The 144,179-nt window shown below is 29.9% G+C and overlaps 3 protein-coding genes across 6 annotated transcripts in view; 1 reads left to right on the top strand and 2 right to left on the bottom strand.

Annotated features, from left to right (window-relative positions):
• Positions 1-41,567, top strand: part of Ac3 (Adenylate cyclase 3) — a 49,366-nt gene extending 7,799 nt beyond the window's left edge. Inside the window, exons 3-21 of one of the 2 annotated variants that reach the window (XM_067289093.1) lie at positions 1-19; positions 1,061-1,179; positions 15,431-15,542; positions 15,626-15,753; positions 15,827-15,985; positions 16,171-16,309; positions 16,431-16,493; positions 17,465-17,556; positions 17,668-17,829; positions 18,006-18,093; positions 19,995-20,111; positions 20,186-20,436; positions 20,510-20,591; positions 22,096-22,254; positions 22,333-22,479; positions 22,549-22,647; positions 22,735-22,858; positions 40,300-40,424; positions 40,513-41,567. The exon at positions 1-19 is cut by the window's left edge and continues 131 nt beyond it. In XM_067289093.1, the coding sequence (XP_067145194.1) occupies positions 1-19; positions 1,061-1,179; positions 15,431-15,542; positions 15,626-15,753; positions 15,827-15,985; positions 16,171-16,309; positions 16,431-16,493; positions 17,465-17,556; positions 17,668-17,829; positions 18,006-18,093; positions 19,995-20,111; positions 20,186-20,436; positions 20,510-20,591; positions 22,096-22,254; positions 22,333-22,479; positions 22,549-22,647; positions 22,735-22,858; positions 40,300-40,424; positions 40,513-40,713 (2,386 nt within the window). In that variant the 3' untranslated portion in view covers positions 40,714-41,567. Of the gene's footprint in view, positions 20-1,060; positions 1,180-15,430; positions 15,543-15,625; positions 15,754-15,826; positions 15,986-16,170; positions 16,310-16,430; positions 16,494-17,464; positions 17,557-17,667; positions 17,830-18,005; positions 18,094-19,994; positions 20,112-20,185; positions 20,437-20,509; positions 20,592-22,095; positions 22,255-22,332; positions 22,480-22,548; positions 22,648-22,734; positions 22,859-40,299; positions 40,425-40,512 lie in introns of those variants that run through there. The other variant, XR_010883098.1, reaches the window with a different exon arrangement.
• Positions 41,568-58,460: 16,893 nt separating this feature from the next.
• Positions 58,461-77,376, bottom strand: MED30 (Mediator complex subunit 30). 3 transcript variants are annotated; one of them, XM_067288641.1, is made up of 5 exons: positions 77,359-77,376; positions 76,839-77,209; positions 68,264-68,425; positions 68,020-68,133; positions 58,461-59,003 (listed from the first exon to the last, which is right to left on the bottom strand). In XM_067288641.1, exons 2-5 carry the CDS (start codon positions 77,163-77,165, stop codon positions 58,905-58,907), a joined length of 702 nt encoding a protein of 233 aa, XP_067144742.1. In that variant the 5' UTR covers positions 77,166-77,209; positions 77,359-77,376; the 3' UTR covers positions 58,461-58,904. The 3 variants fall into 3 exon arrangements, with proteins under 3 accessions (XP_067144742.1, XP_067144664.1, XP_067144804.1); XM_067288563.1 differs by lacking the exon at positions 77,359-77,376 and having other exon boundaries at positions 76,839-77,280; XM_067288703.1 differs by lacking the exon at positions 77,359-77,376 and having other exon boundaries at positions 68,020-68,121; positions 76,839-77,280.
• A 16,409-nt stretch (positions 77,377-93,785) lies between these two features.
• On the bottom strand, positions 93,786-142,853 carry LOC136990789 (syndecan-like). Its single transcript, XM_067289225.1, has 6 exons — positions 142,616-142,853; positions 127,138-127,188; positions 109,106-109,241; positions 103,542-103,654; positions 101,723-101,933; positions 93,786-95,850 (listed from the first exon to the last, which is right to left on the bottom strand). The coding sequence occupies exons 1-6, from the start codon at positions 142,676-142,678 to the stop codon at positions 95,681-95,683; spliced, it is 744 nt and encodes a 247-aa protein (XP_067145326.1). The 5' UTR covers positions 142,679-142,853; the 3' UTR covers positions 93,786-95,680.
• Between the last annotated feature and the right edge of the window lie 1,326 nt (positions 142,854-144,179).

Below are 144,179 nucleotides of genomic sequence, written 5' to 3'. Positions count from 1 at the left end.
AGAGGAATCTCAGGAACAGGTAATGTTTCTTTTCTCTTTTATTTATCGAGTTATGAGCTAACTAGAGTAAAACTGAAGTCAGACTGCCGCCTGTATAACAATTGTCTGTCTTCATACATTCTGCCGGAATCCTCCATCGTTAATCTCTAGACTCTGCAAAGAATGACAGAAGTCGAACATCTTCCACCTTTGAACCTTATTCCACTGATAAATATTCTGCCATCTGTTAGGAAAGAGCGATAAAGGACGTAGTCGAGTCTGGTATTTACGATAATTAATTCAAGTTTGCTTGGATTTTAATATGAAAATTCAATTTAAAAAAATGTAAATAATCATTAAAATGCTTTCGAAAAGTTCATAAGTCATTATATATATATATATATTTATAGTTAAAAAATAGGTTAACTTCTTAAATAAATTTTAATGCCATTTTTTTAAAGATTGTGCCAAATTTTAGGATTTTTTTTAAAAATATTCTTTTAAATGAATCGGATCGTGCCAAAATTTTTAAAGTATTATTTACAGAAATTTAATGGTCGTAATAAACTAAACACTGTATTTTTAACGGTAAAAATTTTAAAATAATCTTTTTTTTTAAAAGGAGTTAATAAAACAAGATTAAATACGCGTGTAAGATAGATTCCAAGAAATAAAATTTTCTCATTTAATAGAGGTGAAGACATCTTAACCTTTAAACACAAGAAGCATTCCTTCTGCTTACGTTTCGAAAATGGGGATTTTCTTCTCGGTTGCCATTTCTATTTTCTTATAAATGCACGCTTTGATTTATTATCGAAATTCATAGAAATGCCCAGAAAAGACGTCGCATCTTTATTATCCGAATGACATCAATAATTTTTATTTTATTTTATATTTTTGCCCTCCGAAAGTAGGTTACATCCGAAAGAAATTTTCCACAATTAAATGGACGATTAGCGTGCGCGGTTACGGACGGATAGATAATTAACTGCTATTTATTTTTATTTTTTCCTTGTAGAAAAAGAGAAGTAATTTTTTTGTTTGTTTGTTTGTTTTAGTTATACTTAAGGTTTCTTTATAGGAAAGACTGCTGTTATCGGTTCTACCGAAACACGTGGCTGCAGAAATTAGGCAAGATTTGGGAGCCGTGGTGACGGGACAGTTTAAGAAAATTTACATGTGTAGACACGAAAATGTCAGGTTAGTGTGATTTAATTCTATGTTTTTCTTAATTATAAAACATCCCGCACGTTTCCAGTTCCCCCCCTTTTTATTAAAGAATAGTTGAAGGAGAAAAATGCATTTCTTTTATTTTTCTAAAATGATTTTTCTTGCAACCAATTACAGTTTATCGATTCCTTCAGACTTATTATCTTGCGCTGTAATTTTACAACTACTTTTGTTATCTAGTTACAGTCCGTTCGTTTTATTAATATTAGTTTATAGAGTATTATCCTTTCGTTAAATAAGACGAAAAGGTCTTTATTCCAGTTAATTTTTCCCCTCTTTTACATTCGAAAGATTGCAAGAAATCAGCTCGATTTCGTTAACTCGCGGTTCGATTTCGGAGGAGATATGCAAATTTTTAACGATTTTTGTTTAAATCTTTATTTATAAAAATGCATTTTTATTGTATGAATAAAGATTTTTCTCTCTTTTTTTTTAATGTCGTACTCTATCAACTCGCAGCGACATTTTTCCCGTGATTTTTCACCTAAGGTAACGTTGTAACTATTTTTCACCATGGAATATTCCCCGGAGGATCTGTTTTTCTTTAAGTTTAAGTATCGTTTATCGTGGCCATTGCAGGTTTACTTACCGAGAATATTTTAACGTTTAACATATTCTCCACGGAATATATATATCTGTAAATGCATTTTATTTATATTTTTTACCGCCTTTTCCGAGTATCCAGATAATCTGGACGTAACGAGGAGTCGTTGGTTAAATTCGTTATCTTCAGTGTTAAATAATAAATGGAATCTTTCTAATCATCTCTTTTACTTACATAAAGCGGAAATACATTAATCAGCTTATCTAAACTATTATATATTTAAAATTTGAATATTTAAACGTCAATAAATTACCTTACGCGCCATAGAAAAAGCACTTTCGGAATCCCATTTTCTCTCCTTTTTTTCCTCCCTTTCATTCTGTAATTCAAAAATACTTAAACCCAAAATCTCTATAATCTTTTTACATTTATGAAATGTAGTTTTTTTTTTACATTATATATAGGCTATATTTTTTTTTCAACGTCTACGTATTATATTTAAAGAGATAGGCCTAAGGGATGATCGTGCGAAGTGATATATTTGATAAGAATTATAGAAAGTCATTCTATTGTCTGCTATGAAACGACGTCATATAAAAAGTTGTCCGCCGATAATGGAATTATATCTATTTTCTGAGCTTCTAAAAAGTTAAAAAAAAAAATTGACATTTATAATATTTTGTTAGAAGACTTATAAATACAGTCAAACCTCTAAACAACGGTCACTACACCGGAGAAAAAAAGTAAAAAAAAAAAAAAGATGGCCGTCATTCGTAGGTTTGTATGCATTCTTGTTTAAAAAATTCTGAAAAATTGATCAGAATGCTTCGGGTTTTTCTTTATTTTTTTTAAAAAAAACTTTATTATATTATTAGGCCGAATCTTCGCCGTCACGTTTAAGATAACGTAACGCACGTAAGCGTAACACACGTTAACGTTTTGCATTGTAGTAACTTATTTAGGAAATAGGCGAAAGGAATAGGAGAAAATTTTCTCCTATTTCTATAGGATTATTCCTATAATGATTTTCTCCTATTCCTATAGGAATAGGAGAAAATTTACACTCGAAATGGAGATTGAGTTTTACTATTAATTGAAGCTGTTTGACATTTATTATTAACGAAGAAATTGAGGAAACGAATAAATTCATTTTTGAAGAATGTGGTGAAAATTATCAGATATTAATTTAATCGGTTCTTTCGAACAATGCCGTACCTCGGGTTATAAATTTTCATGACGAAGCGCGACTTATAAAATCGTATCCTGTCGTGATAACCGGAAACGTTATATCGTAGCACCGATTAAATTAATATCCGTTGATAATTTTTGCCATATTCGTTAACAAATCTATTCGAATTATCAAGCAGTTCTGGATAAATTTATCATTATTGATTCTACAACGTAGACTTAATAAATATTTAAATATTGAATAGCGAGATGGGAGACGGATTCGTATCGTAAATATCTTTTTAAACTCTGTAGATCTATCCACGTTAAAATATCGAGGATAAATTAATGAAAACATTAAACGAAAGTTTTTACACAAACGTTCAGTTTAACAATTAAAAAAAAAAAAATATATATATATATATTATACTTTGGGATCTCGTCCATACCTGTGCGGTTTTTAAGCCTTTTTGACCCCCTTTCAGTTGTGTACAATGGTGTACTTTCAGCGAGTCTCTCCCTTTTAATTACGTGTACAATATTTCATAGAGAGGACGGTCAACGACTGCTAATTAATACTGGTCTACTATTAATATTTGAAAAGTGATCCGTGTTAGACAGGTAATGGCCCCGAATAATTGCTTTTATGTGATAATAATGACAACAGATTATATAAGTGGGAAGTATGTTCTGGTATATATTGCGTTTATAGAAAGATTATTGGGTTACAATTTGAAAGAAACTGTAGACCTATAAATTTCGACTGTCGTCCCCTGTCTGTGTGTCTCTGTCCTTCCTTAATATTGAGAACAGAGTTAGATAGATGAAAGTGGAGACCAGATAAGGAAAGCTTAAAGGCAGGAGGCTCAGATTAACTATATAGGAACGTCCGGTTTGGAACGAAAGTCACATTACTTCGATTCAAAATTTCCCTTTCCCCCAAACGGGTTAGATTGACGACCGGCACGACTCTATCGCTAACGGTAAAAGTATGATGTGCAGGGGCAAGACCACCACTAAAAGAATTGAGAACATTGTGACGAAAAGTTGCAGTCCGACATTGTGACGATGTCACAATAAATAACCGCTCGTTAGAATTAGTTTGGATTATTTGGTTACGGTAACGCGACACGTGAGCGATCTGCCGAGGGGGATGCATCCCGGGAAGACTTTAATGTAAACCTGGCCTCAATTTAGGTGTTACGAACGCGAATAAAACACGGAAAACTTCACGTTGTCAGCCCGTTGGCCATGCCCTAACCCACGATTAACTAACTACCAGAGTTCGATGGTTCGACTACTATTCGACTACTGGAGGGCACTTATTATTGTTCAAAAATGAAAAAGTGGCAATTGCTATCTGCTATCTATCGCAGTAATGATATAGCGCGTCTATTCCGTACTATATCATTGTCGCAGAAATTAAGTGAATATAATATATATATTTTTAAAATGATATCCTTTTCCATAAGAATTATATTTAGTTTATTATTTTGTAAAATTTTTGCTAATAGATGGCGCTACGCGCAAATCAGCAAGCAAATCTAATGCAGATAAAATTAATTTATTTATAAAAATTGAATCGATGTTTTGATGTGGGGTGTACGGCATTATCTAAGTTAGTAGTATGTAAACGTAACTGCTGAGTTTCGTAACAATTAGTCGAACGGCCTAGGAGTGTATAGCGAACAAACAAACATCCTCACTTATATATAAATTCACATGACTGATAAATAGGCTTGTAGGAACAAATTCGTATGCCACTAAAACCAGTTAGTCTACGTAGACAATGCCCCATTGTGTATAATGATAATGATACACTCTTATCAGCCCTCCTCCCTTAAACTATACGTGTAATTAATGGGCGGCCATTTTCTACAGTTTTCTAGAGGAAATTATGGACAGCACTGTTATCTATAATTCCTCTATAAGGACCCAGGCACTTTAGCTTTAAAAAATCAAATAAGTATAGGAAGAAGATTTGAATGTGACGAACACACGTATATACAGTACAATATTTAAGAGTTTATTTTATCCATTCATTCAAAAGTTTATCATTTAATATAAGAATTTCCTCTTTATTTATTCATTTCTTCGTCAAATCATTTATAAATTTTTTATTTGTGACAGACAGTAGTGTATTTACGATCCGGAATCGTTATTCGTATATTACGTTTCGCAGTGAGTTTCGTTAATAAACGTAGTATTTAATGGAAGAAAGGTCCCGTAGTCTATTTAATTGTTGGTAGCCTCACGCAACCGGGATGATGATCAAATAATTCAGCCATAATACTCCAGAATTAATATATTATTCCCGTAATATCGATTGAGGATGGTGCAGTTCAGTCCATCTGTAGATATATTTAGGAAGCGTGTACACTCCTTTAATCATGCGATTTAATGTACAGTACATCCACTCCAAGCGTTTATTTAATTTTAACTCCTAAGTACAATTTATTGTGGAGGAAGGGACTCGATTACCCACCACCTATATATTATTCACACCATTCGGAATATTAAAAATAAATATTAAATATACATAAACATTGACTGGAGGATTAAATGTTATATTAGTGTATAATTGATATTTTTGGCACGATTATTGCCCGGTAGCATTACAAATACAAGAGTTTTTTGCTCAGTTTCTCCAGTGAGGAAAGGATAATTTAGAAAATAATCATCTAATAAATGTACAGAATGATTTAAGTAATGATGATTGAAGCGTTTAAACATTAAAACTATCGAGTGATTAACGAGGGAAAATTGGATTCTGTTATCAGAAAAATGTAATTAAATAAAACATATTTATTATTAAATCGCTAACATAATAAATGCACGGATAATGATTTCCATACTTAAAAATTAACACGTTTATCTCCATCTTCCGTTTGTATAAATAAATTCAGTTATGTTATTTAAGCTAATTTGTTTAATTATTATACACGTTAAATGAGTATTTAATACTTAATTTTACATTATTAAAGACGTTGTGTACAAAATTCGGCACGGTTATTAATTTTTTTTTCTTTCTTTCTTGAGAAACTTATCCTATTACAGTTTCCCTATTTAGAAATGCTTTACGCCTCATCAACGAGGCATGACTCGAAGTTTAGATAAAATAATCTTCTAAACGTGAACCGAATTCTCTTGTTTTTTTTTTTGAATTAAATGTGCTGTGACTTTTTTAAAAAAGCCTTTCTCTTCCAGTAAAATATATAATGTTTAACTCTGTGCGCTTCTCCACGTTACTAAACAGAATAAATTTCGTCGGTAGAAGGTCAAATTCAGCATTAAAACCGAGGAATAAAGTACTGCAGCCGAGATAAAACTTCAAATTAATTATATATTTTAAAATATACGACAATCGGCGAGTTGTATTTTTTTTAAATATATATATGTATATATAACCGCAATAAATTCATTTAATTGGTTAACTTTGGCGTATCTTACCTTAAATTTTAAAAAAAGATTGAGTCATGAAAAATTGCATAATTTGCATAGAAATGTATTAGATTTATTAAAATGAAATTTTAAAAGTGATACTGTAATATTAATTTACTGGAAAGTACTTTGTACGACGTACGTTAAAGTAATAATAAGACTTAAAATAGATGATTTAATATGAAGTACTTTTAAAATAAAATAATAAAATAAGTATATTTGAAACAGTGTATTAAAAAAAATGGGATAGTTTTATTCCTCTTCGGAAAATTGAATTTGTAAAGAAACTCAAATTTAATGCAAAATGCGGAGATTTCGAGCAGAAAAAATGTAAAAGTAAAACAGAAAAATTCCCATCGGACATTAAACTAACTTTTGAATTTTTCCGCATTTCAAGATAACCGTCTATTCGAGTTTTATGTAAGTTTCCTGCGATATTATCTTATCACCGGCTTAAATCAAAATTAGATTAGGAATTTTGACAGTTCTAAAATAATCAGAAAGTAAAAGAGAGATTTAGGAGGAAAAGTGTAACTATGCAGGAAAAAAAGGGGGAAAACCAAGCAATAAATAAAAGGTTATATTATGAATTAAGATGTTTTAAGGTCGTAAGTTGCGGGATAAACGAATCGGATGCTATTAAAGATGCCCTTCCAAACGTTAAAAGTCGGTAGTAACAAAGAGAGAACCCCCTCCATTCTCCACTTCCAATGCGAAAGGGCAAAGAGTAAAAAGGAATTCTGCTTAAAAATCCTGCATAAAGTCGATAGTCGAGAGACTAAGTAGTCAGACACGATTGATTTTTCCTCTGTTTCGGTAAATATAAAATACCTCTTGTTCTGTTCAATAAAGTGAACAAAGGGGGAGGCATAAAAATTGATATTATGCAAATCGAACCCTGTTTTCACGTTTCTCCTTTTTACACGAATAAAATTCGATATGAGGGGGAGGAAGAAAAAAAATAACTAATATTCAATTTTATAACGTGTATTTTATGTGTAAAATTTTATTAAGCTTTTGTTTTTCTCCGTCGAAAATATAAAATATTTATTCCGATACGGTGGCGAATAGGTAAAAACTATGGGGGCTGATATTTTTATGTTAGCCATATTTATGTTTTATTAAAGGATAGTTTCCATCTTCATGCTTCGTTCGTGATATAGGAGAGCATGCAATCGCCTCATGTGAGAATGATCGATGGGACAGGAATATAAATAAAGAGAATCAAATGGATTTATAATGAGATCTCAGTATTTCTCTTCCAAAACTTTTCTTTCGGCGGATGTATCTTATCTATGTCATATACAAATCCTTTTCAAGTAAAATTCAAATATTTCATAATGTATATTAGTTGAAAAACATTTTGTTTGTTTATATTTATACATGTTTCTTACTCTACAGGTGATTTTTCTGTAAATTTAATTCATTTCCTCAACTTAATAATAATAATATCCGTCAATGGACTGTGCTAAAATTACTGTAGATAATTTCTATTGTGTTTTATTATTATTACTATAAAATTTTCAACTTAGAATTTTTTAGCTGTTATATATAACAGAGGAAAACTCTCAAAAAGTCGGGGTTTTTTCCCTGTATGCACGACTTTGTTTACCCTATTTGAATCTTAATAACTCCCGTGTTTTTTGTCAAAACTTTCTGAAATTTTGCAGGGAGGTTTGTGTATTATGGAGATTGATGCTATTAAATTTTGGTGGTTAAAGGTCGAGGGGTTGGGGAGATAATGACGACTTTACTCGTTATTAGCATTCATAATTTTTTTTTTAAATAAAAGTTCTTTCTACCATCAAACTTAAGCCTTTTCTATTTCATATAATAATTAATAATATAAATAGTTTTTTAAAATAAAAATCCAATAACAGACGGCTCCACACGCAATTTTAACTCTTGCCGGGAAAGTTATGCAACTCGTTTCTGGATTATTGTTTTTTTAATTTCGTTCCTTAAATTTCTAATCCGAATTGATAGCGAAAACGTAACAAATAAGTAAAATATTATTATTAAATATGAATATAATTGAATTATTTCGATAAAAAATGTGTAATTTTTGCTTAAACACGAAACAAATTCGGAATTTTCCGGTCGAAATGAGCGCCGTTTAATCGAGTTTCAAACACTCCTCGGGGATTTCAATGTTTCTGTTCTTTATTATTCGCGAAAATAGCGAATTATTCGTAGTATCCGATATGACAATTATAATATTTTTAGTGCCGGTTATCGAATATATAATAATCGAATTTGATAATATACATATTCTTTTTTTCCCGTTTCCATAAATGTATCTCCTATTTACGTCATAGAAATTACCCATGTTTTGTTTCAAGGTCGAATTAAACTCTGTCATGCTATAATTTTTCTATAATTAGAATATATATATTTTTTTCTTTTTAAATTTCCAGAATTACACGAAAATATTATGCAAATTTTCCTATTTGCCATTTTAATCATTGCAGAAGAACGGAATTTTATTGCAAGAATCTATATAAACTGGAATCTTCGTATTTAATTCTTTAGCGGATCGATCGACTTTTTCAGTAAAATATCTATTATTTTTTTTTTTGTTTGGTAAAACGAAAAATGGTATATGATTAATGTGGACTTAGATTTTGTATTACTTTTATGATTTTCAACATTGTGCATTACCTGTAAAGGGAAGTAATCATCTAACAATTTCCGTCCTACCATATGAAATTTTCCTATCAATCATTTTATCATTTAAATCGTCCGAGAGAAATAAATTTCGGAGTCATTAATAAATCGCATTTATTTTAAAAAAAATAATAATAAATTAATTAAATTTCACGTTATTCGGTAAGTTTAAATTGGCAATGACCAAAAACAAAATGGCGACGTTTTCTGCGGTGCGGTTTTTTAACGTGGTGATACGATTAAATTTTTCTATTACAAAAAAAAAGAAAAGAAAAGAAAATTAAACGAAATATTTTCTCTTCGGCTCGAATTTTCGAATTTTCAACGAAATATTTTGTATCTTGGAGTTTTTGAACCGTGAAATTGATAGTTTTTGTTTCGTAATGCAATGACGTCAGTCGATTCCAATCATTTGAAAATTTCCTAACGTAATTTGAAGGAGAGAGGGGGAAACTTAAATAACTTCGAATCCCAATTAATTTTCATATTTATTTTTTAAAGAAAATAAAGTAAAAAACTTTTTTATTATTTCTTAAAAGTATAAAACTTCATAATATAACAATAAATTGATTTTAACGTTGTCTGGACGCTGTGTAAAAATCAATTTGTTGACGTCACTAATTCTCGACTAGATATAAATCCTTTATATCCGTAACAAATGCAATCATCAAAAGTGTTTCCGAGCATCAATCACAATTCGTTGGCATTTTATTTCTGCTGTATCTGCATATACAAAGTAGTGAACAAAACCTGAAAATAATTCGATTTCGCTCTTCGAATGCCACATTTAAACCCGTGTTACGTTGTTACTGCTAGAAAATACTTTAATATTTTTTTTACTTCATTATACCGTAGAGCAGCTTTATCTTCATTTGCGTTCGTTCAGCCAGCCGCCATGCTGAATTATACACACAATTCCAATGTTTCGTGCCGTCTAGACATGGAAAAATTTTATATTTTAATCATTAATTCTATATATTATTTTAGTAAATAATTGTATTTGTGCTCAAGTGTCGACAGTCGAGATAAAGTCGAGACGGTTAATACCGTATTTAGAATCAATAGTAGAGAGATAATGGCGACCTGTTTGCTTCTATAACGGGAATATTTAATATTATAAACGGTAAAATATTGTTATACTGATCTTAATTCGAAATATATAAGCAATTATAAATTATTATAGCGCTAAAAATCGATTATTTAACCGCGTTTTTTTGCTGTTTACAGTCGAGGATAACGAGTATTTTACCAAGTTAAACTGCTGTTAACAATAGAATATTCGTGCCAACGTGTTTCTACGCTGTTATCGCTATCATGCCGGCTAACAAACTGATAATAACGGCGTAAAAACCGATAATACAGGCATGAACACTCGTAACATTGAAAGTGATAACGGATTATCCGTATTTACTGTATTCGGTATAGCGACAGTAGTAAAAAAAAAAACAACATCCAGTATATTTTATAAGGTGTAAAAGATATTTTTTCGGGAATTGCATTTTTAAACCTATATTTTAATGAAATTTACACTTTAACGAGCGTATATCTTCGGAGAATCTGCTAGTTAAGATGATAACGGCATCATTGTCTAACATAATTATTATGCAGTCCGTAATCGTTAATGCGGTTTGTAATTAAATTTATAAAAGTGGCTCGATGTTCAGCAATAGATAAACTATATTTTTAGTTTTTTTTAATTCTTTGGCAAACGTTAATGAATAGATTTATTGTGTTATAACGAGATCTTGATGTAATCTTCGACATGAACTTATAATAAATAGACTATCAATTAGCTTATAAATGGAACTCATCGTTACGTATTTTTGATGATTTCCTTCTTAAAAATTATTATATTTTTATAAATTTATAACTATTATCTCTCGTAGATAAATTTCTATCTAATAATTTATATAAAACTTATAAATTTATTTTCTAAAAGTAAAATTTACGCAATTTGTAGGAGTAAAAATTAATTAAAAGAAAAAAAAAGAAGAAGAATTCCTAAGTCTATTTCTCGAACTGATGCTTCTTTGCCCACAATTTTTGGCAATTACTCTGTCCCGTAAATGATATACTGTACTTATTTTAAGTGAAGCATGCAGAGAAAAATGCACTTCTTCTTCTATATTTGTTTAAATTCTAGAATGTAATATTATACTATATAAACAGTTTGAAAAATATTTATAATAAAATTAAAAATATTTTGCATACTTTCTTACAAATTTATCCTTCGAACGTCTTGAATATTAAACCCATTATTGATATATTGCATGATGTTAAGACACATTCCTTTAGGTAACTTATAGCTTTACTTATGTATATATATTTCGTGTCAGTGGTGCTTTTTGTGGGATCCCTCTCAAGGAAAGCCTAAAACAAACAAAATCCATTAGCTAAATGTCAACTCTTTAACTTCACTCCCTTTTTTTTCTTTCCTTACAAAACACTTACGCTTCTCTTAGAGGTTAAATGAAGCAAATAACATCTTAATTTTTTTATCATTTTTTAAATTAAAAATTCACTAAAATTTCCAGGAATTTTTTTTAAGAAAAAGAACGAATAAATATAAATTTAAAAAAAATTAAAACTAAAAATAATAATAATTAAACAACGCTTTTAAGCAAATTGGGACGTTATTATTATTATTTTTAAAGGGATTACAACCTTAAAAGCTCATTCCCTCTTCATTTTAATTCACGTCAACGTGCTTAGAATTGTCTTTAAAAAAATTGAATAATCTTTTTATAAGTAATTTTAACAATTCCAAATTATCCATTAAGATATAAGATTTATAAATCTGATTATACAGTACAGAAATAAGTAATTATTTAAAAAAAAAAAGAAATAATTCATTACGTTTATGACGAAAAATAATTAAATTTGTTAATAAATTTCTAGAGGCATTTAGCCCTGAAAATAATTTTCTCTCTTGGGTCTCTGTACTTGTTCTTTTTTCAATAATAAAGATAAGGAATATATATATATATATTCCCACGTCTAGCCTATGATGATATATGAGAAAATTATGTTTTTGTCTAGATCATCTGCCTCAAAAATTATAAAGTAAAAAAAGCTTTAAGCGCATCAACGAGTAATGTATTATGTAACGAAAATGTTCCACGAAAAAAGGAATGGAAGCCGAGCTTGAATTATTATTCTGTATACGCATTAATATTGTTACAGTAGAAGCAAAACTTATTTATAAAATTGTTGCTTCCTCTTAAACACGAGTAACAATTAATTATACCATGTTTTTTTTTTTTCTTTCTCTCTCTCTATGATTACAAAACACGAGCCATTAAATCAAGAATAAAGTTGATTAAGTAACCGCTAAGACACAATAGTTATATTTTTTCTCGAATTTTTTAATGATTAACTTGAAGATAGATGAGAAAAATGGCAGTTAATTGATTTAGTAAAGTAAAAGGTAGTAGATAAATGTAGGCAAGAAAAACGTAATAAATTCTAGATGTAGTTATAAGCCATAATCTGGTCGTATCTATCTTTTCGGCTCTATTACTGTAGCAGATGGTTTGATCATTACCATCCACGAAGAGTAAAAATCTAATAGAAATAATAGGAAAATTCCTTTCCTTTAAATAAATAATTAAATATGTTTACCTTCTTTATCTTTCTCTAATTAATAATGATAATTTTAAATTTAACAAATCCTCCTTTTAATTTTCGATTTAACTTCCTCCCCTTTTTTACAGGGAAATAATACCTTATGTAAATATATTCAAACTATTCTTTACAGATGATGCTATTCGGAGAATGAAAATTTGTTCATTGTATTTAGCAAGGAATAATTTATCAAAAGATCGTAGCGGGATGTGTTTAGCATATATTTAATATTGCAGTCAATTAATTTAAAGGCACTATACACTTTTTTTAATATAAAATTTCGATAGTAATGTGTAGTTAAATGAGTATACGTTTTTTTTTAAATTAGGAAATTACTTTTAAAGTTTATTATTATGTGAAAACGTGTTTAATTTTAATGGTAAATCTATAAGGTTAGTTTAATGTGCCGTGCAGCAAGCATTTCTATTCAGAGTTAATTATAATTTTCCTCTAAATATTATTTATTTTCTAATAAATTTCCTTTAAAATAGAGCATATAAATGAAAGTTTATTCAATCTTTTTGTAGATTTTATGACAATTCTTTCAGATTTAATTCAATTTCTTAAGAAAAAAAAAATAATTGAATTAATTGAAAAAAAATTAATGGAAATTCTTCGTAATTAAAAGATTGTTAAAGTAAAAATGGATATTGTGAATATTTCTTTTATCCACGACTGTTAAGAAAAATTTTAATTTAAGAAGAAAATTCTATTTTAAATAATTATTCGCAAAAATTCATTTATAAATGGCATTTTTAAAATATAAAAGTACAAATGAATGTCGGGGAGAAGGAGGGAAAACTTAATTGTAGCTTTAAAAATGTAAAATACGCTATTAAATAAGATCAATAATTAGCAATTATTTTTATTCAAGACACTAAAAATGAGAGTTTTGTATTAATTACTTTCGCTTGTTTTAGGTTACATTTTTTTAAAGTAAAACATTTAAATATTTTAACTGGGAATATTGTTATGTGTGTGTGTAAAGACGGATTATATTTTAGTCAGGAGAAATGTGAAATTAAATAATAAGAAAGCGGAGAGAATTCTCTTCCTTGTAAAATATTTGATCACAGGTTTCACCTTAGAACTCGGGAGACATGCAGGAAAGAAAATATTACAGGCGAATGGATCGACTCTAATGTTTCTATATTTCAATGGAATGACCCGCTCAATAACGAGTAACAGTATGTTGCTATTGGCAAAAGTTTCGCATTTGAAGTACCTGTTAAAGTACTTTGATAATATTCAAAGAGTAAAAATAGCAAAAATTGATATTTATGACTTTCGACTTGTATGAAAAATTGAATATCTTATTCTTTTCAAGTGTAGCAAAAGTAAATGCCAGCCGTGTTCAAAATAATAATAATAATAATTTAAATAATATTTGCTACCAATCTTACATTAAAAATTGCAAAATATTATACATTTTTTCTTTGTTAATCAATTATTATTACTGCTGTTTAATAAGGTTTATACTTTATAACAATAATTAAAGTATTATAATGTTTAAACGAGTCTTTTCTACAAGAGAAAGTTGTAAAATTAATATATATATATATATATTGTCAGGAGAGGTTAAGATATTCATCAGATATAATATACATCTGTAAATGCCTATAAAAATAACTATTTAATTATTAAAATATTACAGTTTATTTCCTTCTAAACTTTAATATCGAGAGAGTTTTTTTTCTGTTACAAAAAGAATTCAAATTATATTAGACAAGTGCTTGATAGATATATTTTTTTCATTTATATTAATCTTCTGAAGCTTCCCTATAGAATAAGCTTACATTTAAATAATGCCTATTTATAAATGTACAGAGTTAGCTTATTGAAATTTCTATTATGAAAATTTTAAACGTCATTCAAACCGTGCTTTGTAAAATAATAATTTTAAAATCTAATTTATTAAATAACGTTAAGTAAAAATAAATAAATAAAAAAAAAGGTTTTCAGAATTTAATTATGATTTTAAAGCTCATATCTATCAATAAAATGTTTTGTAGAATTCTTCTAGTTGAATGTTTTGATGTATTGTTTAACACATCAAAACATTTTCTTGGATTATTTTCTTATTTTTTCCAGTCGTTTCTTTTAAATATATAAATTTCTAATTGTTATACCATAGATTTATTAGCATTTTATTTATAAATTATGAATAAATTACTTTATAAAAATTAATAAAGTTATTGTTAACTATAACACATCGATTTGCATTTTTCTGATATTTAATATATATTAAAATTTAAGTTATTGTCTGTAAAATGTGAAATATAAGCATGATTAGAATAAAATATATATTTTTAAATTCTGTATTAAAATATCTTAATAAAAAAAAATATGCTAAAAAAAAGACAGAATTCTCAGGAAAAACTATTCACTTGTATAGAAAAAACAATAATAATAAAATTGCAGAACTTAGTTGTTCTCTCTTCACAAATCTTTCCAAACAATACGAGATAGAACAATAGAATTCAGGGAAAAGGTTAAAGGTTGAATTAAAATTTTTAAATAAGATTTTATCTTAAATATTTAAATTTTTTTTATAATTATTATTTAAAAAAATGAAATAAGACACTTAATTACAGACCGATCTTTAATATACCGAATGTAATTTTAAATGTTTTTTTCACTAAATCGAAATGGACATTTTTTTTATTTATTTATTTACATATTTATTTATAAAAATCGATTTTAACATTTAACTACATAAAAGAAAATACAGTGGTATTTTTTTTCTTCTTTCTCTCTCTCTCTTCCTCTCTTCTGCAGTATTTTATTTGCTGATATTGTTGGTTTCACAGCAATATCTTCCACTTGTCCTGCAGCCGAACTTGTAAGAACATTAAATGAATTATTTGCAAGATTTGACAAATTAGCCGAGGTAAATATCTTTTTAAATAATAAATTAATATAGATTTAATGCAATAAATTTACTGTAATTTTTTATTATTATTATAAATATAGAAGTATCATCAGCTGAGAATAAAGATTTTAGGAGATTGTTACTACTGCATCAGTGGTGCTCCCGTTGATAGATCAGATCATGCAGTGCTTTGTGTACACATGGGACTTAGCATGGTCGAGGCTATCAGGTAATTATTATAAATTGTATTTATCTTTTTAATTTGACGTCATTAATTTATTTGACATTGTCAATTAATTTAGATCCGTAAGAGAACAAACAAAATCTACCGTTGACATGAGAGTTGGAGTGCATACAGGAGGAGTGTTGGCTGGTGTTTTAGGACAGAGACAATGGCAGTTTGACGTTTACAGCAGAGACGTGGAGTTGGCTAACAAGATGGAGAGTGGAGGATTACCAGGGTAAATTTTATCATTAAAATTTTAATTATAAAGTAAAATAATTAATACAAATATAATTATCACGTTTAATATATTTAGAAATTAAATATAATAATAATAATAATTATTATTATTATTTTTTAAAAATCTGTATGTTATTAGTCACGTTTTCCACTTCTCTTATTTCTGTTAATTTTTTTTTAAAGTCGTGTACATATATCTGAAAAAACTCTCAGCTATTTAAATGGTGAATTTGAAGTCATGCCAGGCGATGGTGCATCAAGAGAGGAAGCAATTCGTCTTGCTGGAATAAAAACTTTTTTTATAGTTCAAGTGCTGAAGCCAGTAAGACGTACTTTTTGATAAATACCACACTTTTTTTTCTATTTTTATGAAATAAAAATACAGTTTGAAATATTCTTTGGGCCTTGTTTGCTTAAAATCTATTTTCCCCCTCTTTCTCTAGTATCCTGAAGGGACTTTGGATGCTGGAAAAGTGAATCAAAATGGCAATAACAGTTTTTCAGAGGTATGCAAACAAAAAACTACATTTGTAATTTTATAAATAGTGTAATTTTCCAAATAAAATAAAATATTCTGCATGCTTAATATAATTATTATAACCAATACGTTTATTTACTTTTTTATGAGGTTTAATAATAATAATAATTCTAGACCTCATAAATAAGTCATTTAAGTTGATATTAAGAACTGACTGCAAATAATTCATTCTTCTTATATCCCAGAAAAGTGGTTAAACAGTAATAAATCCATCATTTTAAAGGTCAAAAATCAAATTTCACATTCTTATTTTAATTACATATTTAAAGTTCTTTTCTATACTTTAATATTTTAAAATTAAGATCAAAAATTACTCTAAACATAATTAAATTCGATGTTTATTAATTCTCTAGCACTCTCCATCTAGAATCATGGTTATTTAGAACATAGCCAAGGGTGTATTGCAGAAGTACCCATAAGAGTCTTACTACATAAGACTCTTTTGGGTACTTCTACTACTCCCTTATGGGTATTATGTAAGAGTACTCATAAAAACTATACAAATGACCAAAGATACAACGTTTTAACGTTATAAATTTCGTAGATAAACACAGATTGTGTGCGGTTAATATTACACTCCAGCATAATGAAAAGATGTTGAAATTTATTTAGAATCTCTTTCAAAGAAAGTCCTATTTAATCTCTGTCATTAACACTCGATTGGTGAAACAATCAATTCTATGCAGGAAATGTTTTCAAGTTAATCATAGAATGATTCCATGTTCTTTCTCTCAACTTTAATCTTTGTATCTGATAAACCAGGAAAGGATCTTGAAATTTAGCAATTCCATCACATCCACCTTTCTAGTATTGTGTTAGGAATGTGTTAAATTAACAACCTTATCATTTAAAAAATATAAATTATAATAAAACAAAACATAAATGATAGTAATTGAATTGTTAAAGATATAAATTCTAATAAATTTACATTTAATACAGGCAGAAAATAATGCAGAAGAGGAAAATGTTAGGAAAGACGTCAACGAATATCACTTGAGACTTCATAAAGAGTTAATTAATACAGAAAGACAGTGAGAATCATTTTTGTATGATTGTACTTATGTGTATTAAAGAGTTAATTTCGAATAAACCGCAGGAATTGTTAAGTTATTTTAATAATTATTAAAATTTTTAAAATCTAGAGACTTAGGCAAATATGTCAGATTATTTACTCTTTGGTTTATTGATCCGAAATTGGAAGATCAATATCAAAACAGCACAGATAGCACCAGCTGCATTTCGATGGGAGGTTTATTGGTCATTCTTATCTCCCATATGGCTGCTTACTTTTTCGTTATGTATGGGTAAGTCTTGTTTGTTTACGTATAAAAATTTCAATATAATTCTAATTTTATTTTTTATTACTTAAAAGGTAATAGGACAATAAAATATATTGCTTCGAAGTGTTTCGAATTTTCTAAAAATATATGTAAATATATATACACACAGTTTAATTTCTAATTCTGATGTTAATTTTTAGGAGCCTTGTCGTTTATGTAACTTTTCCGTGTGGATTTATTGTCATCAGCAGCATTTTCTTCCTTATAATTGCATCGCTTTTGTCAAAGGTAAACGTCTTTATAATTCACTTTTAACTTCTAATTTTACGTAATAACGATTGTAGGCCTTCTCGTTATCGACACTAGTGTTAGGTGTTATTTATTACGGTACAAATAGGAAAGTGTGATTAATGAGTGGCGGGCTTCTAAGGCATCAAATTCTTCACTGCGCCTACGCTCGGTGGAGAATTTGATGTCTTAGAAACAGCGTTGACATGGTTAGAACTGCAACCCCAAGCAGATTTTTCAACTCTGGTGACGATCAAGTCAGCCAAAGATTTAGCAGACCTAAAAAGAAGAAAAAAACTATATCAAAACAAAGCCTGTTACATCGTTATTAATGAAATATTTCCGTTTATCATTCAGAAAATATTACTAAACGTTCATTTATTCAATAATAAGAAAAGAAAAGAAAAGCAAAATGTCACACGTTCGTTACGAAAATAATACGATTTTAAGGAAGTTTATCGAAAATCGAATAGGTGATACATAAAGGACAAAGTGGAGATTATACATTGTGTAAAGAAATGGCTTCTGCAATACACATCCATTATAGAATTTATGTCAAGAAGTTATCACTTGAAAAGGACTGATTAATTCTTCAATACTACTACTACTACTACACCTAATACCTGTGTTATATGATTTGTTAAAATCACTTCGTATGATAATTTACTGTAGTTTTTATTTCGTAATTCTAGTGCTGTTATTTAGAATAGTTATATTTATAATATGGTAAAAGCCTTCTTAAAACAAATTATATATTGCAAATGGCGTATCAAAATTATAAATTCGCAGTGTGCACTTCATTTTTCTTAGTTTTGAATAAATGAATGTTTATTTCTACTTTAAAAAAACTTTTTAAAGTAGAAATTCCGAGTTTACAGCCAAAAGGAAAGTCTTAATATTAAACTCTGAACATGTTTTTTCGCCTCTAAATCATATTTTCAAAATCGAAAATAAAGTCAGTGAACCAGACAATAAATAAAGTCTAGAGTATAACTTAATTGAACAACCAGACAGCAAGTTATTTAACTCTTGGTGTATCTTATAAAAAAAAAATCAATCTAATTCATAAATATAAACTGACAATTAGACATATATAAACCAAATTCTAATCAAAATACAGCCAAGAAAAAATATTTCTAAACAAATAAGATGTTTTTTAAACTAATTTTAAGCTATCGAGCATGATTAGTTGAAATGTCACATTGTCTTCCAATTCTTTCCTTCATTTATGAGCGAATAACACGAAGAAAATCAGGTGTGTGGAGGTCGTTTCGAAAAGATTTTCACTCGGAAAATTATCGCCCCGTTCTCCGGCAATTTCTAATTAAGAAATGCAACCACATTCATTGTTAATTCATCTCGCATATTAATTCTTTGAATAATGTTCTTGTCACTAGAAATATCGTACACATTGCTCCGTAGCTTTATATCATTAATTCTACACGAAATGTTTGTAATAAAGTGAAACGTGGCCAAAGATTTTTGGTGCATATGGGAATTTCACATTGGGTAACGTGACGTATTTAATTTGAAGATAACTTGTACTTTACGTGTTTTTGTATTATTTATTTATTAAACTATAACGAAAATGAATAAACGGTTAATGTCACTTATGGTTCCAAAATGGCGGCTCGTCTCTGATTCCAGCAAATAGAAGAAAGGAAACAGTGGGGAAGCACGTTCTAACTTAACCTAACCTATTCTAATAATTTGGTTGCTAATAATTATGGTAATTTATTAGAATAGGTTAGGTTAGACCGTGCGTACCCACTGTTTCCTTTCTTTTATTTGCTGGAATCAGAGACGAGCCGCCATTATGGAACCATAGGTAACAATAACCGAATAAACTAATAAATGCACAAATTAATAACAAAGTTGCTTCTATAAAAATATTTTTTCAGTCTGCTCCAAAATTATTATCGTCTTTTTCACAAAAAATTCAAGAAAGTATTTGGTTAAGAATAGGAATTGCAATAACATTAATATCAACGTGGTTTGCCGTCCATTTGGTTAGCATGGTAAGTAGCAACAATTAAAGAAAACTGTATATATTTAAATGTAAAAATTAAATTCTATTTTTCCTATATTACAGATATTTTCTTCGGTTCCCGTTTCCAATAATCCAAATACTACTTTTATAATTTCCAAAAATAGTGCAGCATTTCCTCCTTATTTTAGTTATTTTAGCATACTCGGTGTTCTCGGTGTTACCGTTATCGCTAACATCAGTCACATGATCAAAATTTTATTTACAGTAATTATAATACTCGTACAGTGTTGTTTTAATATCTTGCTTCAGTCTTCGTGGCTCGATTGGTACGACGCCATGTTCTATCCTCAAAAGTAAGTTAATCATATTTTACTTATTGATAATCATCCATTTGTAATTAGCGTTACAAAATGATCAATTTTTCAGACAACTCGATATTTATCATCAAGAGAGTTTATCAATTATTCTCGTTGGAGTCTCTCTGTGTCTTATAATAATTAATTGGCAGGTAACCATAAATATGTACATTTTTGAAATTCAATGTAAGTCTTTGCAGATGAACAGTAGCGATTTTATATATTAAATACAACAATATACGCGTATTCGCTTTAATTTAATCTAAATTTATTATATAGTTTCAAATTGTATTTATTTTATTGTCTTCGCAAACAGTTAAAGTTAACGAAGAAAAAGTTCACGTACTAAAAGTAGTGGTGGATTAAATCTTCTGTGTCCAGGGTCTCGAAGGCCCTGGACACAGAAGAGTGGGCCTCTCTGCATAATTTTACATAACGTCTAATTGTATAAATAATTCTATAAGGCAATTTTACCGTTACAGTTGTACATTCTTTCACCATTTTGGCACGTGAGGTACCAGTACATGTACTGTACCTCACGTAGTACTTGGTTAATTTCAAAGTAACTCTTGATCCTTGGTTGTGAGTACGGCTGTTAGAACTTATAATCTAGAATATGCCGACATATTTGTCAATAAATTCCTTTATTATTGATATCTTACGTATTTCAAAGGGTATATTATATAAAACACTCTTCTACCGTTTCCCATAGTTTTTTTCCATGGATAGTCTATAAGTGCAATGTATATACTTATAATTCGTGAAATATCCGAGTAAGACGAATGGACAGAATACGTCGGGGGAGATGGCATCTCTCGAGATTTTATCAAAGAACGAGCGGTTGGACATTCGAGAAATTAATGGGAAAATGCAATAAGATACTTGGCCGTAGCTATTGTTTTATAAGCTTTGATGGAATTCAATCCGAATGAGAAATTTGTCGAATGATGGATATATAATGTAGCATTTTTGTTCAACCGGTTGTCTTTATTTGAACGTAGAAGTAAAATGCTTAATGCACCATTTCTATCTTTATTTTACGTTCGGGAAATTTTTCTAAAAACGTTTTATGATTGTCGTGTGTTTTGACAATTTGAAAATACTGCATTGTCAATTTATGGATAAGATTTCAATTTTCTTTAACAACATCATCACGTTTCTCATTACGCAAATAATAAAATATTCATTTTTAATTAATTTAAATCAACCTTAATAATAAACAACAATGATTGATTTTTATGAAAATTTCTTTTCATAAATAATATACATAAACTTATTTGTTTTAAATAAAATTAAAATTTATTATTTTTATTCAAATAATATTAAAAAATGGCATCTTTTTAAAAGGATTTTTTTAAAATATAAAATAATAAATTTCTAATAGTTTAATTATAAAATTTGTACAATAGTATTGTTTTGCCACTTAATTCATACAGAAAATACAGTCGGATACTTAAATTTATTTACAATTTAAACTATAAATTCAAGGTTTCAATCTATTTTTTATTTTTATTTTTATTCACATGTAAAAAATCTCATTTTAATAAAGTTTCTATTCATTGTTGTATATTAAAATTTGCTACTGTTCATCACAAGTTTGCTAGTTGATTAAAAATATGCCAATGAATAAGATGATTTTATTTCTTTAATTATTAGTTTGAAAAAACATCCAGGAAGTTATTTCTGTGGCAAAAAGAAGTAGAAGAACAAAGAGAGAAGGTAGCGGACATGAGAAGGAAGAACGAAGCACTGGTTTATAATATATTACCGCCTCACGTCGCTAAACATTTTCTAGGAAGAAACAAAAAAGACGAAGTTAGTGAATAAAATTCTCATTTTTTGAATTAAGAAAAATAGAAAAATTCCCGTTTAATTTAAAACTTTTAATAATAGGAATTATACAGTAAAAGTTACGAAGCTGTTGGAGTATTATTTGCAGCCATGCCGAATTTTTCGGACTTTTATACAGAAGAGACGGTTAACAACCAAGGATTAGAATGTCTCAGGTTTTTAAATGAAGTTATCTCGGATTACGATGCGGTAAGGATACGTTACAAAGAAATGAATTGTTAAATAATTTCGAATTATTGAATGAAATTTGTATTACAGCTCTTAGAACAGCCAAGATTTCGCGATATTATTAAAATAAAAACAATCGGTTCAACTTACATGGCTGCCAGTGGATTGAGCGAAGAAGAAACTGTTAAAGTAAGTAATATTAATTAATTTATAAAATTAAAAGTTATATAATCGAGATAAAATATAATTACACAATTAATTTTGTATATTATTTAGCAAGATGCTCCAATTAAAGAGAAGTGGGCGCATCTGTCTAGGTTAACCGAATTTGCTCTGACGTTAAAGGCAACTCTAAACAACATCAATAAAGAAAGTTTCAACAATTTTGTACTTCGGATGGGTCCGTATTAAACAGTTATTTTATAAAATAATTAATATCTGTTATAGTTTAAATATTAAATTAAAATTGATATTAAAAAATGCAATTTTTAATTAAAGAATTTCGCTCTTAATCCACACGCCATGTTTAAACAGTAACAGCCAGTGTTTGCATTTGACACTCGTACAATTGTTAGTTCTTGAAGTTTCACCCGTCCTTCATATTGAATTGACAAAAAGAACTTTTATAATTAAATTCTTTATAGTTATTTCATTCTTTAATTATTCCTTTATTAAGTATACAACTACCCATTTAAAAATAACGTTACGAGCATTTGATTTAATAACATCTTACATTAAAAAAAGGCCGAAAAAATCATTTAGAAAATTGGTCGAATACTTCAAAAGAGATAAAATAGATTAAATGACTAAAAATATTTTTACATTCCGACCTTTTGGTTAAAATCAATATTTTTCTGGAAAATTTATGTTATCTTCTACTTGGTAAGGTTGATATCATATAGGATTATTAAGGAAAATGATAATCATTTGGAAATAATAAAAAGGGTTGCGTGGTTATATTGTTGCTTAGTTTACCCCTGCGGTCGTGGGGATAAATAATTTATTTAAAAATAATTGCGAAAGGTTAATTTAATAATTAAAAATTAACTTTATTTTTTGTCATTAAAGTTTGCTTTAACGTCCTACTGTTACGCTCCGTATGTTTTGTCTTTCGTTCATTGTTACGTTAATCATTTTAAGAGCGAGTTCTAACGTTAATTATTTATATATATTTTTTTCTTAAATTATTTACGATTTTATCGACGTTCGAAATGCTTAACTCAATTAAAACTTGTTGAAAAAATTACATAAAATGCAACAACTTTTTGTATATTTAAACTATAGATTTCTTTTTCTTTAATTAATTCTTTAAAATTGTAATAATATTTATAGAATTTTTATAGTAAAGAAAAGAGAATTGCTGTTAAAATTTGCTTCAAGAGAACTAAATATTGTAAAGATAAATTAATTTATTTAATATTGAAAGAATTCTACGGATTTTTAGAGAGAAATTTCTTTTATTTTTGTCTTTTTTGTCAGACATTAACAGTAATTTATTCATAAGTTTACGTGTCTTTTTCATTCAAATTAGTTCCTTTTTTTAAATTTTGTGGCCATTTTTCGCATCGAAAAATATCTCAAATTCTTTATTAGACTTTCTGTAATTTTCCACAACTGTCAAAATTCTGTTTTCTAAATTTAATAACAGTGTATATATATCATTTTTTTTTTTTTCTCCTTTACATTTAAGCTACACCTATTAAATTAAGCATCCTATCGACTGTCACAATTGATTTCTGTATGAGGAAATTATATATATATATATATATATATATATAGAGAGAGAGAGAGAGAAATGATTGTTTTTACTAAATCATTAGAGATTTTTTATTCATTTTTTAAGACCTGTGGTTACTCCATTTAACCTAGACATACGTTGATGACATTGATATCCCGTTCGTTTTAAATTATTCATTTTTAAATAAAAATTTGAATTTAGAAAAGTTTTTACTTGTCACCAGAAGCATTAATAATTATTACGAGTTTTTTTTTTTTTTTAAAAAAAAGGTGAAATAAATTATGGATTTGTGGATTTGTTCGCATCTTACCGGTGTTTTATATAATTATAAATCACATTATTTAATTTATTATAAGTTTATTTTGTTAACGGGCTATTAATTCGTAGTAGTTTCGTAGTAGTGTGCGTACGCTGTGTTAGCAAATTTAATATTATATTGTGAGGTAAATCCCCTAAAATTTATTGAGTTATAGTAAAATCTAAGCAGATTTTTATCTATTTTTTTAATAGAAATGCTAATTTTATAGATTATTAGTGTAGAAATTAATACTTTATACGTATATTATAAATCCTATACACTTTTTAAGTTTATATTTATTTTTAAACGATATATATACGACGACATTTGATAAAAGTCAACTCGAATGTTGTTGTCGTTAGTAGAAATATAATGCTTTTTAGGAATTAAAAAGAAAAAAAATCGTCCAACGAAAAGGAATTTTCTTACAAAAATTCTACAATTTTATTTCGAAATCGATGCTTTATAGATTTCCTTTCATTTTAATGGTATAATTTTATATATATTTAGCCTTGAATATAATAGAAGCTAGGGGAGATTTTTAAAGACTGTATTCTGTAGTATTGATACTAATGATGTTTCAGTTTTTTTCAATAAATGATATTTGTACAGTAAAGTATTAATGCATTTACTGTGCTTTTCGAAATTCTTGTTTTTCCTCCGATGATACATCATTCCTTATGATTAAAATTCATATCCAATTCTTTTCTTGTCTTAGTATAAGTTATGGCCTAATTAATAAAGTAATATTTCATCTTGTCCAGTATTGATTTTTGTTTTAATTTATGATTTTTAGAATAAATTCAGGTTTTTTAGTCATGTAAATTATAGTTGGATTTTTTAAATATATTTAAAGTAAGCTAATAGATTTAAAAATGATATTTTATGTCTTTCGTGTGGAGTTCTCCATTAGAAATAATGTAAATATGTCAAGGACAGTGTAGGAACTTAACGAGGTCATTGATTTTGAGAGTTATAAGTTAACTGTTAAATTTATCAAAAGGCGAGAAGTGTTGTAAATTATAGAAACTTTAAATTCACAGTATAGTTTCTATGTTCTAATTAAACATGAGCAATGTATCTATGCTGATCGATCCCATTGAAGATCAGACTGATCATAAAGAGAGGCATACACCGTACAATATGTTAACCTTAATCGATTAATCAATCATTTATATGTTTCATACAAGCAGAAACTATCACGAAACGTTTACCATGTTAAGATTACATCTACTCAGATTAATTCAGAATCTATTGCCGCATTTTATAGATGAAGTATCGAAATTACTCGAGAAGCATCTAATAACTTGTATATTAACTTAGTTTTGCGAGTTTACCGCCATCAAAACTTAAAATTATAAACTTATTGCAAATTTAATTCACACGAGAATATCGATGAGCATTTCGATTAAATTCAAATCTCGAAAGCGTTTGAAATTGTCTTCTGAGAGATTGTAATTTATAACGGTTTCAATTACATTCAGTCAAATAGCTTATAACAGGCATGTTGTACTGTACATATAATATAGACAAATAAATAGATTTCTATTTATAGAATTTTGACTTATCTACTTAATATCCACTTTAAATTTAAGTTGTATACGAAATTAATAATAATAATAAAAGTTTTAAGTGTGTTTATTTTGTCTATATTAACACTACTCATTGTTTAGACTTTGAGTTTTAAAGACCAATTTCTGCTTTATATCCAAAGCATAACAAAAATTTGTACTAAATTCGATTAGATTAATGTTAATTCATACACAAAATAGTTAAACTATTTTCTTTAGATTTTTCTGTTTGCTATTCTTCATTCCAATGTGGCTGTTACATTAGAATTGTATTCGAAATTAATAAATGCAAGTTTTGTCCGTCTGTTGTTAAACTTTTGGCCACTGCCATAACTTATATTCTACTTTTACAATAGGTAAAAAGAATTCTAAATCATTTTAAAGGCTTTATATATGAAAGTTCTTTTAACTGTTCGGGAAAGAATAATATACAAAAGAATTGCTTTCTATTTCTATTGAATTTAAAAGAAAACCAATATTTCTAAAGAAATGGTATTTCATAATATTAAAAATGCAGTGCCTTGAATTACAAATTAGGAAATAACAGCGTACGTGCTGTTTTCCCTTTTCGGAATTCGCTGAAACTTTTATGACTTTTCTACTCTTTTGGTATTAAAGAATAGTTTCGAGCGTATAACCCCTTTGTAATTTAATCGAGAGTATTTAAATAATCATTGTTATTACTTCCCCATTTAATTTTTATGTTAACGTTACCTACGGTTCCAAGATTGCGGCTCGTCTCTGATTCCAGCAAATAGAGAAAGGGAACACAGTGGGGACGCACGTTCTCACCTAACCTAACCTATTCTAATAATCTAGTTGGTAATAATTATGGTAATTTATTAGAATAGGTTAGGTTAGGTTAGAACGTGCGTCCCCATTGTTTCCTTTCTTCTATTTGCTGAAATCAGACGAGCCGCCATCTTGGAACCATAGGTAACATTAACCAATTTTTATACGGACCTAATTTATTACGTTAAAAAATAAGTAATCAAAGTGAATAATGAAATTCAAGTATTTTAAGATTAAAGGGGGATTCGGAATAATATAAAAAAACTATACATATTCAACAATAGCGTGTTTATTCAACAGTCTTTTCAAGCGGTTGTCCTTACAAAATCCTTTAATTAATTAATATTCTCTTTGACACGTAAATTCAGATGAGAATATCATAATTAACGTAAATGTTTTAAAATAGCACACAGGTTAATTACCTTTTATAATGTATTTAATTTTCTTATTTAATTAGAAATGCATTAAAAATGAAATGTGTTGGCCATGTTACAAAATTTGATTATGTGCCTGGGATTTATTACGTTTTCTTTTTTCTTTTCCTTCGTTGCCCCAAAGATAAATATTTAAAATAAAACGTGATTTTTTTTTTATGAATAATTTTAAAATGTAAACAATATGTAAATATATTAACACGTCCATTGCATACAAATTTAGATTTTATGCTTATTCCTGAATTTATTTCCTTACGATTTACACAAAGATCTATAATTTCCATCAAATAAAAATTATAATTTAAAGCATTAGATGTTGTTCGTCCACTCTTAATCGTCAAGTTCACGAAATTATTTCTTAGAAGTGACTTTAACCTCAATTAGAATTATTAAATTGTTTTTAACTAGTTTAAAGATTCCTATTGCATTTTAAAATATTTGTTCGTCGACCCCAAACGACCCTTATCAATTTATTGAACCCCTCTAGACAAATTGATTGATCCCTCGAGGGTTGCTAGAGAGACCCGATTGCGAATCTCCTGGTTTAAAGACAATTCTTCGCTTCAAATATCTAATATAGGTTCTTTTTATTATTATTATTTTTGTCGAATTTATTGGTAAATATTTTTCCATTATATAAAGTTTCGGTTAACCTATGGTTCGAAAATGGCGGCTCGTCTCTAATTCCAGAAAATAGAAGAATAGATTAGAACGTGCGTCCCCACTGTTTCCCTTCTTCTATTTGCTGGAATCAGAGACAAGCCGCCATTTTGGAACCATAGGTAACATTATACAAAGTTTCTTTGGTGAATGTAATCTTTGGAAATAATCATTCCTTATAAAAGAACTTCTGGAGATGTGTTTTCTCTCCATTCTAACAAACATTCTATGCATCTGTTCAAAAAACAAGAGACTTAAAAAGGCAAAAATATCAATTTAAAAAAAAGACACACAAATTCCTTAACATATTTCATCAAATATATTAAGGAATTTGTCACAAATCTGATAAATGATTGTAATTTTTGCGCCACTGGCGATCATTTTCGGTATGAATGTATCATAAGATTGAAGATAATTACATGATATAAGTATACAGGCAACTTTAATACGTATCATGTTATACGCAAACGGTCAATAATCTATAGCAGTGAATCAGCAAACTTTGCTGGCTTCTGCTTAATTTACGACTTCATTTTATTGACACAAGTAGGTTACATCACATAGCATGGATAGTTTAGAATTTCATAAATTTGTTCGAATAAATGAGAATTTTAATAATAAATTGCTCAGTGTCCATAGCTGAAAGTTAATTTTCGGTAAAACTTAAATTCTTTTTCGATTTCTATAAAATAATTTTTTGTTTTCTGTAGAATTTCAAAGGTTTCTTCCATTTAAACAGAATGAATTACACAATTTATAATTTACTATTTTATTTTTACATCTCATTTTCATATTGAGCAATTTTTTTCCAAGGAAGAAGAAGAAGAAGAAAAACATTTAATCCATTTTATAATTTATTTATTATACCCTATTTCTGTATTTTTTAAAAAAATATTTAATCCCTTTTTGGTATTATTTTGCTGCTGCAATTAGTTCATCCTATAAAATTTTTGGAAGAAAAAAACTAATATAAAAGTACAGTAATATTTGTTTTAAAATTCTATAAGATTTCTGTTATTATTGCTCCTAATAAATCACTTCACAGAATTCGCTTTACTGTAAAATGAAAATTTCCGAAATTAAGAAAATTCTCAAAACTTTGCCATTCTTCAGTTCTGAATTCCCGCATCTGGAAAAGTGCTCTCGACGTAAACACGCAGCGATACAAGATGCAGCAATTACGTAAAACTAATCACTGTAAAAATTATATAATAATTATGAAAATTGCCAATTATATTCCTTTTTTTGACTATCGAAATGCTACTTAAAATGTAATTGACGAATGGAAATTGAACAGATGTCGATTCGTCTTTTCATTTAAAGTATATTCTTCGGATTAATTAGTTGCAATTTCAAGATGTCGTTTATGTAACATCCGATAAAATTTGTATGGAAATATTGAACTTGCGTATGAATTTACGTGACTATGCCATTTCGCAAATGAAATTGCTAAAATATATTCTTTTAATGAAATCCCCAAGGGAGCAACAACCAGACCTTTATTGTTTGTAAATTATCGCAACACGCCATTCTGTCCTTTGTTTTGAAATCTCGAATAACTTCTCTACTTAGATAAATAACTTTTATTATTCGTGATAATGGATTTTATAAATGGTTGAAAAGGCAAATATTTCTTCCGCGTGTTTTTTTTTTGAGTTAATTAATACACAAAGTAGTTTAATTAATAAAACTAGATGGATATTATTTAATACAATGATTATACATCAATCGTGTTCGTCATGTACGGCAAAAAATGTAAAGAAATTTGCATTTCGATACATGCTTATTAAAATATCTTCATGAATTAGTAGAAATTACGGTTAATGTTACCTATGGTTCCAAAATGGCGGCTCGTCTCTGATTCCAGCAAATAGAAAAAAAGAAAGTGCGTCCCCATTGTTTTCAACCTAACCTAACCTATTCTAATAATTTTGTTGGTAATTATTATGGTAATTTATTAGAATAGGTTAGAACGTGCGTCCCCACTGTTTCCTTTTTTTCTATTTACTGGAATTAGAGACGAGCCGCCATTTTGGAACCATGGGTAACATTAACCGAAATTACTTACTAGAAACAATGGAACTCGCACTCAGTAGAGAGAATAATCACTAAAGACCTTTGTAGTTGAAACATTTATTTGCTTACATACTTGTGCTTTTGTTCCAAAAATATGTCACCTGAGGATAACCTAGGCATTAGCGTATAGAAAATAAATGTGTCTCGGCAGCCAAAGATGTGTTTAGTGATGATTTTAGTAATTACTCACTCGAAAGATTTTCAATTCTGCCAAGCAAATTAGAGTAGCGCGTCATCACTTCAATTATCGCATAGAGCCAAATTCATTTAGTTTTAGAGAATTTATTTCTTAAAAGTATCAGCGATTGTATTGATTCTTCCCGGTTTCTAAGATAATTTCATCAGTATTCAGATTAGTTTTAAATAGTAAATTATACAATTCATTTCGTAATGATTCTAATTTTCACCTAATAACAAGAGAATAAATAAAGCAGTGTTTACTTAAAAATGGAATATTTTTAATTCGGTTATTCTCCATCTTTGTTAGTCTACACCACGCTAAAACGAATATTTTTCAATGGAGCATATTAAGGATTCTTAAGATTTTTAAATTTTGAAACTGTTTTCTGTAAGATTTTAAGATCATACGATCAATAAATGTCGATTTAATGTTTTTTTTTTTTTCCTGCACTTTCACCAACAGGTTCAATATGTAATGGAGTTTGCATTATCTAGAATTGAAACTGCCAGGTTTTGCTTGTTGTTGCCACATAATTTAATTATAAGAAAGAATTTCTAAACAAGTTCATTCGCAAATTTAATTAGCAATAATGAGCTTTATAACCTGATTAAACAGGTAAAATTTATTCATTTCTTTAAAAAATCGAGTAAGCTTACGAGTATTATTATAATTATAAGCTTGTGACAGGTTACAAATTGCATACTTTTTGAAATGTACAGTGCACGAATGACCTTTTAGTTCTTTCTTTTTTTTTGTTAGCGCTTGTTTCTTGGAACATTTTGAATGATACATTGTAACCCATCCGTTCGTAAGGGTATTTGAAGTAAATGTATTTGGCACGTTCTGAATAATACATTACAGCTTCTACAAACATTTTAAATTTAAAATATCATAAAATTTCAGTTTATCTTTAAAAGTCATTTTATTTTTTATTTTTAAACAGAAATCTAATTTATGCGTTTCAATCATTCAATAATTTAAATAAAATAGCCATGACTTACAAATAATTTTTTCCATCAATCTGTCAGTTCAATCACGAGGTTTTGTTTTGTTTCTTTTTAATAAGAAATGTTTCGCAATAAAATTCAAAGTTTAAAAATATTATTCAGTAATAAGACAATTTAATTAATTAATTAATCTTTTTTCCTTTCTCGATATTGAAGTATTGTCTTTATTTTATAAAAATCGACATCGAAATTGAGATAATGATAATGGTTTGATTATTTATCCGTGAGTGGTTTATCCGGAAGATGGAGATGCTTTTAACATAATTGAAGAAAATATGAATAGATAAATGTTTTCATATTCAATTCGCTTAATTAATGGAAGAATCTGTGAAATATTTTAACTAAATGGTTATTTTTTTTTATCGCAGTTTAAGTTGAGAGTTTAATCAAAGATTTTTAATGTCATTAACAACGTTAGGTTGTCAAAAAGTTGGAAATTCTATTAAATCTTTGTATTCTTAGAAGAATAATTTATCATTCGCAACAAAGAATTCTTTTTAGCATAATATTGGAGTTACACCTACGGGTTTTTCCTTTGGGTCATAAGATTGATCTTCTTTAGAAACTTTTTATTGAATATTTATTTTTACATTCTGTCCACACCTATAGCTTATTCTAAATAGATAAAATATTATTTTGCTTTCAATAAAAATAAAATGTTTATATACAGTATTTACCGAATTGTTTTTTCTAGTATATTTAACCATAAACAATTACTTTTTATATTCAAATCCAGAGTAATCTAGAATTCTTCAACTGTAATTTTTACCATCGCTTACCGTTTCCGGTTAATTATTTTATTTTGAAATATTTTCCTGCAAGATTGATAGGAAAAACCCTATTTCTTTTCGACTCTTCTACCGTATTTTACAATAAGAAGCTATCATACTAAGGAAAAGATTCCCCAACAGAATCGAACCAGAACTCTCTAGATGGGAGCTCGACTCCTTCCTTATAACCTGCCCAGTCAGAGAATTTCAAATCAAATACTACTATAACCCGAAATATTCAGGAATATTCGAACTACTTGATATTATGATGCGTGAAAATTTTAAATTAATGTAGGAACTGGATCAAATCCTCTTGTTTCTTCTTAAATAACACCTTAAATACTAGCTTTATAAAAAAGAACTCCCTGATAAAAACTTCCTAATTGTGTGCGAAAAATAATAGTTAAAATATTTTTAAACGTATTAATTATTAATTATTACTAATTTTCTTCGAATAAAACGTAAAAATAATATACGGTACATCAAATTTAAATAAAAATGTCGTAAATAATACATTTTGAAGTCAAAAAAATAGAAGGGAAATAATAAAAAAAACGTTTGACGCTTACTGAAATAATTAAGGAAATAATAAATTAAGGAATAAAATTTATGTTTATGATATTTGATTTAAAAAATAATAATTAGATATAAGAAATTTTCTTTAATAAAAATTACAAATATATACAGTAGAGCATCGATTATCCGACTTAATTGGGGACTGGAGTTGGTCGGATAACTGAAAAGTCGGATAACCGAAAAGTATGAAAAAATACATTATTAGTATAGTGCAGGGGTGGCCAACAAGTCGATCGCCAAGCCAACTTTGGTCGATCGCTAGCGATGTCTTGACTTAATGTCTTATATTTGTAACCGAACCCAACTGTGTGCATGCAGTTATGACTCGACTCACAAGCAGTGAGTGCACTTCGTACTGAAACAGTGTATAAACATAGTATGTATTTCACACTTCCCCCTCCCCACTTAGACTATGCCTATGACAGCAAGTCGATCGCGACACATTTTTACGATAAAAAATAGATCTTATGTGCACAAAAGTTGGCCACCCCTGGTATAGTGTATTAGGCCTGAATTAAATACTAGCCTCCCTTTCATGGTCGAGCCAGTGCTGCCAGCTAAAACATGCAAAAATTTAACAAAAATAATATTAAAGTAGTCAAGACATAACCAAATATTGTAGCGCCACATCACTAGCGACCATTTGAATTTGCCGACTAGAACGCGGTCGGTTAACCGGGGGTCGGATAATCGATGCTCTACTGTAATTAAAAATGAAGTAATTGAACATTTTACCTAGCGAATAAATCATCCGCTACGGTAACTTTGGGAATATAAAGAAGCTAATATTAAGTATTATTTTAAAAACTAATATGAAAGTGGATAATTTTTCGGTAAATTTGGGAAAAATTAATTAAAATACGTTATATAATTTCGCAAAAATTGGCTTAAGATATAATTTTCTAAACACTGGAAGATTATATTATACTTGCGTATATTCTTGTACTGCCATTTATTATACTTTATTATTTTTACACATACATATTAAATTAACAATAGATAAATTTATATACTTAATGAAAATATACAAATTTTATTTGTATATTTTCATTAAGTACGATCCTTCAATATTTCATTATTTTAACGTATAACCCACGGGAATTATGAATTATTGAACTGGTCTCGGCGGATAACGGACGGTTTCCTTAATATGGAAACTAATTCATCCATATTTAAAATTATTTTAGGCCAACGTGAGTGATGTTAATCGATATTAAAAATGCTGTGTGCTCTAGCTATATATAACTAAAAACATATACGAATTATAATGCGATTCCGTGGTAATGATCAGATCCTTTACAATTATTATATTGGCTTTTTCATATTTATCTTATAATAAAGGAATATTAAGTTAGAAAAGAATTTAAAAAAAAAAATTTTAGGTTAATGTTACCTTAGGTTCCAAGATGGCGGCTCGATTTTTAGCAAACAGAAGACAGGAAACAGTGAGACGCACGTTCTAACCTAACCTAACCTATTCTAATAAATTACCATAATTATTACCAACCAAATTATTAGAATAGGTTAGGTTTAGGAAAACGTGCGTCCCCACTGTTTCCTGTCTTCTGTTTGCTGGAATCAGAGACGAGCCGCCATTTTGGAACCTAAGGTAACATTAACTGAAAATTATTTACTGCTAAATTTTAAATTTTTATCACAAATTTTTAATTGAATAATTATAAAATACTGTATAACAGGCCCATCGAGAGGGTCTTTTATCACGTACGCAAAGCTCGAAACACAAGTGTGAAATTAATCAAACTGGATGAGATACGGTTAAATAATGTCAAACTTAAATAAAATTTAGAAGAAATTGTAATTTCAGTTAGAAATATAATAGATTGCAAAACACGCAGAATTAAATAAGAGTCTACTTAGTAATACAAATACAGAAATAGGCATTTCTGTATGTACAGTACACTGTTACAATATTATAACAAAATATACAATACGTATTTAATATTTAGACAGAAACGTGTAAGATGTAATCTTATTAAAGGGAGAAAGATTTCTTTTTAATTGTTTACTCAGAGAAGATATATATCTATTTGTCGTATTATTGTAGAGTTTTATTGGATATTTGGGATGAATGAGCGTCGTCCCCAGCTATAATAATTTTATCGAAAATATGATGAGATTACGCGTAAAAACGAATGAAATATGCAATTTCATATTCTTTTTTGAGCTAAGAAAGATTTATCAAGTTTTAATGTGCAGCATGAATAATTAATTTTTGCTATTTCCAGAGATAATTTTGCAGCGAAGATAAATTACACAACTTGCAAAAATTTTTTCCTTATTCAAATAGCTTCTACAGTTGTTAGTAATATGATTTCATTTATATAATTTAGAAATAAATTATTCATAATACAAAGCTTAACTGTAGGCCAATTCTTTAAATAGAATTTAAGATTTGATATAAACATATATTTATTTAACTTGTATTTGTCTTCATAATTTTCTAGAAAGATGAAATACTGTCGCGTAACAGAAAATTAATTACAATTTTCTAGAAATTAATGTACAAATTAGGCTACGTGTATTTTAGAATATTCAACAGCTAAAAGGCCTGAAGCGTAGCCACAGCCGATGCAAAGGGGGGATCTTTACACATTTTAATAAATTTTCTATTTTAATACTTAATTATAACGAACATATATAAATTGCCACTATATAAGTCAGTAGTTAACTCTACAATTAAATTATTTTTTCCTGTATTTAACATTTTTCTTAACTCTTTCGTTACCAAGAGAGAGTCTGGATTCCCTGGTTACGCCAGTGTAAAGGACTCTGAATTGTTTTCTGTATTAAACAGATATTTAAACTAAAATAATATAAATGCTGTTAAAATTTAAAAAAAAAGCTTGCTTTGTTGTAGGCGACAAGTAAACCTAATCACGAGAAAACACCTTGTATCGTTCTGTCTTACCTCTTTCATATTGACAGTTGAATAGTGCACAATACAAGTAATTGCACTTTGGTGGTTGCCATGCTTCTTTATAAATACAAGACTTGTAAATGAAAGAACAAATATTCCGACTGATTAGCACGAGGAATGCTTTAAGAATTTGAAGAAACAATGTTTTAGAGATTTTAAATATTCGATGCGCGCATATTTACAGATCTACGTATTGTTAAAAGTTAGACAAATGTATATTGTTTGTATTTGTTTTGATGTATCATTCCTTAAAGAATTTATCTACATTCGCTTCAAAGCAGATATTTATTCAACGTATTATTTTCCTGCAGGTTGTATATAGCAAGTGATTCTTTAAATCGATTTTGTATGTAATAGTGAATAATAAATACAATGCAAGTATTTAAATAATTTTTACTTCTTGTGTATTTATTATATTTAAATATTCACGGATGGTTAGTTAACTGATTTTCAGTGAAAATTAGTTATGTTAGTATAATAGAAATGTTTCGGGTTAGTCTAATTGTAAATTGATATTGTATCTATCGAGATTTTTTGGAATTGCGTTTATACACGAACAATATAATCAACTTAATTTTATTAACAGAAAACTACATTTATTTTATTACAGCATTATCTAATAAGTTTCCTTTATTGCGAGAATAAAATATATAGATCCTGGACCAGGTATAAAAACAGACTTCCAGGTCTGATTCCTTTCAATTTCCCACATCTCTGTGGAATACTTAACGATTTTAATGTTATTGATCCGTTTTTCTCCCTCAGGTTTTTTTTCTAAAAACTCCTTTTTTATATAATTTTAAGTGGTTCAAAGTAATAAGTCTTCGGTACATATGTAATAGACAATAACTCTCTTACCAGATAAATCTTTTTCCTCCTCGTATTTGTTCTCTTATCTAATCTAATTCGAAAATATCTTATGTAACATCCGATATATGTCTCGAGTATTTTCCTATCGCTTCTCTATAGATTCCATTGAGCGTTACGAAGAAAAATGAATATCAAGCATAATATATATATTTTTACTTCAGGTTTCTCTTTCAATCACTACTAATTACTAATTAAAAGTTAACTTGAATTTCCTCCAATAAAAAAACTCATTACAGTGTGACGTAGAGACTAGCAAATAACCAAAGCGGTGAGTGTACCCATATATAACAAGAAACGTCAACGATCACAAATAAATGACCAAAGAACAAACCTAGTTGATAAACTACGCGTATCAACCCCACTAAATGTTGCCGGAAAAGTTAAGCAACTTGTTGCTGGATTTTTTTTGAAATATTGGAGAGGTCGACATCAAACACGTGCACCACATACACAAGTATGCAATAGAGGAAAAATATCTGTGTAAAAACTCATTACCCTAGGAACGTACAGTACTTTAATTGCAATCTACGATTTAGCTGCTGCTAACACCGAAAAAAAAACCCGCTCGTCTTATGTTGGGTACGTTCGTTAAGTCAAACGAATTAAACGAGAATGACGTCATCGTTATTCTTGTTTCGTTAGACTTTTCGAACGATTCGTTATAACTAAATGGCTGTTTCTAAAATCGAAGATATGAATGTTGCTAGTGCAGCCTTATCCAAAATATTTTTCTTAGGTTGCTTCGGATGGACAGTTATTTCAATCATTTCACCTTTTAATTCACAATTTAAACACTCGAGTAGATCTAGAAACATCGATATCGTCGGGCGCCATTTTCTTAACGAAGTAAACTAACTCTTTCTTTCGTTAGAGTTTCGTTCGATACGTCATCACCGTGGAGCATGCGCACTGAGCGAGACTACTACTTTTCGAACGATTCGTTACTAACGCGTTTAACTCGTTCGACTTAACGAACGTACCCGTTATATCATGCAATTTGTATCCCTAAAGTCTTCCGTTAGACAGGCTTGTTTATAATTGTATTTTATATGAATAATTATCCCATTTAGGTATGATTATTTTATTTTGACTTACTAATTTTTTGTTTACAAACAAATCTGTATATTTAAATTTGAGTTTTCTATTAACGATGGGCAACACGTCCGAAATGTATTTGGTCGTGCTGCAAATTGTATCAGCGTTAAATAAATGAATGGTTTTGCAAGTCATAGATCACTGGAGTGAGGAACATATTTTAGCGTTTCCCAACAGAAAACGTAAATCAAAAAAGACAAAGTATCCCTACGCGTAGTTTCCATACAAAAATACCAAATACGTATGAATACCGAAATATTCAAATATTAAAATATAATTTATTTATGTACACATTAGTCTTTTTTTTACTTTCAAATACTCAACATTTTGCGTCTTATTTACGGTGTTCTTTTAAGGCTGATCGTAACCTCTTTGGTTATGCACTCGATCTCCAGCAGATGGCGTTAAAAATGTAATGCTTTTTCTATGGGCAAATCCTTTTGTGTTTTCAAAAATTCACGAAAACGGAAGCAGATAGAACTAAGCGATTTTTTGCATTAGAATGCTGTTTAATTCTATTAACGTGCGGTTCAGAATTTTGAAAATTGTAGAAAATTCGAAGAAGAATTTTTCCGTAGATAAAGCATTAAAATTTTAACGGCATCTGCTGGAGATCGAGTGCATAATCAGAGATTACAATTGGCCTTAAGAGAGGATTTAATTAAATAATAAGTTATACATAACAGAAAAATGACACCATATATTGATATTATTCTCCAATTCAATTATGCTATAGTCATATCAAGAATATTTCAAAAAGTTGATTTCCTTTCTGGACATTTAACGTGTTGCTTCACGAAAAAATTCGCCCGAATCTTTCGCGACGATTTAAATATATTTTTATTTTATTATATTATTGTTTTCTTGTTTAATTTTAATTTATAAAATAATATAAAACTCACTGAATCGTTACTGTAATTTTAAACGACGTTAAAGTCAGAATTTTTTTAATAAAATTACCTGTTTGCCTACGAGGAAACTACTTTTTGTTACGGGATTAGATTTGTTTGGTGTAGCTTCGCAGTACAATGACCTTATATCATATATATAAAAATGTGATCATTGAATTTTGTAAGCCAATTTTTATCAGTTTTACTTCCAAAATAAATGTCCACACCGCGTGACTTTAATCAAATTTTGTTTTTATAATCAATGAAACAAAGGCGAATAATTTAAATAGAGTTTTAGAAATTTATTCCGCTTCTTTTCTAATTTAATTCAAATTAGATTCGGGAAAAAACCAGATTAAATAAGAAATTAAATCTTAGTTAATTATTCTAATTGTCTTCAACTGTATAATAAATAAGCATAAAAATAAATAATCCCGTTATTCTTGTCGTCATTAAACAAGAATAAATCAGTTTAATTTTAATATTCGCTACTTATTTAATCGATTCTCATAATATTGCGAAATTCCTTATTTTATATATAGCCTTTTGCGTAGCCTAATGTTTTAAAAATGCAGATTTAACGTTATTCAAACTTTATATCAAATTTCACTAATACAGTGAATTGCTCTTGTGAAAAAGAAAAATAGTCGCTAGAAAAATATTTTCGTGCTTTTCGTTTTATCAAATCACTTTCTTTTAAATGTTAAATTCGAGCCAATAAAATAATCCGTTCTTTTCATATATACGAGATCGATTTTGGCAACTTCTACGAGAATAAATTACGTTAATTCGGTTATCATGTATGTAAAAAGAATATAATAACTAATTGAATGATAACATTAAGCGATGATTAATTAACGAAAAAAAATGAAATCGCTGACAAGGTTTACGCCTATTTTGATTATGTTAAATGATTTCGATTTTGGTGTAAGTTTATTCTTCAAACAAAATAGAAAAAGAGCCTATTCTATTGATAAAAGTATGTTTTGGTTACAGGATTTGTTTGTTTGTAATCAATCAATCAAACATTGTAGCTACTGGATTAAGACCGATCGTTACTTTCTTCTTAGTGACGAATTTAATGAATTGATATTCGATTCGAATAACAATGAACGGATGAATATAGAAACATATAGTTTATAAGAGTTGAAGTCGTTCTTTATCTCACGTTTAAAGCTTTAGATCTATCCATTTTTATCATTACGAAACGATACCCGGAGCGACGATTTCTAAACGTTATCGATTACTGTGGTATAAAGAAGCAGTAGAGCTTATATTCAATTGACCACAACAGCAACAACAACATCGATACATTCTCTTGTTAGAAAGCTTATTCGGTTCAGATTTAAAATGGAGTAATGAGTTTATGGACGAAATTTCACGCAAACATTTAAAATTTTTCTGAATAACATCAAATATTTATACATTGTAATTAAGATATTTACAGAACAAACTTTTACTTTTCCATAATTCAATTTTATAATCACTTTTAATTAACATTAGAATTAGAGGAGGAAATTTTAATTATTATTTCCAATATTTCAAAAGGGCAGACGAATAATAAAAAGTTGAATACGACGATTTTATTATTTAATTAACCCGTTTTAATCTGGCTTGTATACAATTTTACGTCAATTTGACGTCATTCTAAAAGTTTCTCATTACAGTAATGTAGAAATGACGTCAAACTGACGTAAGGTTCACACTATACTTACAAAACTAATGTATTAGCCTATATCAAATGACCACAGTAAAAGAAAAAACTGGTCTATGTTTTTGTATTCATTTTGTAAATGGCTTACACAGTAAATTTAAAATTAAATAATAAATTAAAGCCTTTATTTCTATATGAATATACTTTTATCGCCATTCTGAATTTTAGATAATTCGTTTAAGATGATATTAATTATATTTATATAAAAATGTACTTATATATTTTTTAAAGGAATTAACCAGGGCCCAATAACTGCCGGAGTGATTGGAGCAAGAAAACCACATTACGATATGTGGGGAAACACAGTCAACGTTGCTAGTCGTATGGAAAGCACGGGGAAAGCCGGTTGTATTCAGGCAAGAATATTATAAAAATACACATAAATTATGAACCTAATGCAATCAATCCAATAAAAATGAGCTAAATTTCAATGTTTACTCGCAGGTTGTCGAAGAAACATGTCGTATATTGGAAGAATTTGGCTACGTTTTCGAACAACGTGGACTGGTCACTGTTAAAGGCAAAGGGAAATTAATGACTTATTACTTAGTTGGCAAAAAACACGAGAATGGAGTAACTTACGAAGATTTACGCAGATCTCCTTCTTTAATACCTAATTCTGCAGCGGATCCTCATTGTCAGTGATTGACAGACTTTTTTAAATAAAAGGAATTACGCCAGGGACTTAAATTTAAAGGCAAAAAAGTGAATTTCATTAGGTTAGTAAATCGTTTTCTTGTTGTAAATATATTTACCACATATGAAATCAATTACAGGTTTGTATTCTGTAAAATGATTCTGATTGGTTTTATTATAAAGATAATAAATACGGGCACAAATACAGCAAAGTATTGTATATATCGCATCATAAAACTATGACAGGACTATTTGTGTTTATTTGTGTGAAAGAAATTTATAAATAAAAAAATTAATATATATATAAATAAATAAATAAATATATATATATATACACATGGATAGGTGCTAATGCACTAACAATGAAATCGTGTTATTATGATGCAGAGGAACTTTGCAAAAATTTTGTACAAAATTTAAGAAAAGATTGGCAATTTTATACATAATTTGGATAAGGGCAAGTGAGTGAAGTTTCATTGTATGTATACATAAAATCGATTTGAGTACGTAATAATTAAATTACATTCCTCTACTCTCATTACAATGAGTAGATGTCATATCACATATATATATACACTATATATGTAAACGGTATACAGTATATATATCTAAGATCCTTTTCATTTTGCTTTAACAAAAGATAATGTTCTACAATTTCAATATGCAAATCCGCAAGTGTTAAAGCGTTAAAACAAATAAAGGGATTTTATTTTAAAATTCAGCACTTAGATTTGATAAAATTTGTTAAAAATTTTTGCACAGATTGAAACTAAGCACCGTTTGTTGTGTAAAGTTCCAATCATAACCTATGCATAACTGTAAATTGTAATTTTTGTCATTAAATAAATAGATGTAAATAAAAACATGTTCTAAGAAATTCGGATTTAATTACTTTCTATTTTTACAATAAAAAACATACAAAATTTAAAAATTGATTAATATCCATTAATTAAATCAACGTAGCGGTAGTCGTTCTGTCCGCTTAAGCTTTTCACCTATAGAAGCTAGCAGGAGAGATAATCGATGTAAGTAACTAAAACACTTCGGCTTCAAAATTATATATTATTTCTAATGAAAATGATTTTATCACCTTCATAACATGCAATTTTCTATTTATCGGCATTGGGATATTTAACTTTTGACTTGTTATAAAAACAACATAAAAAGGCTTGCGAAAATTGGATCTAATCAAAATTTGAAACTGTTTTATGTAATAAAATCACCCCCATTGAATTTAATTTAAATTTATTTTTTTTTTAATGTAGATATTTAGAAATCATATTTTAAATGTCTATGTTAGGGTTTCTCAAACGGGATCTCGGGATCCCGGTTGTTTTTTTAATCCGGGAAATCTCGCAAATTTCTTAAAAATTCACTTTTATCTTATTTTGTGTTAAAGTTGAAGAAATTTTGCTAATAGAAAGTATAATTAACTTATAAACTGTCAGAATACATTTGTATTTATTAATTTTAAACCTACTTATTAGTTTTTTTTTACATTTTTTCCTCGTTATGGCATGTCACAAATGGTCAGTAATCAATACGTAGCTTATTTGTGGCAGGACTCTCAAAATTCTTTACTTGTCAGAACCTGTAATTTGTGGAATAATTGTGCTTATGCTGTCTGAATTTTTAACCATACCAAGTAGCTTCAATAACCGTGATGCCAGGTTGTGCAAATTGGGCCAGGATACAAACGAGTACGAAGTCTGCAAGTATGAAGTTTTTCTTCATAAGCCTGATTATTAAAGACAAACAGCCGAACTATTGGGCTCAGGGCCGGATTATCGAATAGGCAAAGTAGACAAATGTCTAGGGCCCGTAATTCGGAGGGGCCCGGCTTCAGTGCAGAAGATTTCTCTGTTTGAAAACGAGTTAAAAATTATTTAAGAAATTTGATAGGACAGAAAAGGCTGTATTTAACAATTCTTACTAAGCTGCGCTCGACTAGCCATTACCTAAAAAAAAAAAAATGTCAACAGCCACCCGTGCGTCAGACGTAAAGTACAGTACGCCACGGGATCTCTCGCGCCATCTAGAAATATTCCTAGGGCCGCGTGTCGTGGCAGTACTGATGTATGGATGGTTATGATTTATTTTCTAAATCTACACTTATACGTCGCGATATCGCATATTCGATATAGCGTTCAAGTTGCTCGAGTGCGAAGATATTAGTAATGTTCAAAATAACACCAGTCGGATTGACAAAACACAACGTTTATATTGATGAGACAAACATACAAAATAAATACAAAATAACGTTTACAACTAGGTATCCACAATACCTAATTTAAGTTACAACCGACTATGTTCCGTACAAGTTCGTCGGAAAAACACCTTACGACCTCCACTAACAGACTCAGTACTCGCAACACCTCTGAGTCAGGAAAAGTTCGTGATAGTCCAACGGGAGTCCACTTAGGTTACACCAGGTTTCAGCAAGGTCCCAAAATGACAGATAGCGAGAGCTATAGATAGAACTTCGATAGAACCGATCCTTTTCCCGCCGAAAACTACTTCTTGTATAGTAGCTGGCGTTCGAATCCCCCGCCAATCAGCTTCGATGTTTTCATAAAGTCCGGCCAACGGCCATTCTCCGACAGCCAATCGTCCGTCGATCGTCGATTCAAACCATAACGGTTTTCCCAACGGATCTCTAACGGTTCTTCCGTAACGGCTATGCTTTTGAATTGCGAAAGTTTCCGTTATCTCACAAACCGCGGGAATCGCTTGCCTGGGCGATTCCATCCACTATAATATTACAATTCAATAGTGTTTTATAAAAGAGTTAAAAAGGGTGACACTACGGCGTGACTTGGGGTGACACCACGATATCCGCACCGGGTGTCGCCCATGCTAGCTACGCTAATGTCACATTATATAAGATTTGTTTAGAAGCAACTTATTTAAATGGGGCCCCAATTTAAATTTTGTCTAGGGCCCGCTAGAGGCTTAATCCGGCGCTGATTGGGCTATGATGTTTCTATTAAAGCAGCCAAGGTAGACAAATCAAGAATACTAGAGAGCAAAAGAAGTACTACAATCTCGAAAACGAACTAGAAATCTTCCAGGCTACGGGTGAAAAAAAAAACATAACATCTGTCTTCTCTTAAATGCATTAATCACGATTCCAATCACATCAATTGAATCGGAAAGGGCATTCTCGGTAGCGAGACTCTTCATTACTAAAATAAGAATTAGATTGAGTGATCGGAGTATCGACCATCTTTGGTTTTCAAAATCTTACAAAATATTATTGTAAATTTTTATATTATGTTTTATTTAAAAAACGAAAATTACCTTCTAACTTAGAAGTTTGATCTAAGTTCATTTTATTATTTACATTTTCAACTCAATTTAAAGGCATTTTTGTTGTTGTCGTTTGCAGTTTCCAGCAAACTTTAATAAATTTTTTCTATTTGTGAAAATTTCTACGTAATTCAAAAGTAATTTTTAATATATATCTTACACAGCATTATTAATGATTTTGGAGGTTGCAGAACGTATTAAATTACTTTAAAAATTGAAAAATAATTATACAAAATATCTTGAAATCAAATAATATATCTTAAAAATAATTAATTCCATCCCGACACAAGCAAAAGACCGGGAAATGAGAAACCCAAGTCCATGTAATGGGATCGACTTATAAACAGATCAAATTCGTCAATTTAATGCGAGATCGCAATCGAAAAGGCTCATAAGGACGAGAACTTCCGATTAGAATCCCATCCTGATCCTCAAAATTTTCTATGGGTAGTTTGGGTTGTGGTGTCGTTCCTATTCTTTACTCGTGATAACCCATTCCATTTCTGATCAGGTTTGTCCGTAATGAACTAAATTAAAGACATTGTAAAAAAATCTTACAAAATCTTTTTTAGAAATCTTTAAAATTCAACGCGCGAAGTTCATTTTTGAAAGCGAAAATTAAAAAAAAAATAAATAAATAAAGAAGAGAAACTGGGTTAAATTGAATTTCTTACGCGAGAAGTACAGAATACAAATGGCGCATTGTCGCAGGCCTTAATTTCGCTCATTGCGGATGAAACTGGGATATTTAAGCTGACCGAATCAATTCGAATTGTAGAAAATCGGAAAGTTATGATAGAAATCGAATTCTGAGTCCTTATACACAGCGAAACCAATTGTGATGGAGGCATCTATCTGATTAGCAAAATGTAAATAGAAAAGGAAAATTAAATATATTATATGTTTCATAAATAAAAATAAAATAAAATATATAAAAAATTTTAACATAATTTTAAATAAATATACTGTATATACATACATATTATATAATTGTTTTTCCTGTTTGATTATAATTTAACACAAAATTTAATTGATGATGATGATGATGATGATAAAGCTTAATATTAATAGCTTTCTTTCCTTGATTCCTCCTTGATTTCATTTTTATTTTTTATTTAAAGTCCAATGAATAAAAGTACAAAAATAACAAGAATTCCGAAGTTTTAAAAATTGTATTTTTTTATCATCATCTTGAATACTATTGATAGAATGATTATTTTTTCAAAAAGACGACCTCGATCAATTTCTACGATAAGAAAACCTTAACTACTCCATATAGATTTTTCTATCATAGAGAAGGAACCAGATACGTATGCAATAGCACCCCCTTATAACTTTCAATATAATTAAGTTTCTTACTTTGTTCCTCGTCTCTGGTCCTTATTGCGACTCCTCTAATCCCCGTAATGGGCAAAACTGCAGCTTGTTCATTATAACTTGTGAATTTATCTGAAAATACAGCGATTTTCACACTCACTGTTACGTAATACAATTAAAGTAAATTGCTCGACTTATTCCAGACAGAAGAACCAATAAAAGTTTAATAAAATAGCTTAAATATTGGTTATAGAATGAAAACATACAGTATTTATTAGCTACTATATCAACTAATATTCAAAATTTAAAAAGAAGAATCAAAAGTAGGAGAGCAAGATTTAAATACATATATATTTGGATATATTTTAATTATTATATAAATACTTAATTGTATTATAATTAGTATAATCTTGCAATTAATATTATAAATAGATTTTATAAATATTAATTTATACTAATGTAGAATATCATAATGTAATTATATTGTTAACTTTATTAATATATACTTCGTATTTTAATCATTAATTATCTATTTAAGGTAAATAAAAAGTATCTTAAAATACAAAAGATCATTCTAATGTTAAAATTTTTAAATGTTACCTTTCAATATAATCCACGAAATATACTGGTTAATAGGTATAAAGTTTTCATAATAAAATATGTATCATTGCAAAGTTAAATCCATTAATTTGATAGGAAAATTGCTTTTTAGTTTTGCCACATCTCATTAAAACCATCGAAGTGTGCAGTAATGCAAGAATGAAAAATGAAAGAATTACACACGAATGTTATACAATAATTCAATTAACGCGTTATGAGCGTGTAATATTCTTTAACAACCATTTTAGTTGAATATTTAAAATATATGAAAAAATATCACTTTATTTTGAGAAGAAATTAAAAGAATCGATCGTGATTATTTCAAAATAAGTATTTTGTTATTTTTATAAAACATATTATCTAGACTTTTCTAAAATAAGAATGAAGCCAAAGAAAATAGTTTCGTTTTCATTACGAAGTAGAACATAATATATCAATATTATCTGTTTATACAGGATACCCCGATTGAGTGATCGGCGACAACAACCGCGTCATACCACGTAACTAAATGAGAGGAAAGAAACTTGTGGTCCACGAGCTGCCGCCACTCGAAAAGTGTAAACGGGAAGGGGAACGTGTGATACACCATTTCGCAAGAGAAAACATTCAAATTCAATGATGCGATTAATTTTTATGTAACTTTATTTGTGTTTACAGTTGTAATAGTACATCATCACGATAACACAGCTTTCACTGAAAATCTTTCTGTTTCGAGTCTTGAATCTCCCGATCATGCCGCTGATTAAAGAGGAAAGGTTTGAGTTCATTTCGATGGACTGAAAACATAGCTATCATGACATCGTTGATGATTACAACTAGCGTAATTCAGATTAATCATCAGTAACACACAGCTGGATACGGAAATTAATAGTTTGATTTTGCCACAGTTTATGACAAATCGTGTAATGAACGTCCACGAACAGTTAACGATCCGGACTCTTCGATGGCTGTGTTAACGTCGTTTGTAAAGAGTCCCCAATACAGCCCACGTCACCTGACCACAGAAAATGGCCTTAGCAAGACTGCAACTAGGCGACCATCTTGCATGTTCTGCACTTTTTCATAAGTGGCAAACACAGTAACATCTCGCAGAAGTGCTTCCGACAGATAGGTTAGGTTCTGCGAATGGTCCTACACCAATTAAAGAATCATTTGCACGAGACATTCTGTTCAGTGATGAAGACAACTTTAACGTCGGTGATGAGATTAACCGACAGAACCATACTGAGATGCCGAAATTCCAATGTCCTGTTTAAAATGGTGGATGATCAGAAGGTTGTGATATAGTGTGGGATCTGAGATGGCCGTGTTGTTGAACTAATGTTTATTAACTACAGACCGTTATCTACAAATATTACAAGACACTATTCTTATCACTATTAAACGAAGCAAGTACATTTCGATTTATTTTCAACAGGACGGCGCAAATGTCCGTTTTCAGAACACTATATTGGAAGGCGTGGTTCCATTGAATGACCGCCAATCTTACGCTACTGGACTTTTTCCTTTGGGAACACTTGAAGGAAGACCACTTCCTTATTACCATCTACCATTTGCAATAAAGCATTATCCAAGCCTGAGCAGACATTTTTCCCGATATATTGTCACATGTACTGTACATCAGGAATTATAGAAACGCCTTCGTCAGTGAGTACAGGTGCACGAGGCACATTGAATACAAACTCTTTCGGCCTTCGACTTTTAAGTAGACTCAACAGTTAAGAAGCCATCTTAATAACACTTTATTAATTCTAACACAACAGGCGGACTGCCAGATTACAAACAATCTAGCCAAAGGGTATACATACAACACAAACTATAGGCCTCTGGTGTTGAACATTGATAACATGCGTTATATGAAAAATAATTACATCATTGAATTTATGAGTGTTTTCTCGTGCCACATAACTCGATGTGTCACATAACTCGATGTGCCACATAACTCGATGTGTCACATAACTGCCTTCTCATTTACACTCTTTGAGTGACATTAAGATGCCTGCCAAGTTGCTACTCTGCTCCAAGTTTCTCCCTTTCCCACAGCCAAGTGATATGAGGTGGTTGTTATTGACAATCACCGTTTATTGGCCTACTTTATCACAGTGAGTCCGAACTCATAATTTCTAATATGCAGGATAAATCGTAAGATAATGTTTAAACTGTTATAATTTATTTGAAATTTCCGACATTTTTGCAAGAAATATTGTTATATACTGTAACATTTATATAAAGTAAATTTTAAAATGATTAAAATTTAACGTTTTCTACGAAAATTTGGGTGATGTTCCAATTCTTGCACTGTCTTATGATGGTGCTAGCGTCATGTCTGGTAAAAATCCAGGCCTACAGGAGATTATCAAAGAAACTCATTCTCACGCGATTTACATCCATTGCTTAGCACACAAACTAAATCTCGTGGTTGTTGGCTCATGCGCAAATGTTTCACTAGCAAAGACATTTTTTGACGGCCTCGAATCTTTGTATATTCACTTCGCACAACCTGGTCATCATACGAGCCTGCAAAAATTACAAGACACTCCCGGAATCCATACCAGCCGTGAAACGGGAAGTCTCAGTACTACCAGATGGAGTTGTCGCTACGAAAACTGCCAAGCAGTACTGACAAATTATGAGGCAATTAAATTGACTTTGGAAAAAGTGGTGACTGAGAACTGTGATAACCACACAGTGGAAGCACTTTGGATTGCTAAATATTATTACGAAACCAGAATTCGTCGTTTCCTTGCACACATTTCACTCGGTTCTCGCGAGTGAATGTAGTGAGTAAATTTTTCCAGACTCAAAATGCCACTCTTGGTCAAGCTAGTGACCTGATAGCAAGTACTATAGATACTTTCGAAGCATGCAGAAATCAGTTCAAAATTTGGACAGACATCGAGCAGTTTTCTGAAAAGCACGAGATTTCACTAGTACCTGTTAGAGTCTCAAAAAGAATTTTATACAGAGTCGACTGTGGGCAAAAGCATTACATTAGATTTCAGCCTATTTCAGATCTATTTCAGCCGATTCACAACCAGAATAATACTGGAAGATTAACATTTACTACCAAGTGGTAGATAATATCATAGTAAATCTGAAACGCCGATTTGAAAATCTACCGTTAGTTCGTGCGGTGCACGCATTTCGTAAATTGGACATGAAGGACGAAGAGGATGTCATCAGTAATTATTTTAAAAAATCTTAAGAATTGTTACATCAGCCTTGGAAGCTGTAGCGATGGTCATGAAAAACATGATTCAATTTAAAAATGTTAAGATGAAAGCTGAAAGTTTGAGAAACCACATTAAAAAAGAGTACTGCCCTAATTTATATAAACTTTTTCAAGCAGCAATAGTACTCCCAGTGAGCTCCGTCGGCTGTGAGCGAAGTTTTCCTGCTATGAAGCGGATAAAAACGTGGCTTAGAAGCACAATGCTTCGAGAACGATTCTCTCACATGTCACTTCTCAACATAGAGAATGCCATTGTCAAGGAAAAAATTACAGCCGAAAAAGTGTTGAGCCGATTTGCAAAAAAGAAATAGAAAGCTGAAGCTAATTTAATTGAGTGTAGTGTACCCACTGAAAGTCTAGATCTAGATTAAAGACGGTGAATTATATTAAAGAATGGTAAAAAAATAATTGATTGGTTAATTTTTGTTTAAGGCATTGCTAGAGTTTGATATTAATGTTACGAGAACATGATTAAAGGCAGTTTCATATTATATGTGTTTCTATGGAAATTCCATTTTAATGAACGATAATTTGAAATAATTCAGTTAATTAATTCTATACTTATATTCCTATGGAAATTCCATTTTAATGAACGATAATTTGAAATAATTCAATTTTGTGTCAGGCTGGCCTCTACTAGGCCCCCATAACAAAACCCTAGCTACGCCACTGATGTCTCTAATCGCTAATATTATCCAAGACGTTCGCAGATTGGTTGTTAGTGGCAACTGACTATAGTCAGAGTAAAGCACAGTACAGTACATGGCTTAGCCTACTCCATGGTAAAGTATAGAGTTACCAGTGGGCATGACTGTATTCGCCATTTTGTAACATACCAAAACAAGGAATGTCTGGAGTTTATTCTATCAGTTGATCGTCTTGAATCAATCGGTTTTCTTTTCTGATATGCAGTAGTAATTATTTTTTGTCTTGTACTTATTTCTTCTTGTCTTCTAAATTTCTTTTTTTCTTTTCTTGTTTTTTTTTTTGAATAAATTGCTGGTAACTTAATGACAAAATTATCAAAATGGCAAAATGTTATGGAAGATAATGTTAGCTGTCAATTGCCATAATTGTGGTAAAGTAAAAAATTTTCCCGGTGAAGCAAAAAAATAATTTTAATTATTTTTATCATTACTCTTAAGGTTACTAATGATAAACGAATAACTTAGAATATTAATTAAACTATACCAAAAAGTCTTTAGTAGAAACGGTTATAAAAAAAAAATATTTTAAAATAAAATTGAATTTTTGATTTATAAAATGTAGACTCGAAATATCGATTTGATTACTAGAAATAAAATTTATATTTGTATTCAGAATCCAAATAAATCTTCGGCCATCGGGGGGGTGCGGCGGATGCTACGCACCGGGGCCCCGCGATTGAGGGGGCCCCAACATTATCAAGAATGCAGTATTTTTAGTAATTTTTCTGAAGTAATTAATGTATTAGCAAGAACAAAATCACGCTTTAAATAAACATGCATTAATATATGTTCGTGTTTGTAAATTTTTTTATTTTAGAAAAACATTTGGGCCCAAATAGTTTCTTGCACCCGGGCCCCTTTATCGAGAAGGCCGGCCCTGTCAGAATCAAATAAATCTTTGTATTTTATTTGTATCTTTGTATTATTTGTGATTTTATATTTTATTATTGTATTGTTTTTGATAATTTGCAATAACAGGCTGCTCTGATTTTTAACTTTAAATTGAAAATAATAAGAGAGAGGATAAAAGTTTTTAAACTGATATCTTGCACAAATATAAAATGGATTATAAACATGAAAAGAGAATATTTATTGAAACGTGAATACATTTATCTGTAAAAAAAATGGCAAATTTTGAACAATATGCTCATAAAGGAAACGTAAGTTCCATAATACGCGCACAGGCTATAAATATATGGAACATGTTGTGATGTCAGTGTGCTGTATGCCTAAAGATTTTCTTTTATATTTCATTACACTCAGAATTTGCAATTGACATAAAAACAACGAAAGAAAATAAACATAAAATATTTTAATGCAAATAATATAAATGAAGTGTTATAAATTATATATAATGAAACTTTTGTATAAATAAAATGTGTGTATATACCTAACGATGGAATTTAAATAAATTACAAAATTTTCAATATTTTTCAATAATAATAAATAAAAGTATTTTCTACGTTGAATTGAATCGTTTCTCTACGTTATCTAAAAATATTTAGAACACGGGATTGTAAATGTAGAAAAACGTTTATTAAATGTAAGCATGATATGCATACTATTGTATGAAAGCATTGAGAAAAAGTTTAATAACTTTTATGTAAATTTAAGTAAAATACAAACTACTATATATACTGTTCAAAAACATCAGCAAGTATTGATTTAAACATATTTAACATTTAATATAATTAATTAAAATATTGTGCCAAGAAAATGGAGTGAAAAAGACTCGTTTTTTAAAGTGTAGTTTGGAGTATTAGAGAGGTTGCGGCCGAAGTTTCCATCTCTAAAACGTGAACGTCGAACGTTGAGCGCCGCCATCTTATAAGCCTAGAAGTTTGACAATGGCTTTCGAAACGTCAGTGGAATCGTGCTCAACGTTCCAAACGCCATTGTCAAACTTCTAGGCTTATAAGATGGCGGCGCTCAACGTTCGACGTTCACGTTTTACAGATGAAAACTTCAGCCACAACCTCTCTATTCATTCTAATTTCTTTGTTTAAACATGGCAGACCAGCTAGGCTCTATCTACTGCTTGTCAGTACATCAAAGATAGCGGCAACGAGTGCGAATACTCAACCACAAGTTTCCAGAACGTTTTTGTATTCTGCCACGCGAGGGCTTAGCACAATTTAAGAAGAGAACGGGTAACCAGCAATGCATGTATGTACAGTACAGTACATCCGGTTAGATAAATAACTTTTCCATCTTTAGATGCACAAGTCCATAAGAATGATTATTTGCAGATAGGGTTTGTAATGGCTCTACATTTGTTTTAATTAAGGAAACAAATATTTTGTGACAATTTATTAACTAAAATTTGACCTAGTTTACCACTTGAAAAATAATTGAGTTAAGATTCCCACAACTAAACATTTCTCGGTAATCATAGACTTTACTTTTAATAAGGTATTCAAATATAGCTGGATATTCCAAAGGTGGCCATTCAATGATTTTATAGTACTATTTGGTGAAGAACAACTGTCCATCTGAAAATAAATTAGAAAATACAAGTTTGTAGAACAAACTGTGTAAAAATCCGTAAACTTTGCATTAGACTTAAGATATTTGTGAATATTTTGGAATACTGTACTTCATGAATTAAATGACGATATAAATATTTTCTGATAAACAACAACAGTGACGTCAAAATCGGGCTAACAGACCACATTGGGCAGAAAAATCGTAGCGTTCGATCCTCTTAATTGATCGTTCATCAAAGATAACTTTGAAAAGCTCATCTTTCGTCGGACGAAGGAACGAAAAGGTTCCTTTCTCCGTCTATTCATGCTAAAAGTTGCATAAATAGACGATCGAAATGATGAAATCTGAAAGAAAAATTCATGCAACGATCTACATTGATCAAAACTTGAATCAATTATTACTGTATCTACAAAAAAATAAAGTTGTATAACGCTCGACGTTGTTTTAACACAGTGGACCTTCGTTATAGCGCTGCTCACTATACTGCGCACTCGGTTATAGCGCGGACGATGTTCGCGACGCGATAAGCTCAAACACGTTCATACAGGTCCGTGCGGCGTTAGTGAGAAGAGCATTTTATTGTTACTGCGTATTGAATAATTGTGTATGTATTGAGTTTCTGCATGCATTTTGAATAGTGTTTAATTATTGTATGCATGATGAGTAAAAGAAAAGCTTACAGTGTGAAAGAAAAGCTTGACATTATTGCTAAAGTAAAGAGGTGAACCGCGTTACACCGAGCGGCGCGGTGTAACGCGGTTTACCTTACAACGCGGGTGTTGTTTTCCGCCCGACATGCGCGTTACATCGGGGGTCCACTGTATATGTTAGATTATTTCAGGGCTGTGGAATCTAGATTTTTACACGATTCCGACTCCGACCAGGGGCGGACTAGTTAAGTTTCAAAATGGTTGAACTAAATTGGTTGGTACACATTCAAACATCCGTGCGTACAGAAAAAAAAAACACCCGAATGCTTCTGCACTTCTCTACGTTTCGAGGCTTCCCGAGTCCAAAAGAGTAAAATTCTGGGAGTCATTTTTTGACTGATGGTCACTCTTTTCTTTGTTATAGGCTTATACTATATAACTGCATGGAAAGTAATAATGACGACGGTTCTGATTATTTTAAAAAATACAAAATAAAACGATTTTAAAAAACTAATTAAACATTTAAAAATTTGACACATCTACTGAATATATAAATTCACATTTATTGACTCGTTTGATGATAGCAATGGTATTTGGTAAACATGTACAATAAAAATAGTAAATACATTCGTACACAAGCAAATTAGTTTAATAAAAATGTTGTATGTAATATACGGGTAAGAGTATATTGGGTAATATAATAAGTATACAGATATATTTCTCATTCTTGACTTAGTTTAATGTAACTTTTAGACTGGTAAAGAAAAAGGTTGCTTATTTTGCCATGTTGATTAATTTATTTTTCATCTCTGTTATAAACTCAATTATTTCTTACAGAGAAAAAAAAATCACTTCTATTAAATCAGCATTCACTGAAGCTCTTAAATCATATTTAATATTTTTAAGAGCGAAAAATAAACGCTCTACTGAAACTTGGTTGGTGGCAATGCGGTGAGATCAATGCTGTATCTTGGATAATGTCTGGATATTGCAGTATTGCCGTTTTAACATCCAAACTTGAAGAGTGGTCAATGTTATTAAGATTATTACATTATAGCCAATCTCACCCGTTTTCACAGAATGCAAGAATTGGGTTCCCGTTTCCAGACTAATTAGAGAATTTTTAGATGGGTCTAAAAATATGTTCGATTTCCCGCAAAAACGCAAAACACCGCATCTGCGCCTGTAAATCGTGCACGGCGCTTTCTCTTAACACTTTCATTGTTAAGGAATACACTTGTTTCATCCCAACGTGGTACTCTACTTAAACGCAAAAAACTGCATCTAAAATAGTACAGTAGAAGCTGAGTTCTTCAGGGTAAGCCTTAACCCTCTCCCTCCATTAAAAGAATTTCGAAAAATCTATTCTTAGTGTACAGTACATTCTTATGAGGTATCCTGTGTACCAAATTTTAACTGTTAACAGTTTGAACTCTGAGCTTATTATTAGCAAGGTTGAGACCCCGCTTTCCTGTAATCCTAGAAGTTTGATAATGGCGTTTGGAATGTCAAGCATGATTCCACTGACTTTCCAAACGCCATTGTCAAACTTCTAGGCTTACAGGAAAGCGGCGCTGAACGTCCGACCTACACGTTTTCGCGTTTAAAACTTCGGTCTCAACCTCGCTATTATTATTAACCCATCTCGATTATAATATTGTAAATGCTAATAACGAGTAAAATATTAATTAAGGTCGACCACACTGGAGATATGACACATGACCCCTTCTATGTCTCTACTCTGTCGACCTTTAATTAAGAATCAAAATTTAATAGCATTAATGTTCTTTATACACATGCTACTGTGCCAAATTTTGTTTCTTAAACTTTACTCATTCTGAGATATTGTTTAATAGTTCAGAACAGAATAAAGAAATTAAATTAGACGCCAACATACGTGCGGATTTTTCCCTTTATTTGAGATTTTTTGGCTTCAAGAGATCTCCAAACGTATAGATTCGCAAAAAAACTCGAGGGTCAAATCTGACACGATTCAAATACTTTTTCGTTTTCTATATACATAACAAGTTGGGAAAGTAAAAGGAGTCGGGGAGATTTTTGACGACTCGGACTCCGCAGCCCTGGATTATATATTCAAATTTTAAATCATCTCAATTTCAGTGACGCATTATAGCTTCGTGGGATCCAGGCAAATTTGAATTAGGGGTCCATGTACATAGTTGACTTCAGTCTTTTTCTTTGAAAAATTTTTTAGGGGAAATATTTTCTTTTAAAAGATTGATTTGAGGGCCCCTTTTGACGGGGACCCCCAGACAATTGTCATTTTTATGTATATGATAACGCACCTATGTTCAATTTCCATTACAGAATAACTACAGTAATGGTTTCATTCGGCAAGTAGCATTCACACATTTATCGACTTGTAATGTTTACGTTTGAAAAAGGCTGAAGGTGTTATTTCTCAGTGAGACTACTAGTTATTGACATAACGCAAACACAGCGGCGTAGCGAGAGGGGGAAAGGGATGTATCATGCACCGGACGCCCAAATGGTCTCCAAGACAAACTATGTGTGTTTCTGGTGGGAGGATGGGGCACCAATAGTGTCGTGCCCCGGGCGCCAGTTAAGTTCGCTACGCCACTGCACAAACACCCTAAATTAAATCAAGTTTTAAAAAAAAATATCTATTTAAACACACATTTCACTTCATCATGTTTAATATTTCATTTCTCATATCTGAAAAAAACAAAACAAATTTTTAGAAGATAATATATTCATGTGTTTTTAAATGCTAAAAGTTGCATTTATTCTATCAAAATAAAACATTTTAATAAGATCTTTCAGATTATTTATAAATGTTATATTATTATTATATTTCCTTCAGTTTCCTTTAACACTTTTATTTATTGAAAAATACTGAAATTATATCTCCAAGCAATGAAATTGTAATCTTTATAAAGAATAGAAAAGAAATGCTATCTTTCCTGATAATTAAATTCTGACATTGATTTATATACTAACCAATCACTTCTCATAAATACAATTTTTCTTTTTTTTTCATTATCAGTTTTACTATTGTTGATCATTTTCAAGTCAATATTGTATAAATATTTGTACTTCCAGCAATCCTTGTTATACATTTCATTTTCCAGTTGCTCTTTTTCTTTCCTAACAAAGAAAAGATTTCAAACTTTCAACAAAACATCGAATCAATTGTCAGATTTTATTATTTGAATAAAAATTCAAATATACTTACATTTTAGTTGAATTTTTCACATCCCTATTCTTGAGGAAATCACCTCTAGATATATTGTATTTACACAAATAAACATCCACTAACTCTTTAATATAGTAACCTATATAAATAAACACCCACAGCCATTATGAATGGGTTGTATTTACTTTTTTTATATTATTTTTACATAAGAGATAACCAGAAACTCTAAGAAACTATTTTTAAAACTAATTGAGATTGTGTTTGGAATCTATGTAACATGTTCCATCTACTATAATTGGCAATTAACACAATTATTATTATGGAGTTAATTATTATCCAATAAGTAACAATAATTATAGCAAAGAGATGTAGATTGAACATTGAAATGAATTTCAATTAGTTTACAAAAATATGCATTCATTGGAATACTTTGTTGATAAAAGTGATGAAAATTTGCTTCAGTAAAGTTTTCACATGCATAAATTGACAAATATAAACCATAATCACCAAAATATTTTGCAGATAATTTAAAAATAAAGCTATTTAAGTGATTTATTTTTAAATTATCTATGAAATTTTTTGATTTTTTAAATGATTTTCATTTACAAACATATGTGCCTCTTTCTATTTAATAAATGAAGACCATGGGGCAAGAAACATGTTAACTCAGTTTTTACTAACTGAATAAAGATGAATAACCTGCCAAGTGCTTGAAAGAAAGTCACTTCATCGTGTCAGCATATAGCAACTCTGTTTTTTTTTCTTTTTTATTGGAAATTGTTGAAACATAGGGCAGATATAATTTCCAAACTCATGCATGACCCATAACTTCTCACAGACTAGCCTACAACCTCCGATATCATTTGACTGTCCTAAAATATTGAGAAAATTCAGAACTTTAGAATGATTTTCCCAGAAACTTGAAAAAATGATCCATTATGACCCATACAAGTTGCAATTTTGTGATAAGAAAATCCCCCTTCATGCAGGCCAACCATTCAAACTTTGTAACCTGCTTATATGGTCCCCTTTGTCATCAATGAGGCATAGTGACTTCTCATGAAACAGTTTACCAGTCGCAGACAATGATACACTACTTTCAACTTTCCTCTATTACCTCTATTTATAAGGCTAACACAGCTGTTCAGAGGGCACTTCTCAGCCCACTCATGTGCTATCACTCTGATATTCTAATCATTGGCATGTCATGCCCTGCTTTTCATTTCCTGTAAGTTTCAGTTTATTTGCATGATTCCTTCATGGTGTTTAATTTTTAATATTTTCAAATTGTTCATTAATGATTAAAAGAAATGCATTTAAAACAATATGACAGCATTTAAATTCAAAATCAATTAGTAAATGACAAATTAAAATACCTGATGACTTTTAATTATATACTATAATTAATGTTATTGAGCAAATGAATTATTATATTTCCAGAACTGAACTATTCATTTAACAGTTGAAATTTTGATCTTTGTTCTTTGGGGAATTAAGAAAAAATTATTTAAATAAATCAAAACATAATGAACAATTATTTATTGTGACATTGTCACAATGCAGGCTGTAATTTTTAATCATATTTTTAATTTAAAAATGTTTTCTTCCACCTCAAACTAGCAGTGTCTTGCACTTGTATATCATACTTTTTCTGATAACAACAGTGTCATGTCAGTCATCAACGTAACTCTGTTCTGGAGGGGGGAATTTTTAAATTTAAATTACATGACTTATGGTCTAGACTGGAAATTTGTATATAGTAATCAGGACCTCCTGCCCCCAAGCTTTCCATATCTGGTCTCAACTTCCATCTATCTAACACCGTTCTCAAGATTAGAGGAAGACAGACATAAGGGCAGTTGGAATTTATAGGTCTACAATTTTTTCAAATTGCAGCCTAATTAAAAAACTCATGTTTCTTTTGTAAATTGCTTACTTTTTCATTCCATTGAAGTTGTGGATCCTATCCAGGATTTTTCTTCAGGATGTATGAACTGTACTTTTTTATGTGATTTTTGTTTAACACAGGGTTCTTTAGAATGTATGCAGCATACAAAAAGATGGATAGACATATTAGGGTAAAATAAAAATTAATTTCTTTATCAGCTCCCAAATGACCCCAAGTAACTTATCAACTCATCCAAATAAATCCATGATCCTTTGGGGTTGTCAGCAACCAGGTTGAAATTCTGATTTAGAATATGAAATTTAAATTGATTGAACATAGGAATGTGTGGTATATTGTTATCACAAACATACAAAATTATAAATCAATAAATTTTTATTTTATTTTATTTACTTTGGTAATGTATACATTATGGTATTCTACAAAGATTTTTAGAATTTCAAACACAAATGTAACAATATTTTTATATATCTTTTCTCTAATGTAATTTATGAAATTTTTATACTGGTTCAAAGATGAAATTTAAAGAAAAACTTTATATCTTGATCTTTTCATAACAATTTAAAAACAAAGCATGCAAATGTGATTACATATACACAGAATTGATAATCCTATGTATATATTTTGTCAAGAATTCAAGTTTGACAGAAAATGATACATTAATTTTCAAAAAGTAAATTGTTAATATGATATAAATCATATTAAAGAAAAATGTACAAAAAAAAAAATTATATTAACTGTATATTTTATAAAACATAGTGTTTCTTTCAAAGCAAAAAACACAACTTACTATCTATCAATATAATTATTAAAATCATAATTTTCTCATAGTTAACATTGTATTGATATCCCAAATTAAACTCCTTAGACTGTCCATAATTTCTTTCAGCTGCCTATTTTTTAAAACAACTTGCTGTAATTAAAAAAATTATCAGTTTCAAAATAATTTTCAAATATTTTATGATTAAACTTATTTAATATATTTAAAATATATTTAATCTGCAGGACTCAAAATATTAACAACAACAACAACAAAAAAAAAAAAAAAAAAAAAACAATTACAAAAATGTAGGAACAATATATATTATACAGTAGACCCCCCTATAACACGGAACATATCTACCGTGTTATAGGGGAGTCTACTGTAGTTAAAACATCAAATATTTATGACCTTTCTTACTTGAATCAAAAATATAACAAAAAAGCAATATAAAACTTCATTTATTTATAAATAAATGAAATTCTACTTTGTTCTAATATTTTGTATTATTTTATATCAATGAGGAAGTTTAAGAAGCATCAATTATTTTACATTAAATCTTATACAGAGTATTCCCTTTCACCTTTATCCAGGCATATAAAGATATTTCCAGCATTGCATGAGTATGTGCATTGCTCCGCAATTGTGAAAGTATAATCATTTTGCAGTTGTGTTCACAAGTGTAAGGCATTGTAATAGTATTTCACTGATTAGCCAACTGCATGATGTTGGTCTTTTTATAAAGCCATTGACATTGTGTGTCACCATATGGTTTGTCAAGATCACATTTTTAATTTGCATCATGTTCTTATGATTAGTCATGGAACTACTAAATAATTTATACATGTCCCTTTCTTCAATGAATTAATATATTTTACTATAAACATTGCATTAAAACTAATGCACCATCTGCATATACTTGTGCACTACTGAAAAGATCTCTTTGGAACCTGGATAAAAGTTAAAGTAAACCCACTGTATTTTAAATTTGATCTATTATTTAAACGAATGTTTAAATAATACTTTCATTCATCTACTAATATAATTACATAACAAAACATTTTTTGGCTTTTTGAAATCCATCTTCTGACTTCATTACCATAGAATAATTGGAATATATATAAAATTTAAATTTCAATTCATTCCGTATATCAAATATAATTTACTTGTATTAAAAATGTTATAAGTTTATTTAAATATAATTTAATGAAATAAATAGAATAAATAAATAAAAAACGGTGTTATAAATAAATATTCTGCTGTATTTGAACGATTTTTGAACATTTACATACTATTGCTATTTTTATTTTATTTTAACTCTTTATAACACTGAAATCACTTAATTTTTATTCTATTTTGATTAATTAACTTATTTTGGAGGAATTGTGTAAAAACATAAATATAAGTTTGTTTTTATTTAAAACTTCTTTATTAGTCTAAACTATAGTATACTCAATAATGTTAGCAATAATTGTTAAATAAATAAGCCAAACAACTACCAGATTACATAGGGCTACTTTACCGCAATTAAATATAATCACAGAAAAGTAGCCTGATGTAATCTGGCAGTTGTTTGGCTTATTACAAATATATCAGGTTTAGAGATGTTTGTAAACTGTTAAATAAATAAATATTTGAAATATTCTATATATTTCATCTGATCCTCCACAGAAATTTCTACAGATTACAATAGAATCTCATTTTATCGGATTGCTTGGGCTGCCAAAAGTCATTCATTGTTCTGAGAATCTGTTAAATTGTGAACAACAGATTTCCTGCACACCAAGGAAAATATCTGTTTTTAACCTCCTATATAAAAGAAATTCCTGTACTCATGTATAGGAATTATTCACTCTTCAGATCTCTATTTTTCATTCTATAGAAACACATTACAAGATCATATATTATGTCATATATGTGTATGACAAAGCTGATAAAAACTGTATATACTGTAAGCACAAAAAGAAGCAAATTACATATGCTCATTAGCACTTCATTTGACTTCAAGATTTGTTAAAAAATACTTGCCCATCTTGATTTGTTTTGATGCCACTTTTCTGCCCATTGAATACAACCTCTTGATATTAGCAATGCCACATACAGCCTGTTTGTTTATGCTGAAACTTGTCAGGAAGATCTTCACGACTTGGAAAGACTCAATGTGCTTGCTAAATTTTGGCACTAAGCAGCATCAGAATGTTCACTAGGTAGCTCCTTAATTGTATCAGGCTGCTGACTCTCTTTGTATAATTCTTCAATAGTGCAATACATATCTCAGACAAAACAAGTGCATCACCAAACTCTACAAATTCCTGGAAATACCTAAATAGTAACCAAACAAACATTGAAAAAGTGTAATGTTTACAATAGACAGGCCTAAAAAAAATCCAGTATTCAGAGTTATGGATCCAATAAAAGAAAGTAAAGTTACAACATTGCTTTGGTGGGACCTGGGAATAAATCTATTGTTCCAAAAGCCACTAAAACAAGATTCTACTGTATGTCACATATTTTTACTGATAGATGCACAGTACTCAGTTGGGATTCTGGAAGTTTTAAAAAGTTTAACAGTCTCTTATTGTTAATGCACAGTGACATTTGTCAAATATTTGACAACCATTCCCCTTTCCAAATAAATTAACTAGACTGGTTCCTGCTACTATGCATTTTTACAACCTGGCAAAGACTCATAAAATGAGCTGTAAATAGCCTTTGAGAATATCATAGATGGATAGTTAAAATTAATAGATGGAAATCAAAGCAACAAAAACGATACAAAAGTTGAAAAATATTAAACAATTAATTACTAAAAAATATGATATTTACTATTAATGATGTTTTTATTATAAGGTTGTAAGGCAGCTAATTTTTCTTAAAAGTTCTCAATAGAATTTATGGTTACATGCATGAATATTATGAAAATGATCATGGAAGAATCCACAATACAACTCTTATAACTGATTTTTATATATTCTTATTATTTTTTCCAACTAAAATAACTTCATGCAGTTTAGCTACTTATCACAGGACACAGATTGAATATTTATTCCTCTTGATTGTGTGTGTTAACAAAATAGCTTTGTCTTCTATTTCACTTATCTTGTTGCAAAAAACTACTTAGCATTCTTTCATCATCATCAACTTTTTTTGTAATACAAACTCTTTAAATTAACTTAATGTATAAAAGTTGGAAAGTATGTTAATGAATTGAATTTAGATGATATTTATATTCAAGATAAACATCAAAAATAAATTATATAGTTAGAAATATTACACGGAAAGATTGATTTCAATATTTTCTGAACAGATTCATTAATAAAAATAAAATAATAGATAAAAACAGCTTCTTTCTATTAATAATTACATAAAATTGTGCAATTAAAACAATTTGAAGAATACTCTAAAACCAGGGGTCCCCAAACTTTTCAAGAGGCAGGCCACATTACTAATTCTGACAACAGCAGTGGGCTGGAGCAATTTAATATCACACACACACACACGTTTAAAAAATAATAATCATAGAACTTTATTAAAAATTAAGAAAATGCATTGAACACAAATAAAGTATATTACAAATATTGTTTTACTTTGGGAAGTACAGATAAGAAAACCATTATTTATTAAAGGGAAAAAAAACTTGACAATAAGTAGAATAATAAAAATGATGCCAAGTTTTGATATTTTGAGAAAATGGGACCTCTGTTTTTAAGTAAATATGGCCCTAGCTTCAGTTCAAATCATTTAACACAAGTAAAATATTTTTTAAATCAATTTTTTTTAATTGTCTAGAAGCATTGTGGCTGGATAAAGCCTTGTTGCAGGCCTGATCTGGCCCACAGGCCATAGTTTGGGACCCCTGCTCTACACTTTAAAATACATATGAATAAATACTATGAATATGTTTTGAACAGTCTTATCTTTTTAATAGAATGAATGAATAAATTTTAAAGTTGTAACTAATTTTTATGGTAACAATCACCTTTTCTTCTAATTGTAAACAATGAAGTATTCAGAAAATTACTTTCCCAATGAAGTCTATTGTAAATGTTTTCAATATTCACAAAAAGCAATCATTTTCAACTCTATCTTACCATCATTTTTAATTCCTAACAAAACACTTGACAAACAGAACAAGGAACCATACCTCTAAATGTGATCCTTCATCAGATGTAGCCCCCAAAATCAACTGCATGCAAATGCAAGTCATGCCACTAAGACTATTAGGTTTAACTATTTAGCTGATGCTATTATGCCAGCTTCACATAGCCCACTTGACTGTTCTTGGAGTACTTGATGTTGTATAGTTTTAGAGGGGTGTAGGGGCTCGCTGGGCACTGAGGAATGCGCTATAGCGAGCACTGAAGCACATGACTACATGCGAAGTGTTGATTAAGGCTCACTATCAATTTCATGCTAAATGTGAAAACGAGCAAACTAGGATTTTTATTGCTATTTGCAATTGCCAGTATTATATACAGTATTTACTTGAATATAAGACAATCTCACATATAGGACAAAGATCAAAATAAAGAGAATTAGATTTATTAATACAATTCTAATTTTATTTTGTTTAATCATAAGTAAAATATCAAATGCATGTAAATGCACACACTGTCCCGCAAAAATCTGTAAAATCAACAACATAATTTGTTCGTGTAAAGCTGGACAATCGGGAATCATTTTTGCCATTACTTAACAGTTAATTCACTCTTTATTACACTTATGAGTTTCTTCATATTCTGATTTCTAAATAATCATCTGTTTTCACATGGGAATGAATTAAAACTTATATCAGGTTCCCGTGTAATTTTGGAATTTAATTGAAAAACTTTGCTTTTCCTATTGCTATTCATCTTTACTCCTGACAATACACAAGAATGATTCAAACAACCCAGATAAAATACTTTCTGTTTTTAAACACCAGAAGGCAAGAATCCAGTAAAAAATGCAAATACCCAGTTTACAAAAATTATACAAAAATGAAAAGAATCCTTCGCTCGTGCGTATAGGACAACCTAGGTTTTTGAAACAGTGAAAAATGGATAAAAATCTTGTCTTATATGTGAGTGAATACGGTATTTATCACCACTTTAATAAAAATATCGCCAAGTGACAATTTGGCACTATGCAGCATGAGCCCTGCTATATATATATATATGTATGTATGTATATAGTGCACAAAAAAAATAATAAAAACAAACCAACTGCATGTGTGAGAATTTTAATAATAAATTAAGTGAATTTGAAATATTTAAAAATAATGTAATAAATCTGTAGCAGCAATAGAAATATTTCACTTTCTAAATACAATAGAATCTCCTTTTAACGGATTGCAGAACAACGGATTTTTTTCCAGGTTCCACTAAATGAATGTAATTTTACCTCCTTTTAGCAGATCTGTTACTCAGAATAACAGATTTTTTTCTACCCCAAATCTATTATAAACTTTGTGGTTTTTCAATGTTTAGTTAATCTGGAAGTTTGTAGAGTTTGATGATGCACTTGTTACATTTGGGATATGTACAATTGAAGAATTGTGCGAAGAGAGTCAGTTGGCTGATACAATTGAGGAGGAGTCACCTAGTGAACAGTCTGTCTGGGCCAAGTGTTGTGCCAAAATTTAGTGAGGCCATCAAGTTTTCCAAATCGTAAAGACCTTCCTGACAAATTTCAGCATAAACAAACAGGCTGAACTGGATATGACATTGCTAATAGCAAGATGTTGTTGTATTGAATAGGCAGAAAAGTAGCATTAAAAGAAACCAAGATGGACAAGTTTCTTTAACAAATCATGAAGCCAAGCAAAGTGCTAATGAGCATATATAATTTGCCTCTTTTTTATGCTTACAGTATGTAGTTTTCACAACATTGTCATACACACTTATGGCATAATATAGAATCATATATGGCATAATATGCATGTACAGTACATTACAAACATAGGTGTTTCTGTAGGATAAAGAAGAGAGATCTCAAGAGACTGAATAATTTCAAGCACTTGTATTGTATTTCTTAAATATAGGGGTTAAAAAACAGAAATTTTTTCAAATAATGGATATTTTCCTGGGTATGTGGGAAATCTGTGTTCGTGATATAATGGATTCTTGAAACAATGGATCATTTTCAGCAGCCCAAGAGATCCATTAAAACAAGATTCTTCTGTAACTAGAATGATCTTCATGAAAACAATCTGGTTTGATAAAAATCAAGTTTTATTCGAGATAAAATGAATTTTAGAAAATTACATCATTATTAGTTTAAAATATTCTAAAGTATAATAAATTCAAACCTCATATTAAACATGTATATATTGGGTTGTTCAGAAAGTAATTTCGTTTTTTTATTACTAGAGGAATTAGATGTATTTTTACCAGCCAATTTTATTTTAAATCACATTTTCATTATATATTTCGGCAGCTGACATTTTCAGGCTTATTTGTAAAAAACTTGTTTGATTCTGTACAATTGTTTTTTTTTTTTTCGGTGACCCATCAAATATGGAAAATCGAAAGCATCATTTTTGGCATATTTTACTTTTTTATAACTAAAAAATCAAAATACTGTTCAAACAAGAAAAAACTTATGTTACATGTTTGGAGAAGATGTGTTGAGAGAAAGACAGTGCCGAAACTGGTTTACAAAATTGCGTTCTGGCAATTTTAATATCGAAGATACACCACATTCTGGATGGCCATTTGAAGCCAATGAAAACAAAATAAAGGTACCGATTGAAGCAATCTGTCGTATAACAACACGTGAAATCACTAAGAGATTAAATCTGTTAAATTGAACCGTTTATTATTACTTAAAACGAATTGGTTTCGTTTCAAAGCTCGATATATGGGTTCCACATGTTATTAAAGAGAGATGCTCTCTATGGTGGGATTTTAAAGAAATTTGTTTTTAAGCTTTTACCAGACAATTTAACAATTGATTCGAAAGTGTACTGTCATCGAGTAAACAAATTGAGTAACATCCTCAAACAGAAAAGACCAGAATTGATCAACAAACAAAGTGTAGTGTTTTACCATGATAATGCCAAATTTCACACAAGTTTGATAACTGGTCAGAAGCTGTTATAGCTTAGATGGGATGTGTTATCACACCAACCATATTTGCCAGATCGGGCACACTCAGATTATTACTTGTTCCAGTCTATACAAATTTTTTTCAACTGTAAGACATCTACTTGAAATGACAATGTCAAAAATCACTTGAATCAGTTTTTTGTAAACAACGATCAAAACTTTTATGAATGTGAAATCATGCTACTACCAGAAACAATGACAACAGGTATTTGATCAAAATGGTGAATATATAATTCAATAAAATATTTATTTATTATAAGAATATTGCGTTTATTTTTCTATGGAAAAAACGAAATTACTTTCCGAACAACCCAATAAAAGCTAACTAAGTCAACAAATGCAGTTTAATGGTGTTGATTTATTAGATTATACTAGGTTCATAATTCTTCATTTCTAATTATAATTTTCATAAAATAAAATTAATATTTAAAGTCTAAAATAAATATAACACATTACAAAAATAATTCTAGAGACACTTTTAAAAAATTATTATTATTTAAAGTAAGGTAAAATCAAAAAGTAAATTTAAATAAAATTGAATTACAAAATTCAAGTTGATTATTTGTGCTAAAAATCTTACTTTCATTTGAATAAAAACCCAAAATTTTATTTTTTAAATATTTAGAAAAAAATTCATTTTTGCTATACTACATTCTCATTTGTCAGAAAAATGCATTCAGATAAAAATCTATATCATTTAGATCCTTTTGTTTAGAATTATCTTGTAGAAAAATTTTTTCAAACAGAAATGACACTTTCTATAGAATCAATTGAACTGCACAATGCCTTTTTAATAAATTAAGTTTTAACTTTTAATCAGATAATAAAAATATAAACCTAGTATCAAATTAATACCAAATTCATTAAATTAAATTAGCTTTTTGTATTATTTAATTTAATAATCTTATTCAGTAAAGTTATACAAAAAAAAAATATATATATGACACTATATATAAAAAGTTTAAACAATTTATAGTGTCTATAAATCATAAATCCAGACTTAAATTCATTATCTATTCAAATATATTGCCCATATTATTATCAAACATTTTTTTTCTTGTTATTAAATTATTTTTACAAAACACTCTTGAAAGAATGGTAGTGTCTTGTAAAAATAGCATGACCAGGACTTTGAGTGTGTTGTTCTTTCCAATTTTGCACTATTTTTAAAGTTCTTATAAGATGAAATAAATGAATATATGAGATTGAAAATGAGACAAGTTTACCATTCTGAGGAAATGCAATATTGTATTCAATTTGTTTTTTCTGTGAACTGTCAGAATGAGGTACAAAACACAGTTAGTTATCAACTGTACCAATATTATATTTACCGTAAAAATTACATATATTACTACAAATCTATCCCATCAAATATCATCTTACTTCCACTATCAAATCCCCATCCAACCAAATCCAAATTTACAAAATCCTCAGTAATTTCCAAACATTTCAAAACAGGATTCATTGACTTTAAGTTTATAAGTTATATCAAATTTTTTATGTATAAAACAATACATAAAAACACTCTTCACTAGAACATCATACTGTATTTTCATGTGTATTATCTGCAGAAAATTGATGGAACAAAATAAAATTTTGCATAACATACATCACTATATACCTTCTGGCTATGGAGCAACCATTCATCCATACCACAGGGTATGCAGTTACAGGGTTCATAATTGCAATTTAAATCAGCATTTAACCCATCCCATCACATAGCTCACTTCTTTTTTCAACTTATCTTTTAAAACACACATAATCATGGAAAATACATTTGAAAATACAGTAATTTAAATGTTTCCTGTGTTTCATAGTTTAATAAAAAAAATATATATAAATTTTTTGAAGGAGAACAAAACTTTATAGTTTTCTTCACATCTTAATGCTTTTTAGTGATTTATAGATCCTCAAAAAGTAACTAAAAATTATTTCAGTAGTCAATTTTAGGTTAGGAATTATTGATTTAATTTATGAACATGCTGTATTTCTAAATTTCATTTTCCTATATGTTATATCATCCTAAAATAACTCCTAACGTAGCCTGTATATAGAAAACCAGGGTTAATTTAAATTGTTACCTCAGCAAGTTCTTTGTGTTCTTCTGATAGATATTTTACAGTATCTGAGATTTTTCTATCTTCTTGTCTATTGTCTATTTCATCTTTCATAGGAATAAGACTCTGTGAAGAAAACTTTAGTATTTTTATTACAACATATCGCTTTAATAACAACAACAATAGTTAAAAAATAACATAAAACAGAAAAAAAAAACATTTAAATCAAACAAAAATTAAAAAACAGCAATCAATGAAAGCAACTAACTTCTATATGAGTATATTCCATTCCTGTTGCACAATTTTCATTACACTTTTCATGAATTCGTCTTAGCCTTTTAAAAAGCATTCCAATGCTTTTTAAACTTTCCTGAAGTTTATTCTTTTTATCGTCCAGAGAACTTAAACTCTGTGCTGTGCCATTTGGAGGCTGAAAAAAAGTTATTTAAAAAAATAATATAATAAACTCTAATCTTAAATATTTATATAAATTGTATACAGTAATAACTAACATCCATTTTATTATTGCATATTGTCAAGAAACATATTTCACTGTCATCTCATTCATACATATTGACTCCAATGTCTGACATCTTTGACTAAATTTTAATGTCTGACAATTTTTTTGAAACTGCTCACTACTTTGGATGATCATGCTAACTTCAAACAATTGTTTTTTGATGTGTTTTAATGTATTTTCTGCTAGGATGCATTTCTATCAGGGCCACTAGGCCTGGGGCTAGAAATGCAAGCATTTTGGGTCATAAAAATTCAAAACAATAATAATAATAATAAAATAATAAAAAAATCATTGCATCAAAACCATACCTGCTGACATATGGCCACAAATGTCCATCACACACACCTACATGGCATTCATATCACCTAACAACACAATCCTTTCATTTGCCTTGAATTCATTCAAGACATCCAACAGAACACTACAGAATCCAACAGATCCACTACAGAATTCATCCTTCTCTCCAAACACTCTGGACTCAACTGGAGCATACACACCAACACACAATAACCTTGTACAACCGACTTTCATTCTCAACCAGACAATCCTATCATTAACTCACTCAGAAGGTTAACACAATCTTTCAGACAGGGACTAACATAGAGGCTCACTCCATGTTTGTCAAATTCTCTTATAGGAACACCAGAAGATACACATAAAAATCCCTTCCACTCATCCAAGCACTTACTCTTATATTTTGTTTCAGATGCACACAATACATCTACTTTTCCTTCATGCATCACATTCAACAGCTGTTGTTCAACTCAGACAGGCCTAAACATTCCATACGCTGAATCTCACCTCACATTCACATCTCTTAACATGAGGCACAGAAGTCTCTTTCCACTTTATTCCATTTTTAACAAAAGCTCTTTTTGCAGGGAGGGTTGTCAGTCTTTTCCCAACCCCCAACCTGAAGGACCAGGATACTCCCTTAGTCTGACCTCTCACCTGCAACCTTTCCTGTATGGATGACCCTGCCAGTAGCCATAGCTACCACCAGTTAAGCAAGGCACATAAACCCAACCATCATTATAAGTTACAGATATCACTGAGAAGTAACCATAATACTCTTCAGTATGTAATATACAAAAGAATTTACATAGGACACAACTGCTGCTAAAAACCTTCAATAAATTACTTTGGTAAGAACTATTATACATCAGATCTACTGGTAAACATAATTAAGCCAAAATAAGCACCTCCAACATTAATAGTTTACATAAAATAGTACTACAACAGTACCAATAAATTCAATATATGATAATAGAATACTGTCATATATTGAATTTACTTACTTGGCAGAGCACCTTTACTTATTGTAATTTGCATCAATGATGTACAATGGAAACAGTTTGAGGTATAGGCAGCACAATGAGTCTCTTCTTGAGCACATCACAAGAGTTGCTCTATTCCGAGATAAGTCTTCTGATACAAAGTAATGTAATTGATGAGCAACTACGTAAATTGTATCACTTTGTGCAACTGTTCAATGAGCAATACAGAAATTTTAATGTAAAAATAAACCATCAATTTAATGTAAACTATGATATGTATAATATAATTAGGAATTATTATATTAAAGGTTTAAACTTTTTGTGAAATAATTTTATTGCAATACGGTGTAACTAATAGCAGAAAATATTTTATATTAGAAAATAGCTTTAGATAGTATTTTGCAGTAACAGAATAATATCAAGTACATTTGTTGTTTGCCACACATCAAGAAATTCTTTTATTTTTTAGAAGTTATATTGTTCACAAAATCAAAGTGTAAACAGAAATTGAAAATATAATAGAATTGCAGACCCTTTTCCCATTCCTATGTCACTTCCAATTTCATTTAGTATGTAAATAAAAGTTTGTTTCAGTTCATGATCACATAAAACGTGTGTGTGACGGACGAATGGACGAAGGTGTTCAATCAAATTTTTTTTCGATTGTTTTCCCTCCACCATTTTATCAAAAGATCTGTTGGAACCCATAAAAATTATTTCCCACGAACTTATCCACGAACACGATGGATCATTCCTCATTGAGGATGATCCATCTAGTTAGGCATATGTCACCCGGAATGTTTAGAAGTAATTCACGTATTGGACACCCGACCCTTAACAACGAGATTCTGACCTCATGGAAAAAACCCAAGTGGAAAAATAATACGAAGGAACGATGACAAATCCAGTCAATCGTCGTTTGGTTAGCCCTGCAAGCCCAACCCTGGAAACCCTTCCCGCAACCTTCCGATCTACTTCCAAAGCGCTACCCCACCAAGAAGACTGAGAATTAATACCGTGGAAATATTACTGTGTAGATTGGTTTATACTGTGGACGGTTTTATTCTGCGGATTGTGTGCTTCTGTGGAATATACTGTCTAGGATCGTGGATACCTGGAGGTTAAGAACATCTCCTTAACCAAGGTATTTATCAATGTGTGAATCGTTTGTAAACTCTCTCTCTCCGTGTATCTAGGAATATGTCCTTGTTAGCTATGCGTCGTGCTGTAATTTTTTATAGATTTTTATTAAATTTATTCTTGTTACTTAGCCAGTGTCCCGAGTGACTCACTTCCTCGGTTCTCCTACCTCCACAGCGAACGTATCCGCTCACCCGCGACCGCTCGCGTGACGTAAGAACCCCCGTTGCAATTTCCGAGTCCTGACAGACTTGGTGGTGTCACATCCTGACGAGGGGTCAAAGAGACTCTGACCCTCCGATCACATATGCTACAAGAAGATTTTGAAAATCCTCTTATAATGACAATGTAGATAGATCCTTCATTGTTTTCATACCACTTGATTCTATTGATAGTATCTTGTCTTTCACAATTATATCCATTTTTCTTTTCAACTACTAAGTTACAATAAAATTTAAATATATATATATATATATATATAATTTATATATAATATATATAATTTAAATATATATATATATTTAAATTTTATTGTAACTTAGTAGTTGAAAAGAAAAATGGATATAATTGTGAAAGACAAGATACTATCAATAGAATCAAGTGGTATGAAAACAATGAAGGATCTATCTACATTGTCATTATAAGAGGATTTTCAAAATCTTCTTGTAGCATATGTGATCGGAGGGTCAGAGTCTCTTTGACCCCTCTATATATATATATATATTTATGTTGCAGCTGGATTGTTGATTTACCACTTTATAAAGCATTCAGCCATTTGATTAAACTACACCTTTTTGTAATAAAGCTAAGTTAACATTCAGCTTGTTTGTTGTTATATTGCATTTTACAATGCAGCTGACTATGTTTAGCTGTATTGTAAATCAGCAGAAATCTCAGCCTCTTCACTGAAATTTGAATTATTCATTAAGGTTAAGGACAAAAATATTAGGAAGTAAAAAAAAAACATATATTACATAAACGAAATTATTTATTTATAAACTTGAAAATTATAAAAAGGAGTACAGTATTTGAATTACTTCCTACTTTTAGGAAAAAATATAATTATTTATATTAACTAATTAACTTAACAGTTAATTAACTTAACTGTTCATTGGTCATTTATAATCTTTAAAAACATGTATTGCTATTAAGTATTCTTAATGTTTAGGTACTTTATTATAATTAATAAGGTAAAATCATGATGTAAATAAAGAGAGGTAGTTTGACATACTAAACAGTGCAAAATTAAATTATAAAAATAAGAAAACGCTTTAAAACCATTAAATTTCTTCAATAGTTACAAAATAATATTAAATGTATCAAATAGATATATTATTTATTAATGCAAGATAAACTAAACTGACATTTAGATCTGCAAAGAACTTTCTTTTTAAGACATGCACATTTATTAGTGAGGGACTGATTTTTCACAGGTTTTCATGAACATTTTTGAAATCCTTCACCATCAAATAATGATTGGTTAGTCAAGGCTTCTCACAGAGATATTGATCTTTCTAGTATTTCATCATTATAATCATTTGATGACTCTTGTAATTTGTAAGACAGAACCAATTTTTAATTATTCCAGATTTAGTCCCTACCTTGTAAACTCTTTCTGAAATCAACAATTTTTTCCATAACATTTGGTATCTAAAAGGCCATGATCTATTTTTGGTACATCAATAAAAATACTTTTCCCAATATCTAATAGGGGAAGTTTCTTAGTGGTATTGTCTTCTCTGCAGCTCATTTAACTCCTTTATGCACTTCTCTTTCAATTTGTATATTATGTGTCAGAAAATGAAGCAAATAAATGATTTTAACAACGCACAGAAATATACAGTTGGATGTAACACGAAGAAAAGCTGAATGAGATGGAGACAAAGTGCCACATACCAACGTAGCAGAACAAACAAGATAGTGACCTATGACCAAAAAAATGTAAAGCATGCTAACATAGCACCATCTAATACAAAATATATCTTCGTACACCAAGATTACATTTATACTTTCTTTCATACTCCCTCTATCGCTATGTGCTACATACGTAACAAATATCAATTATTTCAATTTAATTTTAACATTTTCACGAATCTATTGAACTTGATTCCTGTTAGCAGTTTCATTAAGACATCTGTGATCATCAGGTCCATTCTTAAATAATAAATCACAATTTCCCCTTTTTCGACTAATTCTCAAGTGACATGAAAGCTTATTTCGATATGTTTACTACACTTGTGAAAAACCGCATTCTTCAATAGCTGTATCGCACTTTGGTTATTGCAGTAAACACAAGTGGGATTCTTTATACATCTTTTAAAACCCATATGTACTAAAGTCTTTTTATGTAGGTTATTTCATGCATGTAAAACATGAATGCATTTCAGGCATTCATGTTTTACGGAAGCTTCAGCTAGAGCTGAATACTCTGTTTCCATGGTTGACATTGCAACAGATGTCCGTTTCTTTAACTTCCAACTAATTGGACTGCCTGCTAACATCAGAATGTTACCTGTACACAACTTTCTGTCGTCTACATCTGCAGCTCAATCCGAATCCGTATAGGCTTTAAACTCTTCGTTGTTCTTGATGTATGTTATTTCATACTTAGAAGTACCTTTGAGATATCTCAAAACACACGTCACAATCATCCAATGTATTTTGCCGGGATCAACACAAAACAACTTAATGTGCTCACAGCAAAAGCAATGTCTGGATGTGTTGTGGTTGCCAAGTAGATGAGACTTCCGATGAGCTCTATAAGGCCAATTTTTCATGTCTCGTCTCTCGTTGTGGACCCATTTTTTTCCTTCAAAATTTTCATATTTAATTCTATCAGTGTAGTGACAGTTTTCACATCCTCTAAAGTTGAATAGACACTCCCGCTGAAGTAGCCCATCTTCAAATAAAGGAAACTGTGCTCAAAGGAAGACTGTAAAATGACTTTTGGACAAACCCTTTTTGTTTTCTCCCTTTTTAGTTAGAACATGTTCTTAAAAAAAAGGAAAAATTGTTTCGAATGTCTTCACCAATTCATTAATACATTTTTTTTGTGTCAGACTGATGCTACCTGTTAGCCTTTCTTTCTTTATTTCAACACCTAAAATGTTACTTATAAGGCCTCGGTCTACTATTTCGAATGCTAACTTCAGTTTCAATTTGTTGGTCTCAAGGTTTTCAATCTTCTTCACCACCAATATTAAATTGTCTATATAAACGATGAGTATCACTTGATCACTTGAAAAGGTAATGTGTTTTGTAGTTTTACGGAACTTATTGTTTGTTGATTTACTTTTAAATTGACATTCACATCATCCATGCCAACTGCTTGCACATAATTCTCTGTGGCAGTATATACTTTAGACTGTTCAATTTGATCTAGGGTTAAGAATTTATATTGGTTATTATATCTTGTCACACCACTATCTAAATACCACTTGTGAATTCCATGTTGCATGCAATTGTAGTAAGGGCACTGCTAGTAACTTTTAGTCTGTGCATTTTGTTTTTGATTTACAGTTTTTACTGATATGTCCATTTTTACCACAGTTATAAGACTTTCAGTCAAACCTTTGGCCTCTGAATCTTGTACTATTTTCCCTTGAGTTCATTTGTGACTGCTTTACACAGTCAGACTTTTCCTTTGAAAACAATGTATTACTTCTTCATTCTCAGTTAGCTTTGTAATGTGCTCTCTCTGTCTTGGTTCCTCCTCTTTTAATTTTGCTTTGAGGATTTCCAGCAACAATGTCATCACGTGACTCTATGGCTATACTAAAATTTTCATATTCATCCAGTAGTGATCTGAGAAGCATAATCAATAGTAATTCTTCTGGGATTTCTATTCCTGCTTCCTTTAGTTGATCAGCTTTACTAGTGAACTTGTTTACGTACTGTGTAATCATCATATTCTGCTCTTTTTCCATTTATAGTAACTGTTTGTACAACATTGCCTTTCTAAAAGGGCCACATGGCTGAAATATTGCCTTACATCCATCCCAAACTTCTTTAGATGTTTCAGTGTTTTTCACTATTCAAATGCCCACGACTAAGGCTTACATTTATTACTGCCAATGTCATTGCATCTTGCATGATCCACTCCTATGGGCTTCTTTCTGATTTCATTTCAGTACCGTCATTGTATTTCCAAAGATCATTCATTATATATGAGAACACATCTCATCTGTATTTTCCAAAGTTTATAATTGTCCTTGTTCAACTTCTCAATCTTTGAGAATCCACTAGGACCTGCCATACTGTATTAGATAATAAATCCACTTACTTACTTCTTATACTAGATATTCTTTCCTGGTAAGCAACCCTGGGCCCATAACCTGTCAGAAATGATGCAAATAAATGAATCTAACAATGCACAGAAATATACAATTAGACGTAACACAAAGAAAAGCTGAATGAGGGGAGACAACATGCTACACACAGACATAGCAGACCAAACAAGATCATGACCTATGACCAAAAAAAACGTAAAGTGCGCCAACAGTACATAGTGCTGTCTAAAACAAAATATGTCTTAGCACACAGAGATTAAATTTTTACTTTCTTTCACATTATGCTTGCTTTTGCATATAAAACAGATAATCTTTGACCCATAATCTTCATTGCCTTCAGACAATCCATTAATAACATGAACAGGTTTAGAGCAAGAACAACACACACTGGACAAGTTATAACATACTGAATGTTTTCTACGTCTTTTACAACTTTTTCATCACTAGTGGCAAAGAATGCAATGAATTATGCAACATATTCTCAAAAATCTTGCAAACACAGACTATAAAAATTAATTTCCTTGTGTAATAATCTTAATAGCTACTAAAATGACCTATCAAATCACAATTATTTAATTTGATAGTTGACTAAGATATTTCTTTATATCTGAGAACACTTTGCCCATTTTTCCATTTTACCACAAAATTATGTCTAAAGGTGACATGAATACAGAAAGGTATTACTCTTCTAGACCAAAACAAACAATGAAATAATTTATGTAGCCAAGTGAAATTTTTGTAGTCCAAAAAGTAGGAAATGTGCCAAATAATTTTTTTTATACCAAACTAAAACAAGAGTAACCCATTTTGGTAGTCAAATCTGGCAATGTTGCTTAGTGCTCAAGGGTTAAGAATCAGAAGTAAATACAACAATCTGGTTGTTTATCTAATGCCTCATTGTAAAGCAGCTAATCATACTATAAAATACTATAAAATGCAAGTCATACTATAAAATGTAAAATGTCATTCAATCCAGTAGGATTTCGTTAATGTTCAGCCACTTTACAAAGACACTGAACATTAGTTAGCTTTGATTAAACAGCATCATTTTGTAATAAATGGCTAGACATTTTGTAAAGCGGCAAACTTAACAATCTAGCTGCGACATATATATGATCAAATAGATAAAAAAAGAAACATAAAATGCAAAAACAAAGACAGGTGTTTATCTGCTCACGACTGTGAGTTACTCTACACTAGAAAAACCTCTCGTTTGAAACTAACAAAAATAGCTGTTCTTTTACTCCATTTACGAAACATTGTATGCATGAGACCTAGTTGCAGCTCACCGACAAGTCACACAATGATCTTATAATGCATTTCATTTCACAAAGTTGAAACTCTGCACTGCCCATAGTGTTCATTCATACTGAATTTTTATCATCATAATCTCAATATTAATTCAATTAGCCAAACATGTGTTTTAGTTTGTGGCAGAATGATGCATGATAACTAATGCACAGTTGTTGTTACGAGTGTTGTTTTACTTGTTTGCAACTCTGATAAAAGTTTACCAAAAGGTATTTTGTTGTTTACTAGACCAATAGTTAGGAATGTTTCGATTTTACAATAGTTTGATAATGTAAGATAAATTCTTGTTTGAAAATAATTACTCACCTGCAGAACCTTCAGAGTCTGAAACAATTCTGTAGTCTTACTAACAATTTCTTGAACAGTTTCTTGACCTATTCTACAGAGTAAAGCTGTATTAAAGTCTTTGTGAGGCTGTGCAGGTTGATTGGGTGGCACACCAGCTGGAGGACCGACATTACCCGAAGGATCCACCATTCCCGACTGTCCATCGGGGGCAACAACTTGTCCTAAGTTTTGATTCTGCTGAACCATGTTCATGGGAGGCATTGTCTGTGCAGGAGGGTAATGTTGTGGGTGATGAACTGTCAGATGAGGTTGACCTCCCAGAGATTGCTGATACGGAGATGTCATATTGTTTATAGTATATGTTTTCTTGATTGATAAGCTGTACTGTCCTGCAGTAGATTAAAAGTTAAAGTATAAGTTTATAAAATATATTTTCACTCAAATAAAACTCCCAACTGAATTTACGTACACGTTGACCTGAACCAAGATTCTTGTTCTTGTTCTTGTTCAAATAAAACTCCCAACTGAATTTACGTACACGTTGACCTGAACCAAGATTGGAGCTGAACAAGTCTACTTACTGACACCTGGTGTTCGATTACGGAAAATGGCGTTCTTATTAAATAGCAGAAAATTATTTGATATTTTATATCCTGTATATATGAAAAATATTGTTTTTATAAATTCCATCAAATAATGAATTTATTAATAACAAAAAATGTATTTGATGGAGAATATTAAAAAAAACAAAAACAAATATTGAGAAAGACAAGTTTAATGGTAAAAACTGTACATTCTCAACCCACCAGAACCATTATATGCGTTAGGACCTTGGTTCGATTCCCGACCATCACGTGAATTTTTTTGGCCAGATGGCCGAGCTGTGAAGTTGGCAGCCTACCGCTCTGGGGGACCTGGGATCGAATCCAGACGGCTCAAGAAATCCCCAGGAATTTTTCGGGGGGTGGTCCTCATCTTAAGTAATAGCCTCTGCTCCGCCGAATACAGAGTTCTAAGAGACGATGTTCTAATCATAGGCCGGTCCATCGCCTGGCGGGCACCGAGCTCCTAGAAGAATGAAAGCCGGACCCGAGATAAGTGCTTTGGCTCTGGCTCGGGCTCGGGCTCGGGTTCTGGTGGGTCCGAGGACTACCAACCCTAATGTCTTCCTTGCCTTCCCCGCCTTCCTTGCCTTCATCGCTCTCAGAAGCGGCCCTCTCACTTTGACATCCATTTTGGTGCGGTCAAAGCCGCACCCCAGAGTACTCTACCGTAAAAGAAAGTTACTCTTTGAACGGGCAGTGAGGTCCCCCCTGCAAGGGAGTATAAGGATATAAGGATATTTTTATCACTATTGTAGCACATAAATCATCTTCTAGCTTTTAAATGTTCGAATTTTAAAATAATTTAAACAAATTGTTTGACTCCATATTCGAATTGCACTGGTGAAAAGCCTGAGGAAAACCATGATTATGGTCGAAAACGTTAGTTTTAATTAAAATTCGTCGTTACTGGGATATAACAAGGTTCTCGTGGGTTGATTATCGTTCCCAGTGATTCTGAGAGAAGTTGTTTTACTGTACATTCTGTAGAGTGATGTGTCCAAACTTTTCATTGGCGAGCCAAGTTACTCATAAGTCGTAGATAGACAGGACACAAATATTTTGTATATCCCATATATACTACAAGTTTGGGCTACTTTCTATCATTTATAAGTGATGTATCCAACATGTTCGCGGGCTCGGATTTGACTATGGAAGTACGCAACTACTATAGAAAAAACTGTCTTTTCTTCTTTTCGTCCTGTAAGCACTAAGAGGCCGTTTTTCCGTGTCCATTATGGGTTAAACCATACACGCCGCAAGAGAACAAAGAGGTTTTTTCAATGATAATTGAATGGCTTGAATCTGTTTTCATGCAATTTGGTTTCCGAAAAAATTAATTTCCGATAACAGAATTCCTTTTAATTGACATAAAATAAATACATTTACAATAACAGATACTAGTTATTTTAAAGTTTGAACTTGGCCAAGCATGGCCGTCTCGGCTCAAAGTTTGTGCAATAACAGATACGACATCGGTAATACATTCATGTATTACTTTCTAAATAAAATAACTTTTTAACATTAACCCATGCTGAAAACCTTTAGCATTAAGTAAATAAGTGAAATTCGTTATGCGGCACATTTTTGAGTTTTTTGGGGTAATTTTTTAAATCGCGATATTTCGCTTCAATATCGCGCTATATTCAATCTGTTTTTTGTGTTTGATTAAAAACATATTACAGTTTACGACTGTATAATTTTTAGTTTTATACATATTTAAAATAGTATTAAGTTTACGAACAAAAGAAAATTCATTTACAGGGAATCGCTGAACTTTGTACATCTATTAGATAGAAACATCTCCGCAGCTCTCTACCTAGAGCATGGGCAGAAGTTATTGCCATTATTCACACTATGTCTCTAATTACTTAGCAGGGAGATTAGTAACTGTTATTGTGAAGCGACACCGATTAGTCAGCTGTACAACTGACAAGGCTTTGCTCTTATTTTTGTAAAATAATTAAATGTATTCAAAATATATATGAATTCATTTGACAAAATTTTTAAAGCCAATTAACAGCACGAACATCTTCCATAGACTTACTATAGAAAGGTGGAGTTTCCCGGGAATATTTATCGCTAGATAGTTTTAAAAACATATTTTCTCGCCTAAATATTGTCAAATTAGCTAATTTAATGTTTAAGTGCATTAAATTAGTTAATTAGAGCTAAACATCGATTTCAAAAGCAAATTTAGTGTAATTATTTACATTTTACTTGGAAGGCGGAGCTTTTCGCGGCAATTTTTTCCTTTCACAAGTCTGTGATTAGTTAAAGTAATGTCAACAAAGACAGAAGATACCCAACAAAACCTTAGAAAGAGTTTCCCGTTGATTGTTTTCAGCCAACTGTGTAGTTAAGTGCGAAGATTTACTGTAGAATGGTAGGGGAATGTATTTACCAAAATATTTATGGCCCAGGGGTAATAACAAAACACTTATTGGCTTAAACAAAGTCAATCGACATACGGAAGAGCGAATCAAAGCTAAGATCTCTGGAAAACTCGAATATAACGCAAATTAATCGAATTTTTTGATTATTTTTTTAATTTTTACCGATCGGTACGTTTTGCATCACCGATAAACGAAGAAGTCACATGATACATACCGATCGGTAGCTAACCGCATGGAAAAGGTTAAGAGATCTTTGTTATTTTCAGTAAACTGTTCTGGGGTATACTATAGATTACTCGGAGTAATCTATTAAGCCTCTAGCGGGCCCTAGACAAAATTTAAATTGGGGCCCCATTTAAATAAGTTGCTTCTAAACAAATCTTATATAATGTGACATTAGCGTAGCTAGCATGGGTGACACCCGGTGCGAATATCGTAGTGTCACCCCAAGTCACACCGTAGTGTCACCCTTTTTAACTGTTTTATAAAACACTATTGAATTGTAATATCTTCGCACTGGAGCAACTTGAACGCTATATCGAATATGCGATGTCGCGACGTATAAGTTTAGATTTAGAAAACAAATCACACTCATCCATACATCAGTACTACCACGAGAGGCGGCCCTAGGAATATTTCTAGATGGTGCGAGAGATCTCGTGGCATACATCACTTCTGACGCACGGGTGGCTGTTGACCTTTTTTTTTTTTTTAGGTAATGGCTAGTCGAGCGGAGCTTAGTAGGAATTGTTAAATACAGCCTTTTCTGTCCTGTCGAATTTCTTAAATAATTTTTAACTCGTTTTGAAACAGAGAAATCTTCTGCACTGAAGCCGGGCCCCTCCGAATTACGGGCCCTAGACATTTGTCTACTTTGCCTATTCGATAATCCGGCCCTGATTACTCCCTATGGAATTTCGTGTGTTTGGGTATATATCTGAACTCAGGGGACCGAGACGAATTCAACGATACTCTACTTTTGGACCGGAGACGAAAAATAAAAAAGTTATCATACTTTTTTCTGGCGATCGCGCGATGATAGGGAGTCGCGTCGCTCTCCGCTAAAATTCGGCCTCGCTATCGCGATCGGGAGTCGCGTGCTTGCCGTTAAAATTGCCTTTAGTAGACGTTTCCCCCCCTTTTTTTACTTTGTTCAAGAACTACCGTGAACCGATCACTAGTTTAGCACATGGCGGCGTGTGGTGGCTCCCATACGAAGGTCAGTCGGGCCGCCATAAGTAACATTAAGCAGCTGGAGGGCGCTTTAAAGTTTAGACTCTAAACTTTAGAGTATAGCGGTGTGAATTTCATATGAGATATAATGTGTATATAAACCATAGCGAAAATTAACAATTTAATGTATTTATTTATTTCCATTTTGCTTTAAGAGAAATGTTTGTTATGTCAAGCAAACATTTCTTTTCTGTAACCTTTAGCCTCCTGTATATTGTTTTAAAACTTCTCGGTAAGTATCAATTAAAAAATGTTCTTTTACACGTAATAAACGCATTTAAACGCGTTTATTACGTGTAAAAGAACATACTTCGGCTATCATCAAAATCAAGCAATAGCCTATTATATATGAGGGAATAGTGATTGAGATAAAAATAGAGAGAACCAGAATTGACAACAGTCTTGCAACCGTCTTGATAGAACGATAATCTTCTTCGTAACGTCTTTTGTCCTTTCATCGTAACGTCATTCGTTCTTTCTTCCTTTCGCGCCGTCACCAACTGTCGTCTTTCCCACTTCTCCCTTTGTCGTTCTCGTCTCCCCCGCAACCCTCGTAAATCTTAACGGTTTAGGAATGTTACTCGTCTAAACCCCACATATATATTTTTTTATTTACTAAAAATACACAAGTCATTAAATGTGAAATAATAATGTGGGTTTAGAATTAAATAGAATTTGTATATAGTTGCTGGATACTAAGCATATAGGAGGGAGAGCGACGGTAATACTGCCATGGCGAAAATTTTGGTTTGCAGTAAATTTCAGGCCGCAATCTTTTAATAAACTCTTTTTTATTTACAATGTTTAAATGGTATCTGTAAGTTACACAAAATTATAACTTTTGTAAAGGATAGTAGCCTAAACTTAATTTAAAATCGGGCATAACTTTACAGCGCTTATGGAAACCGTTTAATTTACAAACGTTTACGATTTACTTTATAAGGTTTTGCTAAGCTACGAACTTCCGAAATCCCTATAGTTTGTAGTTTCAAACCTGAGGCAACTACGACCAACAATTCCGAGGGCGCTGGGCGTCACGACGGCCACCCACAATATGCTGTTAGTGTAATCGCTACAAAAAAGTTTAATTTGCATAAATTTGAGCTTTTGTTATTCTGAACAACATTCGTTCGGATTAATTTTATTTTAAGAAGCGATAAAAGCAAGGGATAGGACCCCGCCAAGTTTGATTTATCCACCCGCAAGTTTCGGCAGCACCTCACTGATAACGAGAAAGGCTTAAGTTTAAAATATGACCTCTCTAGAGCCAGCGGTGTTCTTTCTCTAGGAGCATCTGCACCGCCAAATGAATAAGAAAGAGAAAAGTTACAGCTTTTATGGAGATCTTTGCACTTTTCAACTGGTTATATTTCGGCAATCCCTTTACAGAAAAACCCGAAATTTTGCACGCTACCTAAGAAAACAAGTATCTTTCGAACGAGATATTCACATTTACTACAGACGTTTAATAGAGGGAGAGATCGGCAATTTTGATTCGTGTATCAGTGAATTTTCCACTTGGCGCTGTGTGACTGCGATACTGCAGAACGGCCTTTTTGCTTCGGAATTCACTAATTCGGCGTTGTAAAAGCGGGAGAGCAGTTTTGTTGGTGAATTCCCGATATTTTCCAATTCATTGCAAAACTATGGTACTCGTTTTAATTACTTTATCGCCCGTTTCTATATTAAAAATAGTCACGTTATTGTAAACCTAAACGATGACAGGGATGGAAATAAATATTGATAAAAGTAGAAACGTTTTAATGAATCTAAAAGTGTGCAATTTTAATATTTATTTTGATAAATAGCCAATCTTTAAAATTAAATTTCATATTAAAATTTATTAAATATGAAAGTTTATATACACTTCAGACAATTCGATTTACAAATTTAATTGTTGAAGTAATTATAATTCTGGTTCGGACTACAATGACAGTCGAACACCGGTTTAAATACAGTGTGAATGTCCGTACAATATAAGTTGCCTTGTCCATTTATAGACAATTAACAGAGTCTTTGAGCTGGTAAAAACATTGCTTTATGTTTTGGTTGTCACTTTGCAGATCATCAGACTTTAATCTAATCGAAGTAAGTTGTACAACCAGTGCAGAAATGTCTGTCCGTCAATTGAAAACGAAGAAACCCAATCAGGGATGAAATGTCAAGTCCAGTAAATTAAGTCGTAGCCGGGTGAAACGTCATTTCCGGGTGACAAAGTCGTATTCGGGTGGCAGAGTCATATCCGGTGAAAAGTGGAACGTGGGTGGAAGTGATCTCGGAAGAGAGAAGATTCACTTTATGCAGCAGAAGAAGAGCCTTTTCCACCAAGGTTTCTTCTGCTCGACGGATGTTTCCACGACCACTTTGGACTCCCCTCGACACTCCACCGTCCATTCTGCAACTTCCGGGTATCGCAGTCCCAGGTAGTCGACCACAGTCGAGGCGCTATCGTCGGGAGTAATGACGACCACCCGTTTGACGCACTCTCCGCTCTCCTCGACATCTTTCGGGAGCACCCGAATCACCGGAAACGGAACGGAAGACGACGAAGAGCCTTCCTCCTCCTCCTCACCATCTGCCGAGGTGCGCCACTTCTTTAATTGCTTGAAATTTTCCATTCTGCAAAAGAAAGAAACGACTATTATGAAAATTTAATTTTATGTAAATTGTAAGATTTCTAATGAAAAAAATAATTTTAAAAATATCGTCTTAATTATAACGAAAAGTCACAAATGAATATTACAATAAAATCTCTGTTAAATATAGTAATTTTAACTTTCGGCTTAACAATGTTCAAAAAATACGTAAAATTAGAAACATCGTAGTCCGTACTTACCGATAAAATCGACGCAAACGAAACAAAACTGAGAAAAACACTCGAAACGAGAAAATTTTGACCGCACGAACTAAAAATCCAACCGTTCGCATTAACAATCAACGACCGCTCGCAACAATAAAACTCTGACAATTTGTAAGTACACAGAGTTTTATTGTTGCGTTGCCACGAAAGTTAATATTAAAAGTTTGGCCAAATTGCGTGATTTTCCCTGCATATACTCGTACATTGATGTTAACGTCAATATGTACGCAAAAACCTAATATTCTCGTATAAAGATGAATAGAAATTTCGATCTTATCATGTCCCTTACAACCGGAATAACAATATACTTCAAGTATAGAAACCCCAATTTTGTCTACCTTTGTAATTTAGTTAAAGATCTTCGTGCTTATCGTATGTTTCATCATACTTGCAAGCATCATGGTAGCTGGTTTTATTCATCGAGAACTGTCTTAATCTTACCCATTTTTGATTTCTTAAGATCCACAATTTGGGCTGCCGGACTGCATGGAACGGAACTCGACACATCAGGTACAGACCGCCCTGGGTTCTTCAACAGCCAGAATTCGATGTCAGAGCGGTAGACTGAAGTCTTAATCGCTCAAACATCCGGCTGTCACCTTGTTTTCTAGGTGTTGAAAGTAGCGACACTTCCATATAAACAGTTTCTTATTGTACACTAGACACTTACACATAAATTGTTTTAGTTGGTCGGCAATGTCACATAATATATTATTTCGGTGAGAAATTGATATTCGATGTACACCGTTTCGTTCACGAGCGGGTTTTAAGAACTTAAGTATGACATATATTGAGGACGTTCTGTATTTAATAATAACGGATGAAATTTGATCCAATAATCTAGTGTCTTATATCAGGAGTCACTGTAGTAGACCCTGATATAAGACACTAAAAAAGTCACTAACTGACAACATATACAGGAATCAGAGTTTCCGATTTTCGGGGATCGATTTTTTGCCCCCAAACATCCTATGGTATTGTCCAATATCTTGTGTCGTTCGAAGGAAAATTATTTTCTTAGGTAGTGTGAAAAATTTCAAGATTTTGTATAAAGCGGTTGCTGCAATATAAGCATTCGAAAAGTGGAAAGAAAGCGGTATTTTGCATTATTACTAGTCTTTTAATTCATTGTTTCGCATTATTACTAGTGTTTAATATATTTTAATAAATAAAATAACGGGTTTATAACGTTACTAAATAAATAAATAAAAAAAAACCACATTTACGATAGTCGATCTTTAAATATTTAAAATAAATCAATTACAGAAACGTGACTGCAAATAATGAAATCGATTATTTTTTTATTTGTAAATATGGCACGAACAATGTGTACGAGGTCGGCCATATTGTCAACGTGAATGCAAGTGTTTGTCAACAAATGATCAAATGCATGGCCCTAGCTTGTCCGAGTGAAGAGAATGATTTTAAGAATCTGAGACATCGGTGTCACGATAATTATTTCCTTTCTATCCCTAGCACCAACCTCGAATGCAAGGTCACTTTAATAAACGAAACCACGAAACGTCAACGTCCAGGAAGTTTTAACCTTCACGATTCTCTGTTTTCTAAAATGCGACTGCGATTAACGAAAATACAGTACGTTGGACGACTAGCAATTTCACTCCGAAACGTCAACGACTGTGGACGCGCTTAACCGCTATTCTCCACCAATGGCCTTTCGCCCGCCCGATTACGTGACCGTCTTCCTTCCTTCGTTTTCTTTTTCTAGAACGACGTTTAGGCATTGGTCTTTCTCTTTTAATAATGTTTTCTTTTTCATTATATGGTCTTGAGCCTAAGCTACTTTAAAATAAATTTTCAATATCGCAATTACATTCTGAATCGCTAGTCATGATATAAGGGCTAAAATTAAAAATAAAATTATAAAAACTTACTTGGTGAAATAAAATGTGCGATGGATATACATACCTGGTAAAAAATATTCTTCAATTGTACGAATATACTTTTAAAGAAATTATAATTAAATATAGCTTTGTAAAGAAACGTACATAAAAATAACATAACATTCTTTACTTTTTAAATCTTAAAACAATTCAAACTTAGTCAAATGGCTACCTACCAGTGACTAATGGGTGGAATCTGCTGTATAGGACTGAGTAGAGTGTTCGTCGTTTGGATTATATGTTGGGTGACCGTGGTCATCGGTGGGGACCTCAGACGACGGAAAATGCGGTAGAGCGTTGACTGGGAGAAAGGAGACACACAGATGACCCCACCACTCCCGGCGAGCCTGGCGGGTCTTTCTTCGGAGTTTCGCCTGTATTTATCTCACCAGGAGTAAGACGCCCACCTACAGGCTAGACGGAACGCACGACATTTTTGCGCTCTATTGCGGCCGCACTCGGGGGTCCACCACGGTGGTTTACCCGAGGAAGGAATAGAGCGAATTGTCGTGTTATCGGTAACTGTTTCACGGATATTGTCGACGAAGGAGTTGTAAGAGGTGGGGTGTGAATCCCCGGAGGTCCAAAGCTGATCAAGATTATTGGAGTACCGAACCCAAATTGTGGTACGATGTAGACGTGGGGCAGTCGTCGGGCTAGGGGTGCCCTGGAGGGATAGAGTGATAGAGATCGGTGCATGGTCACTAGTTAATGTATCCGCGCAAGGCCGCCAAGAGGCGGAACCCAATAAGTCCGGGGAGCAGAAGGTCAGGTCTATGGCCGATGAGCCGTTTGGGTGGAAGTAGGTCGGCTCCCCCGAATTCCAACAGCATAAATCTACTGATGAGAACCAATCGAAGAGAGTGCGGCCAGCGCCGTCTGGGCGGTTGCACTCGTTATCCCAATAGGGATGATGAGCGTTCCAATCCCCACACACAATGCGAGAGTAGTGGTCATCCCGCAAGAGGGAGTCCAGCGGTAAAGCCGGCTGGACGCCATGTGGGGAATAGACGTTAACAAGAGAAAGGGGGGCCCGTGTAACGTATATCAGGGTCTCTTGAGATTCGATGCCTATGAGCTTAGGACCAGGGGGCAAATGGCGAGCGGGCCACCGGTGAGCGACCGCTGTTAAGACAGCAGACGGACAACAGTGGGAATTTATAAGTCTACAAATTTTTCAATTTGCAGCAACGTGAGGTCACGGGTCGACACGACTAATGGATTGGAATGTTTAGAATGTCAATCAGAAAAATCTAGCTTTGACTCTGATTCTCGTAGACATGACAAAATTTGGAAATAAATGTAGCATTCCTTCGAAAGCAAAATTGTCGCGTTCTAAGTAATGAAGACATAAGAAAAATTTTTAGCCGTCAGAAAAGAAAATATCATGTCGTGAGATACCAGCGAAAGTTTCAAATTTAAATCAACACTCGCGGACCAAGACGAACGAGGTGTCAAATCGATTAATCCATCAAATTAAGAATTTAGGGGAGAGATCCTTTAAAAAGCCAGAAATTCGAGGAGAAAGAATGGTGGCTTCTCCCTGGCTCAATCTGTTTATCCTCTGTGTCGGACTTCATTTTCGTTCGGCCGTATTATAAAGGTTTTTCGGTATTTTTAATATTAACTTTATCCAGTTTGATGTTGCATTAATACGCGAAACCGCAACCCGACGGCGACCGAGGAATCTTTCCGAAAAGCGAAATAATATTGGGCGAAATCCTAAGAATTTGATTTATTTCATGCCATGGCCGAAAATGGACGAAAAAGATGTTTATTCAAACGAATTTCGGGCGATTTTCGGAGATGGTCAAGCCTCGAGACGTAGAATTGAAAAAGATCTCCACGTTGGACATTCTGCATCATGTAAATGCAGAAGATAATTTATTTATCAAATTCCGAACACAAGAAAATGATTGAAGCAAAATTAAAAAAATTTATATAAATTAATTAAAAAAATAAAATTGATTTTTTTATTCTAATTTTTACGTAATTCGAACATTGTTGACGCGTCTTTTAACGTTTGTTCGAAAAACGTCACGCATGACGATTCGCAGTTCGATTGTGTTTCTGGTTGTGGTCGGACGTGCTTTTCTCGTGCTCTTGGATTGCGTTGGTTTTTTTGCGGTTTGCGGACTTTTGCGGAGAAGATTGAAGATTTTTCAGGTAAGTCTTAGTCCATATTGACCCTAGACGTAAGAATTTATTTAATATTACTTGGAGAATCGGTCCCAGAAGACATCTCGGCACATCGTTCGATGGTCGTCCGTTTGCGCTTCGGATTCGAATCTTTTAATTTAAAAAGCTGCGGTGAGCATTTTGCTTTTCTCGGAAGAATTTAAGCATTAATTTAAGCTAGAATTAGTTTATTGGAAGATTTATGATATTTTTTATTTTCAATTTTATTTTGTGTTAATTTTATATGTTCGTTTCTCTTGGATATTTTTAAAAATTTTTTGTTCTAAATTTTGATTTAAATATTTGTATTCTATACATGGAACGTATCTGTTCCATTTTGTTTTTGACCTGATGATGGCCTGTTAATCGGGCTGAAAACGTTTGTGTTTTCAATTATATATTCTTCTCAGCAACAAATTAAGGTGTTATATTTCTATGTCTATATTAATTTAAGCTTTTGTTTTCACTGGACTAATTGCAAATTTTCTTTTTTACAGAATGAAGACGTTGGTGCGGCTTTGGAGGCGGTTCCGGCGGAGGCAGACGGTGGCGCCGGAGGGAGGGGGTTCCTCGGACGACGCGGAACGAGTCTGTCGTTCCGTGCCGTTGGAGGAGCGGGGGCTCGACGAGCGAGAGGCAGCGGGTGAAGAAGACCTTCCCCAAGTGCGCGTGGCGTGGCATCCTCCCGGAGTCGGGATGATGCGACGCTACACCCTGGGTCCAGTGCACTTGGCCAAGGTCTTCGGGAGTCATCCGGCCACAGACCTTGCTGTGGAAGATTTAGAAAGTGACAACTCGTCCGAGCTGACATTTTCTGGTTGGTCGCGTTCTGCCCGTTCTTCTGCGACGGCGACGCCACCGCCTTGCCGAAGTCGGAACGGGGAGGAATCGGAGGAGAGAGCCGCCGAAGTTGAGGGACCGTGCTGTCCGTGTCCGTTTTGTCGCTGCGGACGGCTGCGGTTCCCTTGGCCTAGGCGGTGATCCTCTTCGATTTCCTCTTCTTCACCCGGATGCGACGTTCTTACCGGATTCGACACTTTCACCCGGACTCGACACCTTTTCCCGGACGTGACCTCTCTACCCGGTCGTGACCCACACGGACTTGTCTCCCGATTGTGACCACCCGGACGTGACACGTTTACTCACCGGACGCGACATTCGGCCGAACTTTCTTCCCAAACAGCTGTTATGAGGATTGAGCTTCCGGTTAGGTTAGGCTAGGTCAGGCTCTTCTCATAACACTGTTCGGAAAGAAAGACTATCTGACAAAGGTAATAATTTTAACCTTAGGTAATAAATGAATTAACTTCTCCTTTTCTCACTGTCTTTGTGTTTTATAGGAACATTTGGGAGGGAGATTCTTCTCCCTCACCAACTTTACCACGAAGAGGACCAAGTAAACAAGTGAATATTTTCCGAAATCTCCGATGGTAAGAACTCTTTCGTTTTATTTTTTAACACATCTTATTCTCGTATCGTAATTTACTGTTTTCTGTTTATAGACATGCAGAAGATGTTCTTCGATCACACACACACACACACACGGACACAACATCACTTTACACGAAGATATACACCGTTTAACCTTTACTCGAATTCTCGCACTCACGCACTTACATGTCAAGCGCCTCGTTCTGTGTAATTCGACACAATGAAACAACCCGAACACTCGCTTCCCACAAATCCAACCCCTGGGTCCTCGTCCCGGGAAGTGGAAACGCCAATTTTAAAGATTAAAAGACTTTAAATTGGCGGCCGAAGGGGCTCTGGTAATCACACATCTTGCATCGATTAAATGGAATTTCACACATTAGCATCAATAATCGTTTTGTGATGAATTTTTCTGTTAAATTTAGTGTGGTAAGAAATTATCTGCGCACAAATCCCGCTCGTATTTCAGTATTGCTAACTCGTTAACCGAAATGGCAATCGCGCGATGATCGGAAGTCGCGTCGCTCTCTCCGCTCTCGTATCGCGTGTTTAACGCTCTCGGGAGATGACCGTAGTCCGACGTCACGGTTTGCAGACTTTACCGCAAGATGGCAATACTAGCAACTACGGTGCCGTCTGCATGAGAGCATTGAAAAAGTATGGTAACTTAAAAAGTGTGATAACTTTTTCATTTTTCGTATCCGGTCCAAAAATAGGGTACCGTTGAACTCGTCTCGGTCCCCTGAGTTCAAATATATAATCAAAGTCCTGAAATTCTATAGGGAGTAATCTATAGTACACCCCTGTTCTGTTTCCATTATCATAAAATTGCGCAAATCGTTGATTATAGTCAAAAATTACATCTAAGTCAACATTTTGCAAATACAATTGCTGATTTTTCAATTCGTCATCAATTTTAACTATAGACGAAAGAGTAAAGAAGACGATTTCTTCTGTCAAACGACTTCAACTAAACTGTAGTACTTCGATGCGTGATATCAATAGTTTGTCAGGATCGATGCACCAATTAGCGTAGCCTACTATTGAACTTTTAATACGCAAAACGTGCAACCCCGACGGCGACCGACGAATCTCTCCAAATAGCGAAATAATATTCGCGAAATAAATCGAAATCTATTAATTTTATTTATTTCACGCGATGGCCGAAAATGGACGGAAAAAAAATATTTATCGACTTATTCAAACGAATTTCGTGCGATTTTCGGAGATAATCAAGCCTCCAGACGTAGAATTTAAGATCGTCTTTTACCTCTCCACGGTGAACATTCTGCGCAGAAGACAATTTATTTATCAAATTCCCAACACAAGAAAATTATTGAAGCAAAATTATAAATTAATTCATAAAAAAGTAAAATTGACTTTTCTGAATTCTAATTTTGACGAAATTCGAGCGTTTGTTTGAAATACGTCTCACACGACCACTGTTGCCACGTCTACCGATTGAAGCACCAAATCTACCGAAAAATTGATTATAAAAACATTTGCAAGAACTTTGTTTCATCGTAATTTCGCAATTTCTACGAAATTCCCGGACAAAATGCATAGTTCACCCGGACAGTGAGTGAGTCAATTCCCGGACTGTCCGGGTGAAAACCGGACGGGTGGTAACACTACGTCTTTCGACTGTTCACGACCGTAACCTGGTCTAGTTCTTTTGTTTATCATTTTCCTCTAAACATGTGAAACAATAGTTGATGTTTTGTTATAACGTAAATTAGAAAATTTCATCAGTTACATGAAAATAATGGAAAGCTCCTATTCAATCACTGTATATTCGATTATTGTCGGACAGACTATCATTTCAACTTTGATGACGTGCCATCTCTAGTTTCTTTACATAACATGACAATAATTTATAAATTTAATACATAAAAATTGGTCGATTCGTTTTATAATTTACTAGCTGACCCGGCCATGCGTTTCTGTGGCTCAAAATGTATCTATTATAAATGTATAACACTTCCCCCTGGGGGGAATTTCAAAAAGTCCCTTCTTAGTGTACATTCTCTTGACGTACCCTATTAAAACGCAATCAAAAACGCATCTAAAATAGTATAATAAAAGCCGAATTCTTCACGGTAAGCCTTAATCCTGTCCATCTCCCCCAGTAAGGGGAATTTCGACATGTATATTATATAAAAACACATGCGTATTCGAATGCAACGTTGTGTCAAAATTTCAAAGGAATCGGTAGGAACAAACAAACGTTATATTTTATTTATATAGATTGATAGAAAATGATCTGCTTTAGTCCATTCTCACAGAAAAGCAAACTTAAGTCGTCAGAAGTTAGCGCCATCTGTTGGACATAAAAGCCTTAATCCATATATAAATATATTTTTGAAAGGGGGGAAATGGTGGTCTTCACATATGCCAGAAACCTTCGCGGGAGTGTATTAAACAACTTCCGAAGTTTCATGGCAATCGGATAAATGGTGTGGTAATGCATGAAGGACAAACACACAGACAGCAGACATACATTCGTTTTTATGTATATAGATTAGAAACTAATAAAAAGTTCAAAGTATTGTTTATTGATTGGCAAATTTCAATTATTAAAAAAGTTTAACTCTTGAGAGCATTTCCATTTGGATATAAATTTAAAACTATTCGAAATATAGAACGAAATTCTTTTTAAATACGCTTCCAGAATTTCGAATTCCGTTATTCTGCTTCTTTCGTTCTGTAGAAAAAGTAGCAAGATGAACGATTCTCCCAGCGACAGACGAAGAAAACGAAGCCGCAGTCACTCCAAATCGGAAGATCGTCCAGAAATGGAGAAAGTAAGTCCTTTTGATATGAAAATATTCGTTTTTAATGACTCCGACTTCATTCAAAACAACATCGGCGAATTGAATGGAGACCCCACTTTTGGAAAACAAGCACCGTACCCCGAAGAAAAAGCTCGGAGAAAATTGAAAAGAACGGGGAAAGACAAAGCGCAGAGAAGGAAGCTTTCAAGGCTCACGAAAGAACGATTCAAATCCAGAAGGAAAGGAAGAAACACAAAGAGAAGTGGAGCCAAGCTGAGGAGAAAAGGAAGAAGTGGAACAAAGAGATCAATCCAAAGGAAAAGTAGAAATAAGAAAAGAACATCTCGCAGAAGGGGCGCTTATAACATAAATAAGGTGCATTAAAAGATATTTTGATATCTCGGATTATGGACAACGGCATTGCTAGACTTTTATAGTTTAGTTACCAAAAGGCTCTTTTCAGAGCCATTTTTAACGTCAATTAATTAAGGAATAACAAAATTGAATTTTAAAAAATTTACTAAATTATATGAGATTAAAATATCATTTTTGTATTTATAAAAATTTTCTGTTATCGAAAATATTCAAATACTGAAAATTTAAGAATAGTTAACGATTTATTACTTATATTCGAATCTGTATAAATTATATATTTCTTTACATTTTATTAAAAAAAATTAAAATTTTAATTTCTTTTGTACTGGGTTTTAGATAATTTTAGAAACTCGTTCGTTAGAATTTCAATGCTTAAATTTAAACTTAAGAATTATAAATTTTTCAAAATGATCTATTCCCGTGAAAATTGCGATTAATAAATATTTACCGTGTTATTAAAGTCAAGTAAATAAAATATAAGACACTCCTTTAAATGAATGCTCCTCAGTGCTCGAGTGGATAAATCCATAGAGCATTAGTAGGTTTATGGTCTATCCAAGGAATCCCAAGAAAACACGGTCTAAAGACGAATCCAACAATCGTATATTACAAAAAATACGGAAGAAAACTGAAATAACTAAAAACAAACACAAAATGCACGTGTTAACGCAACTCTCGCCAACGTCGTCGGCAGAACGATCGGAATTCCACTCTATTGCGGAGCAGATGTCTCTAGAATTGAAACGAAAGGTGATTACAAAGGTATTATCTAGTAATCTTGCTTAAATTAATCTCTTATTTCACCATCACGAAATCTTCTAAATACACATTAGTTTTTCCTGAGATTGATTAATGTACTTTCATTTAATATGTATAATGAAAACTGTATATTATTTTAAATAAAATAAATTATAATAGGTGTCATAGATCATCTGGAGATTATCAAACTGATCTGCAAATAAATATGTATATATTTTTCTTTTATATATTCTTTTCACAGCTTTTTCCGAGTTTTGGAATTTGTATTATGATGATCAACATATTAATGATGTTTAAATTCGTTTCTTATCTTATTAAATGAAAAAATAATAATACATATAAACTTTTCGAACTACTCAGAATTTGAAAATTTCATTTCAGTTATTCAACTGTAGCTGATATATTTATTTCCTCTTTACATTGTCTAGCAACCGTGTATAAACACTACATACACAAGTGTTCAAAATGCTCTTTATTTCCACTTTCTTCAACTTTCTCAAAGAATTTACATGCTTTTTAAAATTTCTCTATACTAAACAGATGACTGTATTCTGTCATCTGATACGTAATACAGGGGGAAAAAAAGCTACATTTTTCAAATTTTAGCAGTTTATCTATATAATTGATTTGTAAGTACATTATTATTTTTTACATACATTAGCTATTTTATTTAATTCAGAAAAAGAAAATTACAACAATAATATAATTTTAACATCAGATATACTAGCAATTTCAAAATTATAATTGTTACACTATATTACAACTTTTATTGTTAATTGTTTTGGAAAATTATCATTACCAAATTAGCAAGTCATTCTTTATCTTTCTATGTGTATACTGAAATTACAAATTTTCCAACAACATTGAAGTTTTGAACAACAGAAAAAAAAAATTGATCTGCCTCAGAAGTAATAATTTGTATGTTTACAGGACTGCACAGATTGCATGCATATAATATATATATGATACATTTGGCAGATCATAATGTGAACTATCATTGTGTCAATGCATAAAACAAATTAACAATAAAATGGAATATTTCACTATTAAATGAAATCAATAACTTAAAAGAAAAAATAATAATAAACACAATTACCCATTACAATTTTTTTTTTATTTAAAATTGACAACTATATACATTGCTATAGCTTTTTATAAACTTATTAAACAAATTAATTTTTATATTGTATAAACAAGATAAAATGTGGAAAAAATTCTTTCATCTTTCATATTGCATCCCAAATTTTTGGGTGTACTTGTTGTAATGCAATAGAAATTAAAGGCCTATGCAATTGTGCATGCAAATGGAATTCAAGTAGCACATATAAAATTCTGAAATTCCACAAAATATCTTGCAGTTTTATATTTGTAGCAAGAAGTTTTTGTGCTAATGTTGGCAGAGTAAAAAAGATAGCTTTTAAGTAACGACGTATGAAATTATGATAGGTAAATGCGTCAGAAAAACAGATCTACTACACAAGCAACACATCTAATGTCAACAGGTACAAAAACTAGACTAACACCTGAGACAATCCACCTTTTAATTCTTTTTCTGGAGGTAAGAATTATTATCCTAACATAGAACACAAAATTATTATTATTTTTCTCCTCAAGAAAATCAACATATATCATTTGAAAGCTTCTTGTGATCATCAGCAGATTCAGCTGAATAAAAGTATAAAAAGTGCTTAAAACATTAGATAAATTGGAAATTATGTTCACAATACATCACATTATATCTTGGCAGAAGCATATTTAAACATGCACAAGACAATATTGACAATATTATATTCTGGTACTGCAATACCAGTTCAAAGTTATGATAGTGATAAAAAAAATCTGTACAATTACTTAATTCATTTTTATTCCTATACAGATGATACTAACTTCAAGTTTGGGAAAGAAAGAGGGAAAACCAGCATTTTAAGAAGGTGGAATGTGTGATTTTTAAAACAGTTTATTTATACAAAGAACTACATATTTGCCATAAATCAGATGACTTGATTTTTCATTTTATTTATTTTTTTAAATATCAAAGTTTGGTGAAGCACAACAGTTATAGGAAGGCATGATTAAGTGAAAAGGTGGCCAAGTATATATATCAAATAACAACAACAGCAGATACCTCCTTAAAAAGTGTCAATACAATATTTGACAATGACACACAACCCTTTCTAGGTTTTTCTCTGGCTTATAGTCTTGTACTAAACTGCAATACACTTCTAGTTTAAAATAATACCATGTTCCAGCATTGTAAAAAGAAGACACTACTGTTGTTCCAAATTGCTGCTGATAAGGTCTTGGCAGCATGATGTCTACAAAGGACAGATATGATAAAATAATAAAACTTATGCATAAAACTCTTTGTTGGTGTTACGTGTGTAGGAATTCACTGTTGGGGATCTTTTGGGTTCATCCAAGGCATAACTTCCTTCGTCCTTTTTCCTCATTCGATAAACGATGAACATTACTAGAAGAATAGCACATAACAAACCAACAACAGCACCTCCTATCACAGCTAAGCAAAATAAAAATTTGTTACAATGAATAAATATCATTTAATATAAGCAAAAAATAATACGTAAGAAATGATTCAATAAAGACAATATTTTGACTCATTTAAAACTGATAAATTTCATGTTCTTAAGAACAGATTTTCTGTCTGTTTTGTCTCTATTTCTAATATTTAATTTGAATTTGAAAATATAATAAAATATATTCAAAATGTTGTATTTTCAAATCTTTTATAAACTTAATTGAAAATTGTTAAAAGCGTAGGAATAAAACTTAATCAAAAATTAAGTTTATTCCTACACTTTTAAATTATATTAAAGTAATATATTTCTACAATTATTGCTACATTTTAAAATTACATTGTAAATTACTTTCTAATAAATAATGTAATATTGATTGGATTTAATTAATCTTGTATAATTAGAATATTACATCCCTTTTATTATTTATCATCATCTACTATAATCTATAACAAAATTCATTTTATTCAGCATAATTTATTAAATTTTACTACAGTAATCCATAAATATGATATGAACTGAAATAAATAATTCTTTTATCTTAAATCAAATTTATATATTTGCAATTTCATTTAATTAATTAATTTTAAGTATAAAACATTAATTTGTTGTTATATCTTAAAAAACTTTAACATTTGTAAGTTGATCAAAACTTGGTTCTTTATTATTAATACAAAATAACTTATTTACAAAAAAAAATTACTTATATCACATTTAATACTGAAAAGGTATATGAATTATATTTTTGACTTTTTAACAAGTCTTTTTAAATTATAACCTCTCTTATAAATTTAATTTATCTTCATAATTAAGTTTGTATGTATAAAAAGATTTCCATTATAACATATCTAAAGAACAAAAACTAATAAATGGAAACACTTATATTTTGGTGTATTTATAAATATACAAAACTTACAGATTTGTTTGGATATGAGAAAATGTTCAAAATTTAAAATTTTATTCTATTTTACTAATGAAAATGAAAGTATTTTAATAAATTTTATTTTAATATTGTACTGTTGATTTTTTGGAACACTTATTTAAACATCAAACATTTTGACAAGTTTTAAAGATTGTGTTTATGTTTTTATTGTTTTCTAATTGAAATTACACAACAGAAAAATCATAGATGAGAACTTAATTACAAAGGGTTAAAGTATTTATTTATTAATTTCATAACTCTTGTTAATTTTTGTTGATAACACTTAAAACTCATCATATTTTTTAGAAGTTTTTAAATTTATTTTTATTCTTTATTTTATATTTTTTATGTTGAAACTTTTCTTTTACAATGTATAATTACATAAACTTTTTAAAACTCATTTCCTGTTTTATAAATTTAATTTCTGTATTATTTTTGAATTTTGAAAATAAAAAAAGGAAAATTTCTCAAAGTTTTTATATATAAATAACTTGAAAATATAAATTTACATTTCTACTTCAGGAAAATTATTAAAGGAAAAAAACAAAACAATTCTTTTTTGTTGTTGGTGTGCTTCATAATAAATGGTATTTTAAAAATTTTTTGTTCCAGCTTTAACAACAGTTAAACTATAGTATTTTTTTATTTTTACTAAAAGGTTACTTGCTGTATTGATGTTACTTGTGAAAACTCACATAACACATTGCTATTAATTCATTATTGAATTACAGATATATTAGAATTGTAAATTAGTAAATACATTTTTATGAAAAAATTTTAAAAACAAAAATAGAGTAAACATGTATGGGGACAATTTTTTTTTTATATAAGAGTTTTGAAAAGGAGAAAACTCAATAAGTATGCTTCCTATTTCATGGAAATGGAAAGCGAGAAGTTGATATTAAAATAACTTGTCCAATACTTCATATATTATTTGTTAGATACTTTTTTCCTCCCTCTTTGTTCAAAAAAAGTGGAGGATACTTTCTTATTATTTTCTAGAAGTGCTAATTTTCTATTCTTTGTATATCACAAATCTTTAATTATAGGAACTGATAAAACAATTCATATTGATCAAAACAGTTAATTATCCTTACATTTGAAATGTAAGGATAATTGTTAATAAAAATTATCCAAATAAAAAAAAACTACTTTGTATAAATATTAATCTTAAATGTACCTAAAATATTAAAAATACATTTTACAACCTTTCCTAATTTTGCTTCTTAGTTTTATTTTCTTCTCTCAAATTACACACACACACACACACACACACATTTAATATTTAAAAATCAACTAGATATCAGTTTTGAATGTAGTTAAGATAATTGTATTTTAAACTGACATCATAGTGAATAGCATAAATATTTCTTTTTGTTGTTTTAAAGTATCAACACTTAAAAGAAGAGAATGCAGAAAAGAGAACAATGTATTTTCTTTTCAGTTCTCAAGAGGGTGTGTGTGTGTGTGTGTGTGTGTGTGTGGTGTGTGCATATAACCTCTTGAAAACAGAAAAGTATATATATATTATGTAAATGGTTTCTTTTAACCATTTCTCCCATTCCTTTTAATCATTTTAACCAATCTCAAGTAGTTAAATATTATCCAGATTCTACTTAAAAACATTAAAAGTTAGTAATAAATGCACAAAATACTGGATATTATTCAAAACACTTATAAATCCAAAATGCCAGCTCATGAAATACAACAGTGAAGAAAACAAACATTTTCAGATTGCTTTTAGCAATCACCCTCAAGTTAAAGAACTTATATAGAAAAGTATAACAATAGAAGTATGATGAATGTAGTAATTTAAAATATAAAACAACCTCTGACTGGCTGTCATATGTCAATTTTCCTTGTTTGCATTGGGATGTAAATAGCTAGTTGTAAAAGTAATATTAAACATTAAAAAGTTTTTTATATTAATACAATGGAATGGAATAAAATTTTAAAATGGATATGAAAACCAAATCAGATTGTTTTATTCTGATGACATAGCCTAAGCCTTCTGATAAATAATAAACATCCTAACGTCAAACTTTCACTACTAGTGTGAATTTGGGTTTTGGGTTTCTTAATTCTTGTCAGATCATAAACATTAAATAAATTTATATTTAATTGTAAAATCACATCCAAAGTGACTCTGTAAACTTCATTAAAATTTATTCAACTTTACCTTTTGCAAATACTCAAAGGACTTTGCATAGGAAGTATGTTCAAGGAAAAAATACTGTATACTTCCACTGCCCTCATCCAAGTCAAAACATGTTTTATTTTAAAAATACATTATAATTTTTCTATAGAAACAAATTAATCTTCTTCTTTGTTCTACAGTTTCTTTTAAATCTACTTTGAAACAATTAATTACAAAATTAATCAAACACGCCTGGTATATTCTCATTCAATATGATAATTAAAGGAAAGATGACAATCTTTTAGCATTTCTAACTTTATAAATAATCTCAATGTTTTATTCAACTATTTTTCAGCTAAGATTTTATTCAATTTTTTTATATTATATTGTAAACTTTTAAAAATTTCTTCATTATTAAATAAACATAATATCTTCATTATTATTTATAAACATAAATGAACAATAATGAAGAAACATTAATCATCAGTCAATTATTACAAAACAACAGTATTGTTTCTTATGCAAAACAAAAAAAAACCCTAACTTACAAGTTCTTTGTCATATTTACAGCATTAATTCAAACAAAGAAATGCTACATATTCCAAGTGAACAGATATTTGGGATGTAAGTGAATAAGTAAACAATCATTATGCGACTACATTGCAGATTGATTCACTTATCTCTCATCTGGTTAATTCCAAAATTTGGTTTATATCAATAGTGAGTTTTTAATATACCGTATTTTACGGACTATAAGACGCACCTTAATTTTTAAGCAATTTTTAAAAAAAAAAATACCTATAAGACGCTACGGACTATAAGACGCACCTGAATTTTGGAGGCAATTTTTCGAAGAAAAAAGTGCGTCTTATAGTCCGTAAAATACGGTATGTAATATTTTTTAACATATTACAAAAAAAAGTAAATGTATACAAACAAAGTTAATATGCTAAGCTTAATAATGAATTAACAGGAATAACTTAGAAAAATCTAACTGATTTTAAGTAAAACTCACTCAGCGAAACATAAATCAAAACACCACACCTTAAGTTGCTGAAAAATTTAATAAAAAACACAACAAACGTTTTCAGCCAAATCTGTTGGCCATCATCAGGTTAAACAAATTCGAATATAAACAAAATGGAACAAAAAATTTAAATACAAATAAATTAATGAATTACGCAAATACATGTATAAAAATAACAACATAAAATAAAATAAAAATTAATATCCTATACATGTACAGTAGAGCATCGATTATCCGACCCCTGATCAACCCTCACATTGGTTAACTGACCGTGTTCTAGTCGGCAAATTCAAATGTCCGCTAGTGATGTGGCGCTACAATATTTGGCTATGTCTTGGCTATTTTAATATTATTTTTGTTAAATTTTTGTGTGTTTTAGCTGGAAACACTGGCTCGACCATAAAAGGGAGGCCAGTATTTAAACCAGGCTTAATTTTCTATTCTTTCTTTATTTCTGTATTTATTTTGTGCAAAATAAAAAAATAATTTAACAATGATTGTTATTTTTAAAAAATTTTGTTAGGCTTAACATTGATGAAAATTCAATGCAAAGTAGGTTAATAGCGATACACTAATATACTATACTAATAATGTATTTTTTCATACTTTTCGATTATCCATTTTTTCAGTTATCCGACCAACCTCAGTCCCCAATTGAGTCGGATAATCGATGCTCTACTGTATTTATATACATATATTGTTAGTTATATTAATTATTATTTTATTTTATGTTATTATTTTTATACACATATATGCATACTTTGTTAATTTAATTAAATATCAAACTCAGCTTTTTTAAAAACACTTAATAAAACGTTTAACACCTTCTATCACTAAGAATACTTTATTTAATTAAACACAAATGTTTTCAGCCTAATGGAATAGGCCATCCTCAGGTGAACTGGCATTCGAACATATTTCAAAATTGTAATAAATGGAACGTTCAATCATTATATATTCAAATTTAAAATGAAAAAATAGATAAATTAGTGTATTTAGTTTAGTATACTAAATACACTAAAGCCACAACAATATAAATAATAAAATAAATACATAAAAAGGCATTACAGTACTATAAGAGCAGATACCAACGAAGAATTTTTATATTTTAATTTTTCTTTTATGTAGAACTTTGATGCAGAAGGTAATCCATCCACATCCCTTGCATTAATACAGCCATCTCTTAATTTACTTTTATAGATTTCAATCTTTTCTTGTTGCAAAGCTAATGATGGGGACCACATGGTCTTGAGGATAGTTGCTTCACTCCATTTAACTACAGAGTCCTCCGCTTGTGCCATACTTGACAAAACTGTGTTGCAGTGTCCTTTATTAATGTCATATTTGCGTTCCTTAAGTCTAATAGCTAAATTTCTTCTTGTGACTCCAATATAGTTCTTCTTAAGGACTATTACAGTACATCAGTATTACAGTAAATCAACAGTTAGGAATTAAGAAGGACTATAAATTTTTTATTAATTGTTTTTCATTAATTTATTTGTATTTAAATTTTTTGTTCCATTTTGTTTATATTCGAATTTGTTTAACCTGATGATGGCCAACAGTGACCAACCTGATGTTTGGGTGAAAACATTTGTTGCATTTTTTACTAAATTTCTCAGCAACTTAAAGTGTGGTGTTCTGATTGACTAACTGATTTCATTGATAAACTTATTATGCAGAAACTATAAATTTTATGTACTGTTTTTATTTATAATTTTATAAAAAATTTTCAATATAAAATATATTAATTCTATTATTAATGCCTACCTGCCAATATTCCAGGCTGTGCAAAGAAAGATGATGATGATCTAGTATATTGTTTATGACTCATGTTAAAAATGTCATTGTCTCTCTCATTATTGTCATTTGGTGAAGGAGAGCTGCCCACATTAAATTTTGTAGAAGTTTCAGGAAAAACTGGATCCTGTGTATCTGGTACTCTATTTTCATCATCTGGAGGAGGGACCTTTATTGGTGGCTATAAAATAAAATTTGAGTGTTTATAATATATTAAAAAAATCTAAATGCTGCTACTTCATATGAAAAAATTACCTAATGCAAATTTCAAATTGAGAAGATGGGATATTTATTAAACAAAATTTTAATGTCATATTCTCAACAGAAAAAATTTAATATCATTTCACCAACTTATTCATTTTGAAAATAATGCAGTTAGTAATTAAAATATATTCGTATCCAATGATAAACAAGATTTATTTGAAAAATTAAATTGTATATATATATTTGTATGTAAATTAATTTTTTTATATAATAAAAATCAAACAATGATAACATTATCTTTTAAATTTAAACCATAAATTATAAACTGAATATATTTTATTCATTTGTATTTAAAATAAAAATGAAGTGAATTTTTATTATTTTTTCTGCCAATAAATTCAATTAAACAATTTTTTTTCTTTTTGTATTTTATTTTTTGAATTGTATCCAAATTATACTGAAAAAGCTGAAGATGGACTATTTAGTCCAAAAATGTTTCTCTTCCAATAAACATTTTGGTTACCTTAACTTAGTAGTTTATTTTTGGATATTTAATATAGTACCAACTTTGTCACAAATTTTCTTATCAATATGATATTATGTTTGTTTAACAATTCTGAGTGCAGAAAAAATATTCCTAATTACCACATTTTTTGTTATAAGATAAATTTTGTTCAGAAAAGTGCATTTGAAAACTAAGATGTCCTGTAATCTGAATGCATCTTATATTGTAAAGAATATTTTTTCCACAAAAAACTGATGTAAAAATGTGATACATCCAATACAATAATGCAACTTATAAAGGCAAAAATAAGGTAAATTAAATATCAAAATAGAATGTGCTATTAAATCTGCTTTAGTAACAGACTATACTGCAGAATGTAATTTTAATATGAAAAAAATATAAACTAGAACATTGTGAGATTTTGACATATTGCAATAGAATTGAGGCAAAACTGGAAAGAAAGAAACAATCCTTGCACTTGTTAGGCATAAAGAGGTGATCCTTGTACCTATATATTTGGCTAGAACAGGGATGGCGAACCTTTTTGAGTCTGCATGCCATATTGTAAGCATACTTAGCTTTAAAGATGTTAATGCGTGCCAATGTCTTAGACTTTGAATAATGATATTTGAAGAAATTAAACGAATACGCTTTAATTCGAATAAATGTAAAAAATCTGATTGAAAATAAAGATGATCAGGTGATAAACAGAAAGGATGATTGAAAAAGACAGAAATCATATGATACATTACGTGCCAGATGATTTCTCTTACGTGCCACTTTGGGCATGCATGCCATAGGTTTGCCATCCCTGGGCTAGAACATTCAGCATCAGGGCAAACTTAAATATAGGATCTTTTGGATAAGCCTTTCCTTAGTCTGTTATAAATTTTAAAATTATAAAATCACTTTTAATTAATGTAATGTATATTATGTTTCATAATATAATTTTTCATACTTGTGTGTGATAGTTTTGTATGAGTTTATTGATTAATAAACTCAAATATTATGCAAAAAATAAATCTAAAATTATATTTTCAGCAGTAAATGTAAATAAAAGCTATATTATAATATAAATACCTGAAGATCTTTTCCATCAGTTTTCTGCGTGGTGGGCATCATGGTAGTTGTGGAAGTAACTGGTTGACCCTCTGGTAGTGATGGTTTTCGATCATTGGGAGAAACAAATATATCTATTGGAAAAATAATTGTAGAATTATAAAAATTATATTAAATGTAAATATATCAGCTATAAATGCAGAAAAGATAAAAATTCTTTAAGAAAAATAATTTTGATTTTTTTAAAAAAAACTTGAAAACATGTTTTAGTTTGAGTTTTTAGTAAGTATCAATTTAGAATAAAATACATCTTACTAACCTTGTATAGCTATGCAGTTACTACTTAAAAACGTAACACAAATGTTTTCGACCCACTTCTAGGGTCTTCTTCAGATGTTTTATAAGTTTTTCTGGCACGACTCCCAATTTTTAACCGTTCAAGATCTCCAATGCTTCTATCTTCGGAATTTTTTAAAATTTCAAAATTTGAATCTCCAAACGATGTGTGCCTGCATCAGTTGTTATAGCATTGCATCATAAATAGCCTGCCATGCTCTTGATAGTTGTTTTTCTTCTTTAAAATTGATTGACAGGCCTTTGCAGTCTGCTTTAAAAATTTCTAATGTCTCCAGACTTCGTAGTTGGTTTATATGTCGGGTTTGTCAAATCACTGTTGCTTGTCGTAGGTTAGGGATAATGTTGTTTTTGTTGGAATATATCGCTAAGGCGGTATTGCCTTTATTTTTTTATTGATGTTCGTTTTATGTTGAGAGATACGTTGTTTTGGCAATCTTTTTGCAGATCCAACATATATGAGGTCCCTATTGAATCTTTTATCTTTTAACGGGATTTTATATACTCGTGGGATTCTTTTGATTTTGGCCTAATCTTTCTCATTTCTTAACATGGTGAATGTATCTGGCTTACGTCTGTAGGCTATTTTTGCATTAGTGTAAGCTCCAATTTCTTGATATAGGGACTGCATAGGGCACTCACATGTTATAGCTATACAGTAGGGAGATGCATCTTGTCGTGGATCCTTTCCTGGGATCCCACTCAATTGGTCTTCGAGCTGGTTTCATTGGTTATCGGCCATTCTATATATTAGGCCTTTATTGTAACCATGACTCTCAGCAATTTCTGCTATTTCCCTTATTTCCCTCCATTGGTCTTGGCCTACAATAAAGGCCTAATATATAGAATGGCCAATATCCAATGAAACCAGCTCAAAGACCAATTGAATGGGATCCCAGGAAAGGATCTACGACAAGATGCATCTCACTACCGTATAGCTATAACACATGAGTGCAGTACGCAATCCCTATATCAAGAAATTGGTGCTTACACTAATGCAAAAATAGCCTACAGACATAAGTCAGATACATTCGCCATGTTGAGAAACGAGAAAGATAGGGCTGAAATCGAAAGAACACAACAAGTACATAAAATCCTGTTAAAAGATAAAAGATTTGATAGGGACCTCGTATATGTCGGATCTACAAAAAGATCGCCGAAACAACGCCTATCTCAGCACAAAACAGACAAAAAAAAATAAAGGTAATACCGCCTTAGCGATATATTCCAATGAAAATGACATTATCCCTAGCCTACGAAAAGCAACAGTGATTTGACAAACCCGACATATAAACCAACTACGAAGTCTGGAGGCATTAGAAATTTTTAAAGCAGACTGCAAAGGCCTGTCAATCAATTTTAAAGAAGAAAAACAACTATCAAAAGCATGGCAGGCTATTTATGACCCAACGCTATAACAACTGATGCAGGCGCACATCGTTTGGAGATTCAAATTTTGAAATTTTAAAAAATTCCGAAGATAGGTGCATTGGAGATCTGAAAGATTAAAAATCAAAATTGCACCAGAAAAACTTATAAAACACCCAAAGAAGACCCTAGAAGTTGGTCGAAAACGTTGGTGTTATGTTTTTAAGTAGTAACTGCAAAGCTATACAAAGTTAATAAGATGTATCTGTAATTATCGCTTTGTTTGCTAGATGGATTTGATTAGAAAGAAATATTACTTTGAATTGCTTACTTGTTTCAATTTGTTACAATGCCTCAGTTTAAAGAAGCATTTGAAAACTTTAGCAAATTTTTTTCAAACACTCATTTTGAATGACTTTATTCTGACAAAAACTGATCCCTGAACACAATAATTGAAATGCAGTTTTAAACTACAGACTGATACATGTCATAATTTCAATGGCCACTTATGAGATACAAAGGGTAGTTACCATATGGATTATGAACACATTTTATTTCCATTTTAGCAATTTTGTATGTCATATAAAATTTGGCTGATATAGCTATCTATAATTACAATAAGCAGATTATATTTCATTGGTTCTCAAAATTACCAATCCATGGACCCCTTAAACCAAGTCAGATGAACTGTGGACCACCTATGTCCCTGTTCTGTAAAAATTGCCTCAAATATTGATAGATTGTGTGTCAAAATATTTTGTAACCTAAAGTTAAAGATAAGTGTTGCATGAAAATGTTACTTTCTCTAAACAGCAGGAAACTACATCTTGAAAAATTGACTGTCAGTCTGCAGACCATCTGATACATGCTTGTAAACAGCAGTTGTCCACAGACTGTACTGTCTCACCACTGTTCTATTGTACTTGTGTATGCATTTTTCTTTATAAATTTCTCTATAAAAGCTTAAATAATCCTGAATTATTCTTTTACCGTTAGTCCTTTAAAAAATAAAATTTTTGAAGCACAACCAATTTTCATCAAAATTAAAAAATAATTCACATCAAGAATAATTAAAAGTAGGCCTGTATATAGGATTTTTTAAGAGAATGAGAATTAAAACAAAAATCATGTTTCATATAAACATACAGAGTAACATAATAAACTGAGAAGGAATTGAACAGGTACAAAATAAATGTTATATACAGTATACACTTTGTTAATATACAATCAAACCCCACATGCTGGTTATTATTGTAAAAATTTTTATCCCTGGCCAACCCCTATAAGTAAATGATGGACTTTTCTCCAATTAATATCACTTTGCCTGGCACCATTTAGCACAAATTGGTTAATGTCAAGGTATTAATGTGCATGATAGATTTAAATATTCCATTTAATAATAAACCACAAGGTTCAGAGCTTTACAGCTCAGAAAAATATTATCAGGGAAATTGATATTTTTTAATTATTAATAATTTTTTAAAATTTATATCAAAATATGGGATTTATAACTTTTAAAAAAAATATGATTTAGTGATTTTAAGTGTAAAATCCAATAGTTTTTGTGTCCAAAATGCAGTTTTTGCAAAAGCTTAGCAGTTTTCAGCTTCAGAGTTAGCAACATTACATTGTAACTTTTTTTGGACATTCTCATCAAGTAGAGTACACTAAGGAGAAACCATTCTGTGTAATTCTCATTGTGATAAAACAATGGCAACTAAATGCAAATGTGTCAATCTTGATTTTAACCTAAAATGGGTATTCAAAAGCAAGTTGATGAAAATGTTGAGGAAGGGCATTACAGATAAATTTGCATTGACATTTCAACTATATTGAAACTTGTTAAAACTGAGCCAAAATTAAAAAAACTCACTCATTAGCTGTTAGTAAATGTTTGTAATTTTTTTTTTACTTTATTTGATTTTATGATTACAGTACACGTAATAAATTTTGAATTCTGTAATAATATCCTTAACTGTTTGTCATGTATTTAATGTGGCAAATGTAGGTCTTATATAGCAGGCCTACTTGTACTGATTCAGTTAAATATCAAGATCTTCTATTAGAGCTATTAATGTCACCCTATTCTGATAGTTCCACATATGTGATATTAAACAGGTTTGACTGTAGTAAGATTTTTCTGTTTGAATTGTTAAATGGGAGCTAAACTTCCAAACTCCCATGTTCATAATCTCAATTTACATTTACTAATCAGATGTCATCTCAGAAAAATATTGCTAAAGACTATAATCTATCACTTTCATACATATACACTGAATTCTGTTTTCACATAGTAGATACATTTTCAAAAATCCATATAAAATAAAGATAGTCTGTATGGAAAAAATGATAGGTTTGAGACCTTAAAAACCAGTAAAAATATAATAATTAAATATATTCTATTATATAACATAATACAGTAGAACCTCATTACGTTGAAGTTTAACAGGTAAAAAAAAATCTCAACTTCGAGTTAATGAATTTAATAAATATCTGATTTTCTCAAATTTTTCTGTGGCTCTAAATTTTCTGTTATCAAGCCATTTCCCAACATGTATGCAGCATGTTTACAAAACTGTATACAGTTTATGGTGTACTTGATAGCATTGTCAAAACACTCCCTTGTGTCCCAATCAGAATGCCAGTAACATACTGTGTTGTTAAAAGGATGTCGATGATAGATGGTAATGGCATGATGTGCTTGGCATGGAGCTATAAGGTTTGTTTATCTTAATTGTCTGTATTCATGGAATATAAGAAAAAATGAAGATCATGGACCTATCAAGGAGCAGAGGGTACACAAGAAAATAGATTAAAGTTAAATTTTGACTTAATGAGACTGAATTATATGTAAAATTCTATATACTATGCCAATGACCTTTAGACAGCTTTGAGTTAATGCAAATTCTAATTAAGGTAAGTCTTTGTTTGACTTAGCAAGGTTTTCAAGGTTGTATTTCAATTTTAGTTAATAAATCAGAGAGGGACAACTGTAATTTACCACACTTATCAGCAAAATTCCATAAATTTATATTATTTTCACAAATTTTATTTTAATTTTTATTTGACTTTTTCAAATCAAACACCAAATTAATTTTTTTTTTAAATTCTTAAAATTTCATTAAATAAAAATTAAATTAAACACCAAAATATAGCTAGCTTTTAACACCAAATAGCATATAAAAACTTTTTGTTTTGAAAGAAATCTGAAGTAAGGGGATCAAACTTCAAATTAAATTTTTTCTGAATGCCTCAATTGCAGGATAAAGTCAGAATGAAAGATTGATTGTCTCTATACATGTTCAAATAAGTTGTAAGAAAAACAACCAAATCTTAAAATTTACTTGAGCATGTGCAACAGCCTTAAACGTATATTCTGAGAATCTTTTTTAAACAAGAGAGTAATTTTCTAGAAGACAAAGCATAAATATCTTTCTCAGAATTAAAATCAAATAAAAATTTTTTAAAAAGTAAATTTACTGAAATGTATTAAATCAAAACAAATTATATGAAAAGAGAATTGATTTTTTTCCAGACTGTTAAATCAAAATCACATAAAAAACAGAAAACAACTCATAGTAAAAATTTATATACTAACTCAAAGTCAAATCAAGATTTCCAATCACAGACTGGTACCGTACCTCTATAATATCAACAATCCAGATATTTTTATATTACATTTACTAGTAAATAGAATAAAAATGATGAAAGTGCTTACATCATTTGTCAATAATTTTTTAATTTATAGCTTTTATAAAAATTTTATATGTATTTAACATTTTCATCAATTAATTTAGGAAAAATAAACATTTGTAGATTTTTCAGAAAATACATTAATTTTGATTAAAAAGTTTTTAATATACCTCCTCCTGATCCAGATTCACTATCTTCAGGTCCAAATCCAGATCCTGGAGTATCTTCATCATCAACTCCTCGCCCATTTGAATGATCCAAATCAGCAAATTCATCATCTATCGCACTTCCTTCAATTTGATCCCCCTTAAAAATATTCATTTATTTTAATTTTTGCTTGCTTATAGACTAAATTATAAATAAATTTCTACATACTTATAAATTACTGATAATTTTTATTTCTGAAATGCAAAGAACTTTGTAAAATAAGTAAGGTCACTTTTTTATTTCTGAAACTAAATAAATAGCTAATTATACGAATTTTTTTCATATTAAAAATGATTTCAAATTTAAATTATTTTTGTAACTAGCCACTTAATTCATAAATATCATAAAACTAAACAATAGTAAAGGCCTATTTGTTCTATCCATTTAGATATGTAATAATAACATTCCATTTCAATCAGACAAAGATCATTGAATGGTTTTAAATGTTTATACATAGTGGAATGCTTCCATTCAGACATATATTAATTCAGAGATGGAACTTCAGACATTCTTCATAGAATGCTTAGTCTGAAACAATACATGTCTGAACCTGTTGAAATATCCATGAACAGAGATAGTTGAATGGCATGAATTACATTCAGATAACATTTGTCTTGCAATGAGCAATGTCATCTGAAGAATGATAGTATTATAAAATAAAGAAAGTAACAAATTCTGTTAAACAGTGTAGATTATTACATGACCAAGAAGTCAAAAGATATACTAACAATGAGAAAAGGGAAATCCAAAAAGAAATTATTCTCTGGAGTATTCTCTGTAAATCTTTCTTTTCTTTAAATTTTATGAACCATATAACAATAGCAACACTTTACTTTCTTGTCATCTCCATCCAACAACAATGCTACTACACATAAATCTTCAATATAAGATAAATGGTAAAACATGGCTGTTTCACAAACAGGCTGAAAATCTGTATATTGTCTGTAGAGAAACTGCTATGTCTAAAAGGATACTATAAATGTTGAATAATATTATAGGCCTACATAATTTATTAATATATTCTCAAAAGTATCAATATATACAATAATTTATTTGCATGCTTTTGATTTTTAATTTGTATCATTATCATCATTAATTTAAAAAACTCAAACATTACTTTAAAGTCACTTTCATTGAATATCAAAAGAACTTAGTAGAATAATTAAAGTAACTTTTCAAACATCAAACCTCATTAAGGTAACATTTAAGATCACATCAAAGCTAATTTAAATTTAAAATTAGAATTTATCAAGATAATAAAACTAATGACAAACAAAAATTTTATACAATCATTCCATTGTTGGGCCATTGTTCCTTAGCAGACATTTCTATGTTAGAAAATACATTCACGTATATTTTGCATAACATTTATAAAATATACAATACATGTTTATTTTTGATAAATATTGACAAGCTTTGATAAATATATTAAAATGGTGATTCAATTATATAAAGATATTAATAATTTAAACATATTTTTAAAATCTTATAAATTTTTAATTTAAAATTTATTCTCTCATTTTATTTACCGTATTTTCCGGCATATAAGACAACTGGGTGTATAAGACAACCCCCAGACTTTTACAGTTAAAATATAGAGTTTGGGATATACTCGCCCTATAAGAGGACACCCGGCGTATAAGACGACCCCCGACTTTTGAGAAGATTTTCCTGGGTTAAAAAGTCGTCTTATACGCTGGAAAATATGGTATATTCTAAGCAACTTGAATATTGCTTATAAATAAAGATAAGAATATTCATTTTAATTTAAAAATTGCTGGAGTACTAAACTAAAGAATTAAAATAATACTTTTAGATTTGCTTTTAGTTCTTAAAAGCAAATTTTTCTTTTGAGGTTTCCTCAAAAGAAAAATTTGCTTTTAAGAACTAAAAGCAAATCTAAAAGTATTATTTTCTCTTGAGGTTTCCTTTTATTTTACATCAATATATAATTCACAGAAAGAAAACATACAATATATATTAGTTTCAATACAATGTACAGTTAATAGGATAAGAAATTTAATAGCAGAAGTTTAAACTAAAAAAAATTGAAACAGCAACTGTTCAAATATTCAATAAAAAATCTAAACTCAGTAAAAAGCAATTTATATATTATTTGCACAAGGATAAAATAAACTTCAATTTCAAAGTTATTTAAAGGAAAACAGAAATTATTCAATGAATGATAAATGCTATTTGATAGTGCTATTGTATATGATGATGAATTGCATTAATAACATAAGGAGAGAGATCATTAACGAACAGTGAACATAAAAATTGATTGAATAAGTATAACTTTCTTCTACTATATCCTTAATAATGCTAAACAGAACAGAATTCAGCTTGTTTGTCCACTTGTAGTAGTAGAAAAGAATAGAAATTATGTCTGAATGAGAAACTGATTTAAATCAGAGAGAAAAGGAATTAAATTTAAAAAAAAATCAACATTGCTTTGACTGTTCTACATTCAAGTAGAGTAAAGTAAAAAGCATTTCATGTAAGTTCATTGTCAGAAACAAAACAACCTGTACTCTTGTTTTTAAAATGAAAATTACAGACAGGCAATATCAATCTGCATTGGCTTGAATCTCTTTCAATTTAAGATTAGTTTTTCAAACTTGATATAGAAAGATAATTTTGTAAATAGTTATCAAATTCTAAAAAATTGAATTATATAGGCAGAATAATCTGTGGTTACATGTGCAAATTCTTTTGTCATTAATTTATAATTCAAATTACTTCATCACTAATATAATTTATTTTTAATTATTTCACTTTTAAAAATGGAAATATTCCTAGAAATGTCTAAAATTAAAACCAATTTTCTGATTTCTGAATAAGATTGAATTGTTTCTTCATTAATGATAACATTATTGAATAATGCCAATATGTTTTTCTGTAATGATAGAAAAACAGATTCTTAACAAACATAATAAAAATAGAAAAATAATACTGCTAACACTTAGCATATGTTAATAAATGAATAAACTAAACAAAAGAACAACTTTAAAATTAAAAATAAAATTATTAAATAAGATGAATAATTTTAAATATTAGTAACAAGCATCCTGAATAATCATATTATTAACAGAAAGTATTCATTAAGAATTGTTAAAAGAAAGTTTTGCTATCATTCAATTAAAGACAACCTTTCCAAATAATCTTTGAACTGTAAATATACGTGTGGGAAATTTGTCTGAAATTGGTGAACTGTTTATGCTAATATTTCTTATGAATCAGATGCAACATTATTTTTTTTAATCAAATTATGAAGAAGAATTGTGTTAATTTACAAAAAATTTTTGATGGTAAAGTTTTATTTAACTAAAGAATTTTTCAGGAGAATTATAGGCAACAAGTGTATTGTTATAAATTATTTTCTTTTATACATGAGGTCACAAATGTTTATTTTCTGATTAGGCAGAGCTGTCATCTGACTTGTATTTATACCTGTTGTCTGTTGTGAGATCTGTCCAAAGCTGATTTATTCTAACATTTCTTCTTTTGTAGTTACATTACTCATGCTTTATACTTCTTATTTTTCTTTTTCACTTTTAGACAGATTCTCAATTTTAATTATAAGTTCACTTTAAATATATTTATGAATGTATATATTTTCAGGTTTAATTTTGTAGAGTGGTGATTGGTTAACAAGCATAATCCATTCAAAGACAATGTTCACTACCCGAATTGTTTGTTAAGCGATTATTGATTTATCATGGATTTTTATGGAAATTTGATTAATTTGTTCCGGAGAACCCAAAAAATAAACAAAAAATTACACAATTTCTAAATGTTTATATATATTTAATAACAAACTAAAAGTAATCTCCATTTTTTCATGAGTGGCACATCTTTGTTCCTCAGATGTGATTTTCATTACTCTTTTATCTACTTGAGTCTAAGATTATATATTAACTAAGATTGTATCTACTGTAGATCTGTTGAAGCCATACTACCTAGCAACATCAGACATATTCTGCCCACTCTCTACCTTGGCTATTATCTCTTGCTTAGTTTCTACAATGAACACAGTTCTTGACACACTACTCTTTTTAAGCCACATAATAATATCAGTTTTTTAAATGAAAAGTTCATAAGAACCTCTATTTTCGTAATATTCAATATTCGTCACATTTTGATGACTTTTTATTTTTCCATATTTGTCAGTATTTTCTGTATTCGTCGTCATTCCTAACACCAGAAGTGGCACTACAATTGTTTGCCTGTGCCAATCAGCTAGCCGTGTTAGCTAGCTGTAGTTAATCAGTCTGCTCTGTGCAGTCGTTGTGTGTGTTGTTGAGTTATTGAAAAAAAATCAATGCGAGAAACCAAGTTCCAATCACTCCAAAGTGGCACCCAAATGTTGCTATAGTCAGCCAAAATACAAATACATTCAATGAAAATGTAATTGCCTACTTCAGAAAAGTTTTAAAAAGCAGACAAAAACACACAACACTGGACAAGTTCTCTGTTAAATCGAGTGCCACCAAATCATCGACAAAACAGACCCCATGATTATAATTGGAATTACCTAATGTTTTAATTCATATGTCTTCTTCTAAACAATAATACTATATTAATAATACTGTTCTTCCCCTTCTACCACTGTACTGTATTTATTTAGTACAATAAAGATAAAGTTTTACAAACAATATAATTTTTATTCTTGTACCTTTTTTTCAGGATGGGAACAGATTAATTGAATATCAGTTATTTATTATGAGAAAAATTGTTTTTATATTTGTTAGGTCCTTAGGAACAGATTAATGATGAATATAGAGGTTTCACTGTACTTACAAAAATTCATAGAACAGAAATTAACTTGTGCTAAAAAGATTATGTATACAATTGTGAAAACCTCAGTTCCATAAACCATTCATAGATACCATTAAAATATAGTTTTACAAATATTAAATGTAGTGTCACTTCTTGTCTTTGTTCTGTGAGGTGTTCATTATCTGAACATCTGTTTGTTGTCCGAACTGTTCGTTAACTGATCGTGCCCACTGTAATTATGCAATATTGGATTATATTTGGTTGGTAACAGTGTTGTATACTTATGTTTATTTTGTAATATTTTTCCAGATCAAATGTAGTACCCAGTATGATTTTTAAATAAAAAATTAAAAAAATAAATAGATATATAAAATAACATCTGACTTATTTGGATACATACTACAGTCAATATGAGATTATTGTTTATGGTTAAATAAAATATATATCACAATTTCATGTGAATAACTTATGGGTTATTATGTTTGAAAGAGAATTTGAAAGGGGTGCAGTTATATACCAATTTTAAATTCCAGTCATGAGTTAAAACAGCATTAATGGTTTGAACAAATATTAAAATCATTGACTTGCAACAAAATTATAAAAATGATTAATAATGCATTACAAAATTAAAATATTAAAACAAACAAACCTTGTGAAAAAAATCCTGTTTAAAAATTTACAAATTTTAAACAGAAAATAATTTTAATATCAGTAATAAAATTAATTTCTGCTTAATTTTTTTCAAGTTTATTTTATTATTACTAATGAACAAAGAATAAAATAAAAATGATAGATTGTATTTACTTATTTTTACATTTAATTTACATAATTGGGATGACTATAAACATCTGCAATCAATTACACTGTGCCCAGTAAATGGGTTTCTACATTACAGTGTGTAGAAAATAAAACTAAAAGGTAATGTCATCTTTAGTTTTGATTTTGTTAATTATTAATTTGAATTAAATTTAAATAGTTATGCCTATGTAAATTATCCACACATATACAAAACAAAATACTGAATACAAAAAATAAGTTATTATTTTGGAAATTACTATGACTGGCAACTTGGAGAGGGAATTATTGGGATGGAATCTTTGTGACTGGGTTAGCCACAAACATAAGTGGTTTTTGTGGTTCTTCTCAATTTCTACATGAGTTTACTTTTATTTTTTCAGATTAGATTGATGAAATATGGCAATGCAACAACTGGGCAATCTGTCAAGGAGGTGCTTTTCCAGGAAGGTTTTCTAGGAAACTGGCCCTATTTAGATGTTAGACAAGTGGAGAAAATTCTGAAAAATTCATGCAACTAGCCCATTGGTCAGATATAAACCTATAAGCCTGGTGTTCAGCAGTTTATCCACTTTATTTTGTTTTTTCATTCACCATTGATAGTTAATGATTGCTTTCAAGGCATTGTTGTCAGAACAGAGATGAAACATCTCTTCCAGTTGTTTACTCAATTCCTTTGCACAACTGGGTGGATTGTCCTATGAATATATTGTTCCACTTATAGGTCTCTAAGTACTATGATCAAAGGCATTGGAGATTGTTGGAGGGAATGCAATTGACAAAAGGGATAAAGCACTAATATTGCATGAGTGGAGAGCATTTTTTCAAAGCTGTCTAGCATACCAATGTTGGATTTTGTTTCATTGTTGTTATTTTTTTAGAGAGATTCCATGTTATATTTTTTATCATTTAGTATCTTAATTTTTATTTCTATTTATTTTTATGTATTATATTTGTTATTTTTAGTTCCTTTAAGTATTTTCTTTTATGTTAAGTATTTTTTATGTATTTATATTATTCTTATGTTAAATATTTATTTGTATATTCAGCATGTGACAGATTTGTTTTTGTTCCACTTTTCTGTTCAATCTTAAAAACGTGTGGAGAGCCTTTAAACAAGGTCAAAAACATTAGTCCAGTTAATAAATTGTTTTGTAAATGGATTTAAGTGTCTTTGGAGTTGATTAAACTTTAACTTATAAAAGTTAAATATAAAAAAAAAATTCATAAATTTTTTGTCATGGCTATGAATTTATAAATTCATCATTCAGACTAGCACTAAAAGTAAATCATAAAATTTGTAAGAATATATTATTGTGAAAGACAGAGTAATTGAAATTGACAATGTTGTCTTTAGAGAACAAAAGAAGTAAATGTTATCATTTTTTTGCAAAAAACTTTTTTTGAGAACAAATTAATAAAAAGTAAGGGTTAAGGGCAGAATCCTATTTAATTATAATTAAATATAATTAATTTTTATTCAGAAAACATATTTAGTTAATATGTTAGATAAATGTGACAAACTTATTGATGAAACACAATGTCATATTTCATCACTACATTTGTCACCACATTAATCTTTTGAATTTGAATATTGTCATGACATACAGAATGTCCCATTTAAAAAAACGATTCAAATAAAAGAATTTAATTTGTGGAAATGTATAATATCCTAAAGAAGATCTCTACAAGTGATTAAAAAAAAATGTTCATTTTTTTACAATACAGCTATCTGCTGGAACCAATATGGATGATGTCAGTATCTTCAAAAATACTATTTTGAGTATTATTTAACTACCACTTTGAAGTTATATTACTTAATATTTTACTTCAGGCAATAAGACCATTAGTACAACTACTCGAAACTGCACTGATAAATTAATCATACTAAAAGCATAAATTGCAACAGACTTTAATTACTACCCCTGTAATCTAAAACTATTGAAAATGGTTTAGTAAAACACAATATTTGAATTTATTCATCAAAATTTATTTTGTTTCCTTCAAAGTAATCCCCTCCCACTAAAATGCACTTATGCCAATGTTTTTCAAATCCTTGAAACATGCTTTAAAGTCATTTTCATGAAACTCCTTCAGGACTCACAGCAAATTTTGTTGTATGGCATCAATTGACTTAAAACAGTGACCACAAAGCAGAAAATTTAGTTGAGAAAACAGGAAAAATAACATGATGCCATATCAAATGAATATAGAGTTTGCAGATCCTTGTTTGATGAATTTTTGGCCAAAAATTCACAAACGAGTATTGTGAGCAGGTGCATTATCATGGTGCAAAATCCATGAGTTTTCTTGACACAAATCAAGTCATTTTCTAAGAATTTGTGATGCACAACATCAGTTCAGTTTCAGTTTTTTTTTATTGAACATACTTAGATACATTCTTGGTATTACATGGCACAACCAGGATAAAATAAATTAAAAAGAGAAACATAGAAAACAGTTACATTGAGTGTTGATGGAGAGAAAAGACAAAAAAAAAATTGACAGAGTGGTCGTGTGCAACGTTCGGTACAAGATGTGCCAAACATTGCAGCTAAAACAAAACAAATGCATATGTACAAAAGTTGCAACATTATGGGAATTGCATGACCAGACAGTTGCACTTTGCAAAGCTGTATCCAGTTTAATAATGGCTGATTCAGCTGTGGCTGTGATGATGCAGTTCACTACCAAAAACAAACAAAATAAAGAAATGCATTTGTACAATGTGAAACAAAATACATTACATAATATAACAGGACCAGGTTGAAAAGTGCATGAACTCTTACAGAGGAGGACTGTAGTCACATGAAAAAACTGAAAACAGTGTTGTAACTGGCAGTCCAATAGTTTGGGGGAAGGATGAAAAAAGGTTCTTCAGTTATGAGCTGTAACAGTAGTTAAGATAAAGTATTTTTGTACCAAATGCATTAAAGCTTCATAGATGTCTTTTTCTTTTATAAAATTTCTGCAGTCAATTGGCCAGTCACTTCTATGTTGAGTTGTAATGAGTTTGAGCTATAATCTATCATGTTCAAGCATGGGACACATGAAGATATAATGCCTGCTCCTGTCCTCCATGCCGTAAAGAGAGAAAAGGTTGTTAGGTCTGTCTAAAAACTGAGCCAAATAACTATCAAATTTTCCATGGCCAGTGAGAAACTATGTAAGGAAGCTGGGCCTATACTATTTAAAGGTTATCAACATCTTAATGTTTGGGAGGAACTGATAAATATTTGACTACTGATGCAAATTCCCTTCTTCCTACCAAGAAAGCAGAAAACAGTCAACATGACCTTCAAGTGCCATTTACTTGATTTTTGAGCTGTTTCAATGTCAAAAGCATAGATCCATGTTTCATCACCTGTAATGTGTTTTAAGAATGATTTGCCTTGAGAAATCAATTTCTTTGGACACTTGCTTGTTGTTTTTGGAAAAAATTCAATGTTTTCAGAATGATTCCAGAAACAATGCACTGCAAGCCCAAATAATCATTTAAAATTAATTGACAAGATCCAAATAATACCAAAATACAAGTTGCTGATTAAATATGCTGCTAGTTTGTAATTGAGTGTATCCTGAAATGCCCAGGAAATTACAAATTAGTGGCCTTTAGGGCTCTGATTAGAAGAGCCTACACACACATTATCAAGATGTCTGGGATAAAAGTGAGGAGTTGGACTTCATCTGATCCCTCTGTAAACATTTTGGTTTTAAACCTAGAATTATAAAATTCCTGATAGAGTGTTTTAGGCTGGAAATGAGTGACAAACCGAAGAACACAAGGATCAAATATATGATCATCAACTACACCTCTCTTCTATAAGAATTGCTGTATCTTTATCTCATATATTTCTTATTTTATTATTATTATTTATGTTTATTTATTTGATTTCATTATATATTTTTTTGAGTCTTGTATTTCTATTTTTGACGAGACTGTCTCGTCTCTAAAATCGCACAGCTATTAAATTTAACGTTAAATGTAAGTGTATTAATTTTACCATATGTTAAATGTAATATCAATTTGTTTACATTAATATCTAATTGTTTCTGTACAACATACATACATATCAAATGCATTGTTTTAATTAAATTTTAATATATGTAGCAGTGAATGACAATTTTGTTCATTGTGACTTTCTTCTTCAGTATAATAATTGGAAAGGGTCACAAAATTCAATAGACTGTAGTACAGTGGTTCTTAACCTGGGTTCGACCGAACCCCTGGGGTTCGGCGAGTCAGTCTCAGGGGTTCGGCGGAGATCAACCACCTGACATCATCGTGACGTAGAAACCGTATTGGTTTCGAAAACTAATGCAACATAACGTGTGTTCTATTGGGAAACTAACTTCTCTTACTCTCTAACTTCTACTACTCTCTAACTGAAATGAAGTGAAGAGGTCCCAATGGAATACACGTATACGACCTGCAAGACGGTCAAGCACACACCCGACTCATACGTTCATGATGACACGCTCCACTCGGCTATCATTGACTGCGGGTGATCACGCAACATCGGTTGGCCTTTTTATGCTGCAGGAAATTTGGTGCGCCCAGTATTCGAATTGTGACTGTCGTGATTGTACGTCGTGTGATTTCTTTTTTAATATTTTAATCCCTTCATACTATGTCGAGCAGAAAAAGAAAGTGGTCGGACGAATATGTACAATATGAATTCACATGTATAACGGAACGTGATGGGAGTCAGCGTCCTTGTTGCATGATTTGCAATGACAAGTTGAGCAATTCTAGTCTAGCACCGGCAAAACTAAGAGAACACTTCTTTAATCTGCATGGAAATTACAAAAATACAACACTCGCTGAATTCAAGGTGAAGAGGGCCAGATTTGATGAAAAGGGTAGTCTACCTGTCCTCGGCTTTGTACCCATCGATAAACCGATCCTTACAGCATCGTACGAAGTCGCTTACCTTATCGGAAAGCAGGGCAAACCACACAATATTGGTTTAAAACTCATAAAACCAGCCGGTTGAAGATGGCGAATATCATGCTGGGAAAAGCGGCTGAAGTTAAGTTATCCCAAATTCCTCTTTCAAATGACACCATCAGTGACAGAATAGACGACATGAGCAAAGATATCTTGGCCCAAATAGTTGCAGATCTGATTTCAAGCCCGGCAAAATTCAGCCTTCAACTCGACGAAACTACAGACGTTTCCAGTCTAAGTATTTGTGCGCTATGTGAAAGACGACGTTATAAAGGAAGATTTTTTATTATGTAAGCCTCTTACAACAACAACTAAGGCAGCCGATGTAAAGAAACTTGTGGATGACTTCTTCAAAGAAAATAATATTTCGTGGGATATGGTTTCTGCAGTTTGTTCGGACGGAGCTCCAGCCATGCTGAGAAGAAAGTCAGGTTTTGGTGCGCTAGTTAAAGCCGATGCACCACACATCGTTGTTACACATTGTATTCTACACAGGCATGCATTGGCAACAAAAACCATGCCTCCAAAACTGGCAGAAGTCTTAAAAATTGTAGTGGAATGCATGAACTATGTGCGAAATAGTGCTCTGAGGCACCGCATCTTCAAGGAGTTGTGTAAAGAAATGGGGTCTGAATTCGAGGTACTTCTGTACCATTCAAACGTTCGGTGGTTATCCCGGGGACAGGTTCTGAATCGTGTTTTTGCCCTACGTTAGGAATTAGCTCTGTTTTTGCAAGAGCACCAACATGGTCATGCAGATTGCTTCAAAAATTCTGAATTTATTCTCATGCTTGCGTACATGGCTGATATCTTCGCAGCTCTCAATCATCTGAATCAACAGATGCAGGGTGGTGGTGTCAACATCATCGAAGCGAAAGAAGCCCTGAAGGCGTTTCAAAAAAAGCTACCGTTGTGGAAACGACGAATAGAAAACGGTAACTTTGCAAACTTTACCCTGCTAGACGAATGTGTAAATAAGAATTATGATGTGCCTGGAATCGGAGATATTTCTGTATCGGGGGAACTGAAGCACGCAATTTCCATGCACTTAGACGAGCTTGCAAAGTCTCTTGAAGGGTACTTCCCTTCAAGAGAGTTATATCCAGCATGGGTGAGGCAGCCGTTTACGTTTGATGTTGAGAAAACAGATGTCAATGATACATACCTGGATGAAATCATTGAAATTCAGCAGAGCCAGGTTCAACAGCAACTCTTCAAAACAACAACGCTCTCATCGTTTCGGTGCCACCAAATAGTAACGTACTCTGCTATTGCGAAGAAAGCTCTGGAGATTTTGATACCGTTTGTGACAACATATCTTTGTGAGCAATCCTTTTCGAGGATGCTGGACATTAAAACGAAGAAAAGGAACAGACTTAGTTGCGAAAATAACATGCGAGTGGCACTTTCCAAGGTAAAGCTTCGCATTTCCGAACTGGTGTCTAAAAGGCAACAGCAGCAGTCACACTGATTTTAAATTTTGTTCTTTGTTCTTAATGTTTTATTCTTTGTTCTTAATGTTTTGTTCTTTGTTCGTAATGCTTTGTTCTATAATGGTTTTGTTTATTTTGTGGACCAATAAAATATATACCTATGTTTTGAATTTGAAAAATTATATTTTATTTTTCCAATTAAAAGGGGTTAGGTGAATGCTCATATGAAACAGATGGGGTTCGGTACCTCCAGCAAGGTTAAGAACCACTGCTGTAGTATGACAAAAACAAGCTTGCCACAAGCCAATGACCTGCCACAAGAAATTAATAATCCTGGTTGTACTTCTTAAATCTCACAACTCGACAAATGTAGGCCTCATCATACAGGATATGTGTTTAAAAGAGTATAGCAAAATTAATCACCTTGAATTGTTATTTTAGAATGCATTTTGGATTTAAACTCCTCTTCAGTTGTTGACAATTCTGTAAAAACTTGTTCCTGAGTAAAGTCACAAAGAAAACATTTTTCCATGCTCTTTTAAACACACTTCTTATGTGATAAGTTTTACATTTGTTGAGTTGTGAGATTTAAGAAGTGCAATTCCGGTATTTTTAAAGTACTATTGAAATACTCACTATTGAATGTTGTATTTAATTAAACTAAAGTGGCAACATAGGCCTACTAGAAGTATCTTTTATAAAATATTTCTTTGTTCTCACTTTTTTGAGTTTTCTGTTGTTGAATTTTTCTATAGAAATAAAATTTCAATAAAATTCTAGTAGTTCAATATTGTTTTCACTTTATTGTCATGCATTGTTATTTTCAATATCAAGTACTGACGTACCCATCTCAGGGACTGATATAAAAGACAATTTATCAACAAAATACATTAATTTAATAAAATATCCAATTTTCTGGTTAAATTTGCATTTGTAATGCTATGAAATACCATAGGTAAGTAATATTTTTGAATAAAGCAGTAATTTTTCACTAAAGATTATTATTTTATTTTATTATTATTATTTCATCAATTGTGTATTAACATATTCTACTATAATTTTAACATATTTTGTTGCAATTTTATTTTGTTTCATGTTATTGCTAGTGTTCTTTTTTACTATGGGCTTAATGGTTATTACAGAAAGCTAGTCATAACAATAGTAACATTTGTTAATATTTGTTAAATAGACTTTGTTGGTAACAATAACACTAATCTTCTACAGCAATGAAAAAATTCAACAATTAAGAATTTTGTAAATGCAGTCACAACACAGACAATTCTATTAGCTATTACATAGAAAACATCTTAAAATAAAGATCTTTAAATGCAAGATTCAAAGAACATAAATACAAGGGCAGGTTTTTTCAAGCTCTGATGGTCCACGAAACAAAGACAAGTGTAAATAACAAAATAAATTCGTTACCAAAAGTTAGGTACAAATGTGGTTACTGTTCACATAATCACTGTGAAGATTGAGGAATTTGTCATATCTGTGGATGAGCTTTTCCATCCCCTTATCATAGAATGTTGCTGCCAGTGAATTGAGATGGCCTTAACAACGTTGTTTTGAAGATTGTCATTAGTATCCAACCTCTGCCCTGCTAGCCACAGTTTCAGTTCAGGAAAAAGGTGGAAGTCTTCACACATTAAAAAGTTCCAAGCTGGGTGGAAGTCTGAAAGGTGGAAGTCTTTACCACCTTTAAACACCCAGCGTATAGCCCTGATTTAATGCCGAGCGACTTCCACCTTTTTCCCGAACAGAAAAAGTGGCTAGGAGGGCAGAGGTTTGAGACTAATGACGATCTTCAAAACGTTAGGACCCATTGCTTAACCTGGTTTGAAGAGATCTGTAAGTGGATCTAATATATGTTAGTCTCCTGTTAAACCGTTCATTGTGTAACGGTTATGCACAAATATGATGTAGCAAAGGGAAATGTGAATACTGTGCTGGCCCGTTACGCCACCGATCTGGAAATTTCCCCCTGTTGAGATGAGGTTACCAATACACAGCGTCTTTGACCGACACAACATAAGATCGTTGCAGGCCGTAGAAAACATAGAGCTGACAAGAATGGAACATGCATCAACACAAATTGCATTCTGTATCACAGGCATGGAAATATTATTTAGACTCCCAAAAAATTTAATTTTATTAATAACTTCATGTTTAACTATACGTTGTAAAATTTGCTCATTTTATATACAATGTAAACTGTACATATGTCACAGCCATTGTTCAAACATATTTGAAATTTTAAAAATTAGAACAGGTCTGTATTCGATCTATAGAATGGTTTTTTTCGTATTTGTTCCTGAAGAGGGCCGATAAAATAGTGGCCGAAATATTTGAACATTAAATATTTGTGTGTTTATTTGCTGGAAATGTGTGTTTAGGTGTTATTCTGGTCATCAGAGCCCTAGTAATTTAGATTTATAGTATAATCAAAGATACATTTGTTTATGCTAAACTGAAAAATTCTAACAGTGTTAAGAATTTATCTGGCTAATAATGCTAAATTATGTTTTTGTAACAATTAATATGCAATATCTGCAATAAAAGAGCATTGATCATTAACTGAGAAAACTGATCATCAATTTAAAATTAATTTTAAATAATTACTACTTTTTAGTTATTTCTTAATTTGTATTAATATTGTTCAGCACAACAAGCATTATTTTTATATAGTAATTAAGCATTTATGAGCTTTACCAATTTTATATACTATTTGATTAAATATCATATAAAATTACTTTTAAAACTATTTTCAATTTCTGCAATATTCCAAATTAAAAATATAGAGCATTAGCTTATATTCAGATTTTAGCTAAGATTAGAGAGAGATTTCAGAAGTTTAAAAAATACTATAAAATATTTTTATTTTTTCCAAACTATAAAATTACAATTAATAATATTCATCAGTATAAACACTATGTTATCCAGAATCAGACTTTAATTAAAACTGTTGTTTACAGACATATATCACTAATACGTTGGGCTAAGTTCCAGACCACTATCATAAAGAAAATATTCCCTGAAAATGAAACAGACTTTTATTTTACTTATAAAAGCCTAAAAATATATTTACACTATCATTAAGTGCACAACCAGCACTAGATCTAAAAACTGATGCAAAGTAAAAATAATAAATAAAAAAAACCCCGAAAATACCTCTAAAAGTAAGGTAACTACCAAAAATAATAAACGAGGCAATAATTGGAAAGAGCCATATTAGCAAAATGCCTTAAAAATAAGGTATGCCAATATTAACCATAGTCTTAAAAATTATTGATAGATACAGAATTATAAAAATATGTTGTTATAATTTTACAAAACTAAAATATATAAATATATATACCAAATGATCTACCATATTTTTTATTGGGCAATATTAAGGCTAATTAATATAGCCTGATAAAAATCCAGTAGAACATTTGATATTACTAATGTATCAGGTTATGTATGATGATGATGTTTATAATGTTCAATTTGCTGGAAGTTATACAATATTCAATCTTTGAAAATTGTATCAAGCATAATAATACAATGGAACATTACTTAACGAGCACCTTGCACAAGGAGTATTTCATATAACAAGCAAAACAAATTGTAAAAATTTGCCTCGCTTAACGAGCGATGTTCCGCATAATGAGCGACGAGGAGAGGGGAAATCCCGAATTGTGCACATGTTCCATCAGTCTGTGTTTAGCAGTCATTTTGCTTGTGATCACATATTTTTCCAAACTTGTGTTCACACATATTACAGTACTTATAAACATCAACAACCATAGCCTATTATATAATAAACATGCCAAATGATATGCCAAATTCTTGGGCTATGTAAAGGCTATAATTAAATATTAGAAATTAATTAATTTGACTAGAAGTAGGCAGTTATGCCACCATTTCATATTAAATTTGATGACCAATTCCAAATTAAATTTTATAAACGTCTGAATTAAAAATTAACTACAGTAGAGCATCGATTATCCGAACCCCGATCAACCATCACATCGATTAACCGACCACGTTCTAGTCGGCAAATTCAAATGTCCGCTAGTGATGTGGAGCTACAATATTTGGCTATGTCTTGGCTATTTTAATATTATTTTTGTTAAATTTTTGTGTGTTTTAGCTGGAAACACTGGCTCGACCATGAAAAGGAAACCAGGATTTAAACCAGGCTTAATTTTCTATTTTTTCTTTATTTCTGTATTTATTTTGTGCAAAATGAAGAAATAATTTAACGATGATTATTATTTAAAAAAAAAATTTGTTAGACTTGACATTGATGAAAATTCAATGCGAAGTAGGTTTATAGCAATATACTAATATGCTTATTACATGGGATATATTTATATACTAATACAGTCAAACCTGTTTTTATGCGCTCTTTTTATGTGCGATTTTTATTTGTGCGATTTTTTTAATGCGAATTTTTAATTTGTGCGGTATAGTTGGCGACTAGTCTCGTGCGATTCGTCATGTCTCACGTTGACTTATTATAGCTAAATAAACTTATTATAGCATAAATGCACTTATTATAGTAATATTATTGCATGAATATGCGAAAAATGAAATAATTTACTTTTTAAGTCAACAAAACACCACCTGGACAAAAATATGTAAAACAGACGATATACCAGACGATGCAGTCAAGTGCTGACATCTGTTGTCAATAAATTCTATTTCGTACGGTTTTGAGTTATTTTCTATGTGAGACTTTTTTTATGCGGTCCCTGTTGACCGCATAAAAAAATTATTTTTTTAATTGTGTTGCGAAAACTATTATTTACAGCCATTCGTGAAGTTTCGTGAGATTTTTTTTAATGCGTTTTTTTTAATGCGGTCCCTATCCCCCGCATAAAAACAGGTTTGACTGTATACTATACTAATAATGTATTTTTTCATACTTTTCGGTTATCCGTTTTTTCAGTTATCTGACCAGCCTCAGTCCCCAATTGAGTAGGATAATCGATGCTCTACTGTATTTACAATTACTAAATTTAATACACGATGGAAACATAATTGCCTATCTCTAGTCAAATTAATTAATTTCTAATATTTAATTATAGCCTTTAGATAACCCAAAAATTTGGTATATTGTTTGGAGAATTTTATCAAACATATTATCTGTGATTTTTTTTTTTTGTTTCTGCAAATCAAATTCTCATTCCAGGATGGTTCATTCTGCGCTAGAAGAAAAGATGATGATTCACGCTCCTTAACAATGTATATTGTACAATTTTTTCGAATAAATGTTATGTAATAAATGATCATTGTGTTTATGCTTCTTGTTTCTGCTAAAAAAGACAACAAAATTTGCTTTAAGTAATGGTCACCATACTAGTTCTTGTTCTCACCTTCTCTCACGAGAGTTATGAGACCCATTTATTAATAATTTAACAGCGGTTACAGTTGTAGAAAATGTATAAAAATTAGTTAAAATTAAATTATTGAGCAGTCAAACAGTAATAAATTTACAAAACATAAATGTGAGAAAATAACAAAAAACACAATATCCGTGGGGTGGTGACATCCATCACCGCACCATCCAATAAACATTATATATAAAACATTTGAGCATTTTTTCGGTGTGGAATGCATAATCATATTTTACATTAATTTCTATGGGAAAAATTGTTTCTCTTAATGAGTGTTTCACATTAAGATTAAGACTCTGGAACGAATTATGCTCATTAAGCGAAGTTCCACTGTATTTGTATTTGTTTTATATGAACTGTAAGCTAATGTTATCCTGGGTCAAAAGGAAAATGTTTCTTATTAATCAACTAAAAATTTGCCTTCTGAATAAGCATTCTTAATAAATATTTATATATACAAATTTCTTAAATACATTCATTCATTTAATTCACCTATTCATTTATGACATACTTGAATATGAAATAAGATTTAAGGAAAGTGTTTAGTTCCAAATGATATATCAATAATTTATACAATACTACCAAATTTGCCAAACTTTCTAAAACAAACTTATTTTAAATTCAATCAATAAAAAAACTTTAATAAAACTTACTTGAGGATCATCAATAAAAATCATATCTCCATTTTTTGCTTCAGCATTAATCTAAAATCATAAAAAAATACTTAATATGGCACTTTAAAATGTAATATTTAAATAATAAAATATTTCATAATTTAATATAACATTTTTAATTTAATCTAAGAATTGAAAAGCACAGTGGTAACTTTTTATTTTGAGCATATTACTGATCAGTTTAGTTAATCCACTTTTAACCATTGTAATTTCATACAGATAACCCAATAACCCACAGCAACTTGTACCAGCAACTGCACAGAAACTTTTTAAGAATAGAAATAAAAGCTTTGCATAGCCTACACCACTAGTCTACTCCATCTCTTGGAGCAGCTGTTGAAAGCACAACAATTACCAGTATGTGATTTAGAAGTTACCATCTCAAACATTAAAATGTTTATTCTGTTTTGTTTATATTAGCAATTCATCATAGATATACATGTGTGTATAAATGATTAAATCCAAATATTCCATAATAATCTAATCATTAAATGCAGAATTATTTGAGGTATATACATTTTGGTTAACTATTAACAATTAAAATTTGTTATAAAGCAAGTATTATATATAACATCTTCCCATTTATAAAAATTTTTGGGCCATCTATGTTATCTAATTACTATTGTGAAGAACTATCACAACAAAATGTTTCTATTATTCAAAAACAAGCTTATATCATTCTATATGTTGGTTTATAAACAAGGTTAGCATTGTCAAGTTTCAAGTTTTAAAATACATTATTAAATACTGAAAATTAAGCAAAATTAGATAAGACACACTTTTGAATGATGCACCTCATATGATTTACTGACATAACATTCCAATAGAGGTAACTTAGAACATATGCATTATAAAGATTGCCAAATGTACAGAATGATCTGAAATCAAATCAATAGTAGATGATGATAATTTTATAGTCCTAATTGAGCTGCTAACTTGTCAAATCAATGAACATCACAAAACAAGTAGATAAATTGATAATATACATTATTTTTTAAAATTTCTTTTAAACTTTGAATTTAAATAAATATTGTAGAATGTATTTCTACATATTGTTTCATTAAAGTGTAATTTTAATGTAACAATATATAAAATTAGTTGTGTGTAAAATGTAAATATAATAATGGATTAAGGATTTACAAACGGAGTTAATCAATTTGCCTGTAAACAGCTCAATCATCTCTCTTCCAAAAATATAAATCTGTCAATCTCTAATTATCCAGTTGCAGATTGGATAGCTGGGGCTATAATCATCTAAAATTACAATTTAACAATATCCAGAAATTTAAGATTGCCAGATATGGTTATTTGTTGCTAAACTGGCTATTTATGTAAATAATGGCAATTAAATTTAATGAACTGGTAATTCTAAACTTAATGGCAGGTTTGACTATTTACAGATGAAAAACTTATTATCTATTTTAACATTCAAAAACAATGAACAATATAAAAAAGATGAATAAATATAAATAACTATCTTGTCATGTTATCATAATGCAAAAAGACAATTACTTGAATAAAACTTGCATTTACGTATGAGTATTTGATACTTAAATACTTGAAGAATAAATGTTTAAACAAAGATTACATTTAATAATTTATGTACAACTGATAATTAACACTATTCTTTTTAATATTTGATAAAACATATCATATATTATAAAATTATTAAAACAAACTTATATAGTAAAAACCAAAATATTCAGGAAAATAAAACAACTCAGTCAATAAAGTTAATAACTGTTTGTCTTTGAGCTGTTTCAATTATGATAATAGTTAATTACTGTCAATGGATACAGTCAGTATATCTTGTACCAGAATGTACAAAAAAAAGTTTCTAATTTATTTCTTAATTATGAAAATACAGCTACATACATACTATATATAATCACAGTATTTAATTTCAAAGAGTGAAATGGAGATTAAAATTAATAACAATTCAAAATTTTCTGTAATTACAGTTAAAACTTTAATTTATAAATGTAAAATCTACTGCATAATTAATTATTATTACATCAGTATCTTGATAATTTCTTGAAAGTATTCCTAGAATTGCATTGAAAATGTAGTAAAGTATCAAAATATTTTAAAAACAAGAAACAATTACCAGAGTTAAATATTTTATGTAAACAGTATTAAAATGTCTCTCACAAATATTTGTAACCAGTGTAAGTTGTAATATCATGCATTATTAAACAGAAAAATATTACAGGTGGACATTTAAGTAAAATGCTTATTTTGCACAAGTTATTGGATTTATTTTATATTCTAATGATGCAAAGTGTATATCAGGCTGTCAACATTAAAAAGAAAAAAACTATTATGTTACAGGAGAGAGTTTCCAACACTGACAATGATAAACAACTTAAGACTTTTATTAGCAATGGTTAGACTTCATGCAAAGAGTTAGTTATGCAACGATTTTACTTTTTTTTGACCAAGTTTAACTTTTAAACTTTATTTTCTAACGTGACCAAAAGTTATAATCACGCACCAACAGTATTCATAAAACTTACGCGTTACGAATATATATATTTAAATATAGAATCAAAAATTTTCGCTCGTGTTACGATCTTAAATTTATTTAATCTGTTATGAAAATGAGAGGGGAGAAATAAGTGTAAATTTTACTTCAGAGATGGTCCATTATTCATAGCGCAGCAAATATTTTAATTTATAACGTATAAACAACTATTGATGGAGATATTTATCTAAACTAAAAATTGTCTATTAATGAAATTCTGTAAACCGATTAGATTAGAAAACATTCCAGAATTACTTTCTCCCCATGTTCAAACCAGGCTTTTGATTTGACATTAAAAATTTATTAAACTTTTATGGCTCGAGATTTTTACCATTTAAGTTATTTTAAATTGCGATATCTCTGGCGTGTGCGCGATTTAGTATTTAAAAAAAATCGACAGAGACAGAGTTTTAGATATTAACAGACTGTAATAAAATTTTTAAAAATTCATTAGATATATCAATTTTTATGAGATACGTATTAGAAGAAATTTTTAACCTAATAAAGACTTTTTTAAACATAATAATATATTACGATTCTTATAAATGACGGCTCGTTTACAAACAGGTAATATATTATTAGTCGAAAATATCAGAAGCGATCTTTGCATTACTAATGAGACTACTAAAAAAAATGTTTTTTGCATTGCAGAACTACACAGGTTTAAAATATTAACCAGACTTTATGTTTCTTTTATTTTATTTAAATGATAAACAAATTTATTGACATTGAAAATGCTTTCTTTTTAAATCAATTATGGCAGAGCGAAAGTAATTAACCGATAAGTTTTAACTTATCTCTGACTGATTCGGATATTTATTTTCTAGTATACAGCAAATATATTAATCGAACTATAAAACTGATAATAATGTCGCAATTAAAAATCCAATTGTTAATTCGTATCATTTAGCGAAAATATATAAGCCCTAATGGTTATATTAATAGAATACGGATTATCAAGTGTCGAACATTAGACATTGATATATTAATTATACAGGATAATAAACTTGGTCTAATATCAATAAAATCAGAAAGGCTAATGGGATTCAAATACTAAGTTAAACAATCAATGGCGTACGATATGAATTTTACAATTATGTGCTAAAAATTAATTAGCAACTAAGTCATAATTGCGGTATTCTGAATTAATCCTTAATGTTGCATTTATTCAAGCTAAATTTTACAATTATTCGACGTTCGGAGTAATAATAATTAAACGTAAATATCCTTTTTTATTATATTTTCAATTTTAATGAAGTATTTTATTTCTCTTTTCTTTTCTGCCTGATTACAATAATTAACAATAGATTTTGGTAATAACTTAGTGAAAACTCCAAATGATTATTCATTTGAAGTCCTTTAATATGCGGGACATCCATTAAAGACCATTTCGATCATTGGAAACATCGAAAGAACATCACTTCGTATCTTGAACAGATCGTAATGTCCCGTCAGAAAACGAAAAGATGTCATCAAATTCTCTAATAACATGCCGCTTTACTATTTATGTTATTCTCATATTTATAAATAATTGGCTATTTATTTAAATATTTCTTGAATAACGAAAGCTTCATACATTACACGTAGACAGACATCAAAATACACGAAAGCATAAATTCCTTTTAAAATAAGATCTACTAAAATTTCTTTATCGTCACTTTTATATATTAAAGTTAATGAAGTGTTCCTTAAGATCAAATTTCCCCTTTCTTTACATTTACAGTATTAACTTCTCACACCAAAACATTCTTTAATACTCGACTTATTTTTTATTGAAATTTTAAAAGACAAATTTAAATACCTCTTTAATAATATTCGTATTTCTTTTTTATTAAAGAAATTAACCAATGAATTACTACAAATTTTACGTTTAAGATCTCTTTATGTAATAAATACGTTCACTGAATTATATGAATCGTACTGCTAGGAGCGACAAAACTGTAACTAAAATAAACCTGATACCTGTTAAAGTAGATTGTAAATTAGTCAATAAAGGTATCAAATTTATTCACTACATTTTCTTTCTTCAACTTTATATATATATCGAAAATTCTAATAGATATAAAAACATTTTTGCAATCTAACCTATTGTTAAAAAATTGTTGTAAAACTTCCTCCTGTCCCATTTTCCTTGACAATATTTATAGCAGATCAGTAATCAGTTTGACATCTTTAAAATCAATTATTTCCTGGATAATTTTTCACAAGAAGTATACAATTTATATTTTATCAAATATTTCTTCTCTTTGATTTAAAAAAAAAAAAAAATAGTTAAAACTATATTTATCGCTACGTCGTTTCACGGATTTTATTTTTTGGGGTGTATATGTGAGGTGATGTTTACAGTATTACGACTATATTTACCAAAATTAGAATCACCTTGCATAATACCGTTAAAAAACTAAGTTAAACAATTCACTTCCTTCAATTATACCGATGAATTAAATGCATAATGTACAGTCCACGATAAAGAGCGAGAGCTTATGTCCAGATTTCATCTTACAATTAACTAAGTCCAATCTGTCCTACTCTAATGACAATGCGAGCTCTGTCAAACTTTGGCTTGATTCCAACACGACACTTTAAAATGACGTCTGTCTAGCACGTACACTTACGTTATTAAACCATCGGTTCAAACTAAGTTTGCGTGTCAAGGAAACAGCTGACTATGTTTAACAAGTGAGAGAACTCGGTGTAAAATGGCAGTGCAAAAAAAATGCAATCAACACCCCCTAACTGCATTAGAGGAATTCTTACAATTAATATCGATTACAAAAAGGTTAGAGATCAGAAAATGTCCGTGTAAAAATCGTGGCACGTCTATACTTTCTCTGAAAGGGTCTCGCCACCACTCTGACGTCAGAGAGAGGTTTCATTTTCTTCTAGGGATGGTCAACGCTTTCAATGGAGAGGCTTTTAAACTATTAGACGAATTTCGACATAAAATGTAGACAGACGCATCGAATAACCGGATATCGGGGCGCCGAGTATTACATATATTTACACAGTGGGCGGCAAATAAAATTAAATTCGATTAAATCTAACAATTATTGGGCCATTCACTTTCGAATTTTCATGGTATGATAGATCATTCGTAAAATATCTTGTTAAATTTTACAGTAATGGCCATAGTTGTAATTACGTCGTCTGTATCATCTGAAGAACACACACGGTTCATGATTCATATCACGCAGGGGGGAGATGGCAGCTCATTTAACTTCCGTCCAAACTCAGTTCATGTTAATCGCGTACGTCACGTAAAGAGGGTAAAATTTTCCTCGCCTATCAAAGTAAAAATATTGATCGAAGACTGAGCACGTGTTACCATCCCACAATTTGCTTAGTTGAGATATTTCTTTGATTTCGAATTTGATTTTTTCTTTTAAAAATTTTTTTGTAAACGTCACGCAAACTTCCTCCAATTACTTCGCTTTTTGAAGAAAAATTATAATTAAGTATTGTAAAATAATGGTTCCGAATTTCTAAATCGGTAAATATCTCAATAACCAACTATTTTTCTTAAATAAAATGTCCACCAAATTTATTTAAACCGGAATAAAAATCGTCAAAAAGCAGGTGAAAGAAACCGTTGAAACCACACCTCTGAAGGGGGTCAATAAGGGATGGGATATGTGAGATTCCTATCCTAAATTTTATGATCGCAAAATCGGTACTTTTCCCCGTTACACAATAGAAACCAACAGTGAAATAAAAAATAATAAAATGTCCTAGAAACATTTTAATTTGAGGGAGAGGGGAAAAAAAATCACACACACACACAGAAGAGGATTTCCAAGTGTTGCTGTCTACATATGGTAAGCCTGTAAGCAGGTCAATGCCGAACTTCAATCTGTTTTCAGAATGTTCCGTTTTCTATTTTCTAACAATCGATACGGCTTTGCCTATTTATCAATATCGACTCCGACACTTCTACCAGTTTCTATTTATTCTCGAGTTTTCAACACTAGTTTGTTGTCTGCTAAAACGGTGATAAAAAACAGATGTTCAGACTGTCGTTCAATATGAACGAAAGCCGGCCTTCGCTTTACCGACGTCTCTTTCGAGTCAGGGAGAACAACTTTCAACATACTTAACTAATCCTGATAACTAAATCTAGCTGCGATTCCAAATAAAAAGTACAGAGCAGAGAAAAAGTAGCGAAAAATGCAACTCGTCACGTATGCATTTCGTTCTCAGTTCATCTTACATTTAAAAAAAAAAAAAAAATGACATGGTTTCATCGAGAGTTCATTTAATAACCTTATTAGTATGTCATTGATTTAACCTGCAATTAACAATTGAAAGTTAAATATCTTGAGAGCTCATACGTTAAAATAACTATTTTAATAGTATTGCCTTATTGACGGATGTAATATTTAGTCTAGTAGGAAATAGTGATGTCATATATACACTCACGCGCCCTTCATTTATCAGAAATCTCTATGAGGCACATTTTCTAATATCCTTACAAGTAGTTAGCCTGAAACAGAATGCGTCATGTTTATTTCCTTATTAGATTTCAATAAACATCTGTTGGCTTTTCGAAACTGATTTCTTATTTTTTATAAAGTATTAAATAAAAATTATTTGGTCTTATTTAGAAAGCTTTAAAACATCTTTTCAGAAATGGCCAAGTCTCAATTTTGGTTGAATAAAGCCGACGGAATTCGAAAGCTTTTGAATGCAGGTGTTTACTCTTCCTATGCTGGCAATGACCGTCACCCAAGCCAATACCTAAACAGGATGAACCACTCCGTCCTGCTTAAACAGCCATTCATAACTGAACAGGGAAAAGAGGATGGGAAAGAAAGGAATAAGATCCATCCTGTTAATCGACTAATGAAACAATGTGAAATTCGTTCACATTGTTTCATCATTCGCATGCAAAACATCCCGACTTTTTCAATCGTTCCTAAATACTTACTAAAATAAAATTTATAATAATAGAAGCAATAAACCATTAAAATTAACGTCACTGAGAGAAATGATTAAAACGGATATTACATTTATTAAATTTTCTAATGATAAGAAAATATATTTTCTAATCATTTTCTAACTGAATCTGAAAAATGCAATTAGCTAAAAGACAATAACACTCGACTATTTGTTCTCAATTGAACTTTAATTTTTTAAAACCATTCCAAAGTTCAGGTAGTTTATATGTTTTAAGATAACTTGATAGACAAAATCCGAATTTATTTAATAAACTTTTCATTGGTACATTTAATCTGATGAAATTTTATCAAGAGATTAACTATGTCTGAAATTAAACAACTCACATAATTTGATCTCAATGACTATTTACTTTATTGGAACAGTAATGTTAAAAAGAAATTAGTTTATTTAAGATCTGTCATATCATGACAGCTGCACACTTACATTTTATTTCTACAGATTAAAATAAAAAATATTATATAACTACATTTGATATACAATAGTTCTAGATATATTAAAAATAATAGTATATAAAAAATAAATCTTTTAATCACTTTACATTACTTCATAGCATAAACTGATTAAATTGTTAAAGCATTTATCAAAATTTTACTTAGGAAAATATTTTATTATATTAGGATCTGTAATTTATTTTGACAGATAAGTATTCTTGTGTTCAAATTTAATACAAAGCTATAAAAACATGAATTTTTTTTTTTTTAAATCTGGAAAATTTATATAGATTTTAAGAAAATATTTTTATGAATGAAATAAGTTTTAAATTATTTGAGTAATTGATCTTCACTTTTAAAATATATTCCATCCATTAATGTTAATTCTACTACTAAAACTAATTAATACTTGAAATAAAATTTTGAAATTCAAATATAATAAAATTTTTTATTACTCCATATTGTTTGTATATATTATTAATGGAACTGAAAATTTCGTTTTAAAGCCATTAATATTATAAAGTATACAAACATTTTTTTAGACGAAATGCTTAATCTATTGGAACTTCAATGATATTCACTGATGCGACTCAAATTTGATATCAAATCCAACTGAATTTTAATTAATATAGAAATCAGAGAAAAATTATTAATTAAAATGAAAATAATGATAATGATGATGATGATCATTTGTAATAAAGCTTCAATTTATTACGTTTTTATACTTCTTAATTATAGACATTGTTTAATATTTTTTCAGAACAATTAAATCCTTAATTTTTCTAAATTGATATCTAATTAAGGATAATAATAAATATTTAATAAAATATTCATCAGAGAATATTTTTCCTTGATGGAGATTTTGACAGGAAAAAAATAATGTAATTAGCTTTGTAAAATAATACAATATATATATTCACTTTTCTTCAATTTATAAGGTTTTCAAAAACTATTTTCAGTTTATTTAAATTAGTAAATATACTTCAAATTATTATGTAAAAATTTCCGTTAATTTTTTTAATCAAATATTTTAAAATATAAAACATTTCTTATGCATTAGAATATTAAATTTTATTACTTTCAATCTATAACTTTTTCACAACATTTATTATTATTTAATAAAATTTAATAATCCATTTAATTATTATTTGGACAAAACAATTCAATAAAAAAATGTCTAGTTTAAATTCAAAAATATAAAATTGACAAATTCATATATTAGAGAAAAAAAAAATCCATGTTTATATTGTAATTCATTTAGTGACAATTAATTTTGTCTGCGCTGCTTTGTAAATTCAGGAATTCTACAGTTTATTGATATTTTAATGTAATATGATAAACTAATATGTCTTTATAAAATTATCATATATTATATTTTATTTTTAACATCTTTTTCAATATTAAAATTGCAATCAAATTGTTATTGTATAAATATAATAATAATAAACATGAAATAATTTTAAATATCTAAACAATAATAATATCAAGCCAATTTCTAAAAAGCTAATATTTGAGTTGAGAAATTTTGATTGATCATTACATTCAAATAATAAGTTTCTGAAATGTAAACAAATTAAGTTCTAAATTACAGAATTATACAATCAAAATAATAATTATGTTTTTATTAAATTTTTGAAAGTTTACATTAAACTTCACTATTTTTTTTTCTTTTAAAAATTATAGTAGTAATTCCTTATGTAAAAAAATCTTACTATTTTATTGAGCATATGTATAATTTGATATTGCCATAAACTCTTATAAAAATATTTATAAATGGTTTTAGCAAATTTTAAAGCTGATCTTATAAATATATAAGCATAGTTTATAATTTAACTATATTTAATTATAATACAATATTCTATCTGATTTTGAATAATATAAATGATAATTTATGCTGAATTAAATTGTATATAAAATTTTGATGGATCAATTGCATTACATAAAATTATTACATAAAGTGTGGTTATCAAAAGATCCATTTTATTTATAATAGTACTAAAATCAATAAAACTTCTATACATCTTAAAACTAGCATAAATTAACAAGCATTTTCAACCTTTTCAAAAGGTCTTCATCAAGTTAAGTATATCAAATCTCAACAGAAAGAAAATTCAGTTTAAATCTTATAAAATAACATAGTAGTGGAGTGCTCTGATTGGAGCTCTCAAAAACATTACTTGATATTAATATAAATACATTAGCACATAGCACTGAGATAAATAATTAAATAGAATAAAGTAAGCTAAGTTAACGATGCATATTATGCCCTTCAGACAAGCTTGTTTGTGTCCCTATATCTATGGGACCTCATACTATGATTTTCATGCATTGTGAAATCTATCAAGATTCAATGTACTTAATTTGATAAAGATCTTTTAAAAAAGTTGAAAATGCTTGTTAATTAAAAGTTTATGCTGGTTTTAACGTATATAGAAGTTTTGTTAAAATCCATTTCAATCTTTTTTTAGTAAATAATTTGCTATAGAAGTTTACCGATTCAAATTTTATATGTTCAATAACATTAATTTATGAATTACTTACACAGTCAAATCTACAAAAGCAAACTATTAAACATTTTATTACATATGTATAAAAATAATTTTGTTACTGGTTTAATATGCATTTTAGTTTAATTAAAAAACTAAGCAAAACTTTATCAGAAGAAAATTCACAACAGTGGTCAAAAATTTTAGTTGCATATTTGTCATATATTTACCATTTATAAAATTTATTAAAATGCCTATCTTAATTAGAAGAAATATCTCGCCCTAAATATACAGACAATGTTGATAAAATAAATTTATCATATGAATTTTATATTTAAAAGATTTTTCAAAATTTTATTAGCAAGTGTAAAAATGATTATTTTAGTTAACCAACTATTTAATTATTAATGTTTATTATTAATTAAATAGTTTCAAATATTTCTTTATCATAAAATAATTTAAACAAATTTAAACTATTTTCAATTAATTTAATAAACTGCATAATATAATAATTATTGGATTATATTTGTATTTACATTTCAATTTTATAAATTTGTCTACTTAAATTACATATAAACTTTGGTATAAATGAAATTATATTTTAAATTCAAACATTCAAACATCTTAGTCTAGATTCAACATAGGATTGAGATATTCAATTTCATCCCACTCATAAAAAAAATAATAAAAACATTGTATTAACATAACACATGTAATAAAATATTCTCAAGTTTTTTTAAACTATTACAATTAATAAATATTAAAATTTAATGAAAACAGTAATAATTACTGTATTGTAGTTTACTTGAATGATGAATATAACTTGCACATTCATATTAGGCTATGTATTTCTGTCTTTTACATCTCAGAATAAAATTAAATATAAAAAATATTCAATCTGATTACAAATTGTAGTAAAATTTATGTTTACATGAAAACAAAATCAAAAAATTGAAAAAAATCAATCCATAATTCATGAAAATAATTATTCACAATTCATACATTAGGGACAATTAATACAAATTTAAAGTTATCCTAAAATCATACATTATTTTATGATCTTTTTTGGGGTCAATAAAATTCCAATTATCCATGTTTACTAGACAATGTGGAAAAATTGAATATAAATGTCATAATAATGGAATTTTAACTAATCAAAGCATTCACTACAGCATTTCTTAAAATATTTTTGTGTTCATTTAATAGTATAGCATGCCATTCTGGAAATAAAAACTAAAACAAGAGTTGGCTGCCAATATAATAGTTAATTGTTAGCCAAACAGAGGTTTTTTTTCTTCTTCTTCTTTTTTCTTTGAACATGTGTATTGCATTGCTATAAATGCAATCTAGTTTTATTTTGCTACAGCTTAAACAAATTATCATATTTAAATCTAATCAAACAATTTGAATTTTTTAAATTTTAAATTATAAAAAAAATTGTTATAAAATAATGTATACTCAATGTAATCATCTCATTACAAAAATAAAAATTGTGAATTTTTCCCCAAAATGCAGTTTTAGATTAATATAATTAACTAATTGTATCAATTTGGAAAATGTAAAAAAATTAAAGCATAAAACTCAATTTTAAACAGCATTTAAAGATTTATATTTAAAGATCATAAGTCTAGAACTAACATATTTCATCATTTATTTTATTTAAAATTAGAAATATAAATCCATTCAATATTATAATAAATGTAATTTGTCTTCAAAAAACAAAAGATTCAATATAAATCTTCAAAATATATAAAATTCAAATTTTATAGGTTTTCAAACTAATCTATAAAATTAAATCAAGTTTAATCATTTTCAAAAATCCTAAAATGCTTCCAAATGAAATACTTTTTAATAGAATTTAATAGAAGCATTATTGTTAAAAAAAAATATATAATGCAGGACTGTTCAATTTATTAGTACACAAAATCTTAGCTGCATTCACTTTTTGGAATAAATGTAACATTATTAAACGTGTCCAATAATTTTTATATCTAGCAGCATTCACAGATACGCATAAGTTATATGTAATTTTTAGTGATTAATTTAATTAAGAATAGATCTATATGTTTTCTTCTGTACAATTATTTTGTGTTATCTAAAAACATTAAAATATAATATAAGAGAAACCTTGGAGATCCCTCAATAACAAATCAGAAATTATAACAAAATCAATCTTATTCTAGGAGACAAGAAAATTTATTGGGTAAACATTTTTAAATTTACAATCGTCATCAAACATTGAAAATAAATATTAAAGAAATTATATAAACTTACTATTTGCAGAATTGAATAAATGCTTACAATAATTAAAAATTTTTAATAAGATAAGAGTTTACTACATTTGTTTTAAATTAACAAAATAAAAATGAATTAAAATATGGGTGTATTTTTACAGCATTTGCAGGAAATTTATAAAGGAAAAGATCTTGGTAAAATACAGTAAATTTTATGCAAAAGAATTACCTGGTACACATTGTAAAAGAAACATTTTATTAACAGAATAGGAAAAACAATTATTATATGATAAAATATATATATTGAAACAGAACAAAAAATTTTGAAATTCAATTAATGGTAGTTAAGACCATCACGTAAGACTCAAATTCGGTCATAGCATTTTCTAAAATAATTATAACATTTATATTCCTTATACATTTTAAATTTTGAAAGAATTTTTAAAAGAAATATTATACACGTTATACTGCACAAAATTTCAGTGATATTTTATTGATGATAATGTTTCAAAGATGCAATTTTTTATTTTTCAATATTTTTATTTTGGATGATGGATATAAATCTGAAAGCATTTACTAAATAAAATTTTTTTGAATCCTGAAATAATGCCATTTAACTATATAAATAAAAAGAGACAGTAATTAAATAATAATCTGGTTTTACTGTTTATATCTTATTTTTTGAGAAATATATACCGTTTAATGGAAAAACTTACAAAAGCAATAAAAAATCCTATAAATTTCCTGGAAAAGAACTGAAAAATCACATTGAGTTAATACTATTTTACATTTATATATTATATATATATAATTTTTTCAAATTTTTATATTAAACCATGTATTTTATTACAATAAGGTTATACTTTAAATTTGCAAATGTTTTAACATCCAAATTATATTTTTAGAAAATAGAAATAACTATTTTAAGAATCATTTCAATAAAACACAAAGATAAGCTTTCAAAATCATTCACCTTAACAAAAATTACTTATTGCATAGTAATACTATATTCATTCATTTTAGATTACAATAAAAAAAAAATTATTATTAGGTCAAGGCAATTATAATTAGATAGATTAATTATATTTCTTAAGGTAAATTCACGGAAAACATTATATTACGAAGACTGTATTATAAAGAAAAAATTTATTAAATGAAAAATAAATTAGCTTTAATATGAATGTGAGAATATATTTGCATATTAAATAAATTTTAAATATTAAATCAGGTTTTAAAAAAAAGCTTTTATAATGTTAAAATAATAAAATTATTCCTAAATAAAAGAATTTTTTCATGTCATATCACAAAATTTTTATAATTTTTTGCTTTCATTCTATGATTGATTACGTTACAAGTGACAATATTCGTAGACAGACTTTATGCAAATGTTTGGATTCTATTTGATTAATCAACATTAATGATATGCTATTCTTACTTAGTGTTCATTGCAATACGTTACATATAGAAAAATTTCATTAATAAATTACTATACACATTTTAAAAATCTTTAATATATTATTTTGTATAATTTTAGAACTATATTACTACTACTATTGTCGTACATTCAGTATTTAATTTTGAAACTATTACAAATGTGTTAAATCTTTGAAATTAGAAATAAAAATGCACAATAATTTATAATTATTATGATAATTTGATTTTACTGTAAAAGGAAAGTTAAATATATCTGTCATTTCATTTCTGTAACAACATATGTCAATTTCAGCATGAGTAGATTTAGGTAAGAATTTTAATATTACAAAAGTATGCTTCTCTAAAAAAAGACATTAAATTAATGATATAAATATGATAATTATGTTTCAATTATATTTTTAATTGAAAATAGCACAAATCTTTAAGAGAGCTTTCGAATTCCATTTAAAAAAGAACAGACTCAAATATATTCTTTTCTGAAGCAACAGTCTCGACTGAATTAAAAATTCAATTACATAATCATGATATTACAAAGAAAATTTTAAGAATAAATATATATATATATATAATTTCAGAATTTTATTAAGTTAATTTTCTAAAATTTGGTTTTAAAAGATTTTTAAAACCGATCCAGATTAAATGCAACCTTTGACAGATAAAGATCAAGATAGTAAATTTCTAAACAGAGGTTAAAGCACTAGAGCAGGTTAAAGGTTAAAGGTTAGAGGTTAAAGAGCAGTAAAAACAAAATCAACAATCAAAATTTTTTTATTCCAAATAATAAACATTTCTCCCCCATAAATGCATCTCGCCACTCAAAATTAACCTTTCAGTAGGGGGAGAAAAAAGGTATGTTTTTATAAATCTTACATACTTACACATATATTCTTGTTAATATCAGTTAATAAAACTGAAATAAAAAACAAAGTAATAATAATCTTTATAATAATTATATACATCATTGATTACAGCAGAAATGTAGATAAAGCAGCCTTTAATCTTTATTTAAATCATTTTCAGTAAGCAGAACTCAAGTACATAGACTAGACCTATACATAAACCCACTTAAAAATTGAATGAATTAATCTTAAGTGAGTTCAATTTTTTTCTCTTCCCTCTTTAAATCTCATTGGATTTTAAACACGAGAGTTAAAAAAATACAATTCTGTATGCAAGAAATTATAGATAAATCTATAAGTTTGAAGGGTGAGGGAGAAAAAGAGAGGAAAAAAAAATCGCAGACATCAATGAATGGATTGTTTGTCTGCCTGTCTGTCCGTCCGTATTAAAAAAATCATCAACAAATCGGAAATTAATAATTAATTAATCGATATTCTTTTAATTTTTACGAATTTCTCGTCATATTAAAGAAATTTAAATGCTCTTTCTTACCTTAATAATTGCACATTCCCAGATAGCTAATAAAAGCAGGAAACTCGATAGTCTATACAACATTACTAACGTATCCTAATTAATATCGGAAGACACTTAATTTTAATAATCTTGTCTTTTTTTTTGTTTTGTTTTTGTTTAAAAAACAATCTAAAAATGATTTCGCTTGACCATCACCAATTCAAGAATAAGCCAGAAATGGTGCTGGAACTATTTTCCACTCGTCACAAATGTATATCCTTCCGCGCCGCCTTATGTCACCCTTATTATAAAATTCCCATGTTAGAAATATAATCCGTCGATCGTTCGGTTAATCTCTTAATTATTTAAACGAATTTTATATGTATTATATTGATAATTACTTTTATGTCAGTTTTATTTTAATTTATTTAAATTTATTTTCTGAATTTTTCTACATAAAAAGTAATTGTGTAGTGTAGTGTAATATAACATATATACACAGTATATATGTGTGCGCGCGTCTATGTGGTTTTTGCATTCTTATTCGATGAATGTTTATATTTAAATTTTTATTTTTAATTGTATAAACTTTCCTAAATGAATTTCGGTGAATAATATACATTAAGCAGAATTTAATTGTGTAACACTTCGATTAATTTTTGTCGTAAAGCTTAAGTTTCTGAGATATTCTTATCCGTGTATTCACATTTCCTGAATTAATTGCTTCACTTTTTATTCTTAAATGCTCCCGTTTAAGTTCTAAATACATATTAATTATTTGTTTGTACTTTTAAAAACTCTTTATATCGATATCTCTAATGGATTAGAAGAAAAACGCAAACAATTATAAGTCCATAAATACGTATTTTCCTTTCATCGGAAAAATATCATTATCTATCGATACTTTATTATAATTTAATTTTATGCATAATAATCAAATCACTAATCGATGGAAGATAATTTAAAGAAGCTTATACAGTGATTAAAGAAGCGATTTATTATAAAGTGAGCCTATATTTAATTTTTTTACCAGATAAATTCATTTTTATGTATAGAATGCAGCATTTTTCAATATATGTACACTTGGAAAAATTGCTTTTAAATAATAAAATCGAATAAATAATTATGGAATTTTGCAAATGTTTTTTTTTACGAATAAATTTTTTAAATCAATAAATTGAATTTTTTTTCCTCCCCTTATTTCTTCTCCCTTCATTAGTAAAATGGTTCCAGTAAATTTAAAATTTCTTAAATACCTAACATGTTTATATTTATTTGCAAGTAAAATTGCTTATTTTCTTATTTAATGTTTAAAACTAACATTTTTCAACGATTAAATAATAGAATAATTGCGAGTTTTCTTGCAAAAATCTTATCATAATAATGAAGAAAATTATTTTAAAAAAGAAATACATAACTAACAAAATATTTTATAGTTTACAAACATAAATTTTAACATTTCCAGAATAATTTTGTTGAATGTGTTATCGTTATTATTATGTTTTAATACACTTTAATTAATTTTCTGATGAAACTTATACTGTATATCGTTTTAACATAATAGTAAATAAATTGATAAATTAATTTATTCCAAACTGAAAAA

The sequence above is a fragment of the Centruroides vittatus genome, unplaced genomic scaffold (genome assembly GCF_030686945.1).
Source record: "Centruroides vittatus isolate TY-2023 unplaced genomic scaffold, ASM3068694v2 contig_1031, whole genome shotgun sequence".
Classification (NCBI taxonomy): Eukaryota; Metazoa; Arthropoda; class Arachnida; order Scorpiones; family Buthidae; genus Centruroides; species Centruroides vittatus.
Note: the sequence above shows the minus strand (reverse complement) of the source record. Positions and strands in the feature narration are given on the sequence as shown.

Coding starts and splice junctions, on each gene's coding strand:
- MED30 (XM_067288641.1), bottom strand. CDS start 77,165: ATGACATCTCCGTATCAGCAATCTCTGGGAGGTCAACCTCATCTGACA. Junction 68,134..68,263: donor TGGAATATACTCATATAGAA/GTTAGTTGCTTT, acceptor AAAATACTAAAG/TTTTCTTCACAGAGTCTTAT. Junction 59,004..68,019: donor AACACAAAGAACTTGCTGAG/GTAACAATTTAA, acceptor TTTTAATTACAG/CAAGTTGTTTTAAAAAATAG.
- LOC136990789 (XM_067289225.1), bottom strand. CDS start 142,678: ATGTTGTATAGACTATCGAGTTTCCTGCTTTTATTAGCTATCTGGGAA. Junction 109,242..127,137: donor TTTTTATTGATGATCCTCAA/GTAAGTTTTATT, acceptor AATATTTTTAAG/GGGGATCAAATTGAAGGAAG. Junction 101,934..103,541: donor CTGATGGAAAAGATCTTCAG/GTATTTATATTA, acceptor TTTATTTTATAG/CCACCAATAAAGGTCCCTCC.